Genomic DNA, 144,179 nt, shown 5'->3' with positions numbered 1-144,179 from the left:
CTAAAGGAGCCAAAAAAGAGCCTTTTACAAGTTTGTAATTATATCTAAATATCCTCTTTTACATTAATGTTTAGTATTGTGCATATATTATTTCTTTTGTATGGTTCTGGCACTAAGTCTGAACATTTTTCAGACTTAGGTCCAAGGCACACTCTACTAATGAAGAGATCACTTTCCAAATTTAGGATATTCAATGAAAAAAGATAAAGTCATTTTCTGATCCCCTTTCTTCCATTCTACAGACATAGTAGTACAGTGCAGGCATAGGCTCTGTTTATCCTTTTTTGGTTCATTACTCAAGAAAGCCTTGACTCCTCTACACAACACCCCTTTGCCATGCTCTGGAACACACAGATGATCAAGACCTTAGAAACTATAATATGAGGCATAAACAGAAAATAAAATGCTCTTGATCAAATTATTACATTATGAATCCCATGGGAAAGGGTCAGGATTCCTACAACAACATTTTTGGTTTACCTCCATTGGTTATGAACATTGAATACTGAATGAACAATCACTAGCTGCTCTAGATGTCTTTGCTTGACTTTGCATGCTGTTTTTCTTTACTCAGCGCACACAGAAGACTTGTATAAGAAGTTTGGGACTAGTAGTTAATTTGAAACATTGACATTTTCAAGGTATATTTATTTGCAAGCTCATTTAAAAATCCAGTTCCAACATATTAGACTACTAAACAGATAAAAATTGTGTGTTTTTTGGCAAATTTAGAAAACAAGACTATAATTAGGCTTTGGGGGCAGAAGTACAGTGTTTATCCTTCTAATATCATAGGGGATTTTCTGTACCTGTTATTTTTATTGGTCCTTTCAATCAAATTTAATGTCCAGTATTAAGTGAAGAAGAATATTAGTAAATAACAAAAGTTTGTATGTCTCCTCTCTTAAAAAAAAATAAAAACAAAAACAGACAACCCCCCCCAATAGATCTTTTGATGAATAAATACTATATAAAACTAGTTCGGGTCTAACTTCCCATATATTCAGCAGAGTAAACAATATTAGTGAATAATCATATTATAAAACTGTTTCGGAAAGACTACTAACCACTTAGGTCCTAAATTTTTATTTATGTAAGACATAATAAACCAGAACAATTCAGGTTGTTCAGATAGTAAATTGTCAAACACCCCATACTGTTTAATGAAGAATGGGATGTTAATTAATACAGATCTTTCAGCAATTCGTGGAAAGGTATAAATTTAAAAGCTACTGTAGCAGAAAGGTGCTAGAAATTCTCTCTTGCTTAGTAACTTTCTCGCTGTTCACATAACGTTATAATGAGGAGATGATAATTAAAAAAAATCCTACAGGGTAGAACCATTCTGGAATTCACTGGATGTTAGCAGGATGTTAGCAACCACAAAACGCAAACATAAATCTCCCTCAGCAATATTAATTTAGCCACAATGTACCTCTGGTTTATTTTATAGTATACACTAAACAACGTAAATATAGCAACCAATGTATTGAGTTAATTTTGTCATTGAGCAGTATTTTATTATTATGCAAGGGTCTGATTTTATTTTTCCAAACAAATGTGTGCAGTTCAGTGGGTCTGTTCCATGTGAAGCATCTGGAGTTTGAGATAGGGGCCATAAACCTGAACACACCTAACAGGAAAAACAGGAAGAGAAAAGACTGCATTCACTGCAGTAGAATTGACGTAAGAACATTAACTTTTACATTTCTTGACTTCTTACACTATAACAGGATAACTGTGAGTATGACTGTAGGGCTTTGTTTATTTATTTTTGCATTTGATTTCCCAAACTTTTTTTTAAAGGAGAGAGAGAGAGAGAGAGAGAGAGAGGGAGAGGGAGAATAAAAATGCAAAGCCTTCTGTTTATGGAGTTTAATTAAGTTAATTTCCTGCTTCTGATGTAGCATTCTCGATATGCTGGATAAGGCACACTGGGATGTTCATGTGTTTCTCAACTGTGCAGTTCAGAAGTGATCTCTGAACTGCTGCTGTCCTTCATGCACAATATGAGTCTCGGGACTAATAAAGTTTCTATTCACTTATCTTCATACGTTTTTGCAGAAAGCCCTGAGAACATGTTAAAATTACTCAAAGCGTGAATCCAAAGCTCCTCATGCTGGGCATTCATCACTGCATAAATGCAGCTTCTAGAATAAGAGATCATCAGTTTTCTGGGCCCCTGAGTCTATACACAAGGAATGGGAACAAAAATGCTCGAGTTGGTGAAATAGGTTCAGATAGCCATAACATGCGACAACGAGCAGCTGTCAAATGGCAGCACTTCTGTATCATCCATCCTCTCTGTATTCACACTGCCCTGCACTTCCCAATCTCTGAGACACACCTCGCCAGGAAGGCACTATGTAGCAGTAAATGAGGTGCGAAGCATCTGTACCTGACTTACAGGCTATGAGGAAGGGTGAGGAGAATTCTTTACAGGAAGTATGGGCTAAAAAGGTTTAAAAGTGCTGCACTGCTAGACGGTATTCTATTATCCTTAACCATCCTGGACACAAAAACATTCAGGATGTTCTGCGCTTGTGCAAATATCACTACAAGGCGAAAGCTCAAATACAAAATGGATCACTCGCATTTCGATTTATTTTTGTCTACTAGTCTAGCTTAAGAAACCGGTTGCAATATGATAGCTGCATGCAGTAGATGCACTTAAGCAAGTTCCATGATCTATGGTAAACGTCAAGGCACAGCCAGAACACGACCTTTTGAAGTTCTGCAGGAATTACACGCAGGCGAGCATTTGCCTGCTGTATGGTGTAACCGACATGGCACATCGCCCTCTCTTATCTGAGAAGCTGATCCAGCTGTGGGCAAGGTTTCTCTCTCCACATAGTTGGCCACCCAGAACAAATATGGCACTATTTAACTCCTACTGTACCTTCTGACACTGCATTTTAATATTGCGTTCAAGTCTCCTTATACCAAATGTACTTTATCGAAAACAATTTTAAAAATTCACAAATACATAGTATCAGTGACAACTTACTGTAGTAAGTTTCCACTCCTAGTATACTGACACTTTGCCATGCTAAAGCCACCTCTTCCCTAGGCATTCATAAGTGATTATAAACATTTGTTAATCTTATCCTCATTTTGAAAACATGAGAATTAGGCACATGGAAGTTTAGTTGCCAAAAATCACAAAGCAAATCAAAGGAAGAGCTACATGTAAATCTTATTATTATCTGTTTCCTTGTCACTGTATCATATACTTCTCACACTCCAAGCTCCCAACAATTAGTCCTAAACCAAAGAACTGGACTGAAGTAACCTGGAAAAGCTCTTCTCTGAGACAGTCTGTATCACACAAATGGTGTTCAGCCTTCTCTATCCAGTAACAGTGCTTGGAATCAGTATATAGAGACTTAGTGTCTCAGAAGAATATTGGTCAGTATTTAGCTCTTAATAACATGGCTACTAACACTGGCATTAGCTAGGAACACACATTTTTATTTAAGAAACAAATTAGAAGATCTTTGTTGTTTAGCTATCAGTTTAAGACATAGACTGGCAAATCTCATTTTCTTAAAAGAAAATGCTGTGGAAAGCTTTCAGTAAGCGTGGGCTTTGCTTATTTCTAGGTCTGATCCCTTTTGTTATTAGACCTGAGTGGAATCCTAACCTACTTATGTCACTACATGGGTAACTAAAACATACTTACTTATGTGACCCAGATCAGAGCATAAGCCACAAAATTTGTATTAGGATGTTGGTTTTACACATCCATCAGTGATTAATTTTGCTCATAAATCAGATGGCTCTTTGAGCTACACAAATCCACAAAAGATCCAAAAAATGTTACTCTAAAAGCCAGCCACAGAGCTTAAGGCATCCAAATCAAGACCAAACACTTCGAAAGATGGCAGCATATGCAGAATATCAGCTTTTTGTTAAATCACAGTTTGTTTGCCAAATCATGTCCTTCTTTGGAGGACTGCCATTCCAGACCTGGAGGATGTACAAAGCTAAGGATTCCCGCTTTTTAAAGACTGGCAAAAAGTAGTCAGATCATAAGATACATGAAAAAATACTGAGAGCTGCTCAATTTACTGAAACATTCTGAGATAGCACAGTGCAGAAGAGAGGGTAGATTTTGGCTTCGGATCAAGAAATGTCTTCTACTGGAACGATCAGCCTTCACAGGAGAAGTCTGAAAAAAATGTAGAATTAATTATTTGGGGAATTTATAAGAAACATATGCTTCCTATAACCTCAATTTTCAGATTCAGAATAATTTACAATAATTAAAAACATTCCCCAGCTCAGGTGAAGACATTAGGGGTGATAAAAACCTGGTAACAACTAATGCTTTATGTATATTTTCTTCCTACTTTTGCTACTACTGGAAGTTACAGTGAGTTTTTTTTGTCTAGAAAAAGGGTAGAGTAATGAGGGCTAGTAACCCTTTGCGCACACACAAAGAATTTCCACAGGGAGGAAAAATTGAAGTTTTGCAAGATTCTAGATTATTTCTTTATATACATGTCCACATATATCCATCACACTGACGGTTTGACTGGATTTTAGAAGCACAGCATTGACTCTTATTCACTTAATTGTATGCAGCTAAAAAATGAAATCCGACAAAAGGACATGATTTATAGATGACATAATAGAACAAGGTTTTATTCTGCTTTTGTTTGTACTAGATGAAGGAGTAAGCTTTTAGGGTGCCAAAATTATTGCTAGCCTTGTTAACTACTTTGGAAACAAAAGAGCTGACATAAGGAAAGCAAAATCTGTTCTTTTATGGAAGTGTAATAAGACAGAAAATCATTTCATTGTCTGATAATTCTTCAGTTTATATTTCACAATGAGGTCTGCAATAAACTAGAGACAGACTTGGTAATGTCACTTATAACACTAATCCTGGAGGAAATAATTGTGTACCTGTCAGCTTCCTGTCACCGACATGGAGTATCACTCAAAAAGCTACTGTGGAACAGCTGATTACCCAATCTAGAGTTACACATATGTGCCTGAAAACATTACCCTTCATATTTTTGAATTTGTCTCCAAACTACGTAATAAGCTTATCTCTATTTTACATATACAGATATTCCAAGCACTTGGCTCATTAGTCTAATCAAACGATGGAAAGACCACACAAATATATGGATTATTCAGCAACCCTGACCCCACTCATTCACACACATGTAATTGCCCTGCCATTCACTCATGCATAGAAATGGTCACAAAAGCAAACAATGACGTGCTCACTCATTCACGTAATTAGTTAGTCACTGTTTCATTCACTCGGTTGACTCAGTCCTTCATACTTAAAGGCTTAGAGCCCGAGCTCACTTTCCCAGTGAGAAACAGGAACAGTGCCAATTAAAATTCGCTTAAGAGTCACACAGATTGAGCAAATCAGAATTACAGCCTCAGCTGGACAGATGCTGAACCTCACGAAACACTCTCTCAGTGCGACTTGCAAGTATTTTTGTGTCTTAAGTAGAACTGTGGTGCTGCACAGGCCTTGCCCAGCCATCTCTATTTCTCCTTCTTACTTTGCTTGATTTGAAAGCAAAAGATGAGATTCTGCCCTTGCTATTTTTTACCTAATTGTTATCCAGAGCAAAATGTGGCCTGTCGCATGTAAATTATAGACAAGGTTTCAACACTTAAATAGTCGTCAGCAATCTATCCTTCATAAAACATTTCTCAGAATCAGTCTGGGCAGATTCATTTCAATATTTTGTTGGCTAAAATTCAGTGTATGTAGTTGGTCACTTCAACTTCCCTTAATTTCTCTTAATTGTATGTCTCATATCCAGTACAAAGACTTTACAGAGGAAAGTGATACATAACATCATTAAACCAATAACCCTTTTTTATTTTGTGATACGGGTTTAATAGAAATTCAAATCAGTGATTTTTTCCATTATGTATTTGACCAGCATACTCCACTAAAAGCTAGAATGTAATGGTGCCAACTCATCTGCTGACAAAGTTCTGCAATACTGTTATTAAATTTTGATGCATAGTTATGTTTGAATTTCCACATACATATAAAGCACATAATAGTGATTTCTGTCATAAAACATGAACACTCTTACCACCTTCTGATTTTAGGAATGGAACATTATTTTCTCAGTTTTCTTAGAGCTCTACAGTGACTTCTGTTTTCTATAAATTTGATCTACAGAGATATGTATGAGATAAAAGATCACATACTTGGCAAAAGGACTGCCAAATAACTGCAAATCTTTAACAGATAGGAAGTAAATGTATTGATACAAAGTCACTAAAACAAATGGATCTATGTAATCCTTTTATAAATTTACATTTATTTGCATTTATCTGTGGACATCTCCATCCAGGGCTAAGACTGAAGAAAAAGCCACAAGGTAGTGGTGGATAAATGAAATGTTTGTCTTCTTTTTGAAAGAATCAGCATCCCAATTTATTACAAACATGGCAGCCAAGGAACAGGAATGGGGCAGCAGTTTAATATGGACCTGGACTCAACAAAAGCTTTCTGCAGCCCAGGCCCAGGTGATAAAATTCGGAATATACTATCATTTGAAAATGATTCTGAATCTTAATAAACAGAAAACAGTTAAACAAAAAACCCTGTAAGCATATCCAAATAGCATATATACTTCTCCTTTGTACACCTCCAGAAGAATATCTTATTTTTATAACTTGTATAGACAGAATTTATTTATTGGATAGATGAGTAAAATCAGCTCTTATTTTCTGTTGAAACCCTTTCTCACTAGCCCTGGCAAGATTTAAGAGATTATCTAACTTATTTTTAAGGCGTAGGAATTCTTGGACTTCTCCTGTAAATGCAGTATTTTTTCAGTTTAATCAAGTCTATGTTGACAAACAATATTTTCATTTTTACCTTTATGAATTTACTGATCTTGAGGTTATGAGTTCTTGTGTATATACAACATAACATAATATGCATGATTATCTCACTAAAAAGCTATGTGGGGTCAGTGCAATAGCAAGTATCTTTTACTATTTTATGTGACAGGATTAAACAATTCTAGTATAGGACTGCACCTTTTCAAGGAAAAAGTTGAAAACAGGCATATGACAAAAATCAAAAAGAATGAGAAAGGGTTGAATGATGCTGAAAATGGAGGCATACACATGGAAAATTCACACACAGATGGGAAGTAGTCACCACACCCTTGGAGGAAATACTTCTGAGGGGTGAAATGATATACAGAAGGGAAGATATTCAACAATTACATTTATTTCTACAAACAACCTGAATTATCTTTACATGTATACCGTGCTTAGCTATCTGAAGAAATACTTCTGCAGCCAAACAAGAACATTTGATTCTAGTCAACAAACTTTGTACATCTGTTAGGATAATTTAGCCACTGCCATAGAAGAAATTTAACACCTCAGAAACAGAATACTCAAAGAGAGCTCAGGCTTTTAATCTGGATTTGGCATCATCAACTCTTACTGAATGCCCACTTGAACCCTTTAAATTTGCAGCTTTTTCTGTAGGGGCAAATTGTTCTCTGAGAATAGAACACCCAACAATATCATACAGCTCCATAGTTGAATATGCCTGGAAAACGGGAATGGGTTCTGGAATTTAAGTTCTCAACCATCTGCTTTCATGGCAGTTCCATTAAGGCCATGTAGTCCTTAAAATGCTTTGAATGCATCAGTAAATACACTTTCAGGTAAAAAAAAATAAAAAGAAAGGTGAAAAACAAGCACACAAGGATGGGGAATTATTTTTCTTACACAATTTAAGCAGCCTCTGTGACCACAAATTAAACAAAAGTAAATTCTTTAAAGTGAAACTGTTACATATGGATAGATTTTTAAAGTCAAATTAATTTCTAATTGAAATCAATAGAAGTCAGTTAATCCCTCTCACAAATTGAAACAGATGATCTCATGCAGTAGGTTTTATCTCTGCATGTTAAAAATAAGTTAATAGGAAATCAGTTCCATTGCTTCCATTATAAACTGAAAGATTCTAAAAGCAACAACAGTGGAGTTTTCCTTTCAGCAACATTTTTTCTTAGCCAAAAAGATACTATCCTGTATAATAAAACACCATAGTTTTAATTATTTTTTGTGTCACCTTTATTTGTCATGTATTCTGTTCCCTGAAATGGAGTGTTTTGCAGTTCATCTCCTTGAACTCAGTAGGATAGAGCTGAGGTAGCCCAGTACACTGAGAGCACGTATGCTCCTTATAAATGCATTACATACCTATATTATGATATATGAGACAAGCATTCAGCGAAAAGTCAGGTGGCTTTAGCTTGCTTCAGGAAAAACTGATGCTTTGGCAGACCTAAGAACCAGCTGCGTGCATCATCCGGCATCAGATGCACAGAGTCTCTAAATTGCACGGAAATTTGTGTATTCTGATATAATGGCACTTCATCAAATCTTTGTAATCTGTTTAGCAACATACCTAGTTCCATACATTTTCTTTCATGCACACAGTCTGGTTAATTTTCAGTGTTCTGGCATGAGTACTTTGAGACAGTAACTACACGAATGCTTGACACCTGTAAGCATATTTTGCACTCTGACTGTATACACCTCTCAATCTTGTTTTTGGCCAACATGTAAGTTTGCAGCTACTAGGCCCTGCGACAACAGCATCAAGTCAAATGAAAACTGCACATTCGGTTGCATGACAGTGAAAGAGTCCACAACAGGAATAATTTCTATTACTGGGGATTCTTCGAGCTTAGGGCTTCTTTTGGAAGCATACCTTCAGCTGCAACTGTGCCACAGTCTTACTGCTCCTCGACCCTATGCCTCAGGCATGTGAGGTGTCTGAGCAACAAGGCCACAGCGCTGCACTGCAAACGTGAGAAATAGGCTCTCTTGCAGGGCTGTGTGGAGCAGGAGTCGCCAGCGCAATGCATGAGACTCGACAGGTCTGAACAGTGTCCGATTCAGCATGTACATGTCACATCTTAGTGACTAGACTTCTTGTTCCCTTCTTCTAGTGTAATGGCCATCATGTCCACAATCATGTTGGCTGATTATCTGATTATTACATCCAGTTCTACAGAGAAGCACGCAGTAAAGGGAAAACCAGAAGTCAGGAGCGATTTGTGAATCAGTCCGTAAGTACCATAAAGATATTAATGGAAAAATATTTTAAAACAAAGTTGATCTTAAAACTGCTAGCTACAAAACATGTATTCTTTAAAGTGTTATTAAAAAGTTAACATACTTAATAAAAGAACTACTTTTAAAATAATAATGTAACAAGAGGCCAACTCTTCAAAAAAAAAAAAAAAAAAAAAAGATATATACTTACTTTTACCGTGTAGTTACTAGATTGGATAAAAGTTTAACATTGTTACACATTTATTGTTTTAGGCTGTGCTTTTAGTTCTGTACATACACTCTGATGTGCAAAATCGTACCAAATTCACATGGACTAAAATCCTGAATTTGTGGCACAAAACAAACCAAGGTATTAGGAAAAGTGTTAGTGCTAGTTAGTCCTAAAGACCTAAAAGTTAGGACTAATACAGATTAGTGTTAGGAATCAAATGAATAGTGCATGGAAGACATATCTGCCAAAGCAGACACATAAAGTGTTTAAACAACAACAACAAAAAACACCTGAAGAATCAAGGACCATACACTAAATGGCCTTTTATAAAAGGTGAAAAATTATTTGCAGTGCTAAAGGCTTTGTACCAAGGTAAAAGGTAGGGGAGTGTAGGGGTGGTATTAACAAGGACCAGGTGTGCATCTTCTTTCTCTCCTACTCAGAGAGCAACTGAGTTCAAAAAGAGCCAGACTGAACCTTTTGAGGCTGCGTAACTACTAAGTGAAATCTACTGGACTGCACCACAGAAGACACCCACGGCAAAATAAATGTGTTACAGGTAAGCACAAAGGAGAGCTGTATTGTTGTGTAAGCTTAAAACTACAGTCAGCTACCAGAACGCCTACTCTGCGTTGCTAACAGTGGAGGCGGCCTGTCTGTGTTTTTCCTTAGCCAAGCACGGAAGGCAATGTAAAATCTGATCAACATCTCCGGTAATTGCAGGCTAAGGCACAGGCTAACTGGTTTTGCTCGATTCCCCCAGTCAGAGGGAAGAAACACCAAGCGATTCTGACTACAGTTATCAGCAAGGAAATCATTAAAGAATAATGATAATTGCACAAAGAGTAATCTACATCTTGGAAATACCACCTTCTCTGAGCTATGAAGATCTTTAAAAGAAATCACTAAACTGCTAATTTTGCCCTGCAGTGCTATCTCTCTTTTTTGTGTATTCACAGGCCACTTTTTAAAAAGTGAAAAAGGCACCTTATGCTCCCCGTGTAAGCAATTGTAATTAGGACTATCTTGTGACATTGTTAAACACTTACTTTTATGTTTAATTCACATTAATGATCCATCACTAATTATTCTACTATTTTATTTACATAAGAAAATATAAACAAAGATGTCTCATTTGTGTATTGGGAACAAATAAACTATTCTTCTTTACAATGTGTTATCTATAAAAAAAAAAGGACAAAAATTTTCAATGACACAGAAGGGTCCAACCCAAATCTGATACTTTTTTTCCTGAACTTGATATTAATTTCATTGTCATGTACTGTATATATTTCTTCAATATTAACTTTTTAAAAAAGCAGTATTTTTATATTCTGTCATCAGAATTCACTCCTTTCGGAGTAACTCTTCAAAAAAACCAGATCTCATCATTCTTTCAGAAGATTCTGTTTTATTTATCTTGTGTACAGATCTAGTCTAAACATCTCTTCATAAAGCTGATCCTTCTTCAAATAGATGCTGTTTAATCATAAAAACACAGTAGAAACAGAAAGCCACTTGGGTGGTTTACTCTGTGAGAACAGCACGCCTATAAGAAGCTCGTTGCAACATAAAACCCCTGTGTGCAGGAAAAAAAAAAAGCTGCCAAAATTCTCCTGGTTGTTTGAAACAAACTAAATGACTGATCAGAGAATCTGTTTTTAAAGATTTCCTCTTGAAGGAGATTTGGGTCTTTAAGTATCTAAAACTACGCTTAAGTGGGAAGATTGTTTTCCTGCAATGAAAAACAAAACAAACAAACAACTCCATTTAAAATGTGTTTTATTTTCTAATAAACTAACACAGTTTATTTATAACAGATGAGTAACTTTCTATGCAAGACAGAAAAAAGGAGCTATCAGTAATGAGGTTTAGTTCACAGTATAGGTTCTATAATACTAATTTTTCCTGCATGTGACTAATTATGCTACTTAATTTAAGTTACCCTAAGCTTATTTAGGAATTATTACTTATACTTTTTGTCTACAAACAGATCTCAGGAACTGCAGTTCCAATAATCAAAATAAATCATAAATTCTAAGTTGTGAAAAGACTGGGTAGCCATTTTGGTGGTGGCAGCCATCTTGGGGCAAAATAGATTTAAATGGCTGAATTTCCAGAAATGACTACTATTTTGCAAATATGACGATTTTAATATTTAAATCGTCAGCCACTCTACTGAATTAGAAGCAGAGTGTTGTAATCTATCATGTTGACATGTAAGTATAGGAAGAAAGAACTTAAGCTATACATTTTAAATTCTGAATTTATAAATAATAGAGATTTTTAAATAAAAATAAGCTATTAGTAGAAACCTCTTCTCAAGGCCAGAAGGTAAATGGAGATTATTCAGCATAGGCATGCCAGCTCTTAGGATTTCATTGCAAGCTTCATAGGTGATGAAAAGAAATTTGGAAATCTCAAGCACTTATACACCGAAAGACAGAAAATGGAAAAGCACACAAATACACCATTTCAAGAACACCATCAAGCCTCGTTTGACTTGTAAGCCAACTGAATGATACAAGACTGAGGTTTTGCTTATGATGTTTTCCTAAGAGTTGTCTGTCCCCCTAGAACTTCAATATGGTGGAGCTTCATGCACGGATGAAGCACCTTCACCAAAGATATTCACAAGGGAGGGGAGAGCGGATATTTCCAAATATACAATAGTGGGAACAGCCTCTGAAAGTGAGAATATGGCTTGCGCTCCCTTTAACTGGGAAGCAGCGCTAGCACAAGATACACAGGAACGGCACATGGTTGCAAGGGGAGGTGAAAGAAAGGACTGCATGAGGAAACTTATTTTTGTAATTGTGCTTTTCACTGATGAAGGGGAAAATGGAGTGACCAAAGAGCAAGCTGATGGAAGAGTAAGGCAGGATGGAGCCTCAGGATTTAAACACGAGCCTGGCAACAAGATTGATGAACAAGATGCACAGATTAGAAATGAGGTAAAACGATGGTCTTAGAGGCTAGAGACCGCGCTTATCTAGCAACACGATCCAAGTCTGATGTGGACACTTTGCTGCTGCTGTGATTTATTACCACCCCCAAAACAGTCCAGGATTTTGAGACACTAGAGGAACCGTTCCGGACACGAAGCGCTGGGCAGAGAGAGCCGAGCGGAAGAGCCTGACACACACAGCAAGGGCAGAGGTCTGGGGCGTTTGGGTAAGTAAAGGTCAGATGACACAAGATGAGGGTGCATCACGCAACTCGGGAAAGTGACTCAGCCCGCCGACATCCGTCGGCGAGCCGGGGGCAGGGGCGCCGCGGGGCCGCCGCTCGTTTCTCACCGGCACCCCGGCTCGCAGCGAGGGCGGCTGGGGCACCGGGGAGCCGCGTCGCCACACGGCGGCCTCGCCTCAGCCCACCACGGCCCGGGGGTGGGGGGCGGCCTCCACACCAACGGTTTCCCTTGCGGGCTGGGGGGCGCTGGGGGAGGCAGCCAGGGGCGGGATGCCCTGCCTGCTGGACAAGCAACAGGCGAGGAGTGGGGACGGCGGCCGCCCAGCCCGGCTCTGGGCTCCGAGCAGGCTTTCCCCCTCCCTCCTTCCCCGCCCGCCTCTCCCACGGGGCTGCCCCCTCCCGCGCGCGCGCCGCCGCGGCGTGACTGTTAAAACCGTTACAGCTCCCACTTTCGAACTGATTCAAACTCGGCAGCGCCGAGCAGCCCGGCCCCTCCCCAGGCTCCGCCGCGCTCCCTCCCCGCTCCCCTCCCGCCCTCTTCCCCCCCCCCCCCCCCGCTCCCTCCACGTGAACCGGTCGAGAGTTTCAAGCCTCCCCGCGCCCCACTGCCGCCTCTCCCCGGCTGGGGGACGGCGGCGGGGCACGGAAGATGGCGGGGGGGCATGGGGGGGCGGCGGCGGGCAAGACGGGGAAGCTGGAAACTCCCCGTCTCCCGCGGGCAGCGCGAGAACAAAGAGCTCTCCCACCCCTCCTGCTTCCCCCCCCCCCCCGCACGTGGGGAGCGAGCGCCCCGCCCCTCGCCCCGCCCCTCGCCGCGCCGGATTGGCCCGAGGCGCCCGGGCCGCGTCCATCCAATCGAGGCGGCGCTCGGCGCTCGCCAATGAGCGCGATGCGGATTGGGCCGCCGCGTTTGGCGCTCGGTCCGGGAGGGTGAATCCGGCCGCCGGAGCCGGAGGGGAGGGAGCGCGGGCGGCGCGGCGCGGAGCTGGCGGCGGGGCGGCAGCGGCGGCGGCGGCGCGAGGCCGGGGCGGGCGGGCGGGTGAGTGAGCGAGCGACACCTCGCGGGCTTCGGGCGCTGGCGCCGGGAGCGGCTATTTATAACCGGCTGCCTTTGTAATGGGGGGAGGGGAGGCGGGAGCGGGCGGCGGGGAGGGGGCTGCGGAGGGGAGGGGGGGGGCGGCAGCTGCCGGGGAGCCTCCTCTCGCCCACCCGTGCCCACGCGGCGCCCGCCGCGGGGGGGGGGGGACGGGACGGACGGCGGGAGCGGGTGGTGCGGCGCGGCTGCTCCGCCGGCCGGTGACAGCTGGAGGGGAGAGACATGGAGTCTGAAGTGCCCTTTGTCTAAGTTGGCTCTGTCCAGCCCGGCCGCGCGGCTTCCCGCGCGCCGCGGCCGCGGGCTGGCGAGGGCGGCCGGTAACGGCCGGCTAACGGCCCCCGGCGGCGCGCGCCGCCGCGTGGGAGCGCGGGCGCCGGGCAGCGCCGGCGGTTTCCCCTGCCCTTCCCTCGCCGTGCGTGGCGGCTTTATTGGCACGGTTTCGTTGAAGGATGCGCGGATTTTCAGCGTGTCGAACAAGGTTTCCGAGCGGCTGATTGACGCACGGGGAGAAATCCGTCCCGTCCCCCTCCTCCTCCCGCTTCCACCCGGGGAGAGGTGGACGCACGAAATGTCCCTCCCTGAGAGGTTTGGACAGGTCGGCTTTAGTCTCATGTGCTCTTGGTCTCCCGGAAGCTGGTGCTCGGCGAGGCGAGCCGAGCGCGGGGAGGCTGTGTGCACTCCGACTTGCTCGTTTTCGCGCTGCTGTCCTGTAAACTTGTGCTTGTTCGGGGGTTGTTCTTACCTCCCCAATTTGCTATTACTATTATTCCTTTTTTTGCCTTTGAAGAGTCTTAGTTCAGGAAGAATGTTTAAGGGGGAAAACCTGCCTGACGGGTAGCTCAAGTGAACTTCCTAATTGCTAAGGGCACCGTTTGGCTCTTGTTTTCCAGAGCGTTGCAAGAGAAAGTTCATGGGGAGCTGGAAATTGTCATTTTTAGCTCTAAGGTCATCAAGCATGGGTGTGCAGAGTACTTTCAGAAACCAAGGTGTTCGGGAAGGTGTGAAGGAGTGAACTGGGCAGAGCTGCCTTTGTGCAAAAAAATGAAATTAGGTAAAGATGAAGAAATTGATGCATTGTGGCACCTAGCTTTGGTATTTGTCATTAACATATATTTGTGCTGATTCAAAAATTATTAGTAGCAGGCAAAAGAAGAACAGTCTGTGGATACATGCAGTGGGAGTGGAATAACAATCTCGTACTTTGCTGAAGATACTTTCTCTAAGTTGTGAAACACTATCCTTACTGGACCTAAAGAAGAGTTTTTGGAATTTGGAAGTTCAGATCCTTGGTCTCTTTGTTAAAACTGTTGTACAGTTTTCTAAGGTTGTTCAGTTGTTACCAAATGGGTTTGCCCTTGTGTAAGTCTAGCAGCTTTAGGTCTACCTATTATGAATTTGTTTTTTACTAAATAACGTATTTCAGTATAGAGTTTTCCCAGTGCTTTTAGTACAAGCTTCGCTTCTTAAGATTACCTCATAGACAGTGTTTTTTTGTTGTATTTTTAAGGGATTGGCATATTCAAATTCTTGCTGTGATTTGTAAAAATTAAAAGGTCATTCTGTGTTTGTCCCTAGCGTCTATATCAAATTGAGAGTCTAGTGAGTGTTTGTTTTGGTAACAATACAACATCTTCAGAAGGATGAGTATTATTTGTACACAGTGTACAATAACTACTACTTTCAGTTTAGTCCATTAAAATGTGAATATTTAAGGTGAGCGGAGTCCTTCAGAAAGCATGCTTTCAGTATTTTAGGAGATACGACAGGAAAGTTTTGTGTGGTGTCTTGAGTGTCTTCAAGAGTGAATGCTGTGTCACTTGGTTGATTATTACATCAAAAGGGTTATTTCTTTGTTTCAGAGTTTTTTAAAAAATGAGAAAAATACATTTTTCCTTTGTTTACATGAGGAAGGAAATTAAAAGTTAAACACCATATGAGGAAATCTGTGACAGTAAAACATTCCATGGGGGTGTCGACAGCTATTTTGTTTTGAAATTTTGAAACAATTCAAGATTCTAAATTAGGACAAAAATTAGAAAAAAAAATATTTTTTTAATATGTAACTTCACCCTCAAAAGTGACATACGGAAAATTCCTATTGTGAAAAGGTCATAAAGCTTATTTGTCAATGTAGAATGAGCTAAAGTGATGGTGTGTAAACTTAGGCTGGAGACTTGAAATTCAAGCTTTTTTTTCCTTTTTTTCTTTTTCTCTCTTGCTAGAATTACAAACAAGTTGAATATGGTTAGTGATTTTGTTGAAGATTATATGTCAGAGTAACGTTTGTTCTGTAACACTGCAACATTCAAAGGTGAAATGTAAATATAATCATGCACTTTTGCTTATCTGCAAAGAAAGTTTGGCTTAGTGAGAAGAGAACTTTTGTAGTGCATTAGCAAATGCACCAACTGCGAATGTTGTGAGTGCAGCTAAATGATACTTTTTATAAAGCAGCTTATGTCAAAATAAACTACATCTAGTATCTAGTGCACTCTGAAAATGTTCCCAGAAAAGTTGGTGCATTACAAAATTCGTCTTGTAATTAGTCAAAAAAATATATTCTTTACAAGATTTTATATTTACAGGAAGATTCTATTTTTTTAGCTGCATATATCATGTTTACCTTTTGATAAATTCACAATTTAAAAGTTAGAATTGAGTGACAATTTTCAATCGTATGTTTATGGCTGTCATTTAACAGTGAAAGCTTTATTTTTAAAACCAGCAACAATACTGACAAGGCATATTTAATAAATAGTTGTTTTATTTTGTACTCCAGCAAAAGCATTGTGGGAAACTTTAGTGGTAGCTGTAATCTGAACATTGTGTATTATCCATAGTTAGTGTTTAATAGATTAAGGATAGCTGACTTGAGCAGAAGTATCTATGAAGTTTTAGGAGGAATAAAATTGTCCCCAGTAGGGGTGCTGGAAATCTCAGGAAGAGGAGCAGGCCTTTGCTAAGCAAGGAACATTTGAAAGTTCACTGAGTCAAGTAGATCATTTTTTACAGAATTACCTGTCCAAGCAAAATTCAGTTTACCGGATTTTAAAAATGTGAAAGGAGTGGATGTAGACTGCATATTGTGAATGTAATTCTTAAGGATTTCATTACACTTGAATAGTACCTACTTCCAGAAGCAGGGCCACTGTAAACGAAAGCTGTAGGACAATACGAGGAGGATTATTTTAATGGTGATTTTGCTACTAATTTTCTGTTCATCCTGTCCGGAAACTCTGTGTAGTGGAGCCAGGCTCATTGAAATGATGTCTAATTGAAATGGCATTTGGCATCTGTATGTGACTTGTACAGATGTTCTAAAACAACAAAGTTGGTCTTTAAATTGATGAGTTACTCCAATGCTGATATAGTTCAAATGATAACTTTAGATAAGGGGATATGTCTGGAGGAGAAGAAAAGCCTGATATAAAATAGATGCAGAAAAGGGAGAGGCATTTCATAGAGGAACAAAAAAGATGCTGGTTCCAAGTTAGCAAAGTGCCTGGGTTTGTTTTTTAGCTCAAAGTATATGCCCAAGAGTTTTACTAAGCTAAAAATTAAAAAGGAAAAAAAAAATATTTATTAAGTAGATATTCTTTCTCTCCTCATGGAAATCACTTAAAGGCTTTAGGATGATGCAGCATATTGCTATTTACAGATAAGGTGACACTAAAGAATGAAGTCTATTGGGGTGTGGGGGGAGTAGGGTGTATCAAGGTCCAAGCAAGAAGCTGCAGTTGTTTCTCTTCAAGACCATAGTGGCAATGCTGTTTTCTGTTACAGATAACAGCAAGTATTTTGATTGTTAAAGACTTGCTCTAGTTGTGCACATAGATCTCCATTAAGAGCTGTCAAACTGCGGACTTAAGTTCTGGGTACTCAGTGAAAAACTAACTTAGTGTTATAGTCAGTATGTGTATTTTGGATTAAAAAAAAGAGTAACATCAGTAAACTTGGGTAGAGGTTACTCTAAAGTAGCTGAGTGATGAATAAATACCATTTAAATATAATATAAACAAATTAAGCTTCTTTTAAACATGGTGGAAGATAAAGGAATTCTGAAAAATGTAAGAATTGTTTAGCCATAGATTTGTAAATAGATTATTGTAATATATATGTATTTTTTCCAGAGAAGAGGATGTCTGTTAGATGCTCTTATGTTCAGGAAAAATCTATTTAAAAATAAAAAATAATACGGGGCAACCCCTTACTTTGGGACTGTTTTGGTTACCCAGCTAAAGTCTACATACAGGATGTTTAGATAATTATATCTCTGCTAGGTTTGTGAAGAACTGTCATGTAAAGATTTATAATGTATGCTATGCTTCCTTTCTAATGGTTTTACTTTTAAGGTGAGAAGTCTCTGGTTAAGGACCGCTTAGAAGTCTAGTCAGACACAGTGCATGTTCTAAATGCTGTGGATAAAAATAATGTAATGATGGGACTGAATCAGTGCAGTACTGTCAACTGCTTGAAAATGTCACATAGTAGTACTTACTGTCAAAGCATCTAATTTGGATGTATATGATTTCACTAACAAATGAGGTAAAATTGACAGAGAATGTACTGCCATCTTCTTGTATGCAACTAATGACTACTTTAATATGCAATTGTTGAAGTATTTCAGAATTTGCTGCTACCTTTCTTTCTCTTTATATATATATATATATATATATATACACATATATATATATATATATACATACATACATATAGTGCCTGCTTAACTGATGTTGTACATGCAATTGTGCAAGTAGACTGGTAAAAGTTACAGTCCACAGCCTGAAATAGAAAAAAAAAAAAAATCTTTTCAGGACTCTATGTAATGTTTATACTTTTTTTTTTTTTCTTTCTTTAAATCTACAGCCAGGCCCGTTTGCCCTGTCAATTTGTGTTGCATCTGGCCATTTCTCTTATTTTGCCTTTAATGTGGTTGGTTCATTTTTTCCGTGCCATGCATTCTCTTTTTCACAGCCTGCGTATTGACTTTAAATCCCCAAACCGTCTGATGTAATTAAAAAAAAAAAAAAATGTTTGAAAGGAAGGAAACTCAAATCTTAACTACTCATATAGCTTTTTTATTATTTTTTTAGTGCTAGCTTGTTTCCTTTCCATATTTCTTAGCATAAGTGGACCTGGCAAGCTTTATATTTTTGGTGTGTAGTTGTCTGATCTCATTTTTGCTAGTAAGATTGAAAAAAAAATAAGGCTGGGACTTAAATTACTTCTTTTCTGTAAAAAATCAAACAGATGTGTGTTGCAGACATCTGACTTGCTGGCATAACTCCACTATGTCAAATGAATTATAATTTTAATGTTGTTATGCTTTCTCTGGTTTTATGATAAAATTTATAATTGGAGGCAGTTTAAAATCTGTCCTTTAAGATGTCTTCTTCCAGCTATGCATCCACCAGTTTGTGCTGTATATCTAGTGGGTATTACTGATGTGTTTACTGCAAAGTTAGATCTACGTTTAATTCTTGGAAGAGAAAGTTGACAGAAGTTGTTTTACACTTAAAAGTAAAATGGTTTATTTAACCACCATTAGTGTTCAAATGCTGTCTTGAAACTGAGAGGCATAATTTGTCCGAAAGCCTCGGAACTCTCCACAGTTCTCTTCCATAGCCTAAGGGACAAGGGTTTTTTCACTGAAGGGTTTTTCTTTTTCTAAAATGATGAGTTTCTCAATAACTTTCCCCTTTAAATCAAGCTTCTGGAAAAGTAGCCTCTTTGGATTAAATATTGCTTATAAGGAAAAATATTACTTAACTAAAGAATAATGTGCTGTTAGAATAACTGGGGCTAACGTACGGTATCCATATCCTCCTATAAAGTATCTGAAGATTAGTCAGAGTGCTTTAAAATGAGCGTTGGCTGAATAGCTAATTTGGTTGCTTTCATCATTCTGAAGCTCATTGCTGAATTTTTCAGAATGTTGGCAAATATACCAAACACCTGTTAAGCTCCAACATTTTTTAGACTGTTCTACAGTAAATTCTGTATGAGCTTTCAGCATATATGGATGTCTTTCAACATATAGGCTTTTTTGCCTATGCAGGGAAATAAGTATGGACAAGCTCTTGAACAAAGTAATTGCTGCATGTAATTTTTTTTCTGTGTGGAGTGGGTGTTTTTTCTGGTTTTGTTTGTTTGTTTGTTTCTGTGTGGATTGAGCTAAAGATCCTTTGGCTATTTTGGAGTAAAATAGGTGTGCCTACAAAACAAGTTAGGGTAGAATAGTCACTGCACTTCAATTCACACCCTAAATTATTTTGCCTGTGTAGACATGCCGTAAGTGCTCCCAGCAAGTGTTACTCTTTCTGCCAGGTTTTCAAGGGTATCAAAAAGTTTTAAATTTTAGGAGATGGAGTTGTTAGGCAGCAGAGGTTGTTTGGAATGTGTGTGGGAGTTGTCCAATTTATTTGAAATGATACAAAATGTGTCCTGTGGCATTCTATGAATGAATGTGAAGAGAGGAATTTGAAGGTATGGATTTAAAATATGAGCTGTATGGCTAAGTCTTTACTTTCTCCTGACAAGTGATCAGGCTTGGTCTTGTGTAAGAGATGTGGAAATTCATGTTTTTAATTATGATTTGCGAAGAACATTATCAAAGTCAAGCTTGAAACTTTCTGCTACTGTTCTGATGTTTGGCATTTTAAAATGTTTTATTTGTTTTTGATCCAAATAGCCTTACTCATACCTGCAAATATAGTTAAAACTCTTTTATACATGGAAATATCCAAGTAAAAATAAGTAGTTGCATTACCTGCTGCATAGTGTTTTGCTGATGTCGCCCAAACTGAAGTGAGATTTCAGTAGATTACAGTTAGTGCCTGTTTTGATTTGATCTTTAATATTAAATAACTCAGTTAAGATCTCCCCATCCCTTTCCTACCACCTTGAAGTAGACTAAATATTTAAACTCATCATTTGTATTTCCAAAACAGTGTTTTTCTAAACATATCAAATTTTGAAATGTTTTCTAAGAACGTAATATTGAGAATTAAGAAATTTTTATCATTGAAATGCCTATTCCTTGCATGGTGTTTGGCATGATCTTGTTTCTCTGACTCCTAAAACTGTAGGCAAATAGAGAAAGATCTTAATTTTGGAAGGGAAGAATACCTTGAAAATTTACATTTTTGCATACATGAAGTGATTCAGCATTCTAGTAAAGATTTATTTTTTTCTTTTAACAGCTGTCTGAAAAAATATATATACTGTGCTAGTTTTTTGTCCTGTTGCTGTATTGGTTGAAGGAAGTGTATTGGAACTCTAATTATTTCTATGGAAATCTTAGTTTGCTGTTATTTAACCTAATTTCTTATTTTCTTTTTCCTTTATTAAAGAAAATGAAACTTTGAGAAGCAGCCTTATCATTGTTTCTTGACTAATAGATGTTCTAAATGAAACCTCCCTGTAAAATGAGGTAGTTTAAATAAAGCTAGAGGCAGTGCTCAGGCTGCTGCCCTCTTCTTCTACTAGTAGAAAATCTGAAATAAATTTGGTTTCTTGTACAGTTTTGTTTTTGGACCTTTTTCAGGTACTTTATGTTGAATCAACTTACTGTTAGTGCTGAAAACCTTAAAGACAACTGAAGGATTTTGTCAAGAACAGTTGATTCTTTTCTTTTTCTTTCCCCCCCCTTTTCTTTGGGGGGTGGGGGTGGGGAGAGGGAGGATATTTGAAGCAGATTGATTAGCCTAAGTTATTTTAAATATTAAGAACCACAGATCCTTTTGGGTAAGTTTTCTGAAGTGCTTCTGGAAGGTTTGGATTATTTATAAACTGTTACCCGCAAAGTTGTTACTGAGTTTTCAACATACTAACAGATAGCTATTCAAAAATTCTTTATCCTAGTTGTTACTTTACTTAGTTTCTAGTCGAGCAGATAAAAAATTCTAAGGTAAAAAGTGCAAGAAGATAATTTAAGTTCACTACTATTTTTCCAGGAAGGAAAAGGGAGTGGAGGAAGGTTTCTTCCTCTTTCATTTCCAAAAGCTGCTTGACTCCTCATTCTTCCTTTTCTCTCCTCTGTGCCATTTGGTAAAGAGAGGAAGCTTTTTGGCTTGGGGTTTCTAATATCTACCTGATCAGTTTATGATGGTGCTAGAAACTCCTTTTGAAGCAAGTTTAAGTAACATAGTATTAAATGATCTGTGTGAATGCACTGTTAGGGGAGAAAGGAAAAATAAAATACTTTCAGAGGCAAATCAATATTTTTAAAAATCAGAGGGGGATCATGATTGAAGAAAATGTGAATTCTGTGGGCAGTAGAACAAAGACTGGCTTCCTTCCTGTCTTGTGTCAGTAACTGAACTGTTCTGTGATATACAATGCAAGGTAAGCAGTTCACACAAATAATACAAGTTTCAATATGCATTGAGCACATCCAGAAATTGATTTGCAGACTTGGACATTCATTGCTTTCACAATGAGTTAAACATTGAATGTCTCCGGTCATAGTTTTACATTCTCTTTAAGTGGGGACAGCAGGACTGGATGCTCGTTTTCTTCCAATCAAGAAATTCTCAGCCAGAGGACTTCTTTTCTGCTGTCATTGGCTGCAAAAATGCTTTGTAGTCCTGAGGGAATGGATAATACAGATGCAGGAACAAGTGAAAGGTAAAAGTATTTCTTTTTGTAGCCATGCCAGCATAAAGTAATTGTGAAACTTGGAAGTTGAAGCTCTCTGCTTCTCCAAACAGCTTTTATATGGTACAATATTTGGGCAGTAATAGGAAACTGCATTTTAAGGGGTGCATTTAAATGCTGAAGCCAGATTAGAAACAATGAGTGGTGAAAGAAGGTAGATACTGTGCTCAAGACAGAGGTCAGGAGTTTAGAAGGGAAGGGAAACAGGGGTCCTATCAAATCTGAAAAGTGGGCTGAAGGTTAGAAGGTATAATATTTAAGATATGGGCATTCCCCAGCAAGAGCTAGGGGTGTAATGCAGGAGTTTAACTTCTGTGAACTAGCATACATAATTGCATTACACATAGGGAGAAAAGAGCAAGTTTGTCAGTGAGTTTTCTAAATTGTGGTCAACTGCAACAGCACTGCTTGAGTAGGAATCATCTGCAATGTTTGATACATCAATAATTGAAGCACAACATAGTGTTTCTCCTTAGTAATTGTTTTAGATTTTCGTGAATTCTCTGACTTTTTTTAATTAAACGTGAATTTACACTGTAGCTTTTCATAAGCTAGGGCACTTGCTTTCTTCTTCTTTCTGAATCTGTTACAGAAAATGTGCATGGCTTAATTATCTCTATATCTCTCTGTCACATTTGGTTTGTTTGCCATTTGCATCAAAAGTTACTGCAGAAGATGTATGCTAAATGATGCCATCAGCCTTATTCTCATAGAAAGGCCAATCATTTGAAGGAAATTCTGATTACATTGCTTAGTTTAGTTACCAGGTTTTGCCTATGTTATGGTAATTTAGTAATTGCTCCAACTAGTTCCAGTTTTGAGAATAATACTACCAAAAAACACTCATTACATTTTAGTAAGTTTGTTCAGCATCTGGTTGCATGATTTCTAGACCAGGACACAAAAGGAAGCAGTGTAAAAAAGCAAACAGAGTGAAGTGAGCTTTGACTACAGCCAGTAGTTTGGCTGGATTAAGTATATCATGAAACTATGCTGTTAGTTCACTGATAACTTGTCCATATACCTGCAATAGAAAAGGAAGTGTACAGGTTTTGGGGTTGACAGTCACTTGGTCAGTAGGATTGCAGGTGATGGCCAAAGTACGGATTTGCCACAAAGGGGTAATGTTTTAAGCCTCTTTCGAAAGAGGGGCAAGATGGAGAAGACAGTTCTTTCTAATAAATATTTGAAAGGAAAAGGGATCAGCTTAATAAGGATATGCACAGAAGAACAACATTAAAACTTGCAATAAAACTTACAAGTCTATGGTTTTCAAAAACATTGTTCTTGTAATGTGCTTGTGGAACTACTTTTTTTTTTTTTTAAGATATAAAGATTGACAAACACAGCAAAAGGAGGCTAGTGGCTGTAGCTTAAGACTGAATGCAAGATGATTGGAAAGATTCTGGAAGTGAAAGCAGCAAAATGAATTTCTGACAAGGTGAAAATAAGCTCCTGGATGAGTACCTCATAGGTAATCTTTAAAGAGGGTGGAAAATCTTTAAAGTAGAAAAAAGAAAAATGATTTGAACCTTTACCTCTCATTGAAATTCTCAATCAAAGGATAGAGAAAAAAAATGTTGAATATTATTGAGACCATTCTGAAGGATCAATTGGGAGATACTAACTTAAGGAGCTGCTGGGATAGTAACAAGGCCAGAGGAGCATTGTACTGGGGAAGAAGTCAGTGAAGAAGTCTGTCTTTCCAGTTGTGGGGAAAGCAGGTCACAGAGTAAGAGCTTACTGATGAGTTGGGTACTCCTTGGCCTGCTTATTGTTATATTCTAGACAGTCTTTAAGTCTACTTAAAAATTTTAAAAAGTGGATTTGAAATCTGAATAATGTTTCCAATATTTAATATCCCAGGATAAAGATCAAACTCCTATTCTGAATTACCCTAACAGCAAAGTAAAGTTTTAGTCAGTTAAATGAGAAAGTTTAGAGGAGGATACATCTTAAAAGGAAAAAAAGATTGGGAGGAGGAGCAGAACTCTAATTTCAAGATAGGGAAAAGCCTACTTAGAAGTTCTCAGCCATTTTCTTCTTCTCTATATTTTTATGATGTTTTTCCTTCATCTCTCTAATCCTTCTTCTGGAACTTTCCCCTCCTCTCCCTCAAAGCTACCTCTTCCACACTTAAGAAATACTTCATTTTGAGTTGAGTGAGAGAGCCTGTCTACCTGATGGATTAATTTAGGCAGTGAATAATTGGCTTTTGAAGCAGAATTTGCAGCATTACAACTTCAGCTGTGTTCTAATTTTAGAAAAAAAAATCAGGTTATTGTGCAATGTCTAGTTTTAGAAGGAAGGTTGTATGAAGTACTTTATCGTCTTTTTTTTAACATGTTGGCAAGTTTATGGAGGGTATGTAGCACTCTAGTTAGACTACATTCTTAACTATAAAAGAGCTTTCCTAATCAGTATTTTTATTATGATTTATAAGAGGTAGAACTAAAGGTTCCAACTCTGCTGTTAAGCAGAGAAGACCTATTTCAAACGAACAAACAAGCCTGGGTTGTAGTGGGAAAGGAGTGTGTAAACTAACTGGCTGATGGTGGTGTTGAAGGAGACCATGTAACATAACAGATGTTTCTACTATTAGAGCAGTCCATAGTTAATCACAAAATTAGAGAGTTCATTTTGATGAAGCTTTTTAAGCACTTTCGTTCACAAATCGTTGTTCCCTTAACAGTAGTAGTATTTTTCAAATTGTACCTGTAGCTGATTGAGATATCAAGACTTTTAGAGTACAGTACTGCTCTTTTTCACCTTCTGAAATGCTAAATTGACATTTAAAAGACAAGCAAACTTGTAGCAGTGTGGTGTGGTCCTTGATTTTGAGAATGGAGTATCCAGTTTAGAAATGTAACGTCGACTCATAGATTAGTTTTAGGTTGGAGAGGACATCTGGAGGTAGTCTCATCCAACTTCCCACTCTTTTACAGATAACTTTTTAAATGTTTCCAAGAATGGAGATTCTAGAACCTCTCTGCTTAATTTGTTCCTATGTTTGACTGCACGAATTGTGAAGAATTTTCTCCCTGTGTCTAATCAAAATCTCTTATTGAGACTTGTGTCCGCTACTTCATGCACTTTAATTTGGTGTAGGTTAATATGTCTCAGTAGAAGGACTAGAATAGTATTAAACTCATCTGATAATCTAGCTTTAAATCTGATTAGTATAAGAAAGCACGCTGTTCAGGGAATTAATTCTCTTGTATATTAGTTGAAATCTGTGAAGTGACTCTTTCAGTTTTTGACAAGGCCCAGAAACAAAGAAAATCATGGTATAAATTTAAAAAAGAAGTCTGTTGAGGAGTTTGTTTCCCAGCATGTTTTATTCCTAGATGACTTTATTAAGGGTAGACAGAACTGTTCCTTGAAGCCTTAGAATTGCTGTAATAATAAGAAATTGAAAATAACCATTGTAATGATGGTTTGAATATATAGTTGTTGTGAATGAGAGAAATAGGAGACAAAAGTGAACTGAACATGCCTATGCCAGTTTTTCAGTTGTTGAAGACATTTGTCCTTGTCTTTTATTGGAAATGTAATATGGAATGTGTGTAGTTATTTTTGTATGTTTTTTTTCCCACTACCATCTTTCCAGAGCAATCTTTAGTTGATCCAGTGATAGCAGGAAGCGTATTATCTCTGTACTCTCACAGAAGTAGAGTTCACCAAATTAACTGTTTTGGTTATGTAAAGCCTTGTAACTTAAAAGTAAATCTTACGCAGTATAAATGTTGTAGTGTAAGGCAAGCAGCTCTGATGCTGTAGTGGCTAGCTGACATTGACAGAGGTTTTGCTTTTCTTCCCCATTGTTCCTGGTTGCATGGCCCATCTTCCCTGCCAGTTTGGATGCTAACAAGGCCATGGCATGAACCATTCCAGCTTTTCAGTCTATTAGAAAATCAGGAAAATCTGCTTCTTTTGAGGGTAGAAAAGGCCTTATTTGAAGTCAGTGAACACTACAATAAAATTTATCATATTTGTCATGCTAATTCTATCTGAAATGCAAAGTAGTGTACGCAGACGGTAAAGAGAGGAAGCATAGGATGTATTTGTTGTCAGCTCCCAAAAGCAAGTAGATAAATGAATGTGCTACTTAGGTTTGGTTAAGTTAAAATGCTTTTCTTCAAATTTAAATTCTGTTAGGTAGCTGTTAATACACTAGTAACTACTATGTATGTGTCAGGGGAGAAGAGAAGGCACTAACTGTGAATTTGGCAAATATATTCCAGTGGAAGCAAAAATTGTAAGTTATTGATGCATCAGATAAAAAATTAGTGACAGACTGCCACTTTTGAAGAGATTCTACTAACTAAAATGTAATTTAGTGTTGCAAATAATAACTGCATATAATGTATTATCATAAATAGGAGCTTAATTTTGATGAGAGGACTCACAATAAATGTATGCCTATTTATAGAGACAGACCTGCTTTTGGTGCTGCCAGATTTAACTGGAAGCTCTGTAACTGTTGTTAGTCTGTACCGGTGTTAGGGCTGGCACTAAAATATCTTGGATGTGGTTGTTGCTCACGCTGCAATGAAAAGCAGGTATTTCATTCTACTTGTGAGCTAGAGAGGGAGGAAGAAAAAGTGTTCTGAGATTTGGGCATCACTTTGGTACGTAGACATTCCTCCTTAGTTCAAGGTTATGGTTCATACATCTAAAGCTGTTGATGTTTCTTCTCTCTACAGTGAGTCTGTCAAAAATTAAGAGTAATTAATGGTTAATAGAGAAGCTTTGACAGTAGCTTTTCTTTCAGTTTCCAACTTTTGAGTACTCACGAATATTCTTGCAGATCATAGAATCTCTGGTCATGAGTGTTAAATTAAAGTCATCCACAACTACTGAAGCTTTTCTGGGTGAGGAGAACAGCAGATGAGCTGTTCTGAGCCTGCATAGCCTACATTCATGAATTTCTTTTAGATATCGTCAAAGAGAGCTCAGTATAGGTTAAGTCTTTGTATGCCAGTATAAACCTGTTGGCATTTCTCTGGCTGAAGAGTAGCAAAGCTGGCATGGATGGATTAGTAAATGTCTGATTTCAAGTTGTTGAGAAGATTTTTATGCACTGGTAAAACTAAGTGGTAGAGAAAAGAGATAGCTTGACAAACATTTCTCTTGGAGGCTGAGCTCACTTAAACACCTGCCCTCTCTAATTACTATTATTTGCCTCTTGTTCCTGCCCTAGTCTTCCCCCTTCCCTTGTGCTGACTTAAGAATACATGTGGCTACTTAACAAACTGGCTTGTAGAACTGATTTAGTTGAAGAATAGTATTTAAAAACTAAATGTGTTTAGTTTTGGGGCTATTTGGCCATTTTTTTTCCTGACCTAGTTTGCTGAACAGAATCATAAGTACTTAAGCCCTTGCAGTAGGGGAGGTAGAGTAGAGGTGGAAATGAGCGGCCAAGGGATGTTGATATTGAAGACAGACGATCTTTTTTTCTGGTAAAACTGACAGCAAATGCTCATGCTGTGGAAGACAGTTTAACTTGGTAGTAGCATTTGAAGTAAGATTTCTCTCTAAAGATTCTTAATGATGCAGAATTTCAGCATATGGAATAATACAACTTTATGTAAATTTAAAGTATACAAAAGTGGTTTTAGTAATTTCTTGGTTAAAAATAAGTTGAACTGCACTGTAAACCTGTAATACCACTTTTCTATAATATAAAACAGTAAAAAACATATTATGTCTTACTCCCATCTATCTGTATATGCCTAATTCTGTAAAGACTGAATGTGCTGCAGCTGTTTATTTGTAACAAAGTAATTTATTAATAATAAACTTTGGTAATCTTTCTTATGCTGTTGTATTTCAAAGATAGAGATTTTGTTAGTCAGTTTGGCTTGGTGTCTGAAATACATGTGCTGACAGTGGCCTTGGAAATATTTTTCTTCCCATGGAAATGAGAATATGCTATTTTATGCAGAGAAATTTGAAAGAGCACTATGGGTTTGTTTTTCTTTAGAAAATCCAAAAAATAGGGGAACAAGCAAGTTAAAAACCCTTAAGGATGTTTTCAGTGTCTGCTGATAGCACAGGTGATAAAGGCCTTTGAGGTGCCGGGAGTGTTTTTTTTTTTCTTTTCTTTTCTTTTTTCTTTTCTTTTTTCTTTTTTCTTTCCCTTAACTTGCATAACTTAATGTGGAAATAGTGAGCAGCTCTGAAATTGCAGCAGGGAACTTTTTTTTTTTTTTTTTTCTTCCGTAACCTAAGAGAGTAATAGTATTTCTTGACCATAGATTTTCCTTGGATCTCTGCACACTTAAAAAGAAGTTTTGGATAAATGAAGTAGTCTGATAATGCTTGGCAGATTACAGTAGTAATTAATAGTAAACTTTCAGTCTTTTTTTTTCAAATCTGGCAATACCTGTATGTTCTGTTGATAGATTATTTTCAGGTATTGATAAGTATAATAAAGTCTATTGGAAACTGCTTACTCTAGGGAGTTGTAGAATAGGATAAAGAAGTATATTGTTTTGTTTTGCATTTAAAGTGCATGAAGTAAAATACTACAAATTTCCGAATTTCTAAGTAATAAATTTTGGTTCATCATAGCCAAAAAAAAAAATGTTTAGCTGTAGTTCAACAACTGTTTGGTAGTATTCGTAACACTGTGTTGCTACTAAGTGCTGTGTAAAATCCTGTAACACATGAAGATCATTTGAGTTGAATTTATTTGATAGTTTGGGAAAATTAAGACCCATTAGTCTAACCTTACTGTATTGATTTTGATACTTGCAAATTGTTGTCTTTTTCAGTGTTTATAGCAAGTATTGACTAGGGGGAGAGATTTATGGAAAGATCTTGTTAATTCTTCTTCCCTTCTCTTGCTAAAATTGTTCTTTTTGATGTTTAATATAAGCTGAAAGTTTTCCTAAATTCTGTTGTCTAAACAAAAAATATTGTTTTTCATTTGTGGAAAAGCATAGAAGCGTTTTTTTTTTTGTTGTTGTTGTTGTTTTTTTTTTTTTAAAAAAAAAAAAAACTAAACCCCAAATTTTATGGATGCCTAAAGGAGTTTGATGATGAATTCTGAGTGTAACATGCAGTAATTTCTTCATTATTGAGGTTATATATGCTCAGGGACTTCCATGCTGTCTGGATCTGATAACAGCTTAAAGTGCAGGTCTACCATCCCAGATCAAACCTGATATAACAACGGTACTGGTTTATGGTATAATTTTATGCACTGTTGTTTTTCCATAGTGTTCTGAATTCATAACAATTCCTTCTTGCTTCAGAGTTGTGTGCAACTGTTTGTGAAGCCACAGTTGTGGTTAGGATCATCAAACTGATTAGCACTTTAGAAAAAAATAGTTACAGAACAAGTTTTTATGTATTGTGGGTCAGTTTGATTCTGCTTAGCATGCCTCCCTGCAAGAAGTAGAATGGGTGTGGCTCAAAGGGCAATATTGGGATGGGAATAAAAAGTTTAGAAGGATGGAATCATAGTTAGATGTCATTTGTTGCTGCTGAAGAAAGTGCTTATTCCATCAATATATACTATTGAATGTAAGCTAAGAAGTTTATGGCATCTGAAGTGACAGCTCATGAAGTTAGCTCGGATGTATGCTCTGAGCTTTCCAGTGCTTCCAGTCCAGAGAACATAGTGGAAGTGCATCACTGTGTTCTCAGAGCTGTAGGCGTACTTACAGGGCAGAGGAAGTTAACTGTGAGCTAGAACAGATTCTGAAGCTGAACAGTGTAGTTCATGGGGCAGTGCTGTGCAGTTAGGTAAGTTTCCTTAGAACTGGAGGTTCTGAAAAGCAAGCGTGGAACTTCACATTTGGTTTTATGGGAGGTAGAAGTAGCGTGTCACTTCCCCCCCACCCCACCCCCAGTCAGAATTATTTTATTCCTTCATTGCTCTAAGCAAGAAAACATGATGAGTTATTTTTATTTTTCAGTTTGTACCAGATTGCAATGCAGGTTCTCTTTGGGGTTTTATACTCTCCCCGCCTTTTATTTTTTGCTTCTTGGAAATGTTGAAGTTGTTGGTTAAGAGTACTCCTCAGTGCGCTGGAATATCATGTGTGTACATATAAAGTATATAAATAACTTTTTGATTGTAGGATCATTGACAAATAAGAACTGAGAAGTTGCACTGTGCATGTTATTTTTAAATACTGCCAGAAAGAAATTCTGAGTAGGAGGAACATAATGTAATTTTGTTACAGCTTAAAATATTGTGTAATATTAAGCATAATTACAAACTAACAGTACCCTTTTAAAAGAGCAGACACCTTCATTTATTATCCCACGTTTTCCATTTCAGAAAATTAAAATTCACATTTCTTCTAAAATTTGGTGGGATAGCCAAAGGAACTTAAAGTATTTGACAGCAATATGACTGATTGAATAGAGAATTTAATTTAGAGAATTATCTGTGTGCTTGTCTGTCACTGATGAATATTGCCAAAATAATCAAAGAAAAATAGAACATTGTTTTTAAAAAAGGCTATTTCTGTATTTTGTAGGCAAAACAATAGTGATTTAGCTCAGTTGGTTAGAGCGTGGTGCTGCTAACACCAAGGTCGTGGGTTCAATCCTTGTATGGGCTACGCTGAGGGTTGGACTAGATGATCACAGGAGATCCCTTCCAACCTTACCATTCTATGATTTGAGCAGCTACTTTTCTACACTTTGGCTTTCCTTGTGAACTTATATTAGTTGTAGTGTACACACTTTGAAGGTAAGTAGTTGACTGATTTAAGCTTTCAGTGTCTCTAATGCTTATTGTAAAGCATATGGATCTTCTATAAATTCCTTAAGAAAATCTTAGCAGAGTTTATTCAGAAAAACAAGCATGCACATGCTAGGACACTGCCTTTTCCTTTTTTAAAATTTTCCATTTCCAGATACCTAAGCATGAGTGGAAACTAAAAGGAACAGCTATGTTTTGTTCTTGTAGGTATATTTTTTTTTAATCGTTGTTTAGGTAGGTTGAGTGTGTCTCATTCATAATACCATAGTTAAAACTACCAATTGGTCAAAAGGGGGATTATTTTTGTTCATTTGTAGTGTACTTGATGGTACTCTAAAATTACCTTTGTTCTCTCATTAGATATAATTAATTATTGTCCCATGCGCTTAGGTATTCTGTGAATCTCTGTAACTTGGGGAATTAGGTAGCTGTAATGTTACAATTAATGAAAAAATATGAGTAGTAGGAGTAATGGAGACCACAGTGTGGAAATACTCAACTATAAAGAACAGGTATTGAGGGGCCACTTTAATTCTTCAGTGCTGTTTTGCGCTTTGGGAGGACTAATTAGGTTCTGTGCAGCTTTGGACCCCAGATGTTAAGCCTTTGCATTTAAGTGTGACAAGTACATCTTAAAGAATAATTTGAATTGGTATAGACATCTGGAGATTGTCTGGTCCAATCGCTCTGTTCAAGCTATGGTCAGCTGGAAAAGGATGCCCAGGAATGTGTCTGGTCGAGTTCTGAATATCTCCAAGGGTGAAGACTCTACAACTTCCCTACAACTGTTCCAGAGTTGATCTACTCTCACAGTAAAGAAGTATTTTCTTGTGTTGAAATGGAAACTCCTGGCTTTCTATGGCATCAGGATGATTACCATGTCTGGAAGGGACAGTTCACCAGTCCTTGATGTACCAGATTGACTCTAGAATCAAATGGGATGGGGAATGGGGACCAGGGAAGTGTCTCACCATGTTTCCCAGTGCTACCCTGCCCCCGGCAAAAGGGTGCAGGGAATTTTGGCGGGGTTTCCCTCCTTAGTGTGAAGGTCAGGTAAGGTTAACTCAAGGTATTGCTAGGAAGTCATCCTGTACTTCAGGAGGCGAGCATTTTCTATAAGCAGTGTGACTGCTTTAGAGTTTACTCCAGAAACAGTGTAACTGCTTTAGAGTTGTGCTTTCTCTCTACTGTCTGATTTAGAAAAAAAATGTCCATAGTAATTGAATTGACTATATAGTTGCTTTCTTTTGCGTAAGTGTTCTCAGAATGGGATTTTAAGCAGTTGCATGGTTTCTGTAGGTCCTTTGTACAAAGAGGATGATGCAAGTAAGAAAGAAAAAGATCTTAAAACAATAGAAATCAGTAGCAGAATTCAGAAGCTGAAATAAGAACAGTGTGTGACATGACTTGTGGGCAGTGCTAAGATAGTTCAGTATCATGTTTTCATTTGCTAAGTTGAAATTGCTTAACATTATATTGTCCTGGTTTTATAAGACAGAACAGGATTAACTATTTAGATACATTGCTTGAGCAACTGTGCTAATGTAAGGAATATCTTGAAATTTTATTTTTATATCAAAAGTTGACTAGTTCTGACATAGATTTTATAATCCACTAGCTTTTCTGATTTGCAGTTCTAGCTGCAAGTCTAGTAGGACATGCTTTAATGGAAATATGTGTAGGCCTTTTTTCTTATATAGCAAAGTGAAAGTTAAGTAGTTTGTTACAGTTTAGAGTACTTAGAGATGGTTGAATAAGGTTATTTGAGAAATGCTTCTCACAGCCAGGTACTGCTAATGCACCAGTACGGTGTATACAGTACTTCAACACAATCTCTGGCAGCAAGCTGTGTTCATATTTTTTACAGTCTTCTAATCCTCCAAATCACTTATCTTTCCAGGGATGGAGGTAGTGTCCAGCGCCTTTCTGTCCCGTTTTTGCCTCCTCGGTTCCTGACTCAGCATAGACTGTCCTTGTTTATGCTATTTTTTATCCCAGTTTCTCAAATAAAGTTTTCTAGATGTATAGTTTTTGGGACAAGCTCTTAATTTGCTTTAGGAATTTTAAGTAGCATTTGCTTATAGTCCCAATATGATAGATCGATCATACTGCGAGAGTTAAAGTTTTCATATGTCCTCTACAAGTTTCCCCTGCCATTCCCCATTGTTTTTCTCATACTCTTTTCTGAGATAAGGGATAGAAAAAGAATTAACCTGTTACCACAATACATGTGTTACAACACTGTAGTAGTAGTTTGGTGTACGGCTGCCCAGAGACATGCAAATATAGTTCACTTGTTTTGGAAAAGGGCTTCAAAAAGAAGATAAATTGATAGATTTTCAGGGTTTATGGGAATTAGTATTACACGAACATCTTCATGACCTTTTAGTTCTTTTCTTGGATATAATTTTTTCATAGCATAGAAACATACGTTTGTTTTCTTTGCACTTAGTGTTGTTTGTTTTCCTAGGGATTGATTGTGTAAAAAAGTCTTTTCTAATTTGTTCTATATGTATTTAACTCTATGCACTGCCAGTGATCTTGGCACATTGACATTATATCTAGAACAAATGAGTAACTTTTTTTTGTTATAACTTTGCATAAACAACAGTACTCTTTTTTGTTTTCTATGACTTTTTATTAAGTGCCTCAAAGATTAAATCAGTTATGTATGTTGTGCCCTAATAGCAGCTGAACCTAGTGTAAGAGGAGAGTGTTCCTGTAAGTTGCATATTTTGTTAAATGAGTGACCTGAGTGTGCAGAAGTAATGCTGTTTTAAAAAGAAGTATTTGTCTTCTTGTAAAGTATTATTTTTCTACCATTTTAGCACATTAGGTAACAATGATGTTCATGACCAAATAGTTGAAGAGATTTGATTTGTATACTGGATGAGATTTATTTCTCTCAGGTCTTAGAACCTTGTTTGCAGGGTCTTCTGAAGCTGCATTTCAGTTGTATGAAACAAGGACAGGACTTGTTTGATTTTTTTTTTTTCTTTGTTGCTAATCTAATTATATGCGCTTTCCAGATAGATCTCTGATTTTGATGAGTGGGGCTTATCTGGCAGTTTAATTTTCGTTAAGAAAGCTTTTTCCAGCCCATGTCGTTTGTTATTCTCCAGGAAACAAGGCTAGAAAAGGCTGTGTTTGATGCAGTATTAGTAAGTGAACACAATCCATGCTTTGTTTTTATGGGTTATACTAATTTAGTAATGTCAGTTGAGTTTTTGTTTGTATTTTGACTTCATTTTCCATGTCTTGTGGCTGACCCTGACCAAGATGATTTTGGTGCTCTGTATTATTTAAAAATTGAGATTCTATCTTTCTGTCATTTAGTGATACTATGTGTGTAATTTATTTCCACTGAATGGAATATTTTGCCATGTTTTTACTTTGCTTAGTATAGCATATTATGTATTTGCTGTTAGGATGAATATGAACCCCCTTCTCCCAAACTTATTGATAAAGTATAACAATTTAATGTGTCTTGCATAAAAATGGATTTCAGGCTCTCATAGACTGCTGTTACCTTTTGTTGAATATAAATGAAGATCTAGTCGTGAGAGTAAACAGGTTGCAATGATTTCCTTTGCAAGGTTGTCATAAAGTCAGGTAGGACTTGGATCTAAAAAAGTTATTATACAGAAAATAGACTTCTGTGTACAACAGCAAAGAACTTTTAATAACTTGGATAAAATTGTCTTCATGACTGTCAAGGAGCTGGGGTGGCAAGGTAGCACGTTTTACTCTGTCCTGAAGAAGACAGCAAATCCGTTTGCTCTGTTCACATTTGCTTACCTTCATTAATTATAAGGGCTAGAATTATTTTTGCTCAAATTGTTTATGCTTGTTTGAGTATATATTACTGTTGAATATATTATTGAATATATTACGGGACTTTTCAACATTGCAGTCTGTGATGGCTATCGTGAATGCTGTTTCCAGTTATTCAGTGAATTATTATGGGTTTGTTACAGAGTGCAGCTCTTGAAGAAGTCGATCTTCGACGTAGTGGTTTTGTTTCAGGATGCTGTCAAAATAGTCCTTGCTAGCGCTGTTGTAGCATATGGTCCTTCATTCTCAAAAACGCTGAACAGATTTTGGCATATTCTAGCAAAGCATTTGTGTTATAATATGAAAGTACAACTTCATTGCCTTCATTGCCAACAGTCCTGAAAAATATAAAAAGGAAGCACCTAGTTCCAGAATAATGATCAGTAAAAGTGGAATCTGTGTCCTGTTTGTATCCAACTGAACATTTTGAATGTTATTAGAGTACCTTTTACTCTAATGGTAAGCAGGGGAGGGGGGAGAGAGAGCGCTTGAGCATGAAGAGGTAGGTCTCCTACTCTAACTGTTCCAAAACTATGCACATATGGTAGAATTTGTAGACCTTTTTGGAGCTTGAGTGGTTAGCTGGGAGGGTTGCACTAGGGGCACCTTTCTCCACTTGAAATCTAGTCCAGAAGCCTAGTTTAGGGGGTGATATTTGTCTAAAGAGGGCAAACCCTGTGAGGAAGAAAAGCTTTTTGTCTGCCTTTAACATAGCTGTCCAGAAGTTAATTTACAAGACTACCTGTAAGGATTCAAGCCAGCATTACTGTTTCCAGTGGGAATTCTGACTTGTTCTTCACCTTTTAAAATCCATTGTCTATCTTTATAATGCTGCCTGAGGTGTTTAAGGCAAAGTCTGTGAATGATCCCACTGACTTGTAATTAATTTTTTTTTTCAGCATCTATCACTCAAGTATAATTTTTTCTTTTTTTTAATTGGGACTATATTGCAAGCATCTGATAGATATTAAATAAATGTCTCTATCCTGCCTGTTTAGTCATTCTAACTTGCTCTGAGAGTAGAGGTCAGAATTCATACTGTTAACATGCTATTGTCACTTGTAGAATAAACATGGGTCAAACCGGAAAAAAATCTGAGAAAGGACCAATTTGTTGGCGAAAACGTGTGAAATCAGAATACATGAGACTGAGGCAGCTCAAGAGGTTCCGACGTGCAGATGAAGTAAAGGTATGCTGTTGTTTGGTTATTTAGTTTAAAAAATTTATCAAAACTTTTTTTTCTGAAGTATGAGTTGGTGTGATTCTCTAAATTGTCCTGCAGTTAGCACCTAAGATAATATTTTCATGAAATATTTTGTTAATGTATTGAAAACTAGTTTTAATTTTGTGACTTTATAAGCAGGTGTTATATCTCACACTACATTTATATCTAGTTTAGCATGGAATTACATTCCAAATGGAATTAGAGAGAATATGTGGCTAAAGGAACAGCCATACTTACTGAATATCAGCAGAGATTCTGGAGAGTATCTCTGATTAAACCAGATATAAATGAAAACATGTTCAGAGTCAAAGAAAGGGATAACAAAAGATATTGAGGCTGACTGGTATTTAAACAAAACTAGAATGGTTCAATTTTGAGCGCATTTCTTTCATCTCCATTCATGCTTAACTTTTCAGTAAATGTTACAATGCTTAAGAAGTTAGCAGGTGTGATTTATTTGTAATGGTTAAAATTTGTGTTTAATTTTTAGAGTATGTTTAATTCTAATCGACAGAAGATACTGGAAAGAACTGAGATCTTAAATCAAGAATGGAAACAACGTAGGATACAGCCTGTACACATCATGACTTCTGTGAGCTCATTGCGCGGGACCAGGGAGGTTGGTTAACATGTGTTGTGGTAATTCCAATTACAAGGTTGTCAGCACGTTTTTGTTCTATTGCTGGAAAGTTGGCTGTTTGTTTGTTTGATGTTTTTGTTGTCTGCTTTGGGTTTTGTTTTTGTTTTTTGCATGACATGACTTGGCAGCTAAATACTTTTCTTATGAGTCTGTAAAGGAATTATTACTTACTTCCATCAGATAACTTCTGGAAATAAATAGCAGCCTTTCTAGCTTTGAACTACACATAGAACTGAAACAGCATCTTTACTTCTGAAAATATTTCGATCGTTACTAAGTAGCCTTTTCTCAAATCTTTTTGCCTCGGAGATACTTAGTAAGATCTCAGTCCTGTTGGAGTTGACCCCCCATGGTGCAAATGAGGAAATAGTTTGGCTTCTGTTGGATTAAAACACATGAAAGTTGTGAACATAACCATTTGATCAAGTCTTCTATATACTAATTGGTCATTTACCCACATAAATTCTAAAGGAGTTAATTGATTTGGTGCACTCCCTGTGTTGCACATTCAAATTGGACACTAGATTTGTGAAAAAACTCTTCCATGATTGCAATGCAGTTTGAAAACTTAAACTAGATTTTATGTCGGTAGCTTGGATAGCAGTTGAAGTCCATCCCAACTCTATGCTTTCAGCCCAGGTTAATTTGTATCATTTCTTAATTGCTCCGTAGACGCTTAAACTGAGCCAGTTCGAGGATATTTGACGTGTAATAATATGAAGAGCTAACTCCTAGTAGGATGAATATAGAAAGACATTACTGTGAATAAATAACAAACTTCCTTGAAGATTTTTTTTTTAAGACTCTCCTTTTTTCATCTCTTAAAGTTTTCAAAGGGAACTGGGGGGTGTGTTACACACAGGTGTGTTTGTTTGCATGTGTGTTCAAATGTAAGAAGGAGGGTACTTTTGCCAGGGTGTTTTCTTTTAAACTTGATTGAATACATAATTACATATATACGTGTAAAGGTGTATATAAGTATATATGTATGTTTGTGCAAATATCACATATACTGTAGGATCGAAACTTTTTATAATAGCCTGTAGTAAATGACACAGGTACAAGTTTAATTTTAGTTTTTTGATAGTAATCATATCTTACCAGCAGAGTTAGATTCTGAACATATTATTCTTTTCTCTGTAGCTGAATTCAGCATTCTTTTATGTTAATTTCCTGTCTAAATTGATAAAGTACATCACCAGTAACTTCATTCAAATCCAGTCTATCTCATGAATCAGAAGAATTTTAGTACTTAATTTAAGTATTGCCATAATTCAAAGTACAAGAAATGAGAGAGAGAAATGGTAGGGATTTTAAAAGATTTTTAAAAAATCTTTTTTATTAATATGCTCTATTTCTTCAGAGTTGTATGGGACATTGAACATACAGTTATCTGATGAAAAGGTTTTATGAGAACCTTCATGTGTATGGTAAAGATTGCAAGGTCTCACTGGTGACGTAGCTCTTTTCTCTGTATGTGTTTTCAGTTCATTGGCTAATCTGGTTTGCAAAAACTAGAGACCATAACGTGTGTATTGTGGTAGGCTAATGAACATCAAGCTGAGCTCCAAAGCAAAGCGACTGGGGAATGTATCTGAGATTTGGTACCAAACAGTGGAGTCATCTTGACATAGCTTATTTGTCAGTTTGCAACTTATAGTTCCACAGACAAAAGTAATTTTTTTTTATTTTTTTACTTTTTATTTTTTATTTTTTTTACTTTTTTCACTAAAAATGCATGAACAATTTTCTAGATGGCTCCTAGCTAGAAAACTCAGTGTTAACCTGAGATGGGTATAAAGTATTAAGGTGTATTGATATACACAGCAGAAATCTAATTTTATTGCCTGCAGCTAGGGGAAAAAAAAAGTGTGACTTTTGTCATTCTACCAGGGTACTGTCTCTGTATACTGTTTGTTACATTACTTTGTGTATTTCTTTAGAAATGTGAAGCTCTGTTCATCTTTCCCTTCTGGAAAGGAGAAAGATCTTTTGTCTCCACTTCCTTTTTTCCTTTCAGGTAGCTATGATAGCTGTTCTAAACTTTGTTTTACCTACCTCCGAATCTTTTGTCATGCATTTCCTGGCTGTGTATGTTCCTATCTGCTTCTACTTGTAACTTTTTTCAGAATTCTTCATACTGCTTTACAAGTAATTGAGAAAAAGTGTCTGTATTTCTATGGCATGTTTATCTTTTGGAGGCTGCATAAACCTCTGAGTCTCCAAATACATTCCCATAGCTAAAAACTCGTTGACATGTCTGGAGTGGTCTACTAGGAGTTAGTTTTCACTTTCCTCTGTTTTTTTGTAAACAGTAAGCATAATAAAATGTTTGAAGATAAGATAAAGATAAGTAGACAATAGCAGAGAAAGAGGACAGGAGTCAACAAGATATTTGGAGCATCTGTTTCCAAAAGACATCTTGCTGACAAAAAGTATAATTTATTTATTTTAACATAAAATTTATGTGGTTTCTGCAGTGTATTGATCTAAAACCAGGTGAATTCAGCTGCCTCTGTCTTGAGTAAATTCACTCTTAACACCAGTGTAGCAGCAACAGGTACTAAATCTGTTCTGACGTAACAAACATGATCTGTATTGCAGGCTGAGTAGTCTGAGTAGAAGACTGAAATTGTCACAGCTACTTATATGTGCATCATTATATATAATGAGGAAAAAATCCACCATGACCTATGATCTATTAAAAAAATAATTCTTACCTCTTTTTGCCTGTTAAACCTCTTCTTACTGTTATTCCCTTTAAAAAAAAATGTGCATTTTTGGGAGGCAGATATGTTTAACTTTGACAAACCGTTTGAATTTTGTATGTTGTAGAGTGTTTATTTTCTGTTGTTGTTGCTATAATAAGTGTAATCTCAACCTCTTATTTCAGTGCTCTGTTACCAGTGACATAGATTTTCCAAAACAAGTCATCCCCCTAAAGACTCTCAATGCTGTTGCTTCTGTGCCTATAATGTATTCTTGGTCTCCCCTTCAACAAAATTTTATGGTAAGTTTAAAAAATCATGGGAGGAGAAATATTTGCTGAAAAGGGAGCATTTTAATTTTAGAACTAAACTGCTATTTAGAACTTTGTTGCCAGTTACACCTTTGTATCTTTTTGGTGTCAATAATAAGGCTCAATTCCTCCAAATCAAATATTTATTACTTAAATTACAAACTAAACTTCTGACCTCATTGAACCTCAATATCTAGAAAATGCTACTGTAAAGAGAGAGTTCTACTTAATTCATGTGATCTATTATATAGCATTTAACAAATGCAGATTTATTTTAGAGTGTGTGTAATTAGCATAATAAGAAATGTTTTCTGATGAAATTTAATGTATCTATGTTAGAAAGACAACTGACCAACATACCTGTAGTAGAATAATAATTCTTATGGAATGAAGAGAACTTACTCCTGAGATAGTGGCTGTATAAGATCACCATTATGTATAGACACTGGAGCATATCCTTCTGATTAGTTTGTGTGGGTACAAGCTCTAAAGATAGATTTCTGATATAGGTATTTGATTTATTTGAAAAAAAAAAAAAGCTTATAATAAAGTTCTTTTATGGTATTTTATATAGGGTGACCTTTGCTGACATGGTTGTGATTGTAGTAATCTTAGCAAAGAGATCTAAAACAGCTGGTTTTATTGGTACATCTAAAACATTTCCTTCTGCATCTTTTTATACTCTTAATACTTTTCAATTCATCAGTGTTTGGTTGTTTTGCACTGCTATAGATTCATCAGCAGGAATTAAAAAAAAAATTTGGAGGTTCTATTTGAAATATCAGAAGATAAAGCTGAATTTCAAGGTCCTTAAATCCTACTGGTAGGATACGGGAGTATTAGACATTTAGTCTATATACAGACAAAACAAATTTGGTAAAGGAGTTCAGATTAAACAGTCTGGCATATTTCTGTGCTTGCTGTTTAGACTATTTGGTTTTAGAACCTTTCTGTGTATCTGTGTATGTTGGTTTTTTTTTTTTTTTTTGGTATCGTATTTTCTCTTGTCTAGCAAAGCAATGAAAAAGTGATTTCTATCGCATGTTACAGTGGAAGAGAATCAAGGAAAAGAGAAAGATCTTATAATCAAACAAACACTTCCCAAGGCTAGGTAGCTTACTGTGTTTCAATAGTAGAAGCTTTATGCAAACACCTTCTTAATGTTAGAAGCTAGTGTCAGTATCTTGAGCTAGTCACCACTAGTGCAAAAAGTTGCTAAACAAAGATCAGGGGGTTGTTTTATTTATTTATTGAATTGTGATAATGTGCTGTAGCTGTGAAGCTTGTTTATTAAGTGTGATAATTAGCCACTCTTAGATTGTGAAAATGGTAATGCTGAAATGGTCACCTGTTTACAAATTATTTGAGGAACATTACGCTGTCATAATCGTAAATGTTTTTACTAGGTAGAGGATGAAACTGTTTTACATAACATTCCATATATGGGAGACGAAGTGCTTGACCAGGATGGTACCTTTATTGAAGAACTGATCAAGAACTATGATGGAAAAGTGCATGGGGACAGAGGTGAGCCCAAACACTTGGGTATACTAATCCCTTCTTAATATATAAATAATTACTTTCAATTTTATTTTGTAAGGTCTGATGCTTGCGTGCAGAGTAGTATCTGTAGAACCCCTATTCTAAGCAAGCATTGGGTGTAACACTCTTCCTTATTTAAATATATTGTTTTGCATTTTCAAAAGGCTACGAAGTATTAATGTAGTAGCATGGAGAAAATGAACACTCCTTCCCTCCCCCTCAGGAACATAAAATGACTCATCTAGGTTTTACATGGAGAAGTTCTTGGTCTTCAATTTTATGTTGAGAGCTCTGGAACGTAATAATGTAATGTCCTTAAGTGTGTCCTGCTTAGCAGAAGGTGGCAGAAGATTGTTGAATTCTGACAACACTTACAAATGCGATTTGACAGAACCATTTTTGTATGTTTTTCCTTACGTTTTTATGTTGGAAATCTATACATATTTTTTTCACTGACTATCACAGATGATTGGGTATTTATAACTTCCTCCTCTTAAAACAAACCTGAGGAAAGTTGTACCCTTCTGTTGGTATATTTTATAGTATTTCGCAGGGATATTTTTCGTCTTACTTTTTGTGGGAGCTATACTGCGTGTGATATCATCTGCCTCCTCAAGTTTGATAAGGTCTCTGTGAATAAGCAACCCTTTAGTTGCTTTTTTTCTTTTTTTCCCCCATGAGTCAAGTAGATCTGTGTGCTTTACGTGCCCACTCACAGACTCATACGAGCCTCAGTCTTACAGTTATAAAGGTTTCTCTGACTAATCTGCTTTCCCTTTCACTTAAATATATTTTTTATCTTTTCTTCTCTTTTTGTTTTGGGGGGGGAGGTGAAGTAATTGTTTCTTGCAAATTTCTTATTGATTATATTTCTGTTAATAGTGGAATGATGGAGAAAGGGAGCTATGTTTTGAGTATATTGTGTGCTGCTCATGAAAGTTAAACCTGTGATTCAGTAGTAAACGCTACTCTGTCTTCCACTGATCTTGTTATTAATGTCTTGAGAATAGCTGGTGCCTCTCTTATTTCATGAGTAAAGTCATGTCTTTTTGCCTTTGGTTATTTTGACAGATGTACTTGCTCTCTGACACCCAGAAAACTTGTTAGGTCAAGATAATAACTTAATCAATAATAGAACACTAATTATTAAATGATTATAGCTTTTTAATTAATCTTTTAACTATCTCAAATCCCAAGCTTATGATAGCAGTTACTGTTATTATGGGTCTATCATAACTATTTATCTAAAGTAGAAAGAGTTTCGTTTTTTTTTCCCTCCCAACTTTTATGTGAATGTAACTAAATGTAAATGCTGTGGGAATCTATAATTCAGAGGATTTCTCATGTAGGAGGCAAAATTGTAAATTGTGCTTTGGGAACAGAAATACATACTAACTTACGTGTCTATATTACCATTCTATTTAAAGGTATTTATTGTTCTATTTAAAACATCTTAATGAAGTACATGCCTCTTTCTATTGTCTAGAAAGTAATATATCTATTGGCTTCCTAAAAGTTAGTTTCACACCTGACTCCACTCCAGGTTCAAAAGGATAGTTCTAAGCACTACATTCTCTACACAGTTCTCAATTTTCTTCCCTCTCTCCCTTTTTAAAGAAATAACAATCACTTTTCTGTCAACATTAACTACAGTTTTCCTCCCTGCAGAAATGCCTTTTGTCTATCTATGCTGTCCTCTGAATTTCACAGCAGAATCTGAGCTAATGAGCAGATATGCAGCATTATATCCTTCAATTTTCTATTGAATTTGTTGCATATAACTGAACTCACCTTGCCAGTAGGATCTATAGTGAGGAAGAAGACAGTATAGAACTACCAACGACAAATCCATGTGAGGATTCCTTAGCTCCCCAAGGAGGATAGTTTCATAGTATGTTTGCCTGCAATACCAGACTGGCTTAAACTGACCATATTGGAATTGGGATTCTGACATAAAGTTTCTTAAATAGTCTGACTAGTAATTTTAGTTCCTTTTTTATTTTTCTTGTAAAGAAGAGTTTTGTTCTTGTCTGCTAGTATGAAAAATGAAGAGTCAGGAGTATAAATTCGACAAGCTTCTTTTCCAGTCCAAAAGTCAAATACCAAGTATTTTTTAAATCAAGTGTAGGGAATATTAAAAATAATTCATGTACACATTGTGCTTTTCTGTTCACTCCCAATTTTGCTGAATTTCAGAATGTGGATTTATCAATGATGAAATATTTGTTGAGCTGGTCAATGCACTTGGTCAATATAGTGATGATGAAGATGATGATGATGGAGATGACAATGCTGATGAAAGAGATGACAAGCAAAAAGATCGGGAAGGTAACAGGATGGGTATGTCTGTCTGCAGACTTTAAAATCAAGACAAAAAAAATCCTTTTCTTTACTCAGTTGATAAATGAAATTTGTTGAAACCTTTCTATTTGATAGTTTTCGGATCCAAAGTTGCATCATTTTCTTCATCATTTCCTTTGCCATTTAGTTCAAGATTTGCATAAAGAATGCTATGAAAAGTACTATTGCCAATTTGTGTTTCTCTGTATACTGAGACAGTCAAGTGCTAAAAAATAAGAACTTTTATACTCCTCAGAAAATAGAATAATATTATCCTAAAGTAGGCAAAGTACTGAATTGCCATCTCCATCTGCTGGTGAAATAATGGTTTGAGCAAATCTTACAAGTGCAGTTCTGTCAGCAGGAAAGATCGCTTTAAGCAGTTTAATCCAAGTTCTCTATAACTTAGAAATAAAAACCTTCGTTTCTTTTTTAATAGGATTTTGGAGGAGTTTCCCTTTCTCTCAACACCTCTTTGAAGTAGAAAAAGAGCAGAAATATAATTTTTTGTTTGTTTGTTTGTTTTCCAAATTTTTGTTTTTTTGACAGAGAAAGAAAGCCACCCACCTCGGAAATTTCCTTCCGACAAGATATTTGAAGCCATTTCCTCAATGTTTCCAGACAAGGGTACAGCAGAAGAATTGAAAGAAAAGTAAGAAAGGATTTTTTCTAGGATATATTGTTTTTATATTATGTAACATAGATTTCTTGACTTAAATATTTGATCAGGAGTGGTCCTCCCTGCTTCTAGGTTTCATGGCAGTTGATATGCAACTAATACTTGAAGGAAATTGATTACATCAGGCAAGACTAAAGAGACTGTTCCTTCCAACTGAATCAAACAATAAAGAAGGGTTGCATTAGCCTTCCTTGCAAACTATCAAAATGTGGGTGCTTAATAATGCATGCCACTCTTCTGAGGTGGGAAAGTAAAAGCTTCTTTTACAAAAGTCTCTTTTAAGGGATTGGTGAGTAATATAAATGAGTAGATGAGATTCTAGAAAGTAAATGCCATCTTTCCTAACAATTTTATATTTGTGTTAATGAGTATGGAATTAATAACTTGCCAGGTCATTGAGTGATGCTGATGAACATGCTGTTGCCTTTCTAGCAGGCACATAATTCTTACATATTTTTTAATTTATCACTGAAAATGTGGAGTGAAAATGTGCAGTCAAAATTTACATTTTTTTAATTATATTGAATAAATAACTTTCATTTATTTCTTTCAAGATACAAAGAACTCACAGAGCAGCAGCTTCCAGGAGCTCTTCCTCCTGAGTGCACACCAAACATAGATGGACCAAATGCTAAATCTGTTCAGAGGGAGCAGAGCCTGCACTCCTTTCACACGCTGTTCTGTAGGCGCTGTTTTAAATATGATTGCTTCTTACATCGTAAGTACAATTGTAGTATGCTTGTACGTTGCTTGCTTTTTGGTATTCAGGAAATTCTAAAGTGCCCAAGAGTGGAATACAAAAAAAAGAGAATAAGAAATAAAAGCACTAATATCTGCTAAAGTTCGCAAAATAAACTTGTGTTTGTCAACATGATTTTGCAGTGAATATTATATCTCAAGGAATTGAATGTCTCTGTTTCAGGTAGTTCGATATCCTTTTTGCATTTAGGAATTTCCATAGAATGTTGATTTGGACCAACCTGATGCTACTTCTCTTTTGTTTTGTATTCTTGCAAGAAAACTCCCTTGTCTTCTGTGTTATGTTTCTGCAGTTTATGCAGAGAAACTGAGAACAGAGTATGTTTCTCCATTAAAAATATCTAGTCATTTTTCAGACTTGCTTTATCTTTCCAGCAGAGAAACTGAATATCCATGAACAGTTTTATCTTTTTATTCTTTCTTTCTTTTCTTTTTCTTTTCTTTTCTTTTCTTTTCTTTCTTTTTAATCCCCTCCACCACCAGTTTACTTTCTAACCACTTTGCTTCTCTGTGGTGATGTGAAGGGTAATTGTTTCAGACAGTTCACTTTTAAAAAATATAATAGGCTTTCCATTGAATTCCCTTTCATGTTGCCTCATTCTTTGGTGGAAACAATTAACAAGAGTGTTAGTAGGGATGTTAGTTTTCATTTCAAAACTTGAAGAGGGATGTTAGTTTTCATTTCAAAACATGAAGTGAGATTCTGAAGTACTATTTGAGACGATGATTCAGTTCTCAGAGAAAGCAAATGTGAAGGGGAATCTAATAGCCGAATATAAAGCAGTTTAGACTTTGATCTCCTCCATTTCAACTGAATTTTTTTCTCTTGACTTAACAACTCATGTGTATGTTCCACTGTGAGTGTGCAGGCATGTTGCTTATTTGGAAATACTTGTGCTTTGTCAGCAGTTACTCATTCAGCTTGCCTGTGTTCTGCCTGTATTTGTACTTTACACTGAAGGTTTTAAACAGTTCTAGTGCCTTTACTCTTCCTTAGATGCTTTTCAGTTTGAGGAGGAATTGGAGTTGTGCTGGGGGGTGGAGGGCGGGGGGCAGGAAGCTTTTCCTGTTCCTGATTTCTTTAGTACTTGTAACTTTTGGAGTTAGATCAGTTAATGTCATTTCTTAACGACATTCTATTCACAGCTCTTGCTTGAAAATACAAAGAAAAGCTCTTATCTGTCAGTGTTTAAGAATAGATAGATTTTTCTGGAGGTAAAGCTGCTGGCTTTTCCAGCCAGCTTCAACGTTGTCCTGTGAAGCTGTACATTTTGTTAAAAGCATCTTTGTCTGGATGACTTATTCTAAGGAAGTACTCTGTAGTCAGCCTTCATCTATAGGACAAGGAAGCAAAGCTGTATGTTATTTCTTGGCAAAACCATTAGTTTGATGTTTTCAAGAGTTCTTGACACTCATGATAGTCTATCAGGGAATTTATGTGCCAGTCCAGTTTTCCTTCTTTAAGAAGATTTTGTTTTAAATCAACAAGAAGGCATTGCTCAGACTTGAAATATATATTTTTTTTCTTTCTCCAGTAGCACCCCAGAATGTTTTTAAGGCTTCTGGAGCAGTGGTTTCAGCCATTTTTCGCAGTGGTGTTTATGTGTATGTATTTTGTTTTTTTTTCCTTTTAATATATTTACAAACTCCTGAGTTTTACAGTGAAGATGTAGGCTCATTTAAAAATACAGTTGATTACTTAATGTAGTTTATGTGGATTTGCCTTTCCTAGTCACTTTCTGCAAGTCCTTAGAGTAGAACTGAAGAGGTTCGTGGACCACACAATGTGTCTACTGTTCTAGGGAGCCTGACATTGTTACTCCATAGCTTTGAGAGGCTAACTCTGCAAGACTTCTTTTTAATGTTGCAAAGGACTGGTTCATAGCATTCATTTTGCCATGCTTTTAAGTGCAAGAGCCAACCAGTGATACAATCCAGAGTTGTGTCACTAATCTGCTCTGGGACCTCAGCCCTCGCAGTAGCAGCATCCTTTGAGCTGTAAGTAGTGTGTTCTCTTTCTCTGTATTCGCACTCTTCAGATGGAAAACAAAATCTTTAAAGATTGCCTAAGTTCTTGCTGCTGGTGATTTTTAAATTCCTTAACTGAGTCAGTGTTATTTCCAAAGTGGTTTGTCTCCAAGGCTTCATTTTAAGTCATGCCTTTTGGTTAAAAAGGACTAATCAAGCAATCTCTTCAGGTTTTTGGAGGGCCAAAGTGGAAAGAAAGTTTTTTTTGTTTTGTTTTTTTGTTTTTAAAAAAACCAAAAATTAAATGCACCTTTATTTCAAGATAGTGTGAAATAACATGCAGTACAGTGTCATCGATGAAAACGTATTTGATAGTTGCAGAGAGATCTCTTGAAGCTTTATTCACACATTTACTAGGTAGTTTATTTGTGAAGCCTCCAGATTGGACACTGAATTTAGCAAACCGATGCTTCAGTCACTGTTCCCTGTATGCATATCCAAATCCCACCTCTACTATGACTGGTTACTGCTTTGGATATATTAGTTCTTTCTGTTTTTTAATCTGTAGTAACACCAAAAAACCTAGGACTGTATTGTTTGAGCAGAACAAGAGCTAGGAATTTAATAAGAGCTGAGGAATTCAGTTGTGTGACCTCTTCATTTTTTTGTGAAGTTTCTAGGCTATTAGTCCAAACCCACCAAATTTATTGCCAGGAATATGCAATTCATTAAGAAAAAAACTACATTGGTAATCAGAAGGTTGCAGTAGTAGTTTTCAGTGTCTCTGCAACAACATGACCATCTTCTAAACAAAGTTGATAAGCTCCTACTAGCAACCTAATCATTTACCCCATGTTCTATTTCATGCAATTGTACTGCAGGCTGATGTCCTGGCTTCCACAGGTGACACTGTCTTGATAAAATGTGGGGCTACAGCAATTGGCTTTCTAATTTGAAAGGGCCAAATCTCTGCAGGAGGCATAGAGAATAAAAAAAACCCACAGATATTCTTTTAATCCTATTTTTGGCTTTGTAGCGGCCCCTTTTAGATTCCCTTTTTGTTAAGATTAGCCTTATTTTATGTAGTTTCAAATCTTTATTCTAAAAAGTTTGAGTTAAATATTGAAAAAATTATCATTAGATTTTTAACATGTCACACCCCTTGATGAGCTGGCAATCCCTTTATGTGCAGGTGATGACATTACTGAAAAAACTTGTGTACCGGCTTCATTTGCTGATGGCAAAGAATTACGCCTCAGTGTCTGGACTAACAAAAAATTTAGAAGAAGGAAAAATACCAGGTAGGGAGAATTTCCCAAATAACTTGACAAGCAAAATTGTGAAGCAAATGTGCATTTCAGGCTAAACTATTGCCTGTGTACTTTCACATAAGGAAAATAATAGAACAGACCCCACTGGAGATAGGATGCAGGTGACAAATCACGACATGAAGCAAAGGAAGAACATGCGATTAGTGGATCAGATCTGGAATTAATTTCTTAAGGAAACTAAAGAAGTATAGAGTGTAATTATTTAGGAAATTCTGCAAAATCTTCCCCTTTGAAAAAGCTTGCTACTGATGTTTGAAACATAATAGCTATACGAGCATAGTTTTCTTGTAACAAGCCTCCAAACACCTTACACAGTTTTGATAGATTCTGGCTATAGTTGTCAGTACTATGCTATGTTAGATGTTTTAAAGTAGTCCAATATAAGATAAAGCTTTCAGAATAAATACCAAGCATAGCATATTTTTGAGGCATCTCTAGTTAAAAAAAAATAAAAATAAAAAAAATTAAAAAAAACGGGGCAGGTGTTGACAGATTTTATTGCATTACAAACTAAACGTTTTCTAGTCTAAAGAGAAACAAATTTTTTAAAAATAGCACTGATTTCTAGGCCCTTACACAAAGGAATTTGAGAAATGTTTGCATCTGCAGCTGATATGCAATAAAAATAGTTTTTATTTCTGCACAGTAGAGCAGTCTGAGGATCGTGGCTTGCAGATGCATTTATTGTGTTTTTGCATTGCTGCAAAACCATATTCCTTATGGTATGAAGAGCAGGTAAAACAGCTATGAGAAAGAACTTGAGTGAATAAAATGGTACTCTGTGCACGTTAAAAGATGCAATGTTGATAAAGCGACTTTCCCTCCACTTCCAAGGGGGGAGAGGGGCCAATTCCCCTCACTGTTTCATAAAAATTAGGAGAAGGTAGAGTACTTGGGGAAAAAAAAATAAAGAAAAGGAAATCCTACAACTTAATGTTTAACTTAATTTATCTATAGAGCATATGAACACATGAAGGATATATGAAAAATGAATCCTACCACATAAAGGCTCCAGACTGGAATGAGGGGCAAGGGAAGAAAGAGTGCTAATAGCAACAATATGCATAAATTATGTTCCTCTTTTTGGTTGTAATTAATTTTTACGTATCTGCATGCCTAAACATGGTAGATGGAAACTTCGCTGTGTTTTCAGTTTTTATAAATTGTAATACACATTTATGTGTATTACATTTAATTACAGATAATAAAGTGATACAATATTTGATTAGTAATACATTAATTTGGGGTTTATATGTGTATGTGTGTCCACCACTTTCCAGATACTAAGCAAGTCTTGAAACGCATTGCTTTCTGGAGATTCCCATGCATAAAATTATAAAATTGAAGAAATTGTGACTTGCAGTGGCTTCATCAGAGAAGCCCCTTTAGAAAGCTGCTGTCACTACTGATGCCAAAACCAGTGCTTGTGGAACTACATTGCAAACCAGATTGCTGAAATGAGATTTGCTTTTAAAAACTTTGTCTGTGAGGACATGTAAGCTCTGTCTGTAACAGCTGAAAAATATTCTTTAAAAATAAAAGAACTGCACTAAAGAAGTACAACCGTAAAAACTTGGTGGACTATTAAAATGAGAAATTTGTGTAGAATCCAGGAATATGAAGAGTAGGAAAAGCTGGTAGTTTATTTAAGTTGGAGGAGAAAGATGCAATTTTTGTGTGTTTTTTTGCTTTGTTTATAAACAATGTGTTTATAAAGAATGGCCCTTCATATGGGTTAATATGCATCGGATGATTTGTTCTTTCATTTTGAACATTAGCATTTTCTAATCTTTAAAATCTTTAAATCTTTGAATCTTTAAAAATATAACCTTAAGGAGTTATTAAATATTTAGGGTTTATAATGTGATAAAACTGCAGCATAAAAATTTCTACGCTGCTCGAGAATTACCTTTTTTTTCTTTTTCTTTTCTTTTTTTTTTTTCTTTTCTTTTTTTTTTTTTTCTTCCAGACAGACATCTGTTAGGCTTTCATAGAGCATTACGAAACGGGCAACTGGGACCAGGTCTCCCCCCCACCCCTGCACCTTGAGCGTTCTCTCCATTTTTCACCCTCACAGTTGTTTACACCACTGTTAACACATTTAAGGGAAAATAGTTTTTTATTGGTAACAGTTTGTTTCAAAAATGAGTTATATAACTGATTTAAAGGGATTTTATTTTAAATTGAGTAGGTCATTGAATCATGGAGAATGTAAAGTTAGTGTCCTACTGAAATCTATAGAGTGACACCGAATAATAATAGTAGCAGAAACACTGGCCTTTGTTCTAGTGTTGCAGGATTCCTGGGATTGTTGAAAGTTCAAGATTGTTCATTCTTTGTCTGATATTTGGGCTAGTGGTAATATCCTTAGGCAGGGTAGTATCAGAAATACACAGCAGAAATACACTGCTTGTTGTTGAGACCCGATGTACAGTCTTGTGCATTCAGATTGATTGCTTTTTAAATGTTTACCCTTTCTGCTTGAGGGTAGTTAACATTACCAAACTATTGCTACACTAAACAGAAGTGTGAATGTTGCCAGAGTGATAACTGTGAGGCAAAATTATTTTATGCAGCTATTTTGTTCTTAAAATCAAAGTGTACGCTAGAGATTAAATAAAGGCTAGTGGTTCTCTCATAACACCATTGCAATATATGAATTTTAACGATCCTTTTCCCCCCTATTGTCTTAGTTCAATGTCCACATTAGTCTTTAATGTGTTTTGTGTATGCACAGGTAACAGAGCACTGAATTCAATGAATATACTAGAGCGTTAACTACAACTTCATTAAAAGTATGCCAGCAGATGTAGTTACTAATACATATAAAGATTTACTTTTCTTATTTGGTTGTAATACCCACTGGAGAATGTCTGTTTTCTTGCTATTCTTTCTAATTTTACTGGATATTGTTCTGGAGGGCTTTTCTCCCCATCATCTCTCCCTAGGCATCCTCTTCCTTCATTCAGACAAATTCTGGTCATCTAGATGGTACAGAGAGGTGCTGACTAGATCATGCTTATGGGGTTAAAAGGAGTGGCTCTCTCATCTTTTCCTTTTTTTCTCCTCTCATTCTTCTCTTTACCCCCCCCCCCAGTTTATAAGAACAGTAGGAATATTAAATAATGCTTCTGATGATGTCTTAGAATTGCTTTAAAAAATGCGCACATGCACCCACGTGCATAGTATGTTTCTTTTCCTGAGCATGGAGAATTTTTCTTGAGCATAGAGAAATAAAAAAGATAATCGCAGAAAACCAGGGATGATATTGCAGGAAGTTCCTTATGTGATTTGAGAACATGCATTCCAGTGACAGTCTAGCTGCGAGTTTCCCAGACTTCAGTTCGTAAGGCAGTAGGTACTTAGAGTACTCACAGCTTCCAGGAAAAACAGGAAAGGCAGTCTCTCTGAAACCATTTTCTTGGGAGATGGAGAGTGTTTGAGAGAGAAGAGCTAGTAGAGACAAGTTCTGGCGAAGGGAATGGTTGAGTGTTTGTAACATTGCTATCCTGTGATGCTATTGTGCTATTGTAAAGGTGTGTGTGTTGCATCTGTAACATGCCTAATTCCGCTCTGTTCTAAGTCACTATTATACGCTCTGAAAGAAGCCACCAGGATACCTGAGAGTAAATAGCAATAGATAGTTCTCTGCAAGTTGCAGACTTACTGTGGTGGTTCTGATCCATAGCGACTGCTTGGTGCAAACCCATTTTACCTTGCAACTAGGGAAGGCAAACTTGGATCTACTGCCTGGCCAAGGTCTGTGGGGTTGCTGCTTTTATTTTTGTTTATTTATTTATTTATTTATTGACAAGATAAAAATTGATTAAACTAATAAACTAATCTTAGAGGTTGAAAGAGAAGCGTTAATAGGAGAAATCCTGAATAACTTTCTTGAACTCAATGATAAGTAAAAATTTGTTCTGTTTGGGAAGGGAAATCTAGGAAATCTTCCTTGATGTATGAAAAAAATGTGATAATCTTTACAGATATAAATTGGCATATGTAAAACTTATTCACCTGCTTTCTGTGTGCATTTAAATGGTAAGTCAGATGTCACTAGTTGGGATTTATTTTATTCTCTTTTTCCAGTTTTTATGATTTTTGTGCTGATTCTATGATTCTATGATTTTGGTAAAATTGGGATTAAAAAATAAAAACAAGGTAAGCTTTGTTTCTTGGATACTATTTGAGATGAGATATCTAATGCATTCTTCTATTTTAAGACTTACAAGTGCAATATTTTGATTCTGCAGCATTCCACGCAACTCCTAATACTTACAAACGAAAGAATACTGAAACAGCACTAGATAATAAACCTTGTGGACCGCATTGTTATCAGCATCTGGTAAGATAATTTCAAGTGGACTGTCAGAATTCACTGAAGCAGTGTTACCTTATAGAATAGCAAACTATACTTGATCTTAGGACATGCTGCATTTTTGAATGTGAAGAATATAGATGTGGGCCGCTTGCAGCTAAATATGTCATGTTTAATTTTTTGCAAAAGAATTGCTAACTTCCAGTCATCAAATGAAAGTCTAAGTAGGAAGCTGTTATTAACTCTATTAATGTAGTCCAAAATATTTGTAGGCAAAAAAAAAAAAAAAAAAAAAAAAAAGATTATCTCTTAATAGTGTGCTGCTGTCATTGTATCTAATCAGGTTGAAAACAGTCTTACATGTTTAGTTGTCTTCTAAGTTATATCTTAACTGAACACTGGAAAGGTTTAGTAAACGGAAGGAGGATTCTATCCAGTATTTGTGTTCTTAAGAAACAAAATAATGGAAAGTGGGAAACTCTTACTAATACTTCTGAATCGCATGCCTCTTCTGAATTTTCCCGTATGATAAACTAAGTATCTAATTTTCCAGTCCAAAAACTCACTACACATTACCATATCCTTTTTTACGAGAAGGCAGATAACCACTGATAACATTTTGAAAAATGCAGTGTATGTACTGTTTAGGTGCCCTGTGCAAGAAGAGCTCTTCTACTTTGAAGAGCATTTTGTTTGGAAAATCTTTTTCTGTCATCAAGATAGATGAAAACTTACTACTGAATTATTTTTTCACTTGCCAGGCAAAACGAGAGCAGAACCGAAATACTAACAAAAATGCTTTTTAAAAGCAAGTTTATTCATTATTGCATTGAAAGTATTAATGATTTAATTAAAAACACTTGTACATGCAGCAACCTTTAAAAACTGCTGGGATAAATGCTAGAGGGCATTAACTGGAATTCATATGTACATGATTCACTTGCAGAATAATACAAACTACAATATGCACCTAGAACCTGTTCTCCCCAAACTTCTGACTACAAGCGAAAAACTTTAAAACTCTTGTACTGAAAATTGTAGTGCTTATTATGTATTTAGGAAGGCGCAAAGGAGTTTGCAGCTGCCCTGACAGCTGAGCGTATAAAGACACCACCAAAGCGCCCAGGTGGCCGCCGAAGGGGAAGACTTCCAAATAACACCAGCAGACCCAGTACACCAACAATAAATGTATTGGAATCAAAAGACACAGATAGTGACAGAGAAGCTGGAACTGAAACTGGAGGAGAAAATAATGATAAAGAAGAAGAAGAAAAGAAAGATGAAACATCCAGTTCTTCTGGTATGACTAAGTCAATGCTTCCATTATTCTCTTAGTTGAAGTGCTTGAAAGGAGGAATAAAAGTTTAGCCACGCCATCTTAGAAACCTTGTTTTTGAAATGTATGGAACTCAGTGAAAAGACAGAATAATTATATTAATCAAATAGAACCCTATAACAAAAGTTCCATATTGTCTCTTGATTATGTGTAGAGGTGAGATTGTGCCATTTTAATACTTACAAGAGCTATGTGAAAGTTACTGCTTTTGTTGTGGCACTTCGTAAAACACCTGATTTTATTTTATTTATTTATTACATTTGGACAAGTAAGTAATTTGACAGTTTCATGGGATGTGGAAAGGTTTTGGAACAAGCCTTACTTTGACCCATAATCTCAATAATTTTTTATTACAGAAGCAAATTCTAGGTGTCAAACACCAATAAAGATGAAGCCAAATATTGAGCCTCCAGAGAATGTGGAATGGAGTGGTGCTGAAGCCTCAATGTTTAGAGTTCTTATAGGCACTTACTATGACAACTTCTGTGCAATTGCCAGGCTGATTGGGACCAAAACATGCAGGCAGGTAAGAAGTGAAATTACTTACTAAAGATGATAGCATTTTACTTTCAAAACTGGAGGGAAGTACATAAATACTAATATTAAATACTAAAAGAGAAAACTTATTAATTGTCTTAGTTTTCCCAAGAATGGTGTGTTTCAGAATTCACTCCACAAATGTATAAAAGTTAGTTTTAAATCTGTTTTAAGTTAAATTTACGTAAGGTTTAAATTAGACTATCTGTTCTTAAATGACAAAAAAAGATCAACTTTAAATATGTAGGAAAGAGACTATGACTGGATATAATCTGTAAGACATTGGTTGGAGGAAATCGTACTAACTTAGAAAATGAGTATCTTTCTACCAGCGAGAGATTTATCGTGGATGTATTATGGTATCTCTTGTTAGGTGTATGAGTTTAGAGTAAAGGAATCTAGTATTATTGCTCCAGTCCCTGCTGAAGATGTTGATACTCCTCCCAGAAAGAAGAAAAGGAAACACAGGTAAATCTGTTACTAAATAACCTTAGCATTAAATATAATAGTACATTGGAGGTACAGTAGACCAGTAGTAAATAAGAACACAAGGTATTTTGAAGGAAAAGTCATAAACTCTTCTGCTTTTCCTTTCAAAAATAATTTGCAGCAATAAAGCAAAATGGTCTCATACGTAAAGTGTTTTGCTTTCAGGCCAAAACACTGCTACGTAAGCAGGTATAACACTACTTCCTCTCTCACCTCTGTTTTAACCTGTAAAACAGCCAGATTCTTGTTAGCAGATTTCTATAGTTTATTGCTGAAAATATACAAACTAAGATTAGATTAGGAATACTCTACACAATTGGCTGTAAGATCAAGACGTTGTGGTATGATTTAGTTGACAGGAATAAATATTAAATATATAAGTGTTTTAACTGGATTAAATAGGGGTTGTGTATGGTATTTTGCAAATTAAAACTTTTTTTTAATGTTGGAAAGTATTCTATTAAAAAATTCAAATGATCAGAAAGCAAAAATGTTATAGCAAACTAAAATTGCCTCATTTCTAAAGAGAAGTAATTCCTTGCTACATGGACATCAGCTTTATTACCAACTATAGAATTTCAGCTGAAGAACTAGGTTAGCAGACTACAAAATTCCCAGCTCAAAAGTCTTGGGATGCTTTATTCTCTTTTTGTTTAAAGAGAAGCTGTAATTAAGATCAAAAAGCCTTTTCTGGAGCCAGAAAGCCCATCTAAAACTATTTCTGTCAAGATTTTAAACTTAGTGGCTCCTGTTTGTGAATGGGATGGATTTTTTTTGAGATTCCTGAGATTTGACAAGTGTGACAGCTCTATACTATGATTATTTTTATTCTCAGGATAAGAAAATAAGGGATAAATAACTGACGAAAAATTAACAAGAAGAGCTTTTCTTTTGGAAGCAATAAGTACACTTTTTTTTTCTACATTTCCTATTTCTCCACTGAAACTTCCATATCTTCCTTCCCTACCCCTCAACTTCTTTCTTCCAGTTCTTCTCCCAGTAATCCTTCTTAGTTCTCTAAGTTTAATTACTTCCAGAGTTGGTGAAATTACTGATAAATTCCTGACAGTGGTTCCAAAAGCTCCTGTTCAAGTCAAATGTTTCTTCTTCATAGCACAGAAGCAGCTGATAGAGTTGGAAAAACATTCAGGGAGCCCCATTTGGAAGAGGTTCTACTTCTTCTGGGCAAAACTACTGATTAAATGCTTTATTAAATGCTTTGGCATAGCTTTCAAGTTTGTGGGCATTTTGTGGGCTTGGCTGTTTAAAACTGCAGTTACTAGCCACACTGCAAGTTTGGAACTTACACTTATGAGTTAGTGTTTTTTTTTTTTTTTTTTTTTTTCCAGATTCAGGCAAATTACTATAAAAATAGTGCCACTGTATCTATTTGAAAAGTGAAACTGAACTGAAAGGCTGCAACATGTATTTTGAAGCTGAAATGGATTATATGGTTTCCAGGTTGATATTTTTTGGAGGATTTTGTTTTGTTTTTTTAACAAATAAGTGAAAGCATATATCAATATTTGAGGTTTTAAATTTTCTTTTGTTCATACTAGCTGCTAATATAATGTCAGCAGCTTGGTTTTGAAATGCCTTGTACTACCTGCATGCATGATGATCAAGCTGTGTTCTTTTCTGCAACAGTCTTTAAAAAAACCAACCTTTTTAGCCCTTCTGTGTCCCAGCGTAATCTGAGCACTCTCTAAAGACATCGTGCAACTAGTGATTGGGAAAAGCAGCTGGAAGTCTTCCTCTATTTCTTATACTGAACCCAATCTGAGTTTGCTCACTGCTACAATAAATCCAGTCCAAGACCCAGAAAGCCGTTGTCTTCCCTTGGGACTTTTTCATTGCAGGGGACTCATTGGTTTGCAGGTTTCCCTGATGCACATGTGGCAGCATTTAAGGAAAAGCAGCGTTCAGTGAAAAGAAAAGCAGAAGCAAAGGGCTGAAAAGACAGCTTTTCTAACTGATTTGATAACACATATTCTTATAGGGCTTTTTGTTATGTTTCTTTCTGAGCATCTAGATAATATTACAAAATGATAGACATTCTGTTGCCAGTGGGACTGTCATTGTCAGGTGAATCGCTGCTTGCTCCCTTCTAGTATTTCCCATACCATCTTGGGGGCCCTATATCGGCATATCAAGCAACTAGCTGACAGGACTATCAAAAATACTTGTTAGTAAAAGATATTCTCTCCCTCCCTACCTTCCTTCCCCCCTTGTTAAGAGCCAGCATCTTTTGGAGCCTATCTTAGGATGTATCAGCATCTAACCTGACAGGCCATAAAAATTCTTCTTTGCTGGAGGAGAGTCTCACACACTCCTCACATACATTCTTTGTATAGAAGCAGATGAACAAAGGAAGAATTCTTTCAATTCAAAAAAGCATGAACATATGTTGGAAAGAAAATACTTGTTAATTTCTATTTATGCTTTCTTCCATTACTAGGAGCTGAAATTTTACTTGCTTTAAATAGTCAGTATATCCTTCTCTAGATTAATAAGGAAAATTATCACTAGTAGTCACAAGTAATGCTGAAAAAATGTTCCTTTTTTTTCTTGTTCCCCCACCCCCCATTCAGATATGAGTTTACATAGTAAAGACTTTATTATGAAAGTATTTTTCTTTTCTCTATTTTCTCATTCTCCTCCTGCTCTGTTCTTGCCCTCCCCTGGATTACTGTTCACTGTATATATTTGATTAGCTTGTATGATTTTTGCATAGTGTTCTTGGTGCCTTTATAAATGGATTAAAGACTCGCCATTGACTGGCAAACATATTTCTGAGGCCTTGGCACAAATATTCTTGTATGCCACCTAGAAGGAAGTTGGAGTCTTAGTGAGGTGTATGTTTTAGGAGACTTGAAATAAATGAAGTCTCTATTTGAGTGATGCCAGAAAATAAAACACCGCAAAGATTTAGCCACATATGTTTGCATAACTGTCATGTATTATGTATTTCCAGTCCTATCACAGTATCCCTCTGCCTTTGTAAGAAAAAAAAAGTTAGTAATTTCTTCTTCTAAAGAGTGCATTTCTGCTGTCTCATTAGCTGATACCAGTACTTCCTAAAAACACCACCTGATAAGCTAGCACCACCTGATAAGTTGTTAGCAGAGAAGGACAGTAATTTTGTATTTTTGACAGCTTCTGTCATAATGCTTGTGGATTTTTTTTTTTTTTTTTAATGCTGGCTCGCATGCAGATATCAGGAACCAGATGTACAAATCTACCTGCTTGCTTGGTGAATTTCCAATTTGTTTTTTTCTGATGCCTGGACTCATGAATGCTTTTTCAACTTTTTGATACTGCTTTCTCAACTTTCTGGCATAACCTTCTGTCTCTTCTTTGGAAACATTTGAAATTTCTCTGTATTATCAGACTGCCTTTAAATTAGGAGATTTCTGCCTTGGAAGCAAGTAGTAATCCTGTCACTGGAGGCCTTGCGTTCCTAATAGAGATAGAAGATTAAAGAGTGGCAAAATCAGTTTTCCACATTTGGTGGTGTACTCATTCAGGCCTCAGCCTTGTGTAATAACCCAAGGGGAACTGCAGAATTTTCTAGCAGGTTTTGAATGTTACGAGATTGTTACTGTAGTATTTGATTGTGCTAATCAAACTTCCTCTTTTTGCTAATTAATCAGCACTGGATAACTTGCTGCACGTTGTCTTCTCTCATTTTCTTCTTAATCCCTGGTCACACTGTATATCTCTAACTCCTTTCTTGCCAAGGTGTTTTCCTCTGATGACACCAGTCTCTGTTACAGGACTGGCTAGGCTGATTATATTCATTGTGACTTCTGTATTTATTTTTCCGCAAGTTTGTGTTGCTTGTATTCTGAACTTTTTGTTGAGAGTAATTTTGTCATATTCAGGTCACCTTGTCAATACAGTCTATAATTTTCTAAGACAATTACCATGGAAACCCAAAAGTCCCAGTTAGCAAATAGTCAGCAACTAGCATTTTGTTTGGAAGTGTTAGAATAGTGCTTAACTCAAAGCATGTTCATATTAATTGGCTCTCTGCTAATGAAATAGTGTATTAAGGAGTTCATCCACAGAAAGCTTTTAAGGGGTTGGTATGGTAGTAGGCCATTATTATCTTGGGCTGAGAGACAAGCTTCTGTGAAGTGTTGTTGAAAAGTACTGTATATGTTGCATTTGCCAAATACCAGACAGACAAAATAAAAACAGCTTGACATGCATTATTAGAGTAATTTAAGTCAAAATTACACTTGTTCTTTCAATTAAGTGGGAAGCCACTTCTTACAGAGAATCAGTGTCTCATAATTCATAAGTACATGTTGGTATCTTTTTACTCTGGAGTGAGCCACTCTTCATAAGAATGTCATCTATTTAGTAGAGTTTTGTAGTTCTGATAAAGTCTTTGGGGTTTGTACCCTTCTCGCCAACCTCACAGTTACCTAGACAAGTCTACCTCAGCAGTTTTCTATCTCATATGGGTTCCTTCGAAAGCTTGAAAGGAAGTTAGCTGTAGAGTACTTAGAAGTGCAACTGTAAGGCTTTGAAACAGCAATTACATAGAGAATCTGGTTTGTGTTTACCTAAAGCTGTTTCATGTGTGTGTTGTGGGGGGGATTATTCAAATAAAATATAAATTGATATAATGCATGTACAAAAGAAAGTAGTAGCTAAAAAATCCTGTTTGAATATATACAGCAGAAGTTACGTTTTTGGAATACAAACTTTTGTGTGTTCACTGAAAAGCTGTGCAGTTTTCTGAATATTATGTTCTGAGGATTTTTAAGCACGTGTATTCACTAGTATTTTGGACCAGTTGTAAATAAATAAATCTGTGTAGAAAGGGAGGTTGCTAAATAAAATCAGCAGCATATTTAATAGTTATTTGGCTGGGGAGTGGGGGGGTGCTGAAAATCCTTACTCTGCATCATTTAAAAAATTTTACGAGGTTTTGGTCACCTAACTTTTAAGTGCTTACTAAAATGCATAAAATTGTACCCCGGCTTTGAAGAAAAATTAAAACCATTGATTTTGACTTTCATTTTAAGCTTATTGAAGTACAGTAAGTCTGTGTGTGGCACCTAAAGGCCAGACAGGTGTTCTCGCTCAGTTTTGCTTGATTCTGCAATTCATGGAATAGTAGACAGGCCCTACCTGAAGAGGTTGCGATCTGAAATGCGTAGAAAATAAAGAAAAGTGGTAATTGTTAACTTGCAAGTATAGTGAGCAATGTTATGATAACAAAAAGCATGTTGTTTAAAAAAATAAAATTACAAGTAACATGTTTGCGTGGACAGGGATAAGCTAACTGTAAAGCTAAGGAAGGACTAAAGGACATAATAGAGTTTGGAAAAGTTCTAGGGAAAAGGGTTAGTGCAGTACCAACAGTGAGAACGAGATGGCGAAAAGTGTGTTCAACCAGCAGGAATCCCGGGGTCGGTCAGCAGGGCTGTGCTGGGCAGGTGGGGTCTGTTGCCCCGTACCCGGAGCTGGGCAGGTAGCGGGCAGCCTCTGGCCGAGCCCAGTCGGGGAGTGCTAGGCGAGCTGGGCCGCAGCCTGCGAAGCGGGCGGCTCGCAGACCTTTGGCTCCCCGCTGGGCCGTGCCGCTGCAGAGCCGCGCTTGCAGGTGTTTCCTTGAAGGCCCCCTGAACCTAAGCGCCGGCTGGGTGGGGGGCGGTTCTTTGTACAGCGCTGCCCCCGGAGGAGCCCGAGCGGGGAGGAGGGGGGAAGGCAGGGAACTGCCTGCGGGGCTGCTCTTGTCAGCTCTGGGAGCCCGGGGCAGGGCAGTTCTGCTGCAACCACTTCTGATTTCTGTACACGTAGCAGATTGTTCATGTTAGCAGAAAGTCACCCATTTTGATCCAAGTGTGGGTGCAAGGTACAGCTACCTCTCGCAGCCCGCTACAGGAGGAGTTCCTGTCAACCTTCTTGTGTTTGTTTTGTGTTTTTGCAGGTTGTGGGCTGCTCATTGCAGAAAGATACAGCTGAAAAAGGGTTAGCATCTTTCCATTCAATTTATGTCCTGAACTTTTAAGATCCTACTATTGTTTTTTTTTCTTTTTGCTTTAATGGTTTTTTTGTTTTGTTTTGCCTTTTTTTTCCTTTTTTTTAATGTTAGGCCATTATATACATTCCATGGGGAGCTAGAGATCATGGGGGGATTTAAAAGAAAAAATTAAGTTCTTACTATAGATACAGAAGGGAGAAAAGATTCTGTTTGGTTTATGTAACTGTTTGGAAGATCTCTGTATAATTCAATGAAGAGGGAAGGAGGCTGAATTTATAATCTTTTCAGGATGGCCTCACTGAAGCACAAATACGAACAGTAGTAATAGTATGAGCTGCAATAATAAGCAGCATTTGTTTTTTTTCTGAAAGTGGTTTATTTTAGAGGTAGTTTTCTGAAAATTCATTGAGAATGGCTGGGACTCTTAGCAACATAAATAATTGAATTTTTCTCTCTTTCCCTTTTGGTTGCTGATTAGTAATTTGTCATTTTTACAAACACATGCAAACCAAGGAAAGCTCAGGAGTGCTCACAGTGAATGTAACTTATACAGCACCAGATTCTCCTAGCTGCTCTACAGATAAATCTCTAGCCTTTTCCCTGATAGTCCCTCCTTGCCTGCAAGAATTTAGACTTGTCTATATTGGAAAATTGACTTGGGAAAGCACAGTGGTATAATGCCCAGATATTGTTTTGCCAGTGTATCTGTTTGAGAGTTGACTGTTGTTCCAGAATAAAAATGATTTGGGGTATTTCAAGCAAATTTACTTTGAATATTATCACTGCTATTCTAGAACATTTCTCACACAGGAAATTATACCATTGTAGTTTCGTAGTTCAGTTTTCCACAGTAGACAGCTTTCAGCTCTGAATGCTCTAAGCAGATGAGTAATTGGAAGAATGAAGTGCATTAGGAAGCAAGCAACTAATGCCGACGAACACCTGATTACCATTACAATTTTGGTTTGGTGTCCATTTTTGGTTTTACCACTGATTGTAGGTTTGGGGTTTTTTGTTGTTTGCTTTTGGGTTTTTTGTTTGTTTCTTAGCAAGTTAAGGGACTAAAAGGGTATTTCTGCTTTAAAGAGTGAAAGGATTTTGCATTTTGTTTATTTGCACCTTTCAGCTTTACAAAATATTGCTATTTTTATTCAGATGGGTCATCTAATCATGTTTACAACTATCAGCCATGTGACCATCCACGTCAGCCTTGTGACAGCTCGTGCCCATGTGTGATTGCTCAAAATTTCTGTGAGAAGTTTTGTCAGTGCAGCTCAGAATGTAAGTAACAATTTTAAAAGCTATATGTAACTTCTTTCACTGTTCTATTTCTCTACATGTAAATTGGTATTAGCTGTCTGTTACGTTGCAAACAATTTCAAGAGCAGTAAATGGTGTGAGAAAAGGGAGTGCATGTTCTATTTAACTTGGCTCTTTTAAGATTCTGTTTGACTTTAATGGCTAGTTAAGAGTTAGACTTGAGAAAGACTGTAGGAAATTTAGGACAATCAAGAATGTACAGTTCTTGAAATGTCCTACACAGACTTGGTAGTTTTTTTTAATATTCTGATTAGCTGTAATCTTTATTGTCTTAATTTTACCATGCACGTTTTTCATATTTGCCTTTTTGTTTCCCATGTATTCTTTTGTAGGCCAAAACAGATTTCCTGGATGTCGTTGTAAAGCACAGTGCAACACTAAGCAGTGTCCATGTTATCTAGCTGTACGTGAATGTGATCCTGATCTCTGTTTAACATGTGGAGCAGCTGACCACTGGGACAGCAAAAATGTTTCTTGCAAGAACTGCAGCATTCAGAGAGGATCCAAAAAGGTAGGTAGATCTGCACATGCATGTCTGTTTTCTTATTTTTGAGGTGTTTTCATTCTAGCGAATGGAATTTCTTTGACTCCATGCTGTCAACCAGAAAAGTAACCCAAAGGGAGGGTAGTTTTTTCACTTGTGTATCGTTCTCAGTTATATGCTGCTCTTCAGCGCTCTCTGTATGTTTCATCATCTGCCAATACCAAGTTGGTGTTTGTGTGTAAACTACAGCCCCCATTCAGGCTTTGCTTGTAACTTGCAGAATAGGCTGCTGGTTTGAAAAGATAGCTCATAAGTCTTCCCCTAGATCAGCCTCAAGGAGACTTGGCTCAGAGGGAGGATATTGGCTTGTTTGTTTGTTGTTTTAATAGCTGTTGCTAAGTGTATATAGTATATGGATGTATCTAGTCTACCAAAGATGTCTGAAAAGCCTACTTAGTTCTCTGCTGAAAAGTTTCTTCATTTTGCTCTGGAACATTTTCCCATAGACCAGTCAGTCTAATAGTAAACTAGTCAATATTAGGCTCCTGTCAGCAGACTTTTACAGTTTGAAGTCCGTGGTGTATACAAAGTTGTGTTTTCATATATGCAACACCTTTTTCAAGGTTAAACTTTAAATTTGTAGTTTTTCCAGGTACTTTGTGTGGTTTTCTTTCATGTACAACTTGTGATCTGTGTACTTTAATTTTAGTGTGTGTTTGATGGTTAGAAGAATCGTTCTCCTGTCTCTCTTGGAGCCCCAGCATATGTTTCATTGAAGTGGTACTTTCCAAAAAATAAAAATCCAAGCCAGGCATGACTAAAGTTTTTTTTTTTTTTTTTGTTTTTTTTTTTTTTTTTTTTTTTTTTGCGCTCTTCTATAGCACTTGCTATTGGCACCTTCAGATGTGGCAGGCTGGGGAATTTTCATCAAAGATCCTGTACAGAAGAATGAATTCATTTCTGAATACTGTGGTGAGGTAAGGAAGGCCAATACTCTTTACACATAATCTTAACTAGCAAAGCTGTGAGTTGGCTAGAGATCAACAGACTGCCTATAACTTTGTATCATGTTCTTCAGATGTGTGTCTGTTCAACAACTGCTGTCAAACTCAGGAGCTACCTGGTTTAAATGTTATTAAAAAAAAATGACACAGGTTCTTGTGAGAATGAGATGCTGGTGTGTTGGTTGCAGCTCAAGATTTAATTTCAGTTCAGACATGCCCAGAACTTTGTGCAGAATCATTTAATGAACTGCTAAAATCCAGTAGGCGTTTTTCTCTAAATGACATTCCACACTAATAAAAGAATCCCAAATCAGTTATGCAGTCTTGATTTTGAGATGCTTGTAATTTTTAACTTTCCAGCTGCTCTGAAAGAACAATAATTTATGCTAAGAGCAAACTGTTTGATAGGCTGAAAATACTGGCTATAAAGTACTTTAAGTTTGAAAATATTTTTAATGCTGGAGAATAGAAAAAAAAATACGTCTTTTCTTTGCCGCTGTGGTTTCAAAAGAGAGATGGTCTCTTACTAGTACTGTTTCTTTCAGATTATTTCTCAGGATGAGGCAGACAGAAGAGGAAAAGTATATGACAAGTACATGTGCAGCTTTCTGTTTAACTTGAATAATGGTATGTATGTACTAGTCAGAACCCTTGCAGCAAAAATACAATAGGCACACCATTTCCTTCATCCATGTTCTTTGCAGATAGCAGGTAACACTGAGTTTTTTTTGTGCACATCTTTTCTTGGCAACTTACAGATTCCTAACATTGATAGCTAACTCTATAGGTGGGTTTATTTCCCTATCACCACGACCTCTGAAATGTACTTTCATGAAATGCAAGTCAACTAGACAGTAGTGATGGAGCCTCTTAGACACGCAAACTATACAAGATGAATTGAGCAGAAGTAGAATTTCATGGAGTAAAATTATATACGAGCATCAGTGATAGCCTGAAGCAAAAAGTTTTACTAGCTATTGTCCGTGGTCATTTTACTATGACCCTAAATTAGCAGTAAGTTATGGAGGTAAGTTGGTGGGGGAAGAAGATTAGTCTGGGGAAACAGAGGTGTGTGGCTGCTGCAATTTGAAGAGAGAAAAAATCCTGCACTGTGTCATGCTTGAAATATTTGAAAGGTAAGACTAAAAAAATCTTTTTAAAAACTATAATGTTAACTTAGTATATTTTATGCTTGTACTTGTGAGATAAAGCTAAAGAAGTCTCCAATCAGAAACTAAGGTAATGTCACTGTGGTAAGAGATGAATGAGGAATGCACAGCATGGCGCAAGTGGAAGCTTTTGTGTTTTGTAGGACAGTAAAGCTGTTGTATGATGATGTGCCAGCTTTTCCGTGTGGAAGATTGAGCAGTTACCTTTTCCAGCTGCTAAAATCCAAGCACACTGCATATAAAAACAAACAAAATTTAAAAAGATAGACAAATACCTGGTGGTAGGTGACCATCCTTTGTTTTTTTCCCTAGATTTTGTGGTTGATGCAACACGTAAGGGCAACAAAATTAGATTTGCAAACCATTCAGTAAATCCAAATTGCTATGCAAAAGGTAAGTAAGTTTTAAATTAACTTGTTTTAGTCTAACAATATATGAAATGTTGTAGAATACTAATATAAAATACACATCTATCAGTATTTAACATGTTTGTGTTTCCTCTTAACAGTTATGATGGTTAACGGTGATCACAGAATAGGTATATTTGCTAAGAGAGCCATTCAGACTGGTGAAGAACTGTTCTTTGACTACAGGTTGGTAGATGGTATTTTGTAACTTCTTCCCTGTCCCACACTGGATTAGTTTACAAGTATTTTAGGCCAGCTCAAAATTAATTCCTCTGTCTGCCTCCTGTCCAGACTTCAGGCCTCAGCAGCTGAGGGACAATGCCCTTGCCTCTTAAAGCCAGCTATCATAAGTAAGTCTGACTTTAGGAAAGCGGCTGGCAAAGAGCCTTGTAAACTTCTAACAGCAGTTTGTGTTGAGAAATGTTCTTATTTATGGGGACAGACTTCCAGTGGTTCCCAGCATTAATGTTTAAAGGAGACTATTCTGGTCAAGTCCTGTAAGCAGCATCACTGTTTGTCTCTTCCATCCTTCAGAAAGAGTTAGCAGTTCTCTTGCTCTGTGGCAGAAGTACCTGCTAAGATTTCGTTCATACCTCCTTCTAAATTTGTCTCCTCACTTCAGGAAGAACATAAGCTCTCCAATGACAACAGTACTGTGTAAGGCCATCTTGAAAACTGGTTTTAGTTTCCACTAGCTAAAACAAGATTGATTACTATGAAATCTAAGAGGAAAGAATAGCATTTACTTACCCTCCTGCTTATTCAGCCTCTTCAAAAAAAGCCATTTCTTAAATGTTTGCTGCTATTCTGTATTTGCATGATTACATATGGAACAGAATGCCCAGCTGTTGAGGAAACTGTGGGAAAGCTAGGTACAAGAGTACTCCAGGTTGTACTGTTATGTCAGAACAGGGAGTCTGAAACACTCAGCATTACTTTTTTTTTTTTTTTTTTCCCTCCCCTAGATACAGCCAAGCTGATGCCCTTAAATATGTGGGCATTGAAAGAGAAATGGAAATCCCTTGACACCAGCTACCTCTTCTTTTAAACAAACAAACAGCTGCCTTATCTTCAGGAATTTCTAGTACTGTGGGCAATTTTAGAAAAATAAAAAAGATGCAATTTGAAATTCTGAATTTGCAAAGTACTGTAACAGTAATTTATAGTAACAAATTTAAAAAACAACTTTTTATTGCCTTCTCACCAGCTGCAAAGTGTTTTGTACCTATGAACTTTTGCAATAATGTGGTGTGGTACATTTTTCAACCTTGAATAAAGGATACTTGAACTTCTTCATTTTTACTGGAACTGAGTTGAAATTCTGTATTAACCAGCTGAAGACTTGTTCAGAAGTTGAAAACAACACCAGGCAGCACCATACTTAGTTAGTTAGTTAGTTCTTTTTGTGTTCAGATCATACTTGATGAATGTAAAGAAATGAACAGTGGAGGGGAGATCTGTATGATAGATACAGGAACTTAATAGTGATCCTCATTTTTTTTCAGCCCTTGGATTGAATTCAGATTCTCTAAAATATTCTCTTGTTTCAGAACCCTTTTGCTCCTACAGTTAACCGGTTCTTACAACAGCAATTATACTTTTTTTTTTCTTCCTTCTACCTTCCTGCCATGTATCCTGAGCCCTAAATAGGGTCCAGTAGCAGTGGATACATTTGGGGGCGGTGGGGGGGCAGGCAGGAGGAGAAGGAACAGACCTACAAGAAACTGTCATCAGAGCCGCTCCTGCCTCTGGTCTCTAGAAAAAAGCAGCAGCTGTGAGAGCTGTGATGCTTTTTGGGGCAAGCAAGGCTTTCAAGACATTTTAAGATGCATCTTCATCTAGTTGTGCAAGGCCTGCTTCGATATGCATATTAGCTTAATGACAACTCGGGTGCTCAAGCAGTTGGCTTGAATCTCTCTGCCCAGTTCAATCAATGTGGAGATTTACTGCCCAGGACACCGTTGTTTTGGTAAGGGAATAAGGCGGTACAGCTAACAGCCCTCTACAGCTGTGGCTCTTCTGAGGGTGCAAACCAAAAGAATGCAACAGGAACTGCACATACCTTTCTCTTTCCCCTTTTTATCATCACTCTAAGACCATTTATGTTGCACCTCTTAATTTGTTCACCTGTAAGCAACAACGGTCTTGCTTATTGGTATAGACACTTCTTTTATTACAAATGTTTTACATAAGTTTTAATCCAAAATCAGAGTGCCGTTAATTGTCAGTTTGGGTCTTGCACAGAAGCTCAGCGAAGGTTTACTTCTGATAAACCAGCTGAGTTTCTGAACACAGCAGCAAAATAATTACTTGTTGTTTCCATCCACAGGGGAAAGAAATAATATTGCAAAAACTAATTGCAAGAAATTGTCCCTGACTGTAGAGTGTTACACATGCCTACCTGACTCTTCCTCACTGTGAAGGCTTTAACTAGTTAAACCTCTTGAGCATACCTCTGGTATTACTTGCTCCTAAGAGCAGGTAGTCAGGCAGCCAACTCTCTTGTGGGCTTGTAAGACAAACCATAAAACAAAACCAAAAAGGCTTTCAGAGGCAGCTCTAACATGGCAGGTTTTCTGGCTTTCCACAAATGCTGGGATCATTATTCACTGCACTTCACCTGTCCAGACACCACTCTAGCTCATGCTACAACCATCTATGAGTTATGCCCTTGGCAAAGCACAGAATTGTCTACAGGAGTGTTGAAAAAACTTAGCATCCTAACATTAAAAAAAAAAAAAGAGTGCCATGCTTCTGTTTTTGAAACCACGTAGAATCAATCAGTTCTAGCACTGCTCCATCATCCAGGCTGGGACTTCACTAAGTTTTCCTTTCATCATCAACATCCATTTTTGTAGGTCCCACAAAACAAAGCACAACTGTAGTCATTAAAAAGTAATTTTCCTCACAAAAATACCATATCAAAACAAATCCCAGGCCTCTTTTTTCTTCTTGCCACAACAAACAATGAACAAATTACCATTTCTAGCAGCCAGCTAGGGTCTCTTCACCGTCAGGAATAGAGGAAGACACTTAGCAAAACAGACCTGTAAGGATGGTAACCTTTTGCAGACAGTTAACATTTGGAAGCTAATGCTCACCTCACCTGTGTATGACACACACATACACCACACTGAGAACAACAGAATGAAGCCTGCTCCATCAATTTGCATGTAGTATCACTCAAAAATGCTTTATTCCAATGGCAGATTGCATTCAATAGGAATTGAGAATTACTCTTCAGGAATATAGTCAACTTACTTTCTCTTCTATTCAGACAAAAGAACAGCCTAAGCTTCTTATTAATTCTGGGCAGCATTTAAGTGCAATGCCTTTTCTATCTGTTTAGTATCAAAAAATGCCTCTGATTTCAAGTGATCAAGTACTGTCATATATATTCTAAGTATTTTCTATTTTGCATGTTTGTTCAGATCAGCACAACTTTCTTCTCTTTCCAAAACACAAACATTTCCTCTTAAAAAGAAACAACATGCACATTTGATTAGAGATGAAAATTAATTTTTGAAAGAACAAAAAGTGCTTTAAATCACCAGCAAACAGTGGAAATGAGGAACAGCAAAACATTGTTATAGCTTTCATAATCATTATACCTTTTATTTACATTTAGAAAGGTAAGTAAGTAGTGAAACTTAAAACAATAAAACCAAATGCAACTTGTACAGAAATCTTTTAATTTTTTTTTATTTATCACACATTAAAAAATGAAACACACTATACAAATGGTTTTTCATAGCAGATTACACATGGGTCCATTCAGACTCGCTCTCAAAGTGCTGCCAACATTTGTAAGTGCTGCCTGTGATGACAGCTGTTTACCATATAGCCAATGTATTGATTTAAATGCAGTAGCATGCAACCCTTAAAGGAGAAGGGTTTGATTCCTTTCTGTTCTTAAATTAGGTTAAATGGCATTGGTGTCCATATTTACATACTTGAAATGTATCAATCCTGAGCAGTTCTGATGTAAGTCTGAGACTGGCTGATGGGAGTCCTGGTCTCAGTTATTAAAAAGGGAGGTCCAAATGGCAGCAGGGTGGCTGCTATGAAGTTCAGTTGCTTTCATTCTTTCCATCACATACCTATTTGCCGAGTGTCACACAGTCAGATAACTGCTAATAAAAGTGTTAAGCCAAGTAGCTGTAGGTGTCCTTCTCACCATCAACACGTTCCAAGTACTCCTTCTCAATCAGAATGTCGATGCATTTCTGTAGGAGGAAACAAAAAGGTAAGTCTGGGACTCTGTGGCAGAAATACCACTTCTGTGGTGATTAGAAGGTTTTAACAATATCAGCTGCTGAACTTCACACCAAGTAGAGGACAGGAGTAAGGGCACAAACCACATTAATTCGCTTTCCCACTACCAAGCACATCCAGGTAGAAGATTTTGCTAATCCACTAACTGCGGTTACTCGATGTCATTCCAGTGTAGTGACTGAGAAATCAGCTGACCATTCATATGCTGAGCAACTTCACAGTAATATGGTCAACAATTAAACAACATGCAGAGCACTTACTGTAATGTTAGAAAATACAGGAATTGCAGTGACTAGTACACAGTTAAGTCTGAAACACACAGCATCTCTTTCAGCATCTGCACCAACTACTCTTCACTGCTTGCATCTTGCTCCATGCTATCCCCTCAGTTGTGGAAGTAAAACCATTTGTGGGACCACTAAACAAGTCTGATGAGGGATCCAGAATTAAGTATTACTATTTTCCCCCCTTCCGGTTATTTTATCTTACAACAGTTCCCTGGTCTGTTGTATTAAATGGACCTGTAAGCAGCGGTACTGGCAGAACAAGGAGAGCAGCACAAGTGTAGGAACAAGAGGTAAGCATAGGGCAAGGCCTACTTTCAGCAGCAGCAGTGCCAGCTTAAAGAAGTGGTTTTTTTCCAAACCATTTTCTACCATTGCAAACAAAAGCCAATATGCACATTAGTGTTTGAGAAACACTGGGAGAAACACAGTTTTTTGTTGAAGTATTCCCTACTTGTTTAAAACAAGGAAGATCTGTCCCGACTCATCTCCTTAGTTTTCCTTTTTGATTTGGAAACATGCATTTAACACTCTCCTCTCCCCCCTCAGCACACGTTCAGACCTCCTGTTTTCACATACCTTAATTACTGGAACTCGTGGTTTGAACCTGGAGGAGAGCTGCGTTAGCACTTCCCCAAGCAGTTGCTGGTGTTTTAGAACTTTCCTCATCTTCATGATTCGCACGATAGCAGCCTAAACAGCAAAGTCAGAAAGATGTGCTTAGGAGCATACAGTTTGTCCTTCTGGGTCAAGCCACTTTACTTCCCCAGCAGATCGTGTCTGCTGATGCAGAAGCATCACCACACCAGACCCGAGCAGCAGACGGAGAGAAGCATGCCTGCAGATGCCTGCAAATGCCAACTATTCAGGCAGACTTTAAGAGCTCGGTATTCTGTATGCAGCACACGCTCGTTACAAGCGTTTGAGACGTGAATTTAGAACCACCCTGCTTAAGGTCAGTAATAACAACAGTACCAACACCAACATAAAAATGCTTATAAATCTTAGTCATGTATTTAACCGTAACATTTCATTTTCTTAGTAACAAATTTTACTTCCTTCCCCGGCCCAATCTGCACCTCCAGTGGATTCCTAATGAAATGATAAAACATTTTCATGATACTATTTTTAATATATCCATCTATCTAGACATTATCTATCCATCTAGTTATCTAAATATTACTGGTTTTCTTCCAAGATCAACATCTGGTGAGAGTATAAATTTCTGCAAGCCAAACACTCATCAGCATGTTGTAAAAACACTGTGAAGAACAACAGTATGCTATCATGCCTTTTGACATTTTCTATTGCAGACCCTAGCAGCCTTTAAGAGTACTGTAAATACACTGTTAGCTCAAATTTGATTATGCATTGGAATAGCACATGGTCTTTTAATTAAAAATAAGAAAACCCGATCTTCATTAAAGAACTTCAAAGGAACAATTGTAGGTACATGGTGGGCAAATATTCTGCCACCCAAATCACCTGAATCAGTAGTTTCCTATCTTCCTCTATATTTTTGTGTGTAGTTTCTTGCTCCTGCTTCTGTTCAGTCTTCATTGGCACATTGATGTTTACCCTTAACTTTTTGCTACAAAAAAAAAGATAAGCAAATAATTAGTCGGCTTTAAATAAATATATATATATATATGTACATATATATATATATCTCAAAACCCACACTGAAACAGCAATCTTTTTAGTTCTTATACTTTAAAAGTTACCCCCGCAAAAATTCCTCTTTAAAAACTAAGATGCTCCTAAGAGAAGGAGAAGGAAAAATCCCAAACCCCAAACTGCCTCAGTTAAGATGTAGGCGCCTAAATTACCATTTTCAAGAGAGCAATAGCCTTACTTTCAGCAAGTACTTAAATAAAAAGTCAAAAAGACTTAACCCTAGAGATTACTTTTAAACAAAATGGGACTTCAGCATGTTGGAAGATTTAACAATCTTATTCAAATTAAAAGCTGACGCAGTTGTCGCGTTTGCCAGGGCCTGCCGCCGTGCTGGGGCAGTACGTGACCGCGGGCCCTGGCTGCTCTCTAGATAAGATGCTGGGTTATAGGCAGGGAAGGAGCCACCCCAGCCGAGCACCGCAGGCCCGTGGCAGCACCCTACCGTGCCCTGTGCCGCACTCAAAGCCGTTATTTATTCAGCGCGGTCTCATGAATCGTAATCTGGGAACAGCGTTCTAGGACAGTGCAGCAGCACCGAGGTGTTTCCCTTATTACGCTACATAACCGGCCGTGAATTCTTAAAAGACTACAAGCAGATCTGTAATTATTCGTCAAGGAAGAAACAAAGCAGAATATGACTGAGGTCCAAGGAAAGGTTTTTTAAGGGGGGGGGGGGGAGTTTCTTTCACTTGAGATGGTATCTTAAAAAAATACTGAATTCATTGCTGAATTTATCTCTACACTTTGATAAGCATGATTAAAAAAAAATTCACCATAGTAGTGTGCACAGCTTAAAAAGATGAATGTTGAAAACAGCACTGGATAAGTTGGTAATAAAAACTACAGAAAACTGTGCTCATTATTTCAGTTTTCAAGGCACTTTTATGCTCTAAAGGTCTAAAATGAGCTTGCTGATCTTTGCCAGGTTATCTGTAGCAGGTGACTACTTAAAACTTTGGCCTTTGCTGATCAGTGTACACTATGGTAACCTTATAAAATATAATGCATTTTGCTGAGCGCATGTAAATCACGCACTTCGGCAAAAATGGGCACAATAATATAGTATTTATGCAGACATCAATCAAGGAACAAAATGGAGATGTAAAAACATATTCAGACCTTGACAGACTTTATGACAAACTGAAATAGCAGAAACCTTCCCCATCCCCCTACTAGCCAAATGGCTCTTTTAAAGCAGCTATATTAGATCCACATTCAAATTTGCACTTGAACCCTGAAGTTTTCATCTCACATATATCAGGGTATATGCAGAGAGGCAGGATGCTGCCAATTGTGTATAAATGATGTATGCTGCTAAATTTTTTTCCTTACTTTTTATAACCAAGATAGAGTTTTATTAAGGTATCAGGTTTCAACTCCACCTCATCAACATTTGCATTTTCATCTTCCAAAACCTGCAAGAAATAAATAAATAAATATTCAGACATTTTGCTGAATGGTAAGCAGATCATAAAAAAGCAAAAGCACTTACGAGTAATTTTGATTTCAACAGTATCTGTAGAACTTGTGCCAAGATATCCTGCAAAGTTATAGAAAAAAAAATTATCAGTGCAGACATACAGCACCTTTCTCTCAAACTTAAAGTGCTTACAGTGCAAGATACTGCATTTAATCCACATTTCATTTTTCACAGCTTCAAATCTTGTTCTTAAACTTCTACAGAAAATTAAAGTAAAAAGAATCTACAGATTTAGACTAAGAACCAAAGACTGCAGAGCACATAATCACAGGATAGTTGGGGTTGGCAGGGAGCTCTGGAGGTCTCCTGGTCCAACCCCCCTGCTCAAGCAGGGTCAGCAAGAAGGGAGACTCCACAGCCTCTCTGGGCTATAAGACAGGGCTGGGAATCAGTAAATACATAGTTCACACAGATAAAACACTCTAAGGTCTTTTGGGGGCATTAGGGCACATTCTTGTTGCAGCTGGTCAACTGCTGTCAAATGCTTCAGAAAGACTGATCTCCAAGAACAGATCTTTCCAATTACTGTTTTATAAATCTACTTGCAAAATAGCTCCCAAATGTAAGAAAGCGTTTTGCTCCAAATTATGCAAATATAAGTAGCATGCCAGGCTTAAATCTCAGAAAATGAGCACCCTTTGCTTTCCACTTTGCACATTTTTCATGTCTGGCCTGCACCAGGGATCTGCTCTGGTTACCGTCACCGGGCAGTTACTGAGATGGCTACACTATCATCAATGTCCCACGTAGCCTTGCAAGGCTGCTATTTTGCCACAGTGAAAGTGACCCGAGTTTTACACAGTTAGGTGTTATTCGCACAGACAGCACTTTTATTCTGGCCTAACCACAAATTTGGGCCAAAATATTTAAATAACTGGCTGCCAATGAGCTTCTATAATAAATGTAATCCTGTAGCATAGGTAAGACCTGAATTTCCCATAAAGTATTAGCAGCTGTAATTTACTAAATGTACATTTCTGAAAGTAAAAGTCTTCAGTGACTAGAGATTGCTTAACTTTCCAGAAGACTTGTTTCAAACTTATTACTAGAAGAGAGAATGTCTAGTAAACTGTGGGCCATAAAGTCTACCCAGAAAGAAAAGGAGGGAACAGTTTCCACATCACAATGCAAGAGCTGAAGGTTCTACTATGAGCTTTGAGATACAAACAGGAGGAAACACAGCACACTACTATGGAGAAAATACTGTTCTTCCTGTAAGTGTGAGGGTTTTTTTGTTTGTTTGTTTGTTTTTGTTTGTTTGTTTTTTTGTTTTTAAGTATTAAAACATATGCAGTGAGAAACTGAAAATTGATTACAAAAGCTCAGTAGGAAGCTACACAATTTATTCTACTGATCAATGGCAGTAGTACACACTAACGAGTCTAAGAAGTTGGGATTAGAAGAAAGTAAACCAGGAAAGTTAAGTTGAAAGAAAAGAAAACAACTGTTCCTTCAGAACAGAAACTTGCTCTGGCTTCAAATATATCTAATCCCAATTTCTTATGATAGCAGGAAGAGCTCTGAAGCCCAAGAGACTCCACAAGAGCATTATTAAATGTGCAAAGTCACTACCATTTTTATTTGAGTACTGTCTGTCAGCTGCTGCACGGTATAGGCATCTTCTGTGTTGTACTGCAGTAAAATCGCCATCTGGAATGTTGATGCCTTCCAGATCCCAAAAAGAGAAGGGAAGGGGAGGGGAGGGAAAAAAAAATAATAGGAAATGAGTGAACAAACATACATTTGAAATTTGAACAGCTTGAAATTCACCTGTGTGTACACATATGCTTCATAGCTGCATAATGAAAAATATCCCACTAGGGCTAATAATACAGAAAAGTCTAATACTTCTTACATAGCCAGAACTCTATGTTCCATCATTACCTAAACAAAAATCCTAAGATCATGAACATCTAACTAGCTGCAGACACTTCTTCACATCTCCTATCGTCGTGTCAGAGCCTTATCTTTCTTACTTGCTCATACTATTCTTAATTATTTTCTTCTGTCACTCCTTGACTCTCACCCATTTAAATACTCATTAAAAAGCTACACAGAGCACTGAATTCATCCTCACAGAGCTCCCAATTCTAGCACAGTAATTAAATCAAAATTAAAAACAAGGCAGACATGAGTGGCTTATTCAAGACTATCACCAGTGGGTTAACATATGTTGATGACACAAGTTCAAAGTCTGAGATTATCTTGTTTCTTCTCACTCTTGTGACTTCCCCTCCTCTGTCTACTTTGTGAGAGAACGCAGACAGGAAAGTATGAGAAGTATGAGATCATACACAAAGAGGTTGCAGTTATCTCACACAACCCAGCTCAACAACTGTTTAAATCACAAGTAATTTACTTCTGTAAATCAATTTTCTTTTAAATTTAGATCTTAAGTAGCATTAAAGAAAATAAATCAAGCATATAATAAAGGTTCTATGAGTCTTAACACCAAGAACTATCCGGGGAAGTCTAGCAACATTGGTTCACTTCAGGAATACATAAAAGATTTGTACTGACCAGATTTTGCACCTGTGCTTTGTTTTACTTAAAGCCAGCAGGACTACTCTTGGGAGTAAAGCTGATCAATGCATATGAGCATTTTAAATACTAGATAAACATGTATGCGTATGTATACATACACAGGTACACGCAGGTACATTAATTAAGGCAGTCAACGGTTTAAAATACTTAATGTGATACATCATTACATGCTATTAACGAATACTTTGACATAAAAAGAAAACACAGTTCAATGTACTCTATTAGAATTAGTTTGTGCATTGGTGCAGGAATTCACATGAATTTCCATACTTCAGCATCTAAGCACTTCATTATTTTTAATGCATTTATCTGCACAATGCTCCTCTAAGGTAGGGAAAAGCCATTATCTCCAAATTAGGAGTAAAGAGACTAGAGAGCTCATCCAAACAATGTAAAAACAGCAGAGCAGGGACTGAACAGGTCTTCCAAGCCATCAACTAGCACTCAGTCCTCTAGACAACGCAATAATCAAGTGTTCCCATTTACATGATGTTATTCTTACCTGTAACGTGTATCTATTTTTGAAACAGTTGGTAACCAGTTCCCCTTTGGACAGCTGATACAACCATGTTAATTTTCTTCCACTATGACGACTGGCATAAAACGCTGTAAATCTCTGGTAACTCCGTTCTAACTGTATGAAAACAACAGCAATAAAAAAAGGTTAGTTTCCTTCACACTTCCGTTCTAGAATATGTTCCCGAACCAACCACAGGAGAATCAAATCAGGTAACTCCCCACTGCCAAGTTTTCTAGGAGAAAAAAAATGGAAACCCAGCCTATTCAAATTCTTCAGATGAGATGGAAAGTTTCCCTTGCGATGAGCCTCCCTTCAAGGAATCATCAACAATAAAAACGTAACCAAGGGCAAAGGTTCCAGTCTTCTTTTATGATAGACTAATCAAGGCTACAAAGACCATTTCTTTTAACCACCTTAATGCTCCATTTGATAACTTTTACTTATTTCTCATGTTCAGTATTCATGTCTTGTCTATTCTGGATAAACGCTCAGCAGAAAACTAATGTTTACTCTCTGAAGTTTACTGGACTGAAATTAACTGCCAGAAAAAGTTTCTTAAATAAAGACATACACAGAAAAATAACAAAGATTTACTTCAGTTACTGTTCAATAATTTGAAAAAAAGATTCATTAATCACAGTCTTTCCACCAGAGACAGAGTTTGTTTTTCAGACAATTTCCTCCTACTACCTGAATGATTCATCTCCTTCCAAATATCCTCCAGTCAAAAAGCCAAACTAGACGGACAAAGCTTCTAGACAAAAACAACAGCATAAACAAAAATTTCCAGTCCTCTTTGACACACAACAGAACAGGAGGATAAACCAGCAATCCTCTTGTAAAATAATTAAAACTTAAGCTTTAAAAAGGGCATTGCCTCACCTCAGAAGGCAGAGCAAACGTGCAGGACTGCTGAAACGGCCACGATCCAGAGCTCAGGACCTGGATGCTGAAGTCCACTGCAAGAGGGGGCACACAAATTAACAGACTTAACCACATTCTCCTCTTTGGGTCCACCTTCTTTCCAAACATGCAGTTTCACAGTACTATCTCAAACCGGAAAGGGTTCTGTCTTCCTCAAACTAACATGGTGGAAATCATAAAATAATAAATAATATTTTATGCAAAGCATAAAACAAAAGAATCCACGTAAGACGAAGGTGCTCTTGGACAGCATTAGAGTTACCGGGACAGTAACTAAATTTTCTCTCATTTGTAGAGATCACTATCCTGTTTCTACCCCGTGAGAGATTTTTCTCTTTTAACATGCAAACAAAAAGTATAAATGTAGATTTATTTACTTATTTTTATGTGCAACTGAAAAATCTCCAGCCTATAGTACACACTGGCAAAAATAAAAATTTCGTGTCCATATCTGTATAGCATTTGGGGCAAGTTAGTACATATAATATAAAAATAAATAAAATCTAAGCCGATAAAACAGTCATTCAAACATCATTCAAAACATAATTACAATTTCTGAAAGGATTTGTTTCAACAAGTTTCAGTGAAAAAAAACCTTTTTCATAAGAAAGCGATAGAGCTACCTACTGATCTAAAAGACAGCACCCTTTTTCTTAATATTTCTATTCAAGTCTGATTACCTAAGCCAAACAGTGTTCAAAAGCAAAGCCGTTTTTAACAAAAGCATCTTTCCAATCATTAAAAAGAGAAAAAAAAAATACAGGATTCAACTTAACTTAATTACCTACCTAAAGATGAGCTGCAAAGTCAGGAGGAGGCTACCCATAACAGAAGATATAAAGTGCTATTAGAAGACACAGCACAGACCTAAACCATTAATTTAAAAACCCTACCTATCTTGGTCAAAATATAACAACAAAGCTAACCTTTGGAGGCCATGATTTGTAAAACAAATACTTCCATCATATACTCAGCTTTTCTCTGTAGAAATAAAGGGAAGCTAGACTACTTAACAGTAACTCAGATTCTGGAACAACAGCTAGTTATAAATGTATTACTTACAATCTAATGGCTCTGAATTGGTCAGGTGCTTTTTAAATTGCTCATTCAAGTCCTTGCTTACACCAATATCTTGAAACATCCGCTGCAGCTTGGAAGTGTACTCAAAACCACAAGCTTGCTGCATTTTAAAAGCACAGATATGTCAGAAAGACCATACATTTTGACAGAATGAAAAGTATAGAAATCCATTTTCCTAAAGAAGATGCAAAAAGCTCAGTATCTCCCTAAGTATTAACCCAACTGGACAAGGGCTATTTAACTGCCACCGAAAAACAACAGACAATTTTGGAAAAATAAACAAACAAAAATAAAACCACCATACCCACACACAATGAACAGACTACTAGAAGACCTTAGACTTTATTTTGCTTGACTTTTGTACCAACAATGGTTAATGGAATTAAGCAACATGACTGGCAATATTTCAGTAGTCATTCATTTAGATAAGGATGTTTATGTAATTTATTTGTATTAGAATTAAACTTATTCCATCACACAGACATGCAAGTCTGCCAAAAGTGCAGCAGTCCTATACTTTGATATCACACGTAACAAAATCTGAATAAAATCATAGTATTTTGAGAGCTTTCCAAGCTAACACCAAGATCTGCAGCATGGTAGGTGATGGGACAACCAAGGAATACTTACTTTAAGTTTGGAGATCATGCTTGCCTCAGCATCATCACTAGCGCTGTTCTGATGTACAAGTCTCTTCGCCAGCATTTTAGCATAGAACTTTTGAAACACATCTTTATCCTCAATATACTTGAAGACAACCATCTGGAAAAGACAAGAACATTTATAAGAAAATATTTTAGCATCTGTATTGATGGAGAGCCACAATAGTAGCTACTTTATTAATACCTGAATTTAAGTTTTTTCTTTTTTAATGTCAATACAACTGTAAACATTACCTGTATACGCTATATATACACCGTTTACACATCTACACACGCAAACATATCTCCAACCCTGTCTCCCTCTCTCTGTCAACATAAAAATTCAAGTGAGCAAATTCTCTTCACCCACTTGAAATACACTGTTGACTTAAGGGTTTTTTTTTTAAAAAAAAATACAACCAACAGCCATTGCAGAGATTATTATTACTGAAAAGATATAATATTAACTAATGGAAACTAACAGACAGAACAAAAGGTCTGATTTCATCTACCTTACGTGACAACTGAATATTTCTAACTTGCCAAAGCTTGAACAGAGAAGAACTGTATTTATGTCTTACCACTTGATTGAGTGTATCTTCTAATTCTGCTTCTTCTGGGTTCTTTGAGCTGCAATGAAAGAGGAGCATTTTTTTATGATTCCAAAATTACTAAATTAAAATAACATATGGAAGTTTGTAGACATTTATTTCATAAACAAAAGAATATGGTTAAAATGACAGATGGAATAGTTTTGGGGCCAAAGACTTTCAAGAGGAAACAACGTAATGAAATGAACAGTTTTCATTACTGCACATAACGCACATATATTAAGCAACTTTACTGGGTTTTTAAACAACAGGTCAAAGTCCTGTACCATGAAGTGTTCTGGACTTCCTAAGAGCCTGAGATGATGCTTAGGATTTGTGTGTTTAAATGTGGATCTCTGTCTTCTAGCTTCCTTCTGCTGCTAAATGCTATTTTCATTTCTTATCTTAGGTGCCACAGACAGTGAAAAAGCAACAGCTCCCAGAACTCTTTCTTGACTGGGTGAGAGTTGAAGTGGCAACACATTGCCTTCCTCCATATCATGCTACTCCATCAGGCATATCCTAAAGCCATCCTGCAGAAAGCTAGTATTTATAAAGGGGAAGTTAAATCTTTTTGTGTGTGTTTGGGGAGGGGGGGGGAACAAGGCAAAAGGGCAGAGACGAAAGGGAGGGGAAAAGTGTGCAAGTTCTCCTGAGTTTGGTTTTGTTTTGTCTTTTTGACACCCCAGAAAAACATCTAGCAAAGTCACCAGTGAACAAAACTGACGGCAATCCAGTACAAGCTGGACTGATACCAACTCAGTTTATGAGCTGCTGAACCATTTGAAGCCAAATACCTTAATTAAATTATGAACCGCAAGAAGTTGGAAGGCAGTTTTTGTCCTCCTCAATTCTACCCGGATGGAAGAAGATATAGAGAAAATAACAGTAGGAAAGCAAGAGTTTTAATGCAAAAAGGGAAAGTGTCTCTCTCCTTTATAAGATGTAAAACACATCAAATTTTAGGGGAGTCAGGGAAGAAAACACTTCAGTTTTATACAAAAAAAATAAATAAATAAAACAACTCTCCCCCACACCCAGAACTTAGTCTCCTATACAGGGGGAAGGAAGCGAGGAAGGGCTTGGTTCTTTTGTTACCTTCTCCCCCTTAAAACAAGAGAAGGGAATATAATCTTTAAAAGTCCTATTGAAATTTTTCATTCAAAATTTGGTATAATTAAATTTCATTGAATTGTTAAGTTCTACTGCTGAAGACAATATAAAATTTCATATGCTAAATCTTTTTAAAACAAAAGCCAAGCTGAAACAAGAGTCTTTGAAGACATACCTTTTCTTTAGTAAAGAGTCACAGTATCGCGCCAGTAGCTCTGGGGATTTACTGGATGATTGAGCCATTTTTGTCACTGCATTATTATTTATAAATCGACCACAAGCCTATGAATCACAAGAGACAGTGAAATTTTTAGGAGCCAAAACACTAATGAGAAAAAAAGGTCATCATATGACTCTACTTACACGTATACTTACTTTATCTAATGCAGCCACAAAACCGGCATCATTGTTGAATGCAGACATAACTAAAGCATTATATTTCTTATGGACATCCAACACTGTCTGTACATACATTTTTGGATCCTGTAAGAAAAAGAACTTGTTGCTTGCAATTGACTTTCTGCCATTTCTTCCAAAACATGACTAATCATTGTCTTAAGCAAATTTTCATGGTGAAAATTTACACAGTATTAGAAACATTTAGATATATGATAGTGCCCAGACTAATTTATGCTTTATGTTCACAACTGACTTACATTACTGCAAGCTTTTGTTTACAGGGACCTAACTACAGAAAGTGTACCACACTATGTAGTACAAAAGGAAATAAAAATCCTCAACTATTGTAAATATCTCCAAGAAGGACTTTTTCTTTAAATACAGAAGCTTAATTCCAGTCAGTTCTAAAAAAAAAAAAAAAAAACAAAAAAACACAATTTTATGATTGCCTATCTCTGTTAGAAGAAACCCTCCAATTAAATCTCTGCAGAAATAAAGAAATACCATGTCTCCAATAGCTACAACTCTAGAAAGATCTCAGAGTTATCGAAGACAGTTCTTGAAAATTATCAGCTCAACTTCCAGTGGCAGCCAAATGCCAATAAACATCAAGCATCATCTTTACTGCACCCACAGACTGAGGACTATGAGCAGTTCTGATCTCTGCATTTTGAGAGAGGTAGTGGAGTCAGCATAGAGCAGCGAAGGAAATCGAAAACACCAGGCGGAAAGGGCAGCTACCACACAAACAGACTAAGGCTAAAACTCTTCTGTTTGAAGACTAAAAGGTTGGAAAGGTATATGACCGAGGTTTACAAAATCAGGAAAAGGACTGAAAAGGCGAAGGTTCATCCAAAGTCCCAATTTGCAGCCATAGGGCACTTGGCAAAGCTAACAGGAAATAAGTTTAAAATAGATAAAAATAAAGAAAATCTTTACATATCATGTAGTGAACTTTTGGAACTTGCTGCCATAGGTTGTGGAAGCAGATAAGATCACCAGGTTCAAAAGGGGTAGACAAATTCAGAAAGAACAGGTCCATAAACAGATATTGAAAGGACTGGGCAGGGGGCACTCCGCAATATTCCTACCCTAAGAGTTCCGGATGACAGGAATGGATGGAAAAACATGGTCAGGCTTGTATTAGTACCCTGAAAAGCTTCTCCTGTTGCCACTAAGACCAACTAACAGGCTGCACAACCCACTACTCTAATGCACTGCTTGAGACAGAACTGACAGATGCGCGAGATCCTCTCATGCAAGAATTTCAAGAGTACTTGAAGGACTTGCACAGAAGAGTCTCCTGATTAGAAGGACTCCAAACAGATAACCAAGGGTATTAAAGGTGGTAATCTGCTGACTGAAATTAGTTAATGGAGTCTAGAACGCAAATTATTCTAAAGTAACAGTCTAAAACCAATCAGAGTTGTGTCAGAATGACTTCTCTCTCCACTGACTGCAGAGAAACTAAAAAGAAATTTGCTCAGCTGTCTGTTTAGACAAGGTACAGATAAATCAAGTTAGGTAGAATCAATTTTAGCTAAATATGATCAAACACTAACAAGCTCATGATGAAAAGGGATACAGTGGTGTGAAATACCCTGGAATAAGGAGATGAATTGGTCCCAAGGAAAAGTGACAGAAGATACTATGAAAATAAAGAAACAAATGTTAAAAAAAAAAAAAAAAAAAAGAAGAAAGAAAAAAAAAAAAAAGAAAGAAAAAGCATATGTTCAGGAAGCAAGAAAAAGTGAAGTTACCAGAAAGAGTTCTGTAAATGGTTGGAGCCAATGAACTAATACATCCAGATCTCCAACTTCCTCTCTCTCAAAGACTGAGGTAGAGCATAATTCCTGAAGAAAGAGCTTTTTCTTTCTCCAGGAAGCTCCTGAAGGCTTAGATACCAAGGAACTGTTGAGTGATAAACACCAAGGGGATGCTTCAACTGATTTTACCATAAAGCGTATCTGATTTGAAAATTTAAGAGGATATCTATGAATGGCCCTGAAGATTACTAAGCTTATTTCATGGTTCACAAAAGATCATATTGTGCTAGAAACGAGGCTTGCTAAGCATTTTATCTATGCTAAACACATTCTTTTTACTGCTCTCCACACGGTCATTACAGAATGCTGCTTTAACAATTACCTACAAAGATATTCCAAGAATATCTGAGGCCAACAGCTCGTTAAAATAATCTTTGTTAAAAATCAAACTAATATTAAGTTTAACCCAGTTTTAACTAAAGATTTGCCAAAATATATTCTCTATTCTAATTTGCTTTGTACAATGTCTTATTCTATCATTCCTTTCCTAGAAAATGTCACGATATCTACAGACAAAAAGAAGTTTAGCAAATGTTTTAAAGCTTCTCCTCATTGTTAATATTCACCCCTACTTAATGAAATATTAAGCCCAAAATTACAATTACATGGGGGAAAAAAAAAAAAAAAAAAAAAAAAAAAAAAAAAAGGCAGCCAAATATATTGCTCAATGACCACAGCAATACGGAAGACCTGGCCTGTTCCTTATACTGCATCCTATCCAAACATTTCAATTGTTGCTTTGACTCTTCCTCCCACCATCTTTCTCATGCTTTTCCAAACAGGATGAAGCTATTAAGTAGTAAACTAAAAACAACAAAAGCTTTCTTGAAACAGTCCCATCCATGTTCAAAGTCCACACTACAATGAAATAAAATAAAGTCTGCTAGAGACAATGCTTCTTTAAATAGTGGACTTCCAAGTGTATTTGCAGATGTAGGATGTGATACTGCAGAGTCAGCACTCAAAGCAGACAAGACATCCTGACAGAACAAAATATCAGAGGGAGAAAAAAAATCCACAAAGCTCAAAGAGTAGTAACACAGTGGTGTTACTATTAAGTAGCCTATAAGCATCAGAGAATTGACCAATCCACAAGCTGAATCAGTGGAAAAGGAAAATATATGTAAACCGGAAATTAGATCAGTGAACATTCACCCTTCTGTAGCCTAAAACTAGTAGCAGCCATATACAGACTTATTTTGATGATTTTTATATTGGTATTTTGATACTTGCATTTAGAGCAGCTTCTCCACATTTCTCAATTGCAGCTAGACCCTGATTATGAATGTGGGTTTCCAGCAGTTTTTTCAGCTCTCCAAGGCCATCCTGGATTCGAGATACGAGGTTATACATGCGTCCCAAGTCTGGAAAAAAAGAAAGCCGATGTCTTTCGTTTGTATCAGGTATGACTCCAACTCCTCTCTTACAAACCTGACAACAGGAGTTAAACATTCAACATCATCATTGACAAAAACATACATGCATTTGTTGCTGTAAAAAGCCATACAAACTATAGCAAAAAGTACTGGAGTAAATCTTTGCACTGACCTGGAAAGTTATGATCACTTAAAAGGGAAAACAATTTGATTAGGTATGTCTTATCTTCACAACGCTACAGAAATTTCAAGAATAAAACCCAAGGTTTAAATTACAAAAGTGTATTTACTTCTGATTTTGAGTTTTTATGAACAATTAAAAGAGGCGCAACAATTTAAAAATAGAATTAACTTCTCCCCATCAGTTAAAGTTTCTAAACTGATACCTTTAATCAAGACTGTCCGTAGTGATACAACTGGTTAAAAGAACAGTGTTCTCCCGCTGACCACCAGCCTTTCTGAGCCTTCTGCTCAAAACAAAACAGTTTTCAGAAATATATCACCACCATCTGCATCCATTTGTATGCTCTCTGGTGGGAACAACAGCTAGCAACTGTGGAAAATCTGAGGTAAAATGTCATGTGCTGATGTGACATTCAAGACAAAAATGGAAGAATTATAAATCAACTTCCTTACAATAAATAAAGCACTGTAAATAAAAGTACCTCTTTTTAAAGAGCATTTAGGTATCTGATCAGTAATAGAAATAACTACATCTGAAAGAAAAAAAATGATCGAGAAAACCATCCCTCCAGAACTCAAGACTAATAAAGGTGATAAGAAATTGGACATAACTTCAGGTAGGCTAAAACCTCATATTAAAATCTTACCAGTTTTCAGCCAAGACTTTCCAAAATCAATTAGTAATTTTGGAAAATCTAATATTAAAGAGGGTTTTGTATTTATTACTGTTTTTGAACAGTGCAGAGTTTTAGTACTTTCTGAATGCAAGACTCTTAAACACTTTAATACAGACATAAACCGGATGCACAAAACTACTAGTTAGTTCTAGCAATCTTGGCCTTACTTAGTAGACACTCGAGTAAAACGGCAAACCACTAAGTTAGCTACTGGAGACTAATGAGGACATTTCACTTGTTGGATCTGTCTTACGCTCTTCAGCTATATGTAGCTTTGCCACAGCGTAAGGTCTTCTCTGAAGGTTTTATGTATAATTTATTACCACTTGAGGATTATTAGATATTAAACAAAAATGGAGCTATCAAGTAGTTGTACAGCTAGCTAACTTTGAAACACGACACTCAAAACTTGAAGCCTTTACTGGTGAAGCTATGCCACCTGTGTTCAAGTCAACTGTCCTTTCCATGTAACGCTTTCAGCTAAAACTTCGGCAAATTTTAATCTTTTGGATCGATCATTTTTGAAAAACGATTCTCCCTTCTGAAAAATCCTGTTCTTAACCTGATGCTCTACTTTTACAACAACAAAAAGGAGAGTATGTTCTTCTTTTAGCTGTAGGACTCTAGCAAAATGATAGGACAATAATGCCAAGCATGGGTGGGATGTTCTGCCACTAGACCTACCCACAAACAAAGAGTCACAGGTTGCTCTATCAAGATGCCTGTAGATGGTGAAATATGAAACAGACTCTACAAAAACTCAAGGAAGATTTACAGAATAAAACACCTCATTCCCCATAAAAATAATTATTTCCTGACATCATCATACTGATGTCAATAGGTAACAAATGACAAATGTGCCACACAACCTTTGTAACTGGTTGCACAATGTGTTTAAAAAGTTACTGAATAGCAGCAGGAGTGGCCTGTAATACAACCTGCCTAATACACTTTATATGGGAGGACCTCCAAAGCAGCTTACTTTCAAGAACAAGAGAATGAAGATGTTATATGAGTTTAGGATAATCTAAAACAGACTATTGAAGTATACTATAAATTTGTAAGTCCAGTGCTTTGAGAGTGAACTGATCATGGATTCTTTGATAATTCATTCTTTATTCGCTATCAAAAATAAATGTTTCTAACTATGAAAAATTATGAAACTTAGAAATGGCCAAGGAACAACTATTGTAATTTCTGCAAGTGAAACACAGGAAGAGGAACAGAATTATTTTGGAAAACATGGCTCTTTAAAAACACCTAATAATCTTTGGAATACCGTCAGTAAAAGAAAAAACTAAGCCCTATAAAAAATCCTCTTCGATTTTGGCATTATCTTGTTCTCTTTAGTTTTTGTTTTGGTCTGGTTCATTTTTCAGCTCCTACAAACATATAAAGTTACATCACTCCAGTAAATGTCTATACTAGAGGCTCACAAATATTGCTTGGCAATATTGATAGTAAAATAGTCTGGAAAGGCCTCCTGAATCCCCACCCCAACAATGTAAACAATGCTGACCCTTAGGAGTTAGTAGAAGGTAAAAATCTTCAATTTACATTTTAAACAGGCAACTTCTGACCTACCAATCATGCTTTAATGTCTATTTTCATGTTGAGGTGTCCCTTCATTATCAACAAAATGATTATGGGAATTATTCACAGCTGCTCTTTAAGGCTGATACACAGACACCAGCAGTCACAATTATACACTCACAACTATTAACACCTTCAGAAAAAAGGACAAATCTAACGTTGGCCACTAATCCAGCCCAAGCAGGGAGAGTTGGACTAGATGATCTCCAAAGGTCCCTTCCAATCTCAACCATTCTGTGATTCTGTAATCCTTCATTCTGAGCCACTCAGACATTTCAATTCTTTAAGAAGTTTACAACTCTCAAACCAACATCATCAACAACAGTAACTTAATATCTCTTCAATTCTGTCACTTCCTAAAAAAAATAAAATAAATAAATAAAAAATAGAAAACAGATAGTCTTATGCTTATTTCCTGTACAGATTTAATCCCCAATGAGAAAAATCAGAAACACCATTCGTCCTCCTCGTTTGCATAATACGCAAGAATTATGCAGCCCTAGTTTTAACTGCTCTGTTTTTTCTAAGCATTAATTCATGAACTCTTACAAATACAGTTGCTAACTTCTTGAAGATATCTCTATAATATAAAGAGATATTGTCTTCAAGAGTTCCTCTAAAATAAGTAAGCTTCTATTCTGTGTGCCATCTATAGAGATATAAACTTACTCCATTAGTGGCATTTCAGACTAATTTTCACAGCTAAAATTATATCATTAATTACTAACTTGCACCTTTTCACGTTCTGTCCTATGTGCAGTTCTAATCAATAATTTAGAAGCTCCTTATTTGTTTCTATTCTACTTTTAAAATTCCCTAAACGTACTTCTAGTCAAATTGGATTGTAAAATTCTAGTTGCTGACTCCCAAGGGGCATTGGAAACAGCTGGTGAGACCAGTGGTCTGTTTTCTGTCTCATGCCGGTCTCCTGCATGCATCAGCTCCTGCTGAAAGAATAGCTGAGATGTTCTTGAAGCTGTTCCAGTCATATTAAGAGAAATCAAAATTAGTTCCATTTTGCCTTAAAACTTGAGACTGGAATGGGCAGCTTGAGGCCATCCCCTTTTAATTAACAGCTGCTTGTTGACAGGTTCAGGGTCCATCTTCTCCTTCAAACTAATTACTAAAGAAATCACATTTAGCCATTACCAGAACTTACACTACTCACAAATCATCGGAGAGGAACTGCAGGAAAACCTAAAACCACTGTTTCAATTATCAGCTTACCTTCATTTTTGTCAGCATCCAATAAATTCTGAAACTCTGTATGAAAAATCTCCAAGTGTTTCTCAATAAGTACTTGCTCACATTTTCGTGCCAATTCATCTTGTGTGCTCTCATGGAGATATACCTGAACTCTACGTTGTTCCTCAAGAAGGCGAGCTTCAGCCTACAGAACAAAAAGATAAACATGAAACCTGTATAAAAGGGTAGAGAAGAGTTTTAACAGCAGAAAACAGATGACTACTCAGTAAATGCATCCAGAAAAAAAACAAACAAACAAAAAAAAAAAAAACAAAAAAAAAAAAACAAAAAAAAAACCAACCTCTCCCTCTGCAGTTTAAGCAGTTAATCATAACGTGACTCCTTCCCTACTGTATATGCACAGATTGAATGTCTACATTGATAATAATTTCATATATTGCTGAAATGGGAGAAGAACCACAGCAACATTATTTTCCCTCGTGCTTTTGAATAAGATGTTTTCAGTTGAAAATCCACTGCCAGAAAAAAAAAAAAAAAAAAAAAAAAGCGGCCAACATGAGATGCTCACACTTTTAAGATCAGTAAGCTCTCCAGCCACAGAGGTAGTCTCATTTAAAACATCAACACATTTAATGTTTGCACAAAACCTAAAAGGCACAAAATTACCATTTAACAATATGCCCATCACAAATTTATTTTCATGTTCTCACATATATTCTTACACAGAAAAGCTTCCCAATAATCTACAATCATTAAAATTGTACTAGCATTTAATTTGGCACATGAAACGTTACTTATGCGTATGTTCCTGCTAAACCAAAATTCTAAATGTCACTTGAGAAATAGTACTGAATTCCAAAACGTAAACCTGAAACTGTTTATATAACGATTACCTCCATTTTGTTTGTGAAAATGTTGAAGATTAATTTTACAAGCCATCTGTAAGAGTGACACATTATTAGGGACAAGGCACACACAGCTTCTTATCAGTCCAGATTACTTAAATTAAGAAATATCACTAAGAGAAGGAAATTAATGTACTTTCCTAACATTTTAAGATATGGAGTACACACGAAAGATAATATTATGGATAACAAAACAACAACTTAACTGCAGGAATGCTGCACCATACACAGAAAACTTTAGCAGTAATATAGAAGATTATTTAACTTCTTTTTTTTTTTTTTTTTCCCAAACTAATTTTGCACTTAGCTTTGGTGACATGACTCTGGATTACTGACTTCTGGAGTTAAACCAGTACAGCTCAAAGCATAAGAAACAGAAAGAGATTGGGAAGGGACATAAACTCGTGCTTCAGAGTACATACCAGTTTCTTAGCAATCAACCTACTTAATGACAACAAATAGCAGCAAATTATTGAATCTTTCTGATGAGTGTCAGAATTTGGAACTAGACTAGTAAGACTATTTAACTTATGTTTGACTATCTCTGTATATCTGTAGTTTAATAAGTTAATACTTCTAATATTTCTTATTAAAACAACAACAAGAGTGAAGGTTTATAGTCTACTTTGAACTATTTTATGAAAATAAAGATTCACCTCTGACTCCAAATTTGCTTAAATTCTCTCACTTTTTGTGCTCTTATCATTCCATTTACTTTTTAAGCCATGTTTTATAAACCAGGGAAACATAATTACCTGCATAACAGTACCTATAGTTATTTCAATTGTGAAAAAAAAAAAAATCACAAATTTGATTTAAGGCTTTATTGCAAGGGATATTCTTCACGACTGTTAGGACAAACAAACTTTTTCCTATGGCATATTATGCCATGCTAGCTTTACTTCTCAGGCTGGCCCTCACATGAAATATTCACAATCTCTATAAACTCAGTAAGTTTACTTCTATAACTACATACCTGCATCTTAATTCTAATCAAGTCTTCACAGAATCACAGAATGGTTGAGGTTGGAAGGGACCTCTGGAGATCATCTAGTCCAACCTCACTGCTCAAAACCAGGGTCACCTAGAGCATGGTAGACAGGGTTGCATCCAGGCAGGCCCTGAGTATCTCCAGAAAAGGAGGCTCCACCACCTCTCTGGGCAACCTGGTCCAGTGCTTCGTCACTCTCACAGGGAAGAAATTCCCCCTCACGGTCAGGCGGAACTGCCTGTGCTTCAATTTCTGCCCATTGCCTCTTGTCCTGTCACACAGGACAACTGAAAAGAGTTTGTCCCCGTCCCCTTGACACCCTCCCTTCAGGTACTCACACACATTGATAAGATTCCCCCTCAAATCCTCTCTTCCCCAGGCTAAAGAGGCCCAGCTCCCACAGACGTTCCTCATGGGGCAGATGCTCCAGCCCTCTCATCATCTTAGTAGCCCGACACTGGACTCTCTCCAGGAGCTCCATGCCTCTCTTGTACTGGGGAGCCCAGAACTGGACACAGGACTAGAGACGAGGCCTCAGCAAGGCTGAGGAGAGGGGCATGACCACCTCCCTCCACCTGCTGGCAACACTCTTCCTAATGCACCCCAGGAGACCATTGGCCTTCCTGGCCACAAGGGCACACTGCTGCCTCATGGCCAACTTGTCATCCACCAGCACTCCCAGGCCCTTCTCTGCAGAGGTGCTCTCCAGAAGGTCAGCCCCCAGCTTGTACTGGTGCCTAGGGTTATTTTGCCCTAGGTGCAGGACTCTGCACTTGCCCTTGTTGAACCTCAGGAGGTTCCTCTCCGCCCAACTCTCCAGGCTGCCCAGGTCTCCCTGAATGGCAGCACAGCCCTCAGGTGCATCAGCCATTCCTCCCAGCTTGGTAGCATCAGCAAACTTGCTGAGGAGGCACTCTGTCCACTCATCCAGGTCATTGATGAAGAAGTTGAACAGGATGGGGCCCAGTACTGAGCCCAGGGGGAAGCCACTAGCTACAGGTCTTCAACTAGACTCCATGCCACTGATGACGACCCTCTGAGCTCTGTATTTCAGCCAGTTCTCAATCCACCTCACTGTCCACTCGTCTAACCCACACTTCCTGAGCTTCTCTAGGAGGCTGTTAGGGGAGACAGTGTCAAAAGCCTTCCTGAAGTTAAGGTACACAATGTCCACTGCTCTCCCCTCATCTACTCAGCCAGTCATGCTATCATAGAAGGCTATCAGATTGGTTAAGCAGGACTTCCCCTTGGTGAATTCATGCTGGCTACTCCTGATCACCTTCTTTCCCTCCATATGTCTGGAAATGACATCCAGGATGAGCTGTTTCATCAGCTTTCCAGTGATGGAGGTGAGGCTGACCAGCCTATAGTTGCCTGGGTCCTCCTTCTTGCCCTTCTTGAAGACTGCAGTGACACTGACTTTCTTCCAGTCCTCAGGCACCTCTCCAGTTCTCCAGGACCTTTCAAAGATGATTGAGAACAGCCTGGCAACAACATCCACCAGCTCCCTCAGTACCTGTGGGTGCATCCCATCCGGGCCCATGGATTTGTGGATGTCTAGCCTGCCCAGAAGGTCTCTAATCCTTTCCTCCTCAACCAAAGGGAAGTCTTCTTTTCTCCAGACTTTCTCCCTCGTGTCCAGGTTCCAGGATTCATGGGGGCTGCCCTTAGCAGTGAAGACTGAAGCAAAGAAGGCATTCAGTAATTCTGCCTTCTCTGTACCCCTTGTCACCAGAGCCCCCACCCCATTCAGCAGTGGGCCCTCATTTTCCCGAGTCCTCCTCTTGCGCTACTGATGTATTTGGAGAAGCCCTTCCTGTTGTCCTTAACATCCCTTGCCAGACTCAATTCCAGCTGGGCCTTAGCCTTCCTCGCAGCATCTCTACATACTCTGACTGCATTCCTATAATTCTCCCAAGTAGCCTGTGCCCTCTTCCACATTCTGTGTGTTTTCTTCTTCTGTCTGAATTTGGCCAGGAGCTCCTTGCTCACCCATGCAGGTCTCCTGCCCCTTTTGCTGGACTTCTTACTCATAGGGATGCACCGCTCTTGAGCTTGGAGGAAGTGATGTTTGAATACTAGCCAACTCTCCTGGACCCCGCCTTCCTTCTAGGGCCTTAACCCATGAGACTCCACCAAGCAGGTCTCTGAAGAGCCCAAAGTCCGCTCTCCTGAAGTCCAGGGTTGCAATCCTGCTTGCTGTCTTACTTCTTTCCTGCAGGATCCTGAACTCCACCATCTCATGGTCACCGCAGCCAAGGTTGCCCCCAACCTTCACATCTCTAACCAGTCCTCTCTGTCGGTAAGGACAAGGTCCAGCAGGACACCATTCCTCGTAGGCTCCTCCACCCTTTGTGACAGGAAGTTATCATCAATGCATTGCAGGAGCCTCCTGGACTGCTTGTGCCTTGCTGTGTAGTCCTTCCAGCAGATGTCAGGGTGGCTGAAGTCCTCCATGAGAACCAGGGCCTGTGATCGTGAGGCTACCTCCAGCTGTCTATAGAACGCCTCATCAACTTTCTCTTCCTGGTCAGGTGGCCTGTAGTAGACACCCACAACAGTGTCCCCCATGCTAGCCTGCCCTTTGATCTTTACCCGTAAGCTCTCAACTGCCTCCTCCTCCTCCACCCCTAGCTCAATGCATTCCAGTTGCTCTCTCACATAAAGAGCAACTCCACCACCTCACCTTCCTGGCCTGCCTCTCCTAAAAACCACACAGCCATCCATGACAGCATTCCAGTCATGTGAGCTATCCCACCATGTCTCCTTGACTGCAATGAGATCATGGCCCTGCAATCGCACACAGATCTCCAGCTCCTGCTGTTTGTCCCCCATGCTGCATGCATCGGTGTACACGCGTTTCAGAGGCAGTCCTGCCTGCAGGTTTCCCAGGAAGGGTATACGGGGGTCTCCCCATAGCCATGTCCCAAACGCACATCCCCAGCTGCATGCACCCGTTGGAGGCCCCCCAACCCAACTTGGCCATTCAGGCAGACTTTGAATATCTCCAGAAAAGGAGACCACACAACCTCTCTGGGCAACCTGGTCCAGTGCTCCGTCACTCTCACAGGGAAGAAATTCCCCCTCACGGTCAGGCGGAACTGCCTGTGCTTCAATTTCTGCCCATTGCCTCTAGTTCTTTCACATGAGGCTACTGAAAAGAGTTTGTCCCCATCCCCTTGACACCCTCCCTTCAGGTACTCACACACATTGATAAGATTCCCCCTCAAATCCTCTCTTCCCCAGGCTAAAGAGGCCCAGCTCCCACAGACGTTCCTCATGACGAAGGGACTAGAGCATCTGCCCTATCTTAGCAGCTCGACGCTGGACTCTCCAGGAGCTCCATGCCTCTCTTGTACTGGGGAGCCCAGAACTGGACACAGGACTAGAGACGAGGCCTCAGCAGGGCTGAGGAGAGGGGCACGACCACCTCCCTCCACCTGCTGGCAACACTCTTCCTAACGCACCCCAGGAGACCATTGGCCTTCCTGGCCACAAGGGCACACTGCTGCCTCATGGCCAACTTGTCATCCACCAGCACTCCCAGGCCCTTCTCTGCAGAGGTGCTCTCCAGAAGGTCAGCCCCCAGCTTGTACTGGTGCCTAGGGTTATTTTGCCCTAGGTGCAGGACTCTGCACTTGCCCTTGTTGAACCTCAGGAGGTTCCTCCCTGCCCAACTCTCCAGCCTGCCCAGGTCTCCCTGAATGGCAGCACAGCCCTCAGGTGCGTCAGCCATTCCTCCCAGCTTGGTAGCATCAGCAAACTTGCTGAGGAGGCACTCTGTCCCCTCATTCAGGTCATTAATGAAAAAGTTGGACAGGATGGGGCCCAGCACCGCGCCCTCGTGGACGCCACTGGCCACAGGTCTCCAACTAGACTCCATGCCACTGATGACGACCCTCCGAGCTCTGCCTTTCAGCCAGTTCTCAATCCACCTCACTGTCCACTCGTCTAACCCACACTTCCTGAGCTTCTCTAGGAGGCTGTTAGGGGAGACAGTGTCAAAAGCCTTCCTGAAGTCAAGGTACACAATGTCCTGCTGAAGTCAAGGCACACAACATCCACTGCTCTCCCCTCATCTACTCAGCCAGTCATGCTATCATAGAAGGCTATCAGTTTGGTTAAGCCTGAAAGTCTTTGCAAAGCCATTTAACTCAGTCAGAACTCAATGCACAGGGCTATCTAAGAAAGTGAAGTAAGAGTATTAACAGCATATTACTTTTCCTATCTCATACTTTTAAAGAAGACTTTCAAGACCCTCTTAGTGATAGTATGTCTGTGAAAAGTTCTAAGTAGTCCCACAGTCACAGCAGTCTCATTTAAGGCTTTTCATAACAGGAACAAACAAACAAACCCTAATTATATCAATACACAAGTAAGTAATTACAGGGAGTACTAATCTGTTCCAGGCATTTAAGTTGCATACCTGATCACAATATCCAAACAGAAAAAAAAATTAAGAAATAAACATCACAAGGGAATTTTGTCAGTCAGAAATACATTAAGAATCCCTTATGCATACAGAAGTAACATAAAACTGAAGGAAAGCATATCTGAATCGCAAATGAACAGTTCTGATAACTTGCATGATCTCTCTTGATCTCTCCAGTAGAGCATGCAGACCAGAGAAATCAATTAGTCTCCCTTCCCCCCACTGGGGACCAGTTTCTAGCTTCAGTTTATATATTTTACCTTTTCTCTGAGGTCCCAGCCCCAGTTTACAACATTCTGCACACTTCCACTACATTTGCTTTGGAGTCCTATATGGAGCTTTTCCAGTTTCAGCAGTTAAAACCTAGCAAATAGTAATGAAAATGGAGTTTCTTGTTTGGTTTGATTTTTATGCAGGCATATTCTCCGTGAGCAGATGGCAAATTAGCCAAAACGGCTTATGCATCTCCAGTATCTGAACTTGTTCAAACGCTAAAATAAGGCTACATTTTCCTGCTGAAGATTTCCTCGGCATTTGGACAGTTTTCTACATGTGTTTAGCCTCAACATCATCAGCTTAATTCATCTGTGGATTTTTGAAGTCTTGAAGATTGTTTGGGATACTATTAAGTTCTATTAAGTAACTATTAAGTTACTATTTGCCACTAATCTCTAGTTCTTGAAATAGCTCCACTGACCTTCAGACAGCTTTTTAGTGTCCTGCACCAAGGAAGCCTGGATGAGCCAGTCATTTGTGTTACAAGTGACTGAGATCACCTTATTCTATCTTTACATATATTTTGGAAGACGAAAAGATAGACAAGAAATCGAAAGTGAAGTAATAAAAACCATTAATTCAACAGTAACAGAAAAGTAAATACAGATGTCTGAGAACAACTGATTTTTTAATCATCCACTTCAGAACCAGAAATCAGGCAAAATTCTTTCTGTGGCAAAAAGAGTTACACAAAAGGAGCACAGAGATACTGGCGTGAGGGATGGGTTTTCCAGGTGCGTGAGCAGATTTGCTTTGCACACTCACAAAGCTCTGGCTTTTAATTAAATCGAAAGGGAGAGAGAAAGAGCAATTTAGAGAGCAAGGAAATGTGTTAAAAATGTATATATAGTAGCAGTTATCCAAGATGAACATGATCTATTTATTTTAAATTCAGTAAGACTGACCCAATAACGAGGCTAGAAATAGTCAGTGTTTATCCAGCTTGTTCTTAATTGCCCTATCTGGGATCCCAGAGGCCAGAGAAACTAAGAATTTAAATCTGGTCTCTGTTGCCCAAAATTATTGTGTAGGGTTCACTAGACCAAAATATTCTGAAAGAACTAAAGCTGATTAACTATCTACTAACTCTGCAGAGGCCAGTTTGCTCAGGAAGAGATTTCAATAACATGCTACCTGTGTCTAGCAGAGGAAGAGTAAGCTTGCAGTTTCAAAGCCAAATGATTATTTTGGTGGCAAATCTGGAAGTCTACAAAATCTGTATTTATTTTACCATCCTCTTCAGGTTTAGCCATTAAGAAAGTTTCAAATTTTCACTGCACTTATCGAAATGCACTAAAGAGATAAACTTCACACCACACAAGAACAAATCACCTTAGGAAAAAAGAACTAATTGGTTTTCCTTCTATAAAATATTCAGTATTTTAAGAAATTAATAATAAAAGTCAAGAACTTACATTACTTCTAATTCAAATAAATATCTGCACCTAGAAAATAATCATAGTTATTTAATAACTTACCTTCTTCATGTACTCTGTGACAGGGTTCTGTTGCAAGAATTCAGTACTTTCTCGTGTATAAAACCTCTCTGTGTCAGCAAGGAACTGAGATTCGAAGGATTCTTTATAGACAGTTAGTGTAGGCCCTTTTGCAAATGCATCATCTTCATTTAGCCCCAGCTCCACTACAAGAAAGCAAATTATGATAAAACTGTCTTTTATTAAATGATCCCTTGCACATAAACAGATACGCTCATTCTAAATTTAGATATGTGACCGTGATCAATTGGGATAGTAGCAGCACCACTTTTCAGCGCTTTTAAAAGTCCACATTTATTCTACATTTAGAAATAAGTAGCAGAAATCATATTATTCATATAAATTACACTTTTTGATAAATTAGTGAGCAAACTGCAGAATTTAGGAAACTTCACTCTCAAATGCTACTTACTTTAAATTCTACTTCCATTTTTATCTCTCAGAGTTCTAGATTATATCCATATATGTATATTTTTATTAAGGATTGTTTAATCATTAACCAGCACGGCAAAGGTCTCAATTTCACACAATTGAGGGGGAGGAAGGAATATCACTCTGCCTTGTAACTTATTATGCTACCTTTTTACCCCTTCCAGTTTTAGCTCCTAAATAACTGATTCATAAACAATGAACACTCCTGTTTATCAGTCCTGATTACATCCTTTAGAAGTACTGCATTATTAACTGCAATTATGTGCCATGTATCTCTACATACAGAAAGTTAAATTTTTGCATAACCAGGTTTATCTTACTGCAAAAATCTTTATTGGACATCCAGTGAGTTGGAAGGTTATTTTCAGACTCTGATAGGGCATTTATTTTTCCCCAGGGAAAATAATTAAGCCTTAAAGAAATCTCATTTACCATAAGATTGTACAACTCCACTGATCAGCCTTGTATTGATAGTTTCACCGTTTCTTTCCTTTTCAATCAATTTCAATACAGCATTTGTTACCTTAGAAAACAGGGATTAAAAGTGAGTCACGCATGGAGAATATAAGCAGTAGGTCAAGCACAGTACTTAATCAGGAGCACACCCCCATCTTCAAAGACAATTCAAGCCCCTTGATAATAAAATTTAAGGAACCCTGAACATAAGAATCCTCCTCCAGCACATAGCAAGCTGCATCTGTAAGTTCCACAACACAACACAATCACAGTCTATTAGGAGTGAGTAAGAGTATGAAAGTGCTTGTTCAGTTGTTTTCTGTTGCTGTTTTTTTTTTTTTTGTTTGTTTGTTTGTTTGTTTTCCTCTCCTCTTCTAAACCAAAGTACTGTTTCATAGCTGAAATACAGGGGAATCTTGCAACAATAGCTGAACTAATCACCTGTAATTTAGACAAAGAAAGGTATAGCTCATGCTCATGACTGAAATGTTGTAAATACTGTTCCTTACAACTGAAACGTAACCAATGCTTTCAATACTTTCAGAATTTAGTCTTTTCACTGTGAAATACAGTAAATAAGACTGAAATACACCATGCATTTTGATGGCATGCCTTGTTTTATACTGCGCTGATTCACTAATTAAAAGCATTTAGTTTACTTGACATGAATCTCCCATGCATCAGTGTAAATTTAAAGATTTATACCAACATGAGAACACTCAAGTCCCTGTCCTGTCACTGTCCTTACAGACTCTCGTATCTGAAACCTTAAAACATCAAGGTCACTAAGTACTCATCTGGCTTGAAATAACACCTTCAGCTGATTCCATTTAACACCTTTAGCTTTTTAAAATGCCTGGGGTCCTCTCAGCAAAGAGTCCACATAATATTCTTGATATGAATGTTCAACAACCAAAAAACAAAGACCTTTTTTTAAGGTCTCAGGGGAAAAATTGTCAATAACATTTGAAACCCACCCAGTAAAATAGTATCTCAGTCATAAAATATATACATGCCTGCTTATTTAATGGCCTGAATAAGCAGTCCCTCCAGGTCACCAAGGCAAGCTAGAAGAAAAGGAAGGGAGATGAAAGATGAAAGAAATATATATAAATAAATATACACATATACACACATACAGACAGTAATTCTTTAAAGAAAGATAACAAGCTAAATAATCAGCATCAATATTTATAATGATGCTTTAACACACAAATCTCATCTAACAGATATTTTTCATATTAAAATTATTTCCTTTTTTTCTAATCCCATCGAAGATGTCCTATTCACTGGCAGAGAGAATTCTACTGCCAACTCTGAAAAACAGTGAATTCTTCACGTTATTTTGACAAAACAGTTTTTCCTGTTGGCAATTTTCAAGCTGATCTAGTCCCTCACCATTAGACCAGTGAAAATAATAGCTGATAAGGAGGTAAGTAAGGATACCCCACCAACTGTTTGTTCTACGCTATGCAAAGATATCTTAGCAAGCAGTAAAATAAAACATCAATTTCTGAATGCATTACCAGCAAGGACAACACTCGGACTTTATAAAAAATACGGTTTTAGTTATTGGAGACAGAACTTCCATCAGGCTCTTCCGTTGTTAGTATTACTTTACATTACAAAAAAATTATCAAAATCACATATCAGTCTTCCAAACTGTACCAAAGTAACTCATATTACAAACCAAACGTTGATTGAATCTTAGCAGGCTGGATGCCAAAAAATTTGTAAGGATGTAGTGAAGTTAACAGAAAGAAATGCAATTTACTTTGCTTTATGTTTGGAACAGTTGACTCAATTTTAAGTGGAATGACAAGGCCACACTGATGCACACACAGAACTGCAAGTAGCAAATGACAGCCCATGACACACGGGCAGTGTGTCAACACATACACGCAGACCAAATTTCACAGGTTAGACTCATGGAGCTTTTACAAATACATGTGCAGGGGGGCATGCTGTGAGGGTTTAAAAGGGGAAAAGAGTTATTTTAACTAATTATATGATGAAGCACACTTCAAAACTTCTGTGAACTTCATAAAAATAGCAAGTTTCAAGGAGCAATCTGTAGGATAAGAATGCAAAGGACAAATGAAATGGATAATTCAATCTCTTCAAAAAATGACTTACCGAGTAAATTTCATATATTCCTTTACGACCTTCATCGCACTCGCGACGAACCCAATGTCGATTGAGGTAGGCACATATCCCATTCAATACTTTGCTTGAAAATCTATAATCTTCCCACTGTTGAGTGTAAAATTTCAGCACACTCTCGTCCATCAAATCTTCACCATCCTGAAAAGAAGAAAGTTTGTCAGTACTGTAGGGTAATTTCTGAAGTACATAAAGATACACAAAGGCACACGAATTCATGGTGTAAGAAACCCACACAATCCATCATCTCTGCACTATCTCAGTATGGCAGCTTTATATGAAACACAGTGCTAGGCCACTATCAGATTTATAAATTAGAAAATGGGTGGAAAAAAATAACAACACAGACAAAGCTCCAGAAGACACACTCTTCTGTCTTTTGGAAGGGAGCAAGAAGGCACCACATTAGAAACAGAGAGCAACACTGATGAGCATGCTAGGTAAAATATGCCAGTGTAATCAATGGTAAAGCATTCAACACAGTAACCTTCATAAAATAACTGCAATTCCCACTGCTGCTGCTGCTACTCGGGGAGCTGAAACAAATGAGTGTAGACAAGGCCTTCTCTAGGAATAGAGTCACGTAGCAAATGGCATCCTACATCTTTGGACTGGGTATGGAATCATGTTTGCTCATGTTATAGGGAAAAAGACAGAACACATGTAAGTTTAATCATCTTTCCAAACTAGACCAGTACATCTTGAATAGAAGGGGAAGAGTAATAGGAGTCCATTCTGGATAAAACATCAGATACTTCTATGCAGCTGCATCATCACCACCACCAAACTGCAAGGTAAATTCACTAGGACTCCAGAAATTCTTGTATCATTGCTTAAATCTACAATTTCAAAAATTAGAAGTAAGTGTGGTTCCTTAATATTGAATGCCTTTCCAAAATACCAAGGAATCACTCTCAAAAAGCAGCCCAACATACCATTATATTAGTAGTTTACTTATTAATGACTGTCATCAGGCATTTTCAACATTGTAAGTAACCCTTCCATTTTTTCCAGTGCTATTAATATGCTAGCTAATTGGTTACAAAGTCTAGTTGTACTTTTACAAGCTAAGGGACAGGACAGCTTAAAAAAAAAATGTATACAAACACCGCTTTAGTGGTTAGAGGAAATGAAGCTCATGGGTACACTCAGTGACTGCTCTATGCATGTGGCAAAGCGAAGGATACCTTCAAACAGCTAACAGAATATTTAAGGTAAAGAAGTACATTTCAGATTCACTTAACTTACTTCCAGTAGCTACATGTAGTTTTAACTTTGGTGATAGAGAAGTTTTGCTCGATCCAGTTTGTACTGATACAATTCCCAGTTGATCTACAGTTCCATCTTACCTTAAGGAGATTTGTCAAGTAGTTCTTCAGAAATTCTTTTAGTCGTTTGTACAATTCCAAGCCAACAAACTGAGCACCTCCAGGGGTCTGGCCTTTTTTGGACTTTGAAGGAGGTACTCCAGCTCCCCGTGCTTGATTAGACTGGTGTACACTAGTACAGTAGTTATAAACATGACTGGCGGGAAAGTTAAGGAATACGTATGTGTGAGCACGACACATTAAAAATGCAATGAAAATTGGTCTGTTAATTTTAATAAGGTATCTTAGAATGATTATAAACAATGACCCATCTTTAATACATTACAAAACATACCAGCCCACATAAAATCAAACTACAACTAGGAAAATAAAAAAAAAATTAAGCAGAATTATCAGTAGCAAAAATGTCTCATGCTGCACAGAGAATTAAACTTCCCTGACATTGTAAATAAGACAACCAAGGAAAAGCACAGGAATTTGCAGATAAACTTATTTTCAAGGCATAAATGGTATTTATTTCATGTATTTTATTGGTAATCTACAAATAACGTAAGCTTTTGTTCGAGCAAGAAGAAATTTCAACGCTAGTCTCAACGTACAAGCAACATTCAGTACCTGAAAATACCAAGAAAAATAATTTTGCCAACCCAATTTTTTAATAAAAAATTTAGTCAAGCAACACATGCAGACATGGGGAACAAACCTAGAAAGTAGCAATGGTGAGAAACATTGACTCTAAAGGACAAGATAACAGAAACCACACTTTTGAGCTGCAAGCATAATCCCCACATTGAAGATGTGGTAGCAATACTTTTTCTATCAACCTGAAAGACTTAATGTAGATGTTAACATGACATTTCAAGAAAACACTGTTTTCTGAGCTAATGTATATTCAAATATTCAGCATTCTTTCAAAGTAATCGGTGGAAGCCACATTGCTTGAAATACTTCAAGTAAAAAAGTGTTCTAAAAGCGACCGCACTCAGCAAACAGGGAACTAACTCAGTAGTCCTCAAATTAGACTGGATCAGGACTCAGACCTGACAGCAAAAATTACGAAAAGGACTGCTCAGCAAATGAATATTCAACAAGAACAGAGTTACTGAGCACTCCTGGTTCTACTGACGGTCTGAGGGCAGCCCTTGTTAGGGTAACATTGTACTGAGAAACTCAGAAGGTCTAACCTGGTTTTGACTTGTTTCAGAAAGTCATCTCACTCTGCCCAGGAGAACAACGTCCTTTGGTTAAGATTCACCCTTTTTGAGAAGTTCACATTCATTCCGCACCTGTTACCTCTTCTAGATGTAAAGGAATTCTATTTCTCACAACATTAACCAATAATGTAAAATCTGCACTTGTGCATAGTAACTGAAGCTTTATTTTCTTCCAGCCGTTTACGCCCTAGACATTAATGATTTCTTTTACAACACACACCTGTTCCTAGCTACTTGTTTGTCCAATTCTTCCAGCTCTATCCTTACTTCTGCCATCTATTCTTCCATTTCAGAATTCCCCATTTAAGTCACATTATATTGTATAACAGCTGTCCTCTGGGTACAAAACTTTCCTTCTTTCATAAAGAAGGAGAGCAGAACTTCTCTCATAGTTTAAGGCGCACAATTTGTGGTGCTACGTATTATGCATGGAAAGTCTCTCCATAATTATACAAGGAATTTAGGGCGCTGGTTGACTAAACCTAGTTGTTGGTCTTGCCTCCTCCTTCCCCCAACTCACCTATCCCCAAGTGGCTTTTAAACAAGCACCAAGACACGACAGTTCTCCAGATGGTGACTCTTACAGTTTCTACGTAATAGGGCCAGATGAAAATATTCTCCCCGTTCTTCTTAAAAGAACAATCCCAACAGTCTTCAGAATAATAGAAGACCACAGTTAGGAGATATGCACCTTTTTTCCATTCCTATACACTTCACTATCAAATCCAGGATTCCTGGTAAACTAAACACAGAGAGGCTGAGATCTTTTCCCCATGCATGACAGTAACCCCCACAGAGGTGGAGTAAAAAAATAAAGCAGATACAGTAATGGCTCTCTCTGCTTGTTATCCCAGCTTGCGTCTCACTTACCAAAGGCCCAACAACACAACACAGCACTTCTGAAATGCTCCATTTTAGTTGTTTTATGCAACCCAAATCGAAGTTAAAACATTTTTGCTTTAGTGTAGCCAGCAGTCTGTAAGTGCAAATAGCTGATGTATTATACATACAAGAACACACTCTCACACTTTGTTTACTACCTGGGTCCCCATCTGCTAAAGTCAGCCCACTAACACAAGGACTGACAGACTCAAAATAAGATCAGAATTGCACCGCTAGCAACAAAGTACATCACAGTCCAGCTAAGAACCACAAGGAAAATTCTGAGTTGCAGAAAGCAAACTAATCTCACCTGCTGCATACTTTGAAAGCCATATAATATCCAAACAGCCACCGGGAAATATCTTCAGCAGTGTCTGCACAATTCTGCCTAGTAATTCACATACTACTACAAGTGGAAATTAATTTATTGACGACCCACTTGGCACTGCAGGGAAGTTGCCCTGCTTCCCCAGCTTCCACTTGGTAACTGTGAGATGCAGTCGAGCAACCAGACAAAGCACCTACTGCAAGGGCAAATCAGACCATTTTCTTTTAAGTTCTACACCATTCCTATTGTAAAAGAGAAACTAAATTTTAATTCAGATGCATAAACATAAGGTAGAAGACCACGAGGAAACTTTTCCACTTCATTCAATGTTCTGCAATTTAAGAGGAAAGAAATCTCTTCCAGAAGAGACTTACTCCTCTTTGAAATTCTCTAAAATGTGATACAAAAAGCATCCAAAAACTGCTCTAAAATTAATTTTACCACCTTGATCTTCAGCAATTTAATCCATTCACAATGCTTTTGACAATCTTTGCACTACCCTACAAAAGACAAAGAAATTCCCATGCTACCATTTCATAACTAAATTATGGCCTTTTAAGAAATCATTCCCAATGAAATAAATGATCCTGATGTTCACTGCACCTGGAGGGTTTTCTCCCCAACCCTGGCCACCTGCTTTTTGAGTAGCACAACCATTTATGCAGACAGACAGTGATTTGGTTTGGGGAAGTGACTGAGGTTACAAATAACCATTTTCCCTTCTCCCAGATAGTTTACTCTGTCAGTAGCAGTGCATAAACTTTTTGTGCAGATACACCATCCAAAGGCAAGCTGGAAAGTACCAAGGCCACCTCTAATCTACCCACTCCCCCAAAAATGTGCCAAAATACAGAATCTTTTTTTTTTTCTCAAGAACAAGTGCAGAGAGAAATTATGAGACACAAATACCAGTTCCGTAATAAGAAACAATAGGAAAATACTCTGACTTTATATCGATGAGTAAAATAAGTTTCACATTGGTCCTTAATTTTAACTTTTTATAAAGAAAACTACTCTTCTGAGGTGATAATTGGTTGCCCTTTCATAAAGGCATTTGAGTCCCATTAATTTTTTTCCATTTTACTATGAAAAATTAACAGAAGTGAAATTAATCAGTTTGAGGAGCAGAAATGTAAAACTAAAAGGAACTGAAAGGGAAGCACAAATATTATGATGTAGCACAAAGCCACAGCAAAGTCAAATTTCAACAAAGCTTTCCAAAAGGAGGAAACATGGAACAAAACAAAACACCCCCCCCCCAAAAAAAAAAAACATGCCAAGCAATTTTCTAACTGGGTTTTTTCACTGATTACTTCCAGTCTTTTAAATCAAGTCAAATTCAGGCATTACTTTGCTATTTCACACATCAAATGAAGTAGTTAACTCTATACTCAGTGCTCTGTCACCTCAAGAACTAGCCTACACAAATGAGTTCAGATTAGTTTTGCTTACATAAAAAAATGTATTTTCCTAGATTACACCAAGGCCTGCAAGAACAAGGGCTAGAAAGACACTGAACACTGTGTTAGAAAAATTTTGAAAAACCATGAAAATTGTGTATTGTTGAAAAATGATTTCTAATATGAACAGTCCAGCTCACTATATTTAATAAATAAGACTTGCACGTTTTCTTCAAAAAGATTAAAATTTCCATTCAGATTACGCCATGTAAAACACACAGAGTCACCCATGCATAAATAAAGCTTCGAAGAGAAGTGGACATGTGTAGGCAATTTTTCCAAGGTCTCACAAGCCATAGAGGATGGAATTTTGCACAAGTTTTTGAAATCAAGAGGTTGCCAAAATAAATTACTTTCCAAAAGAGCACTTCAAACATGCACTCCAGCTTTGTGAGGAACAGCAAAAACAAAAAAAACCCACAAACTCTCAGATTTCTTTTCAGGAAGGGATCAGCAGGAGCCAATACAAAGTACGTTCAGTTCATCGTTTGGAAAGGCAGGGTACAGATGTCCCACACAGTGGTGCAGAGAAAAAACAAACAAGCAAAAAGTAACAAGCCCCTCTCTTAATTCTATACATTTTCCACATTATCCACTGCTCGGATACGTTTTATCCTAATATTAATTATGCTTTTAGTTTTTAATACGACGTACTATTAATACGATGTACTATTATACTGTTGTTAAGCAATTGGCTGTTTTAGGGGAAGATGGAGGCAGAGAACAGCAGGAGTTGCTATCAGATCCCAAGCGTACCTGAGCAACTTTGAGGTCCGAGAAATTTTAAGCGCAGCAAAACCCATCTAAAGACCACTAGATAATTTCTTTTTGTTATCTCCATGGCATAAATGCAAAGCAAAAAGCAGAGAAGCACTGAGTTGCAGGAAAATACAAATTTTCAAGCACAGCCTATAGAAAGTGTACAGTCTTCAGGCCAGAAAGTGTAAGAGCCACCACAGCATAAGTTGCTGTCAAGTTTAAAGTAATTTGCATCAGCAGAAATTGTTTTTGCACAGAATATTCTTGGTAACTATAAAAAGCAGGTAGAACAGCCAGTGATCAACATGGGGAAGAAAAAAAATCAAACAAGGAACTGATCATACTATTCCAAATATATTTTGCAGGTCTTTTGAACCAAAGCAGCAAATTTTATAAACACAGACAAAAAAAAAAAAAAAAAAAAAAAAAAAAAAAAAAAACACTTACAGTTACACCTACATTTCCACACACAAAAACGTAAAGTGTATACGCATTTTACTGTGAGTGAAACACCCCTTGAACATGTAAACGCACACATTTATTTCTACCTGCATATTCCTTCGAAGCATTAACTGGCATAAAAGAGATGCTATGAAATACCACATTGAACATAAGCAGAATTAATACTAGAAGACAGTGGAGGTTATTTTGATGAATCCAAAGTGACCTCGAACAATTTGATGTTAAAGTGAAAGGATGGCTTAGAATGAATTCATCTCCAAAGGAAGTGGAACAGTTTCCCAGGTTTAAAACCTGCAATGCCTTAATGCCTGGCTATCTTTTCAACGCAGGAAGAGCACAATGTTCTGAAAGAAAACACACTGCATTGCCTAGTAACAACAGATTTATGTGATCAGGAAGAAAGAATCCTTGCAGTTGTAATGTACACCTGCCTGCTAAAAATCTTACTAGAGCACAGGGATTCCCATGGAAGCCATGAAGACAAGGAGTTGAACAGAAGCAATCACACAAAACCCGTGATACAGACACTACCTTGATAGTTTTGCTTAGGCAACACTTACTAGTGCTGCTGACTCTATCCACAAGCAAAAAAAAAAAAAAAAAAAAAAAAAGCTAAAATGCATTTCTGTATTCTAATTTACCAGTGGATAGACTAACCCAAGTCATCTAGCTCTTCTAATCTGCCAACACAGTACACTTAATTATTTACCGTTTAATTCAATCTTTCCCTCTATTCCTTGCTAGTATCACATAGAATCACAGAACGGTTGAGGTTGGAAGGGACCTCTGGAGATCATCTAGTCCAACCTCCCTGCTCATGCAGGGTCACCTACAGCATGTGAGACAGGATCACATCCAGGTGGGTTTTGAATACCTCCAGAAAAGGAGACTCTACTGTCTCTTTAGGCAACCTGTTCCAGTGCTTTGTCACTCTCATAGGAAAGAAGTTTTCCCCCATATTCAGATGGACCTTCCTGTGTTTCAGTTTGTGCCTGTTGCCTCTTGTCCTGTCGCTTGGCACCACTGAAAAAAGTCTGGCCCTATCCCCTTGATGCCCTCCCTTAAGGTATTTACTGACATTGCTGTCTCAGCAATATGCCAGCTTACAACACACAGATTAAAGTAACCTTCTGTGACGATAAATTTACTTATATTTGCTGAAAAGGATAACCCAGTAATATCACTTCATCACAGTAAGTTAACAAAACTTGAACCAACATACACAAGTTCAGAAACAAGTATAAATGTATAAAATGTGATAAAACCACCGGACGTTTACCAAACCTTGCTTTAAAATACTTTACTTCTGAAAAGTAATCAACAATGTTTTCAGAAGTTATTGACAACTTTGTCAATAATGAAACAATAATAAACATAGTTGGAGAATACAACTTAGTGGTGTGAGAGTAGAGAAAATTAAGTCAATAAATGTGGCTATTTTCCTTCAAAGTTTCATATGAACGCTATGTAACAATTATGCCAAATATTACTCCTGTGTGTTAGAGGACTCTCTAAAATTGACAACACTAAGAGACCTTCAAAGCCAATCTGAACATTGCAGATGCCATTTTAGTAACAAAACCAATCTTTCTACCTGCATACTTCTCATCTCTTCCTCTCACCACTTAAAGACAGCTCCCTGTTTCAAGTAAGTAGAAATCTAAGTCATCACAGAAAATGTTTAGTGTTATTTTTCCAAATAAGGTTTTCTTTAACTATTAAAACCAAAAAGAGACTACTTTGATCAGTATAAGAATAAATTAGATGGCCTAAAAAATTCCTTAAAAATAGCATTTCTCAGATTATGTTCTGCAAGCTAAGACACTGAAATCATGAATTTATGCCACAAAATTCATCTTGATATTTCAAATAAAAAGTACAGAGACACGGGGGAAAAATAAACCCAACAACAACAACAAAACCAACTTTTTAATTTTCAGCTATGATGAATGCAAAGTTCATGTGTGCTCAGAGGAAGAAAGTAAGAGATTTCAGAAAGTTACTCACATTTTGTGCAAGACACTATGAAAAATTCTCGTAGTTTAATATCACGCAGGAAAGCTTTGTGTAGTCTAAAATCCGGTCCGAGTATCAGCTTAAGATATATAAACATGAAGAACCACCAAACTCTTTCATTCTCTACAGAATTTAAACCCAAATGTACGTAAATCCCAATTCATCCTTTCAGGTTATGTGGGCTGAGGAAAATAAGCTGCAGACTTACTGTATAATTAACTGGCATCACCTTCCCTTAAAAAATTTTTTTAAAAATCATCCAGCAGCCACCTTAAGTGCAAGGTGCACAAATGTTTTATCAATGTCAAATGCAGTTTAGGAGGTAGCCATAAAGGCATGTGACTTACCAACATGCCAATATTATACCATTACAAGAATAATTCTAGTACAGGAAGTAATGTGTGTTCTGCCAACAGTTCAAAACAGAAGCCCACAACTTGCTACACACAAGCATGGTACTCTCCGCCACTGACTCGAGGGAAGGATATAACAACACCCTAATCTCATTACTCCTTGATTAATTTTAACAAATAGGAGTTCCTTTTTCCTCATTGCATAACACCATCAACTTGACAGTGGCTTGAATTTCTTTTTCCTTCGCATAAGGTAGAAAGAATTACTTAACTGTAAAGGAGCTACTCCCAGCTGCAGTGTACAAAAACCTGCCATTTTTCCCCTGACAGCTCCAGAGAGTTTTACATCTCAGCCCTTTTGCTAATAGCCTCCAAACTATTTGTCACTGAAGGAAAACCTCTCCCTCATAACATTAATGATTTATGTCCACCATATTCAGAAATCTAGTTCATCTCCTTGACTATTTGTCTTTTCTGCATGATGTCAATACTTAGTGTGTAATTCTACTCTAACTAGCAATAAAGCCTGTCATAACATGTTATTATTGTAGGAGATACTGGACCCTTCAGTACCAGAAATAACTTAATTATCTGGATAAGTGACAGAAAAACATCAAAGACTTCATGAATCTTTCACATGGGATGAGAAAAAGCTCACTTCCACATTGTTCTAAAGGAATTGTTTCTATACGTAAGTCCTAAATTCTCAGTAGGAAACACATACGAAAAACATATCTCAGAAGATAATTTTAGTACATTGACCTTCATAATCATGTAAGGAGTGATAAACAAAAATATCACAAATTCTATAATGGTCTGCTCTTCTGGTCAGGCACTTTGGCATAGCTGATAGGGTAAAAGGAAGCAAAAATCTAAATGGAGTACTAAGAAACATTCAGAGATACTCTAGTTTGACAGAAAATACACCCTGAAATCAAGAAGCACAAATCAATCTAAAATGCAAAGAGATGGGATGAGAATCCATTAAAACACCATTTAGAAACAAGATTTCTTGGTTCATCCTTTCAGTTTTCTTAAATCTAGAAAAGCTCTAGAACAATCAGCCACTCTTTCCCGCTGGGATTAAAAAACAAAACAAAAACACTTAAATGCAAGCTCTGGATTGTACTTGAAAATGACTGAATCCAGTGACTCACAAAAGAGATCCTCTGGAAAAAAAAATAAAGAAAAAGAAAGAAAAATCTGGGAAGATGGGATGGAGGTCTGAACTGTTTAAATTGTATAACTATTCCTGCTCTTTCTCAGATCCACTTGAGTAAAGCACAGATTTCCAATTTTTAGCTATTTCAGAATATAGGATACTACTGCTTGATCCAGGTAAGACATGAAGCTTCCACACTTCCAATCAACTCTACCTGAAACTTCGATAGCAGATACAGGAGTAAAAGTAGTTTTGCACGTATGCATGGTTCTCCTCCTCCTCTAAATTATACAGGAGAAATAGAATCCACTTCAGCAACAACAGCCTGACAGAGAAAGGGAATAAAAGAGGACAAGGGAATGATTAAGCCATCCATAGCCCAAGGTTTCCAAACTGCTGTCACATCCAACATGCTTCTAAGTAGGCCTGTTCTGCAAATCCATTACAGCTGGAGCTGAAACTGCTCTTTCACTTTCCAAACCAAGTTGTTCTACAGTCAGAATCCCCCAAAACAAAATCTGTCAATCTACTAGACTCTCTTCATGTGATGACTTAGTAAATATGCTACCTGTACTGCATCTAAAAGGTAATAAGAATAAAGAATAACTTTCTTCTAAACACAGCCTCTGGAAATGTGCACTTAACATAAGATACAAAGAGCACCTTCTAAAACAGGCATTCAGAACTCTTAGCCTAACAAATTTCAAATATTCTAAGTTACCAAACTAATAAACTAATCATAAAATAAAACTTATCCACTGTATTATGAAAGCAACAGCAACTGTCCTAAGTTTCAGACCCAACAACTGTTGCTGAAGCAGCAATTAAAAGAAAATGAGTAGGTAATAGACAATACATCCCTTTTACAACTTTGTCCCACAAATATTTGAAAACACCAAATGCAGAGAAAAAAAAACAACGGTACCATTATAAGATGTACTTAGTATTCAGCTGGACTGCCTGACAGAACTCAAATAGGAGTTAAATGTTAAAGGTACATCTGAGGGATTTCTTTTTTCCCTCGGAGTTCTACTACACTTCAGTTTCTAGCACACACACAATTGCTGCAGACTTGTTTCACTCAGTCAAGAATAGACCTAGCGCTGAAAAAAATCAGTCTTGAAAGTTGTAGGAAAAATTCTAACTCTAAGCCAAACATTATTTAATCTTCTCACGGCTACTAAAGAAGTATGTTACAAACATTCAGAAGACTGCTTAGGCTAACTTGCCTTAACAGCACAGATTCTGCAAGTACAGATAAGATTACGTGACCACTCTGAGATTATACGCACAGATTACAAACTTCTCTCTGTCACCTCAGAAAGTCCAGAGAACTACAGAATTTTTTACAGCCATCAAGATTCTCTCTTTTGTAAAAGCGCTAACCCTTCAAAAAAATTCACCATACAGATTAAAATTTGATATGCAATTCCAAACCAGTGCCGATATGAGTTTTGGACATTGATTTATGTATCAGAACCACCACCCTAGGGAAAAAAAAATCACTTTAAAAAGTCAATTAAGAAAACAAGCAAAATTACTTAATACAAGAGAGGGCATATATTCACTCAGAATCACAGAATGGTTGAGGTTGGAAGGGACCTCTGGAGATCATCTAGTCCAACCTTCCTGCTCAAGCAGGGTCACCTACAGCACGTCAGACAGGATCGCATCCAGGTGGGTTTTGAATATCTCCAGAGAAGGAGATTCCTCTCTGGGCAACCATATTCCAGTGCTATGTCATTAGGACTTCTCCTATCATTTCTATGTGCTTTACCGTTATCGTCATCTTAAGTAGTACTTATTCTTCTGGGAAACAGAGTGAATAATGACCAAGAGATGCAAAATAGAGGACACCTGAGAGACTTCACCTTACTGTGCTAGCCCATCAAATCCATTTACATGCTTCTTGATAGGTGGAGCATAGAAGCAGGATTTTTCACGTTCCAAACCAAGTCCCAAAATCATACGCTGAAGTTCTAATATAGCAAGAGGTATCACCTCTCCTTAAAAAAAAACAGTAATATAAGATCGTTTCGTGCTGCCTGCCAGAAACAAGTTTCCTAAAATTTTCCAAACAGTAATTCTGCATGCACACATGAGCATGAACACAACTCCATTTTTGTATCCTAAAACGGTCCTCAGAACAGGAGCTGCTGAAAAATTTCATGGGAATGCTGGGAATTCAAGAGAGATCCATTGGACACATCCTCACTCCAACTGAACATTAACTGGTAACTGGACATTATAAATAAGACATGCAGCATAATGTCAGAGAGCGCTAACACAGAAAGGAAAAAGAATTTCTACTTTCTTTTGGTGTATTTTTTGTGTATTCAAAATTAAACTTATTTAATTTTTTTTTATTAATGTCTGCTCCAACAAAGTTAACTGTAATCAAACCTGAAATTCTAATAAACTACTAACAGTGGAAGTACTAACTGGCTTAGGTGTTAGGATACGTGTAGAGTTCCATGTATCTGGATTTTGCCATACTTTGTCTGGTGTAAACCTGTTGAATTCCAGCTCTTAGGTCATCCCATATCTGGTCCAGACCAATCTGTTTAAGTCCATGCGGGTTCTGACTCCTATTCGATGACATTTTGTATTTCCTGTAAAGTCTTCCAGTGCAGCAGTCTGAGATCTGGTTATTCCTCCATCAGATTCACAAGTAAAGTAACATTCTAAACTCAGTAGCAATAACTCAAGAGATGTTCTTTACATACAAAAGGCAATGCTTCCCAGGAAGGTAACCTGCAAAAAGAAAAAATATACATTATACGCACTGACAGTCCAATCATCTTCATTAATACCAGATGAAAAGCTATGAAATTAATGATTTAATTGAAATAGTTTTCATTCAGAATGATGAGAAATTCATGATGAGATCTAAAATACCACAGCCAAAGAACATAATTTTATGATCCAGCAACCCGCTAGAAGATGCGACCATTTGTGTCTGAATCTGTCCAAAACTGTGTAACAATGGAACCGTAGGTACTTTGGTTAGCATGACTGAAAACAAAAACCTAACGCTAATAAGAAAGCGTAATAGAATTGCTCCGAGTAAGAATCTTTCCAAGCAGCAGACACTATCCTACTACAAAGTGTTTCTTCCCTATACAACAGGGAAACGCCAATAATTCAGTTCAGATTTCTATGATAATTCATTGTTTAACAAACATCCTGATGAATATCTTGAATTATCAGAAGCTACTAACAATCATTCTTTTCCTCCTGTTATCACTGAGTGCTTCCAGATCTAAGAGTCGTTACAAGCAATCCAACAGTCCAAGGTATTTTGTGGAAGAGAATTTTCATATCTGGTAAATGCATGTTTACATTAATTTCAGATTAAGTAAATAAACATCCCTTTCTCTTGTACGTTGTTTTATGAGTGAGAGAATATGCAGCCTATAATGGGGGGGATTAAAGAAAAACTAACTAAGTGCACGAAATAAATACTGAGTGAAATGTAAAAGAAAGAATAAGAAACTAAGAAAATATATTACTCACATGAGCACTTGAGCACACAAAGATTGGGAGCTTCTAATGTCCCTTCCCAGGCAGACTGCAACAACCAGTATTCTTACTCAAATGTCTCTTCTGGAGCCAGGAAGAGCCTACCACTCCTCCATGTAAGCCCGCAGTCACTAGCCTAACAGAGGTGGAGTTTTCCCCTCCACAATAATAATACTATTTAACTTCCTTTCCTAATTAAGACTCTCCTAATTGTGTATATACCCCAGTGCATCTACAAATACTACCTTTATCACAGTCTTCTGAAATCAAAGCGTTCCTTGTTCACGTCATACCTTATTTCCCCTGCCATCCTCCTGAAGTTACCCTGTTTTTATATCATGATGTGGCCATTACAAAAAAAGCCATGAGAAAGAACATAATTTTGATTTGTTTCACAAATCAAATGAAATTTACTTTTGCATGCCCTCCACTTCTTAGAAGTATCTTCTTTTTATAAGTAATAATTTGTGCTACAATATTTGGATTTAACTACACTACCCGAATATCCCTTGGCTGATTTTCAATTTGAATTTTGAAACTAAATGCATCAATACAGAATCATAATAGCATTATATTGCTAACTTCCTCGAGTAAAGGAATTGGCTTTTTCCAGTTAGTTATTAGTTAACACAGAAGGGAAAAAAAGAGCAACAGATTAATAAAGCTATAAACTACTTAATTTCTCTGTACATTTATTCATGTGCAGCAAAATAGAAAGAAAAATTAATATATTAACTTCACAGGCATAGAAAGTGACTGGTATCACTACATAAGATTAATTACAAAAGCTTGCTTATGAAAGCAGCCTTTTGTACAGAGCTGCTAAACTAAGATATGATGTTAGACTGCAGGAAGGGAAGGGAGAAATGAGGCTTTGTTACTGAGCCCAGTTATTATTATATACAAGCACCCCATGAAAATATGAAGTTCTATTCCATATGCCAAGTTTAAGCATGATTTTCAAAATGATTTTATGACTGAAGCTCAGAAAGCCTCTCCTACACATACAATTGTGGAAGGTCAAATCTGGTCCACAGTAGTTTCTCTGCATCTGTATCTAAGGTCCTGACAGCTAAGCTTCTACAAAGATCAAAAATCTACAGCATTATTTCTGTGAATTCTCTGATAAGCTACACAGAGATTAAAGCTCTTAGAGCTGACTGTGACAAGATGACATTGTGTGGACCACCTGAAATCATACAGTACTCTGATTTTGCTGATGTTTTCAATGTTTTAGAAAACATACAGGAAAAAAAAATCCATTGGTGTGATCTTCATGGCTTTTGAGGTCAGGAAATACTGATATGCAGAACATACAGGGACTACAGAAAAAATTAGCATCAGAATTCAAAAGTCCCACCAAGAGCACAGTGCCCGCCCTAGCATCATAAGCTGCTATGGGAGAACTAAAAGCTCAAAATAGAGTCATAATCTTTACATTAGCAAATTATTCACCTTGCAAGCACTGTTAGTAGGAGCATGCACAAGCGAGTCTTGACCTGACAGTCACCGTGCCGTCCCCCACAAAGCTTCACGAACAGGACTACCTGCTCGAGTTACATCATCTGCTCTGCAGCTTTGGACTAGAGAATCCAGACTGCACTATTTCTTCAGGACCAACTACAATTAACAACAGAATAACCACTCCCGCACTTCCTGACTGATACACGTACAAGTCCGTAGAGAAGTATGGCCTCATTACATCTGAATTCTTTTTCAACATCACCCCATTTCTTACCTTGCTTTCAAGCACCACAATCAAAACACCTGTAAGCAAACTTGTCATTTCAGCTCATACCAATGTCAAAAGCAAGCATTATTCCTGCCAACACTTCAGAACTACATCCTTGAAAGACAAAGAGAAGTGCTATTCCCCTCCCTTTCTGGACTTGTTGGGAAACAAAAAAAACAAGAACAAGGGAACAGAGCTCACTTGATAATAGTATCTTTGCTTTTACTAACCTTCTAACAGTAAACCATAGTCCACCTGAGGAAAATGATATGTACATTGAAAAAGGTCTATAAGAAAATCTCTTAATTAAGTCTTAGACCTAAGAACTGTAAGAAAACCCACTGAATTTACAGCACCTAAAGCCATCTTGAAGGAGTTACTAACCTATTTTGATGCCTTACTACAACACCTTCCTACTTCACAGCTCCAAGGCCTATGCGTCCATTGTTCTCCCACAACCATTTATTTCCAAACTATCAATTTGAAGATAAGTTTACTTAATTCCAAATCTATCTATAGTTATTTATACTGTTAGTTATTACCTTCTTGACCCCAATAAGAACTTTCAGCTCCGAGACAAGGCTTTCCAACTAACCCAGGAGTCTAAACAACATTTTTTTTAGAGAAAAGGTAGAGATGCATAGGACCATAAATGACTTAGTCATTTCCAAATATTTTATCCCTTGTCTGATTTCAAACATAGGAAGGAAAACGTTCTTCCCACTCCTAACAGCATGAAGCAAGGTGACCAGATCTGACCATGGTAAAAACAAACACATTGTGGAGAAGCAGCAAGTTTTACTAATAATCTATAATACAACAAAAATCCATTAAAATGCTCAAAACCCTTCAATGTTATGAGGTTTCCAAAATTTACATTTGAGTACTAAAAGTCAGAATTTTACCTTCTGTACATCACCTCAAATCCATTTAACTGCTTATAAAACTGAATGAAAGTTTCCCAGGAACAACAATACAGTAGCAGTTCATTTGGACAGTGGCTGCAAGTCTTGTCTTCGGTAAAAGTCTGTGCACTGGCCACATTCATTGAACAATCACTGTAAGTAAAATAGCAACCTTCTGTGCTCAAAGGATAAAGCATTAATAAATGACTTTTGAAGGCAAAGATTCAACAAAAGCATCACAGATTTAAAATGCAAGATGAAATTCCTCCTGTCAAATTCTTTCATCCCCCTTTCTCCAGCTCAACTTTTCTTACTAATCTTATCCCAATCTCCTGTTGCTGTATTTCAGCAACAGTCTGATCTAGTAATTCAACAGATGCTCTTGTATCCAGCTAACAGCAACCCTGGAGAAGGTTCCCAGACAATTTTACTCCCCTAAAATCTCTGCTACCTCTACACTGAGTCAGAACAACTATTAAGCTTATTTACCTAAGATATGTAATATGGATCAAACCAACTCCCTACTAAACATGTACTCTAGAAATATTTTCACAAAAGTAAATCAGGAGCACATTAAATACTATCTTTGGCCTAATGCAATTTGTTTGTTCTTATTTTTAAAACAATTTAATTACATTGGATGCTCATTTCCACTCCAGCTCTAATGTATTTCAGAATCATTGTAGTTGAAATGACTCTAAATTATTACCACTTCAAAATACCTGGCAAGTTTTTGTCTTGCAATAGGTCTCCAAGGGCATATCTATTACTTTGCCCCAAGCCTAACACTAAAAACACACCAAAAAATTAAACCAAACCCCTCTTACAGTCAAAGCCTTTCTTACCAAAGACGGGGCAGCTCCATAGATAACGATATCGAAAATATTCCATCCTGCAAATCACACACTTAGGACTCTTCTTGGAGTAATGTAACCAAACACGTACCTTTTGAAAGCACTTGTAAATGCAAAGTGAGGAGCTGAGAACAACAAACTGTCACTGCTTATTAGCCTGTAAAACTGTAAGATACAATCTACACATTTAAGCAGATATAAGTATTGGCATGAGGGATAACAAAAAAAAAAAAAAAACTTAGGAATTTTCATACGGAAGTATCCTCTGCAAAATGAAGCACTTCCTTGCCTTTAAAATGAATATAAGCTATTCCTTGGAATTTTTCTTTAAGTTAACAAATGTTTCTCTAAAATCCTAAAGGACATGGCCTCTGCTCCAGCACACTTTGATTTGACAGGGTGGAAAGAGGCGGGAAAAATTATTTTATTTTGTCCCTACAATCACTTGCACTCGTAATTTAGGATTTTGAGGCTGCCTGCAAATTAATTAATTTGTTTAGCTGACTTCATGAGGTTATCATTATGTTGTCAAAATTATAATGTAACACAGCTTAGTTAAAGTCAAGCTGAAACCATGGTCCTGCACACAACATTTTATAGCACTGACATTTCTGTCTAAAAGTATCAGGTCACTAAATATATAGAGCATAAACTAGGCAGATGCATATCAAATGACCCAATCCTCATATCAAGACTAGGATCAATTTTTATATCAGGCCTAGGATTATGTCCTTAGCATTTTACGCCCTACATTTGCATCATTAAACAAGATCTGGAAATAGTGTCTACAACAGACATTTCCACTGTGTCCCAGCAAAATGAAGCCACAACTACTGTGGAAAAATAACTATTCTAAAATTCATATCAATATTAGAGGAGAAGTATTAGAATATACTTCTTCCTCTCTTTCAACTATAGCAGAGATGTTCAATAGAAGTTACACAAATTACAGCATTCAGTTCTCTTGTATTATTAGAAAATACTGAGGTAAATGTAGCGTGAAAAGCTTCAGCTCATCTTATTTTCTGAAGAGTTAAATTCAGTGCAGCTCATTATAAGAAAAACAGATGTATATATGCATATATTCCTTCCAAAAGTTGTCTTTGGATGGTAAAAACATGTTGCATGGCATGTTCTTTTAAAAAGTAGTTTAGAAATGAAGTGAGTAGGTTCAATTTGTCAGCAGTTTAATACAAAGTTGTACAAATTTGGTATGAAGGTCAAACAGCTGCTGATTTACTCCCCTGACAATGCCTCCATTCAGGGCTTCAGGACTCTAGTGTTCTTCCCCACCTCCTCTCCTTTCTACAGGTCATAGCTCTGATCAGTAAAATCTAAAGCTGGAAAAAGAATACACCCCTACATTACTTCACACATCAGTGACACAGTTGCCAGTTGAAAAACTGAAAAAACACACCACTGGACGTGTTCTTTCCAATCAGAAAGACACCTACAGTCACCTTTATTTTCGAATTCAAGCACAATATATGAATGTAATTTGGAATAGCAGTTTTTAGTCTTCTGTTTACTTAAACTATACATTATCATGATCTAACTAACATGGTTTTAATTTGTATGCCCAATTACAAAGACCTTTCCAAGACATAAGTGAGTATTCCTCAGAAGCGCACACAGTGAGTTTGAGCATGCCTCTTTTTCACATTTTTCTTTGAATCACAGAATTAGTAAGGTTGGAAGGGACCTCTGGAGGTCATCTAGTCCAACCCTCAAATGAGTGGCCCATATGGGGATCGAACCAACAACCTTGGCATTATTAGCACAACACTCTAACTGAACTAAACCTAACAGTGTAGTCTTCTACTAATTCTTTAACATTCTTTCACAGTTTCTTGGTTACAGCTTTACCTTTGCTTTTCTTGAGGAACAAAAGTTCCTGCAGCATTCGACAGAGATGTCATTACAGTAATGCAATAACTAATATAAAACAACAAAAGCATGTATGCACTGCCTAATGCATGGAGGCTAACTCTCGACTAGGTAAGGTTTACTGATGTCTCCGTACAAGCAAACATAGCTGAAGTAAAATCTGTCAGGATACACAATCTTGCTAATAATAAAAAAAGTACTGTGACTGCATCAATCCTAATGCTTTGCCTGTGCAGAAACCACATCCTTAACATTAATATACTAGCAAAGGTTTTTTAGTTTGGGTATCTTGCAGGAGTTTAGTTTTTTTCACCATACAAGTAATCCTTGTATCAAATATTTAGAACTACTCTTAGTAAGAGTGTATCTTTTCTAACCCAGAGGTTCAGGTCTTCCCATGCCACACACATGATGCAACCCTACAACGCTTTTCAACTGCGCCTGCAGTGGTAAGTTTTGTACCTCTTAAAAGACTGATAATGCTTAGCTCCTGTATCTTGAAAAATGGAATGCAGCAGCCTTGGGAGAGAGCAGCAGCATGTGCAGTGAAAATCAAGTCAAGGAATAAGTGGACTAAAGAGAAGGAAGAAAAGTTGAGGCAGCCTCAAAAGATAACATGGATCAAGATGTGTTTCTTGAACCAGCCAAGAAGATGCAAAAAAATAAAAATAAAAAGGTTAGAGAAGATAGATCAAGAAAACATAGTGCTAGATATCCAACCTGCCAAGCAGAAGCCAGAAAAATACATCTTGTCTTTCCTATGAAAGAAAAACAGGAGGCAGTAGGGAGTGGCATCAAATGTAATTTAGCAAGAACAAACACCAAAGGCTCTGGGAACTCTGAGGTGTCTTGGGCAGTTCAGAGAGCCTGCTGACCCCAGGAGGAAAATTCTTACAGGTAACTGATTTCCTAAAAGCTCTCAGCAGCTATCGAAACATTATCTGAAACTAATTCAATAATCTGAAACACTGATTTGACTGATCTCTACCAAGAACAACAGGGTACAATCCGACAACCCACTTCAGTCACAGTATAACACGCAAAGCAATCTCAAACAAAACTCTCAGGACAAGTCTCTAAATCCTGACACAAAACCCGCTCATTTATAACAGTATAACAGAACTTAGCACATCGCATCTTTTAACTTCATACTGACCTGTTAAAACAAAAAAAACAGGATTTTTTTTTACCTGAAATAATGTTTGCAAACTAAGTTTTCATTTCACTCTTAGAAAGTGGTGATTTTTATCAGTATCTTTAAAAAAGTACTAATGTTAACCAGTGCCATTCAATTTTGGCTGGAATCTCTTCCCAGAGGCTTACTAGTTTTACAACTTCTTCCATTTTGTAACTTGTGCAAGGGTTCAACTGATTAAGGCAATGCAGTTTGCCACTTCAGTTTATAAATAAAGATAACAGTCACACTGATTTGTCTTGCAAGCAGTCTGAAGTTTCTAGATGTCCAAATATATCTCAAGAGTATGGCTTATATACTGAAGTGCTTCCTCCTTATTTGTCTTCATACTAATGTTTAATTCAGGAGCGACTGGCATTACAACTAGCAGATAGTTAAAATGTTTCATAATAACAAGGAACACCGCATTTTGAAAAAAAAATATTTTCAGAAATGTTGTAATTACTTGCATTCATTTCCTGCAAATGACAAACTAACTACTCTGAGAAAGTTGCCCCTTTTAAGCTTGATTTTGAAAAAGCATGCAAGTTCTGCATTTGACTATATTCTAATTGTAAGTTTATGCTCACCCATACATCTAACATAATCTAACTGTAAGCCTGAGCTCACCCATACATCTGGTAGTGATGTAACTCCCTAGCATGGTCTAGTGCTTGTGACACTGTTAGCAACAAACAGTACTGCTCCTGAATATTCCATCTTTGGCACCTAAATATTGACAAAGCACACCAACACACTTTCAGAACTGACAAGAAAATGATGAGAACTTTCTTATTAAAGACTGAGAAGGTAACCACATGTGACTTTTCTTGTTCAAGACTTTGTTCTTAACTGTAACAAACACAAATTTAACCTACTCATATCAAAGAATTTATACCTCATAAAACATTTGTTCCACATATAGCAAATTTTTAATCAGTTCTGTCCTACAGGAATTGCAACAGGCATGTACATACGGTACAGAAGTGAAACAGTTTAACTTAATTTCGTAAAGGTTAAACTGATGCAAATCCCTAACAGCCCCATTTAAATCTTGCTTCTTGTTGCGTTAGCTTGCACCGTTAAAAGTTACAAAGCTACATTTGCACTAGAATCTAGCCAAATCAATTTTAATGAATTTACTTTAGCACATACATTTTGATGTTATACCACGCCTATTGCTGATGAGAGTCTAGCAAAGGCATACTTTCAAAAAAAACAAAACTTGGAAAAACGCCTGCAGTAAGAGAACGGAGATCATCCTCTTGGGCAAATGCATAAATTTGAGGTAACTGAGCATTTCAAATTATATAGTGAAAAATTTCTCCCTGAGTTACCAGTAAGTAAGCGTGACATTACTACCATGAAAAATAAGATTGCAGGTGAGGCTAGTATCTCACATGAAACAATAACTGTTTCCTACAATCCTTACCATTACTTCCCCCCACCCAATTCACTCCTCTGAACTACAGATAAAATTTTTGTAGACAATAGTCTCCACTGTTGTGAGACAAAAAAAGCTTGTAAATTTACATATGAAATTAAGTTTAAATTACAGAGCAAAACAAGATGAAGTTAGATCAAGAGTCTGAATTTTAAATTCTATCAACGTTAAGATACTGCCTGATCTTAAACATAGAGAGCACAAAAAGTAAAGTTAGATCAGCTGCAAATTAAAAAGACAAACGAGAAATTTCCAAGTTCAGCTATGGCAAAATTGTATAACTACCTAACTACCCAATTTCTTTTATCTTCCTGCTTTACATTTACTTTGTACACTAATAAATCACATACACCTAGGCCCCAGTAGCAAAACCACCAGCCACCCCACGGAAAGGGGAGAAGAAAACCACCTCTACATCTCTCAAAAATCAGGACAGTATCAGAGCAGAGAGTACCCACACTGAGTGCAAAATTTTGAATAATTATGATCCTCACCTTCCTATGTGTGAATGAAAGATTTCAGTTTCTCTTTCACAATAACACCAATTTTTTTTAGTGTGCAGCAACATTAACTAGAGCAAATCTAATGAAATCAAGGATAAGAAGCATTTTTTGTCACCCTTGAATATTTATAAATTAATAAAAAAAAACAGAAGTCAAGGGTATTGAACTATGAACAACACCTACTGCACAACTAGGAGGACATTTGGAAGAAAGAAAATGTGAGTGATCCTTTATTCTTAGTACTGATTCAAAGCAATGCCTCGTATCTGCTAGAGCAATCTGTAATAGTAAACCTTCTGACTTCAAAACCAGAAAAACAAAAGGGAAAGAAAAGGAGATGAGATTAATTTTTTTCTGAGTTTTTGAGAGATCACATCAAAATTGTACTGTGTATTCAAGGTAGGGCAATCTTGAGGACAAAATACAAAGAAATCCCAAACCCAACAGTAATTGCTATATGATTTTGTGGCAGTTTTCTGAAGTGCAAAATGTAATCAGTATTTTCTCATCTTCACAATAGCCTTCATTCGTTTTTGTAATTTTTAAAATTCTCAGATGAAGAGTGGCTTCAAAAGTGTTACACTAAATAGAGTGAAATATTAGGTTTATTGAAAAGACATTTTATTTTGACTTATATCACTTATAAGAAGAGGCGATTTAGCAACACGAAGCAGTTCACCATTGTGACACCAGTGGTTTTGTGGATAAAAAGAAAACCATCAGGAAATAACCTACCAAGAAACAGATTGTTTCCTGAAACAGTATTTTTTTTCCACCATCAGCCGCACTGCAACTATTCCATGATTAAATCTGGTATAACTACTCACGCTTAATAATACAAAGAATGCTTAAATCTAACAATGTTCCATTCCTAATCATGTTAAAGAAAGCCTACAAGTTACAGCACTAAAGCAGCGCACATCAGCTCCAAAAAATCTTACTACCATGTCATTTAGCCATGTCTATAGGAGGCCTGAATTGCATTGTGGTACAACCATTAGCAGCCAACTGATAGTAGTTCTTTCAGTGAAAGAGCTACATCTCTTATAATAAAATAGCAAGTTAAAGAAGAACGCAAAAGTAGACAAGCTCAAGAGCCCTCTAAAATTTTCCACTTATTCATTTTTCTTTATCTTTGCCTTCTCACTTCTTAAAAAAAGAACTTTGTAAGAGGAACTGAATGGTCTTCGCAACAAGTTTAAAAAAATAGTTTAATTTTGCACCATGTATAGGCTACAACTTTTACCTAGGTCTCTAAACGTTGGTTCCAACCACCAGTTGCTCACATAGAGTTTATCTCGAAACTGAACACCATATATGAGCTCACCCCTGCAAAAAAACAATTCCGACACATAAGTTGTCAGTTTAAAACAAGTTCATGCATTCCTAAAGTGTCCACAGGACTTCCAAGGACTTGCAGAAGTGCACTGACTGCAAACGTCCTGCCGGTATGCCCACTGAGGTGCGACCCCCTTGCCCAGTTTTCCCTCTCTAGGCAGACCAGGTTAGACAGTACGTTACATACAGAAGCACCATCGCAACAGCAAAACTGCACCACCGATCCAACCAAATTACACTTCCATCTGTTTTGCCTTCAGCAAGTTAGAAAATCCTGGCTAAAAAGTGTAGCACAAATGACATAGGTATCCCCTGTAACACACAGACAACCTCTTACTAGGACAACTTGCTCACGTCACATTCACAATGTGTATTGTTGACCCTGGCAGTGGTGTAACCACAGGAGAGACTTCTTTTAAGCTGTTTCATCCCAGTTGGAAAAATAAACAAACGACTAAGCAAAGAGTCTCAATGTCAGAAGAGAATACTCCAGGTATACTCAATTCACCTCACCACTGATACCCAGGATGTGATTCATCATTAAGCTGGGTCTCGCTGAAGCATGAAGTTAGTTTTGTGTGACTACACAAAAGTAGACACCAACTTGAGAAATATAACCGATGAGGAGCAGCATTCAAGAAATGCTGACATCTAAATTATAAGAAAACACTTTTCTTAAGCTCAATATCTGACGTAACAACTTTCTCAAAGGACTCAATGTTATATTCAAGATATAGCTAGAATGCAAAATTTTAAGCTAATAATGAGAATAAGCTGAAATCAAAAAAAGCTACCCTCAAATCAATCTCCAAATAAGACTGTGCATCAATTGAGCTTTAATTAATTTAAATAATAAAATTAAACCGATTCAATTTTCTGATGCTAGCAGACTAAGTAACAGGCTCAAGCTATAAGGCAGGTTTAAACTATTGTAGAAGGATAAAGGTGGAAGTAGAATCATTTAGTTAAATCAACACAACTCTTTCCTCAACAGAGTAGTGGCACCTGTGTGCCTTATTCAGGTGTCTAAACTAAGAAACTGTTCTCCATATGACCCCTTCCTTGACAGGCAATGAAAAAAAGACTCCTCTAGAGGAGTGAATCAGACTAGAAACCTAATTCAGTGGTTGAATTCAGAACATGTCCTCCAGTTACTTTCTCAATAAGGGAAAAAACAGATTCTAATGTGAATAAGCTGTTAACATTAGACACTTAAGTATGGTGTATAAATTACTTTGAAAATCTGAATCTGTTCCCTACACCTCCACGGGACAACTATGTCCAGTGTTTAAACGAGACCTCAAATATGTCATGGTGATATGATTATAAAATGCAATCAATGTTAACAACTAACGCAACTAAGAAAGATGTAAAATGGGAAGTCAGGCAACCTGAGAGAAAAGAGAAATCACAAAGCAGAGGTAAAAGACCCTTTTCCAGTAGGGTCACTAGCAAGTAGAGTCACACAAGCAAAGCGTCAGCGCAACACAGACTCCCGGCCAACAATACCCAACATTGCAGCAGTTCACTGTAGTACTTCCCCAAAGAGAAATCATCCCAGGCATACTTTATCTCAACCGCAGCACCAATGCACAGCATAGCGGTAGAAACAATGTTTGGCACTAATTTAAGTCATACGGCCACTAGAAGTGTCTAGTCCCCACAGACCACTCTCCTCAGGCCTACCAAAAGGTTTTCCCAGGGAGCTGGTTTTCCTAGACTAGTGCCAGGGGCTGTGTGCATGTTGCTGGAGGAAGTGGGTAGTGCATGTGAGTGTATGTGAATGTATATACTGGGAGGAAGATTGCTGAAGAAGTAATAAACGAAACAAGGTAAAATAGGTTAATGCATTTCTGTTTTCTTTTCTTTTTCAGTTGTGTCCTCCTAGGACTGACTGACAAATATAATCGAGGGTTAAGGTCCTTTCTCCTCAAAAGTACAGCTGAAGGATCTAAATGCAGGGCTGTGGGAGACAACACTGGAGCCCACGGAGGAAAGGAGTCTGGGAGAAGGAAGGCGCATTAGCTCAGATCACAGGGAAGGCTTTAACGACAGGAAAGTAAGATCAGCAGGGCAAAGAACCGTGGCGAAGGAAACAGTTACCGGGAGGAAAGAAAGCTGGGAAAGAAAGGTGACGAGGGAATGATGGCGATGAAAGGATATACAACTGGGAAAGGGGAACAAGCAGGGTGGGAGAGACCCCAGGAGGGAGGCGGCCGGCTTCCAGCAGCAGGCAAAGTTAGCGGGAGCCTGAGGGCTCCCTGCGACCTAAACCCGCGGGGCTGGTCGCCTGGAAGGAGGCGATAAATAAACAAGCAGGGAAGAGGCTACGGGGAGGGAGGGGGAAGGCCTGGAGCCTGCTGCTCGGCAGGAAGGCGACGGGGGCGACCCGCGGAGGGCCCTGCGCGGCCGCGGCCGCAGCAGCTCCCGCCGCGGACACGCGCGGCGCCGCGACATGGCGGAGCCCCCGCGGCGGGGCGCGGGCGGCGAGGCGCCGCGCCGCGCTCTCTCCCAGTGCGTAGCTAGAGGCCTCCGCGCCCCGGCCCGGCCCGCGGCACCGCCGGCGCCGCCATCGCGGCAGCCGGGCCGGGCTGCGCCGCGAAGAAAGGCGCCCGGGCAGGCCGGGCCCCGCCGCCTCCCGCCGCGCCGGGGCTCCGTGCGGGGCCGCGGCGGCGGCGGCGGCCTCGCGGCGCCCGGCCTGGCTGCGACACAACGCCGCGGCCTCCCCGCACTCACCAGCATCGCGCGTCCCGCAGAGTCAGGCCGCGTCCGCCCGCCCCTTCCGCCTCCGCCGGGCCCGGATCCGCCGCCGCCGCCGCCTCCCCCCGGCGCAGCGCAGCGCGGCGCGGCGCGGCGCTGCGCAGCGCCGCCCCTCGCCTCGCCTCGCCCCGCCCGGCCCGGCCGCGGCGCCGCTGCTGCGGCCGCCTCCGCCTCCTGCTGCTGCTGCAGGATCCTCCGCCAGCCGGGCGCTTTTCTGCGGGCTGCGAGTTACCTCGGGAGACGCGGCCTCGGCGGGCGGAGGGAGGTTTGGTGGCGATTGAAGTGTCGCTGTCACGACAGCGAAAAACGCACTTAGAGACCTGCCTGGCACCGGCGGTTTCAGGAAAGTCCCTGGGGCGAAGGAGGCACGAAGGACGGGGCAGAAATCGGAGGAAAAAAAAAAAAAAAAAAGAAAAAAAAAAAGAGAGAGAGAGAGAGAGTCTTATCGTCTTATCACCCGGCTGTGAGCCTTTCGGGGGAGGTGTGGGCTAACCAGCGCAGGGGTTGTCGCCTGCACGCGTTTGCAATTGCCGGGTTAGGCTAAAATACCCAGTGTCGCGAATTCTAATGTGTTGGCATGTTGGCACCCCCTCTACCGAGCCTCTAAGTGGGGCGCTTAATTCCTCTTTTACTAACAGTACGAAATGGATAACGCAAAATCCTACCAAAATTAACGCAGTCTTCGGGAAGGTAACAGTCTGGAGTCGGTCCTGTTGCGGCCTTTATTCCTGAGGAGCTGTAGAGTTACATTCGTGGAACTGTACTGCGAATAAAAAAAAAAAAAAAAAAAAAAAAAAAGGATTTAAGTTTCCTCATGGAGATACCTTGTATTTCAGTTTTTTGCTTTGTCAGGATTTTCTGTACTGCACCATCACAAACTATGCAGATTTTCCCTGCAGAGAGGAAGTCAGATTCTGGTCTGAGTTATACCAAAAGAAATTTGGAGCAATTCAAATGAAGTCACTAGAATTTTTTTCTCTTTTACCTTAGAATGAAGACACTGGAATTCAATCAGAAAATGCAAGAGCTTCAAAGGAAAGAAACTGAGGAAACGATGGAAAGAAACAGAGAGAAATTTTCTTTGCTCTGCAAAATGCTTCACTTGCATCCTGGCTCCACCAGTGGTGCATCGTTTTCAAAAATTGGCCTTGCTCAAAGTTAATGACCCTTACTCACCTCAGTGCTTGTGAAATTATTTCCTAGTGTAATAACGCCTTACTGCAGCACAACCCACTGAAGTGGACACTAGCAAATTCATTGGCATAGCTCTTCTAATGAAACAGTTCTGGCCTAACACTTGAGAAGCACTGTTTTAGGAGCTGATTTCATACAGAGCATGAATGCTGTCAGCTTGATGGCATCACAACACTTACATTAATTTTGCCCCTGTAGACATACTTAGCAAATACCATTCCTAGGCATGACTGAAATTTCTGGCTTGTTAACACACATGAATTACATCAGAGCATAGCAGTGCTGTATACCTCATCACTGGGGCCGGTTCTGCATGAGATATTAAGAACCAGGAAAGGACAGACTGGAGGAGAAGGGACGAAATCCAAAGGAGGGGAGACTGAGCCTTAAAAATAAGGACTTTTTTTCAATCTTGGAAGCTAATTTTTTTTAATTGTATTTTACAAGACTTGTATGTATAAACAGAGATAAAGTCATCGTTGTTTTAAAATCCTAAAACGAGGGAAAGATAGGGCCATAGATAAGCAAGGAAAGACAAAAAGAAATGATAGAAAGTAAGGAGAGTATGGGGAGGAGGAAGGTCTGAATTACCATCATCATTACCATCCTGCACCAGACAGGGCTTTTTGCTTCTGGGTTTAACTTTCTAGAAGCTTGAGAGCTGAGAATTTTGAGGGTTGAGGAATTTTTTTAGAGCTGCATTGTGATTTGTGAATGACATGTACTTTAAGGAGGCAAGGCACAGTCCTCTAATTTTATTAATGATGGTGACAGCTTGGCTGGCATTCTGAAAAGGCAGGCCATGAAAAAATCTTCATTAGAAGGATTAGACATCATGCATAACATGATTCATTCATACATCCATTGAAAGAGTTCTAGTTTCAGGGTAAGTGGCCACAGGCAGAAAAGGGAATTGAATGCCAAAATAAATATCACCAAATCTTTCATAGCAGGATGGCTAATGCATTGCAAATTGTCCAGTGGAATTTGTGTATTTTGTAGGAAAGGAGAGAAGCTTCCCTCAGAGACTGAGGGAGCCAAAATTTCAAGGACAAGTTTTGTGAGAGAAATACACCCAGTTTTACAGGAGTGAGCTTACAATGCTGCTGAGAAAGACCTGTTTTGAAAGTAACTTCCAGTGTCATACTTGTTGCATCAGCAATGAATCAGCACACAAAAAGCTAGAAAATTGTCATTATAATGTTTGCTGTCAGTGCAAGTGGGAAGCTCCATTTGCTGGTGTGGGCAAGGAGGAAAAGCCCAAGTCATTCAAGGACACAGAGGTGCAGTGTCTGCTAGTTTATTATTGCTGTCAGGAGGTAGTATGGATGGGCAGGGATCCTTTCCCTGTTTGTTTCACATACAGTCTGTACTTGCTGTTCTTTTTCACATCTATGATGGTTGTCTGAAAACAGCAATTTTATCACTCCTCAATACAGCCAGGAGGACCAGCTAGTGATAGATAGTTTTCATACCACATTCTTATCAAATACGATTTCTGCCATCCTGCCAGTGCACCAGTGACTCAGGCTACCAAAACAAAACAAAAAAAAAATCAAAAATGCATTATTGCAAAAGTGTTTAACCAAACAACATGACAGATTTGCTGTGTGGAATTTACTGATTCTGTAAGATATACAAAAGTACTGAATATGGTCAAATACACCACATTACAATGTCTTATGTAAACTACAGCCAGAGCTTGAACACAACAAATGTTCTCTGATTATGATACTGACTCAAAGGAAACAAAAACTTTAAGATTGTAAATAATACTTTGGAAAAACTAAGTGAAGAACATTTTCAAGAATGGTTCCTGTATGACAGCAGCAAGCCTGGATGCCAAGCTCTACGTGACACTGAAATTATTACTACTGTTCATAGTAATACTGTTCATAATAATCATTCTAAGATGAGAGGGCAGCTAATAGCTGAGACATCACTGCTAAACTTGCACCTATCAGAGAAGTTACTAGAAAGCCTATGCTATAGTGATTCCAGAGTGTATTTATATTTTCAATCAGTGAAAAGTTAGTGTGAAAAGGTAGTGTATTTTGAACTCCTTTGGCTATGCAAAAGGGTGCTCACATAGTTTCCAAAGGTCACAAGATTTCTTTTGAAGGGCTCCCTGAAAAATCTCTTCCAGAGCCATTCTCGATAACAGAAATCTTGCACTACTTCTCCCGTTAAAGTACATGTTAGGCCTACTCTAATCAATATGATTTCCACTAACTAGTACATTTGATGAATTATAGAAGATTTTTAAAAGCTACTTTACAAAAAATGACCTACTAAACTTTTCAGTCATCAGTGATTTTAAATAATACACATACAAAATAGAATTTTAATCTATTCATTTTTCTTTTCTTACAGATATGACAATATTAATCAGTATTATTATTCTCTCGATTACTTAGTGCAGTGCTTTGTGTTTATGAGGAGGCAGTTGGCGAGTATGACTGAAGAAGGGAACCTATTCTTTACTTTCTACCAAGAAAATTCTTCAGATGCTGTGGACACTAAGAAAAGCAATGTTAATATGATTTGCTGCAGGAGAATAATGTAATAGAACTGCAAAAATAAATTATTAATGGGTAATTTAGCCTTCATAATACATCGAGATACAAAAAAACACTGGATATGTACAGCTTTAACTAAAAATTCGTATTTTGAATGATCTAGGAAAGTAGTGTGAGGGGAAGGCAGGTGAAAGCACATTTAGTTTGTTAAATGGGATCTGCCAAATTTTAAAAGAGGTCATCAAGATATGCAGACTGGGTGGAATGAGGAAAGAGGAGACTTAGCAAGCTAGAAGTGTGAAGAAGTCCCTCAGGACTGGACTCAGCATTCAGTGGCACAGGCTTTGCTCTGCAGAGAAGTTTCTCATGTGTGACCAGAGCATTCCTGCCACACTTAGCAGTGCTAGTGGAAAAGGGACTCTCCTCTCTAACCTGATAAATCTCCCAGTAAACATGCAAAAATAGTTCCTAAAAGAGCTTTTTCCCCTCCTTTTTTTGTCTTTAAACAAGCTATTGTATATATTGTATATATTCAAAGCCTGTTAAAACTGTTGCATTCCATGCTGTGAAGATGAGCCTATTACCACCTGCTTTTAGGCCTATGGATTTTCATTAGATTTGATGCAAGTCTATTATGATCCTTTCCTTCTTTGTGAAAAGAAACCTATAAGCCCTAAGGCTGAGGTTGTCATACATCCGACTACAAGACCTCTGTTGCATACCTGAAATATTCAGACCTAGAGGTGAAGAATTCTCATATTCCAAAAGCAGCATTAATTCTGCAGTGGGACAGGCAGCACAAACAAATCTGAACTGCACACCTGCATCTATCACAAGGAAAGGTGGTTTTTCTGGAAAACTGTTTTGCACTAGTAGTTGCAACCTGTCCTAATGAATACAGCTCACTTTTTTGCTGTCCATCCTTAAGGACAGATGGAGTAAATTTCACAGAATCAGTAAGGTTGGAAGGGACCTCTGGAAATCATCTAGTCCAACCTCCCAAAGATTTCTTGGTGCTGGTTCCACTGGGGCTTGAACCCAGGACCTTCAGCACATAAAGCAGATGTGAGAACCACTACACTCTCCAGATGGACCCAAGGTTTCTCAGAACTTTAAATAGAGTCAACAGAGCCAAGCATTATTAGACTTTCTCTCAAATCTTGTTTTTTCTTTTATTTGTATCTGAATGTCAACATGTCACAGGTAATATGTTTACAATGTATAGCTACAGCTGACAAATTTTACAATGCAGAATTTTACAGTGTGTAGCTGTGGCTGACAGAGAAGCCCTGGGCTGTGTTTTTTTATATCAGGAAGCAAATTGTATGTGAATATGATGGGATTATAATGAAGTGCCTCTATATATGCTCAGCAGCTCTCATGTAAAAATATGTTCCAAAGCATAACTGAAAATGTCTAAGTGAAAATAATGAGGTTCAGCAAAAGGTGATCAGTCAGACTTTCAGGGAAGTTGTCTGATTTTTGTTAGCTGCATGCCTGAATAAAGACTTTTCTTGCCAGAAGTCACAGCAACATATGTTTTAAATCCATCTGTAAACCTGGCAAAGATGCATAGAACTTTCTGGATTTCTTTCTCATTTACACAGGAGATGAGTACCCATTAATACACTGTTCATTTTTCTTCATAGCCAAATTGCTGTGTACCAAATCATACATCCTCAAGTCTCAAAAAGTAGCTATCCAGATTCTAGGTACCTGGGATCCGTTCAGGGGCCAACAGTTTTCAATCTTTTTATATATCAAGAGCTTGTACTAAAAGAGATTTTTGTATGTATTTGTATTTTATACCTTCTTGAAAGCTGGATCAGAATCACTGATGTTTCTGAGAATATTTTACCTCCATAAAGTAGCTTTAAAATGTTTTTGTCCTCAGAGAGATTTGTCTAGGGTTTTCTTTGTGTCTGGTGTCAAAAACTTGTCATTAGTAACCAATGAAAACTATTTTCTATTCCCTGAAAAAAAGGAACAAAGTTTTGCCCACCACCTAACCAAACTTTCAAACTACTTACTCAGAAGTCTCATTACCTCTAGATCCTACCAGTATTTTGCATTTGAATCTGGCATTAACAAACTCAGGGAAGAGTGTTTTGAATTACCTCGTTCTGATGATGTTCTTAGTAGCCATCTTCTTTTGCAGGAGAAGGTCTGGGTAGATAACTGATTCCAGAAATTGTTACAGATGACGTCAGATGGAAATTTCTGCAGTTTCTTCTAATTGAAACGACTCTTTCTGGCCTTCTTCTTTTTCCCTCTTCTGTCCCCCTTCCCCTCCTAGATCTTCAAATTGCTTAACACAAAGCATTTCATTGGACCTGAAAGGAAATAATGTGGCTATGAGTACACAGGCTAAAGGAAATGGAAGGTCTGAAGCTGGGTTCTGTTTTCTTTTTAATCAATGACTTGGGTTAGAGCATTGTCCCAGGTCTTTTCTCTCTAGGAGAGATCTAAAAATCTGCCTCACTTACCAGGACAGTGCCCTTCCCATCTAGTGTTAGGCTTTGGTTACACAGGCGTGGATCTTTCTCAGGTCCACCAGCTATTCCACTTTATAGAAGTGAAAAATGTTACACCATTCAGCGGGGAGGTGGGACCTCCTGCTTGCGAATTTGTTAGTAGTTTGAGATGAGTAAGCTACAGTTACCTTTTTTCTGGAAATATATGTGCCAAAAATTGTAGCCCCGTTACAGCGAGGATTGTCTTGAGTGCTTTGAGAATGCGGTATTATGAAGGCTGACATCAGGAATACATACCAGCCATAACCTCTTCTTGTGTTTTTCTATTTCCATGCCTAATGCCAGACAGAGAATCTCAAAGAAAAGCAAAATTGAGATTATGTGGTATGAGCTACTCCAGTGACAGTTTAGAGGTTTTAAGGAATAGCATCAAATCTGCCAATTATTGCTCAGTTTGATGCCATGGACTTAACCAATACAGTCACTGCTAGTAGTGCCTAGCTGTTCCTGTACTACTCTATTATTATATTACTACTCATATTTGGAAAGGATTTCTTGACTGTTTTGAACATCTCTTGCTCTTTAATATCTCTTGCGCTCTTTTTGGTATATCCATTTTCCACAATATTACAGTCAAGAGTGTTTCACTAAGCTTATAAATGACGGCTCTTTATTTTAAGGCTTCATTTCTGCTTCTGAGTTGAGCACAGTTTGCTCCCTGGCTCTGAGAACCTCTGTTGCTTGAACTAGTGAGGGTCAACAGGCATGTTTTTGTGCTTCACTATCCTTTCTTGGGGGTTACAAGCTAAGATCCAAGAAATACAACAGAGTGTTCAGAAAAGGGATAAATGCTTGCATCCAGTATTTGAACATGCTGGGAAGAGGCTATTAATTTCTGCAGCTTTTCTTCTGACTGAAAAATTCAAGTTTCATTGCTAGTATATCACCACTGAGATTAGTGCCTATCATGATTTTGTATAGACTAACTGAAATGAGAGATCGCCTTTGCTTCTGATGAAGAAGCTGAAGAAGATTCAGAGATGCCTGAAAAATCTATCAGTGGTAGATGATACCGCAGCGCTCTGCTGCTTACTGTGCTACAGCCATTTGTCGTAAGGTAAAATATTTTGCAGAGATTACATTGCTGTTCTCAGGGAGGACAACCCCCTGCATTTGGAAGAGGGACAATGCCAGATCAATATAATGAATAAGAAGGCAGGATGTTTAGGATGGCTAAACAAATACGTCAATCTTTTGATTAATCAGCTGCTGCTCCTTTCCTAGGCAGCCATGGGTCAATGGTGATATTGTGAAGCCCTCTTGCTAGCTGGATCACTGAGAATGGCACAGAGAAGTTAGTCTCCTCAAGACTTTCAATTTTGCTCTCCTCTACCAGGTGTTTGTCACCCAAACTATCGCTTCACAGGTTTGCAGTGCAGTGAATTTTGCCGCTGAATATCTTGACCATGCAAGAAAGTAGCCTGACACTGGATTTCTAATTCTGGCTGCAGGAGACGGGTGTAAATTTGGTCCTGATTTTATCAGCCTGCTGTGTCTTCCTCTGAAAGCTGCAGGCAGGTTCACCCTGATATTTTATTCTTTATGTGTAAATGGGACCAGGTCAGCTAGAATAACCATGGCTATTTGAGGGAGTGTTACAAAAAGCAATATGAGATTGGGCTTACAGTTATTCCATTTTGGATCACAGGTTTGTGTGTTTTTCTCTAAAGGAAGGCTGGCCTTTCTAGGGGAGCTGATCACAGCTTCTCTGTGTCATTGATAGATTTCTTGACTGTTCAGAAACCTGAAAAAGCAATACTTCAATGATGATCTGAACAGTGTGAGAACAATATTGTAGTAGAGATCGGAAAATTGCTGAACTAAATGTTGAGAAGTATTATGACTGCAATTCAATACTTTAAATTACAATACAATCTCTAGATCTGTAAGTTATGGTACAGCTAAAATCTCGAGTTAATTTGCTATTTTAAAGAAGAGTTTGCAAATGTCTTAAAATACAGTTTATGTGATTTCTGTCTAGATCAGACAGGTTTTAGTAATTGGAATAATGAGATAGCTGCCAGAATGCCTTAATGTTCCTAACCCAGAAGTCTGAAAAAAAAAAACTAATGAATTTCTATAGCTAGGAGACCTGTTCTGTTGATTAACAACTACTGTCACATCATGAGGTAGACTTACACTCAATAGAACAAGTAATAAATCTTACCCTAATTCTCTGTTTTTTTTTTCCCCAGCCAAGTACTAAGCCCAGATAGTAATAGAACATGTACAATTTTATCTTAAAAAGGAAGCTAATTTACATGTCATTTATAAAGGAATTAAACTTACTGTTGCTAAAATAATCCAAGTACGTTTTGTTGTTTGTAACTGATAGTTTTAGTTATTTGGTATGATTATTTGCTTTTTTTGTTCAGTAATTTACTGAGAAATCTCCCACATGTTGTTTCAAATTAACCTGGTTTGCTGGGTAACAAACATTTCTATCTCTGCACTAAACAAAAGACTGCATACACCAAATAATAAGGATATTAGTATATGAAAAAAATAGCACTGCAAGAAGCCATTATAATAACTATACTGAATGATAATTTTAAGAAACAATGCCTCCACTCCCTGAAATTTGTCACAGAACTTGTGATAGCACTAAATTTGATTAAAATCTGGGACTATTTAGAGTGCCATATATCTAGACATTACCAAACTACAGCTGCCCCCTCTCCAAATCAACACACAAGAATACCCTAAAAAGCTGAAACTGCATTTCATTTACTCTGTTTGTCATGTTTCAAATGTCAAATAGATATATTTGATTTCTGGACACCAGGTATATTCACTTGCCATTAATATACCTAGCTGAACTATATGAACTCCAGTTAGGCAATACAGAGAGACAACAAACCTAAATGATTTGTCCAGAGTAACGTGGGGTGTTCAGGCCCAAATATCATATCCAGATTAAGTGCTGTACCACTGTATGCACCCATATGTGAACCAATTTTTGGTCTCTGTTAGCTTGGTTTTTCAGCTGAAGAAATAAAATGGTGTAAACTTTGATCCTTTGATAGAAGCTTGGCTGTATGTTTGGAAAGGATTACTTATGTTTAATATCATAGCAATTTTGTTAAATAAGAATATCGGACTGATGACTGAAAACTACACTACCCCCCCCACTATACCATTTAAGGCTATCTGTCAAGATCATGCTATGCCACTAGGGAAGATAATGTTAAATAATACAAGTGATTTCCAAGGCAACTAAGCCCTAAGACATAATATACAAAAACATTAGAAAATATTTCTAATGATATAAAGGCCACTAAATCACAAAGATGTGTTGTACATGCTCACAGTACACACTAGGAATGGTTAATCTAGTACAACCTGTAAAACTGTGAGGTGAAAACAGACCAGGTACTAAACAGGAGACATCGTACTTTTCACCTTACTCTTAATGAGGTTGATTATTCCTTCTGTTTCTGTGCTGTGTAGGATGACATAATTAAACTAGGACTAGTTATTACTGAGCTGATCTAGCCAATATGTGCTGGACTTCCAGCTCAAAAAGCCTTTATTTCTGACCTTGCAACATGCAAGAAAGCACTTGAAATAAAGCAGATGAAGCCCATGTCTAATGGATTGTCTAAACTGGAAGATTTACGTCACAGTAGAACACGTAAGTGCATAAAATACTGAATACAACTGAGTTTTTAGGGTGGACAAAGTCTTGGCGCTGCATAATGTGAAGCATCAACCTAGCTGGTGAGCATCCGACAGTAACCGATGCATCACTGTAGACAAACTCTATTGCAAAAAAGGTGCCACATCCACAGGCTGGCACAAACAGGCTCGTTCAGGGTGCCCAATCCTGCTCCTTTTTGGCATAAATATTAAAAGTTGCATATCTTATTTAAAACATCCTGAACACTGTTATTTTATGCTGAAAGCCCAATTTCTTTTTAAATTGAGGTGAAATTTCTTTTCAGTAACATGAGACTCCTGCCCTTTGCTTACGAGTATATTAATTTCCAGGTAATTAAGTCATTAAACTACTGTTGTGAAAATAAGCCAAGAGCACATAGAGATCTTTTTTGATTCTGATATGAACCTACTTTCTTGTACCTTATTTTTCTGAGGTATAACAATGCACTGTTACGAGCTTCAAAAGGAAATACTTCTTAATCAGAAACTAACACTGTAAAGAAGAACTACAATTTAATATATTTTAAACTACTCTCTAATGAGCCAGAAATGTTCTTTCACTTTTTAAGTGACTCAGCTGCAGTCATTAAGGTCTTCATTAATTCAGATCTGTGATCTGCTGTACGAACCTAAGTTTACCTCTGATGAAATAAACAGTAAAAATATCCCGACCTCTAACACAATAATTTGTACGTCATTTTTCAAAGTGTTTTCAAAGCAATATTCACTTTCCTTATAAAGGATGTGTAAGGTCAAATGAATCCAATTTTATAATAACCTCTACAATTTGATTGATGTAAGGAGCTCTATAGAACTAATTATTGTTACTATAACTGTCTTCTCTTAAAATCATTCCTTTTCTTCTAGACTTGGAGTATTTAATAAAAAATAGGAGTTAAAAGCACCTACAGATTTTCCCCTATTAAGTTTTAAAAGCCATTTTTACAAAGCAGTACAAATGAGCTGCATTTGAGATGCTGTTACCCCATTGCCTCACATTAGGGAAGGTGGACAGGCAGGTAAGCAGGCTCACGTGAACTTCTTCATGGAGGTATCACAACTAGGGGGGTTTTGTTTGCAACCTGTGACATTGCTGCCCTTCAAAAGTCCAGGCACCACTGATGAGTTTCTTGAAGCTCTTGCTGCTGCCCAACTATCAAAGGGCCAAATCCAGCTGTGTTACTGCAGCTGCACTAGGTGACACAGCCCATGTGTGTCACTGAGCAGCCAGATGTGCAGGTGTGTGCAGCAGAGTGGGGGCTGCCGCCTTCTCCCTTGACCCATAAGCCAATTAAGGGAATTTTTTCTAGCTATTGAGTCAGCTCAACATTAACGGGGTTATATGTGCCAGTCTCACTCCATCATATTTAGAGGTCCCTAAAACTCATTGCTTCAGTGCTTCCAAAGATATGTGGATGAGCTGAGAGTGGAAAAAAGGGGGAAAGAGGAAAGATTCCCCTAATGACTCTTTCAACAACAGGATCCTAACAAGTGTGGACTTTATCGGTGTACCTGCAGGGTTTTGAAATGTCCTGCTATTGAGTTGGAAGCCTGTTATATATGGCGTGGCACAGCTTTTCAAAACTGGGTTAGGCATATTGCTCCATGTTTGTGCAGCTAAATTGTAAGTAGACCGAATTTTAGAAGTGCTGAGCAAATGTAATTTTCAATGAGAGCTGTAGGTATTCAGCACTGAAAGTGTCTTAATTTAAGTATGTTATTTAATGTTTATGGCCCCCAGTTTGAAAAGATGAGTCTGAAAAAAGCATAGACGCTTTGTAAGGCAACATTGTTCTTGTTCTTTTCTCAACATTGTTCTGTCACTTTATAATGAACATATTCTTTAGATGTGGGGTTGCAACTAGTGACAGTTAGTTGCCTTTCTCTCTGCTTTTGAGTGTCACTAATGGAAAATACAAACTCATATGAAGCAAATTTTTAAAGCAACATGACTGATTTAAGACTCTTTGAACTCCTAGGAGTATACATGAGATAAAAATCAATCAGTAAATGAATCAAATGAAGAGTGCCTGTAACATGCACAGTCTGAGTTTCTATAAAGTAGAAAATAACAAAAGTATTTACAAAAGAATTGTCTCTAGCAGAAAGCAATCAGCTAGTCAGCTCAAAACAACTAATGTCAAAATACACCAACAAGAGGAAAGACATCATCAGTTACAGATAACTGGGCATGCCATTTCTTCTGTTTATTTTCTAAGACTCTCACAAGAGAGTAACCTAACCTTTCAGAAATATTTTGCATGATTCTCTTCACAATACACCTATATTGTGGGGAAGTACTATTTTCATAAGTGAGACTAAGGCCCAGAAAGACTAAATATCCTACTTTTTATATCTAAAGATAAGGACAAGCATATGGAGAGATTTTCCCAAAGTACAAAGGTTCTTGCTTTAAACAGAAGTGAAGTACATATGTGCTGCTAAAAATACCACCCAAATTTCAATTTGCAAGTTGAAATAGGTAAATTCTTTCCTAAAATCTAGCACAAACTGATTTACTCACAAAAGAAGTCTCTAGTGGAACAGGAAATGGGGCCCCCATTTCCTAATCTGAGGCCAGCAGGCTGGATCATTTTTTCCCTTTTATGCCTACTCTGAATGATTTCACTGTTAACTTGTTCTTTGCCTTACTTTTTTTTTTTTTTTTTTTTTTTTTAAGTTGTGGTATGGCATGCAAACTCTTTTGACTAAAAGCCCTGTGGGGTAAAGCTGTCTTTTTTTAAAGCAATATTCATCTATATCTTATTTGTCCCTGGTTGGAACAGATCGTTTCTAGCCCTGTAGGTAAATAATAAATGATCACAGCAGCACTGCGGAAATGTTTTGAAAAAGGATAGCCTCCTAAGCGCCCCGACCCTTCGTGTGGCCAGCGGGGTGAGAAGTGCAAATGGCACTTTGGCCCAGCCTCGCCTGTGTGAAACACTGTATATGAGGATATATAACGCTCTGCCGGCCTCTTCCATGTGGCCTCAGAACTTGGTCCTGTGTGTTTTTAAAAACAGAACGGTATGCACAATGCCGAACTGCTTAATTGACACACAACGCAAGCTTTTCCTTACTACAGAATTTACTCTGAGAAAAGAGAAAGGAAAGGAAAAAGGAAAAAAAAAAGAAAAAGAGAAAGGAAAGGAAAAAAGAGAAAGAAAAAAGGAAAAAAGGAAAGGAGAGGAGAGGAGAATAGAAAGGGAAGGGAAAGAAAAAGAAAAAATGACTTTGGTACTGAAAACATTTGGAAAAATATAGTGAGTCAGAGGAGGACTGTATTACATTAATTAACAAGCTATGTACTTGTAGATGGAAACAGTACAGAGAACAGTATGTGTAGAAATAACACATTATTTCCTCCTTGCCTGAACCTTAGGCTGCTCTCTGCTGGACAAACACAAGCAGAGAGCTTTTATTTAAAATCACAGGCCTTTTAATACCAAACATAGCAGGAGTATCTGCTCTCCACCCCTATGTTTAAATGCTGATGCAAAGCAAATATTTAGAAACTTAAATGCCATATGCTTTAGAGAGATTAATCAACGTGGAAATCAATTTCAGTGGGGATCAAGCTCCCCTTTTAATTGAGGTTGCTCTTATCCCTGCAGCTGTTAGTGAGCTGAACACATTTTCTGATTAACATTTTAGCCAGAAGATACTGGGAGTTTAAGGGAACCAACAGCCAAGGAAGGTCCAGTGCATTCTTATCACAATTCTGAGAGTAATCCCTACTTTTGCCATAATACTTCCTCTCACTAAATGGCAGTGCCCAGGAAAAAAACAGACAGAAGTGAGATTTGGCTTCCTCAACAGAAAACGGAGAGTGACAGGCACCCTCCAGAGCACGTTTCACGTACTTTGAAGACAGAGGGAGGTGAAGCGCTCTGCAGAAAGTCACGACCTTCTCCATCATCTGCAGAGGGGATTTAGAAGAATAGCTTGGGAAGACACTGCACCCTCAGCTTGCTAAAATGCAGTGATGTAAATCCCACTTCCATTGCCCAGCAAACATAACTACTTAAGCCCTGCAGCTTTCCTAACCCTTTCCAGCCTTGAGAACTAGGAACACGAGCAGCAATTCCCCTGTAGAAGTAGATAGATACTACTAGCCCGTGAAGCTAGGTCTACTCTTCCCTTTCGTTATCAGCTGGAAACCTTCTTCACTTGGTTGTGAAATCTGTCTCTGGCCCTAGAAAGTGCTGTCTGGCAAGAAAACAGTGACATCTGCACAACTATTAAATATGCCCAGGAGAGAGAATTTTGTTTGAAGTTGAAAAATTAAGATCTTACATTGAGACATAGCTCAAGAAAAATCTTAAGTTCAAGGCTGAGGTTTCTGCATTTTAAAGGATATGTGAAAAAGTCCGTTGGTTATTGTTACGCAGTAGTCATAGACTCTGCTGCAACTATTTTATAATAGGATGGTTTTTATAGGCATTGAATAATGAGGATTTTATTTATGAAAACCTTTGGGTTCAAAAAGCATTACAGCTAAATTGTATAGTAGTTGTGCCATTTTTAAATAAAGATGATATGTCTTTCTTTATAACCTCATTGTCTCTTTCCCTTATATCACTGCAGAATGCTGAAGAGTTGCCTTATACATCTTCTTTTCCCTTCTCTCCATTTTCTTCTGTCTTTCATTAGTAAACTTTTTTTTTTTTTTCCATTTCCTCCAATGTTTTTTCACATCTTTTTTTTTAAGGACAAATGACATTTCATATCAAAAAAATTTCAGGAAAATCATTGCCAGACATTTTTCATTGCTTTTTCGGATTGTTTTTCATTCCCATACTTTCCCTCTTTCATCTTTTTTTTCCCCTTTTGGAATTTGGCATTATTATTTTATACTCTTGCTCACTTGTATTTCACTTTTCCAGTTATTGGTGTTTTTCTTTTTACAGTCTCTTATCTCCTCAGATTTCCCTCTCCTCTGTCCTTTCCTTCTCTCTAATATCCCATAAGATTTACCTTTGAGAACTGTGAATGATACCACTCAAAACATGACAGAAAATGTCTGGGTTAACATCAAGGACTAAAAGAAAATAGAACACACACAGAAAAATATCATTGATGTGAAGACTGAGGTCAAGGTATATTTTCAATTGATTAAAAATTCTTTGATCTTGGAGAACCTCAAATCGAAGATAAACATTATTCAAAATGTAATGACTGTGCTTCCTGATGCCTTTGGTGAATCAGGTTAATACCAATAGCTGCATTTTGCAGTTATGGTAGTACAACACAAAGAAAGTATTTTTGTTTGAATTCAGACCTGATGTTCACTTAGCCAGTATAGATGTATATAGGATCTCCCTCTCCTATAGCAAGTTTCACCCAAAAGAAACAGAGAACAATGTTTTCAAGGTTGGCTTTCTAACTGTAGTCACCTATATCTCTCAGTTTATTAATCACCTGCAAAATCAGGCCGATTTTCGGAGATACCCACAATCTTTGCACCGGTTAAATGCAATGGCCACATTCAGCAGCTCTGGAAATCAGACCAGCTTTATTTGAGTAGCTAAAGTTAGGAAATCAGTTTTGAAATGTTAGTCTGAAATAGCCTGCTACATGTCACCTGCAAAGCCTGGGAGAACATTCAGTCAGGTCTGAGCTTTCCAGCCTCCAGCTTAATTGTTGCATCAGCTTTAAATTCAATCTCGTATCACTTCCGTACAGCTTTACAAAATTTAAACACTCAGGCAAATAATTCTGAACCTGCAAGTTCAGAGTTTCGTATGGTGTCTCCATCGTAAACGCCATTTCAACATGCATTACCACAAAAATACGATTACAAAGCCTGACGTAACACAACAGATGCCAATAGGGATGTGGCTGGGCCCGTTCGCGGTTTCCCTCCTTATCTTCTGAAAGCAGACAGAGTCTACGCGTGCGTTACGACCGCCTCCGACAGTGCCGATCTAGCCCCGTAACCCACTCGACTTCCTTCCTAAACGGCAAAAATACGTCCGAAAGATTATATCCGTTTACGAGCGCAGGAGCCACGGCCCGGCAGAGCCGGGTGGCCTGCCTGGGCCGTAGCCCGAGGGGAGCTCGCTTCGCGCCCCCTCCTGCCGGGCCGGCTCTGCCGATAACCCCACGAGCCGCGTCTCGGAGGGCAACAGCGAAGACAGGGGGCCGGCCCCGAGCCGGGGAGGCCGGCCCCGAGCCGAGCACCCGTTTACCTTCGGCGTCGGCGCCGCGGTGAGCGACCTCGGCGCCGCGGCGAGCGACCTTCGGCGCGGCGCGACGCCACAGCGGCCTGTGTGAGGCGGACGTCGGCCTCCGAGGTCGCGGGCCGGCCGCCCGGCCGCGGCGTCTCCGCCGCCGGGGAGACCGTCACAGGCACGGACGCGTGTCTCGTCCGGAGCCGTGAAACAGTTTTTGGTCGGTGTTCGTGCGCCCCGAAAGACCCGCTACGACGTGCTGGGCAGGCACGGCTGCGATGAGTGACCGGCTGCCGCCGGGGACAGAGCTTCCCTTGCCCGTTTCCAGGCGGTCCCTAGCGCTCGAATGAGCTCCCGTTTTAAAAGGTTTGCGAACAAGATTTGTGTCAGCTGCGCTTTTGTACTATTTTTTGCAGCAGCAGATCCCCAACTGCTGATGGGAAGCCGGACCGCTGTGTTTTATTGTGGGGAACGACCCATGAACTTCAGCCTTGCTGGGCTGTCTCTGTGCTCCGACGTCTGCAAAAGCCGTGCTTGAGACGGTGAGCGTCCTACTTCCAGCTGCGCTTCCGCCTTTTCAGCTAAATATCCTTTTAGTTCACCTCTGGCTAGGCAGAAGGAATTGCACCGAGAGCCATGGGAATTTAAATGCATGCCAGTTTTAATCGGCAACTTCAGCTATCATTTTCACAGATTTTTAAAGAAAATCATGAAATCATGAAGCTGCCTCACCAAATAGCAATGCAAGTTTGTTCTTCCTATCATGGAAAAACTTGGGACACAAGTGTGTCTTGCCACACTCCTAAAAAAATAAAGCCAAAAAGAGAGAGGAAAAGGGAAATAAATTTTTACTATGTTAACCCCATTGAAAGAATTTGAAATACATGCCTAGCATACTATATAGCTTATTCATCCAGTCTACCACTCAGAGCAGGTCCTTGATGTGCTGAGTACACCAGAAGGTGTGAAAGGAAATGAGCACACCCCAGCTTCTCTAAGTGCAAACGAAGCTTTTGTTGGTCACATTGTGCACCTCAGAGCCTTCAGTGCTTCCAGTTTCTTTCCAGATCCTCTAAATTTTTGCACTCTAAAGCAAAAAAGTCACCTTTTATTTGCACTCAGGAGCAGAAAGCAAAACTATTTGTTTTAAATTCTGCATTTCACCTTTTCCAGAATCACTCCTCCTCGAGTTTATGTAGCATCACTGCCTACACACTTGTTAATTTAAAAGAAAACTATAAAAAGGCAAAAACATTAAATTTATTGATTTACTGTTAGTGAAATAGCTATTCTGAGAGCTAAAATTCTGATACCCTTTAAAACAAACAGAGCACTGTAATTCTCGGGATCATTATGCCAAAGAGAGCGCATGCACACAACCTGAAGATCATTAGCCGTTGACTCAAAGCGGGGGAGATGCCTGTGATGCATACCTGGTAACAGCATTTCTCTTAGTTTGTCTCGCCTTCCAGACACTAATGGAGCAAGGGAAGCAACTGGAAATGTTCTGGTGAAAATAATAGACTAAAAGTCTTCCTGTTGGCATGAAGATAGGAGAAAATCAGATTCACTACACTTAAAAAAGCCGTCAAAAAGTGTATCATCTTGTTAAAAAAATCATGATACTGTACTCCATTAAAGCAGCACAGTTTGGGGAGGAATAATTTCCAGGCTCCATACTTTACTTCTACTTGTCATTTCTTTGCAGTGATAATTTAAAATACAAACACTTTTCAGCTGGGAAATGGCAGTAGTTTTCTAAAACTTGGTGCACACTGCAGCCTTAAAGGTGAATAGGTCTCCTGCTCATGGTTTGGGTACATCTCCAACCACCCCTCGGGCAAAGCAGGTACCTCCTGCTGCTTTGGGAGAGGCTGGTTTGGGGGCAGTTGCCTGTGGGCAGGACCAGCTCTGTGGTGTCCTCCAATGCTTCCTGACGTGACCTGTTCTGGAGTCCTATCCTCTACAACCTTTATGTTACTATAAAAGGTCTTTTTTCATAGGTTCATGTTCCTTCCTTTCTGAAACAGCCCTCTTCCTCCACCACTGGCCTTTGATTTTACACAAACTAATAAAGATGTGGGCTTTTTTTGTTGGCCCCTGTTCATTAAGAATGATTATTTTTCAGCACTAGCTTCAAGTAAAACTGAAAAATAAAAGCAATTATCAATAACACTCCTGACACAAGAAGCCTCTTGTGCCTCTTAAGGTGCTGCATAACATGAAAACAAAATTTCAGTAATATTTTTAAAATATATTCAAAAGTTACCCAAAGGACAACTATTTCCTATTCCAGGCACAGGACAGGGCCATGGTATTTTACGAAAAGCAAAACATATGCAGAGACATGCATGGATGCGTGCACGTGTGCATTCACGTAACAGAAATGCTGAAGGTACCATTTGGTCCATACAGCATAAGAGAAGAAGAGACAAAAGAGCAGAAAGGCGATCAGCAGCAACCAGCAAACACGAGTCCACTTCCAGAGCAGTCCGCTAACAGTGACCTCTCAGTCAGATGCCCATGACACATTGGTGCTTTGCAATATGCTCTTCCGTGGAGAAAAGCCAAAGACTTTGTGGTTTCATTTCATTGGGGCCTAATCTCCATCAGATCTACTCAGTTTTCCTTAAATCCACCTTTGGTAAGTACCGAGTAAAACTGATTTTTTTCTTCATTTATATTTTTTTATTGCAGGGGGATATACTGAAAGTATGTTATTGAATTTCTTCTTTCGGTAATAAAAGGAATATTGAAGTCTTTCTTCTCCTTTGGTTTCTTCACTGGTCTGGCGAAAGCTAGATAATATCTGCCAGCAAAAACTTACTCCTGCAGTCCTGAAAGTGCTCTGCAGCCCAAAAATTTGCCTTCAGCATGAAACTACAGCAGTGCCAGGTGTTTTCAGCTCATTGTATGGCAAAACAGATAAGCAGGAAATAGTAGTCTTTGACTGTCCTTTAGACTTTCTCTGCCTTTTCTGGATTCACTGACACAAGCTGGAGGCTTTGCAGTCTCTTTTGTTTGCAAAAAAACATGCATGATCTCTTTCTGGTTACAGTCATCTGGAAGAAATAAAGTTTGGGTTTTT

At 37.9% G+C, this 144,179-nt stretch overlaps 2 protein-coding genes across 5 annotated transcripts; one reads left to right on the top strand and one right to left on the bottom strand.

Moving 5' to 3' along the window:
- Window positions 1-35,893: 35,893 nt before the first annotated feature.
- EZH2 (enhancer of zeste 2 polycomb repressive complex 2 subunit) lies at window positions 35,894-66,691 on the top strand. 4 transcript variants are annotated; one of them, XM_062567930.1, is made up of 19 exons: window positions 35,894-36,010; window positions 36,537-36,638; window positions 39,580-39,696; window positions 41,112-41,232; window positions 43,444-43,587; window positions 44,137-44,239; window positions 44,821-44,984; window positions 52,581-52,672; window positions 53,705-53,945; window positions 54,338-54,507; window positions 54,892-54,986; window positions 60,952-60,992; window positions 62,161-62,286; window positions 62,658-62,836; window positions 63,691-63,786; window positions 64,359-64,440; window positions 65,295-65,375; window positions 65,491-65,575; window positions 66,355-66,691. In XM_062567930.1, the coding sequence occupies exons 1-19, from the start codon at window positions 35,894-35,896 to the stop codon at window positions 66,413-66,415; spliced, it is 2,217 nt and encodes a 738-aa protein (XP_062423914.1). In that variant the 3' UTR covers window positions 66,416-66,691. The 4 variants fall into 4 exon arrangements, with proteins under 4 accessions (XP_062423914.1, XP_062423913.1, XP_062423912.1 ...); XM_062567929.1 differs by having other exon boundaries at window positions 36,537-36,665; window positions 43,444-43,575; XM_062567928.1 differs by having other exon boundaries at window positions 36,537-36,665.
- A 2,373-nt stretch (window positions 66,692-69,064) lies between these two features.
- On the bottom strand, window positions 69,065-125,064 carry CUL1 (cullin 1). The gene is made up of 22 exons (XM_062569607.1): window positions 124,988-125,064; window positions 111,355-111,646; window positions 100,278-100,452; window positions 98,902-99,069; window positions 97,782-97,832; window positions 96,742-96,832; window positions 95,860-96,023; window positions 87,799-87,961; window positions 83,976-84,106; window positions 80,893-81,000; window positions 80,693-80,799; window positions 79,396-79,444; window positions 78,804-78,935; window positions 78,156-78,273; window positions 77,052-77,128; window positions 76,152-76,283; window positions 74,678-74,770; window positions 73,118-73,165; window positions 72,958-73,040; window positions 71,434-71,539; window positions 70,528-70,641; window positions 69,065-69,615 (listed from the first exon to the last, which is right to left on the bottom strand). Exons 2-22 carry the CDS (start codon window positions 111,492-111,494, stop codon window positions 69,535-69,537), a joined length of 2,331 nt encoding a protein of 776 aa, XP_062425591.1. The 5' UTR covers window positions 111,495-111,646; window positions 124,988-125,064; the 3' UTR covers window positions 69,065-69,534.
- Window positions 125,065-144,179: the final 19,115 nt, after the last annotated feature.

The sequence above is a fragment of the Rhea pennata genome, chromosome 2 (assembly GCF_028389875.1).
Source record: "Rhea pennata isolate bPtePen1 chromosome 2, bPtePen1.pri, whole genome shotgun sequence".
Taxonomy (NCBI): Eukaryota; Metazoa; Chordata; class Aves; order Rheiformes; family Rheidae; genus Rhea; species Rhea pennata.
The sequence above is the reverse complement of the archived record's forward strand: the minus strand, read 5'-3'. Positions and strand labels throughout refer to the sequence as shown.

What these genes read in the sequence shown, in the direction of transcription:
- EZH2 (XM_062567928.1), top strand. Translation starts at nt 35,894, where the DNA reads ATGGGTCAAACCGGAAAAAAATCTGAGAAAGGACCAATTTGTTGGCGA. An exon ending in GACGTGCAGATGAAGTAAAG is followed by an intron (nt 36,011 to 36,536) that starts GTATGCTGTTGT and finishes TTTAATTTTTAG; the next exon opens with AGTATGTTTAATTCTAATCG. An exon ending in TTTCTGAATACTGTGGTGAG is followed by an intron (nt 63,787 to 64,358) that starts GTAAGGAAGGCC and finishes TGTTTCTTTCAG; the next exon opens with ATTATTTCTCAGGATGAGGC.
- CUL1 (XM_062569607.1), bottom strand. Translation starts at nt 111,494, where the DNA reads ATGTCATCGAATAGGAGTCAGAACCCGCATGGACTTAAACAGATTGGT. An exon ending in GTGGAGAAGCTGCTCTAAAT is followed by an intron (nt 81,001 to 83,975) that starts GCAAGTATCAAA and finishes TTTTTCTTACAG; the next exon opens with GATCCAAAAATGTATGTACA. An exon ending in CGTTTGCTCTGCCTTCTGAG is followed by an intron (nt 76,284 to 77,051) that starts GTGAGGCAATGC and finishes GTTTTCATACAG; the next exon opens with TTAGAACGGAGTTACCAGAG.